Below are 144,179 nucleotides of genomic sequence, written 5' to 3' on the forward strand. Positions count from 1 at the left end.
AATTTCTCTTGTGGGAAACGTGTCACCAGAACGGAACCACTGGGAGAATGGGTTTGTCGTCCTCAAGCCTAATGGCTGCCGCAGATTCAAAGCAGAATACTGTGTGTAGAGTAGCAATTTTTTGAAATACACTTCAGCTCAGATTATTTACATTTCGTGCTCCTTTATATATGTAAGGACATAACAATAGTTAAACACAAAATATCAAACAGTTTTATGGTTTCACAGGGTGTTAATCACATCTCTCTGATTATATGAGCTTCTTAACATATTCAAGGATTAATGAAATTATTGTTTTATAACATACTGCGAGTAATGTGAAGCAAAATTTGATAAAGGTCGTATTGAAGAGTGGTCATGGCATGGGAGTGGGCGTCCAGGGCTGAAGTACAATGATAGAACAGGAAATAAGGATAAATACAAAGCATGTATTTCAGTATACAGGGTATGAGGAGGCCATCTGGGGTAGGAATCTATCAGGTGTAGGCCAGTCTTGCAGGATGATCAAACTAAGGAAACTGGGCAGCGAGAGTGGAGGTGGTTAATGTTAATATTTGTTGGTGGCCGGTGTACTCGAGGTCTGGATGACTAGAGAGAGAAGCGACTGTATTTAACTCTCCAGAGCCCTCCAGCGTCCACACACGTGTCTGCCTTCCACTCGCTTTTTGGCTATGACGATGGCGTGAATTTACTACCAATTTCAGCAGAGGGCTGAAAGCCCCTCTTGTGACCAGTTTTAACCGGACAGAAGTTTCTATATACTGAAAGGCAGGATCTTGTGTCACACAGGCATGTAAAGATTTGGCTGTGGACTTTGAAATATTTTTTTTTCAACAAATTCCCTCAAAAACTCCCTAAGTGGTTGCCACCTTACACATGCCTCCGGTATTCCAGATGAGTGGTGACACACATTCTTCATGGAAAGGCGTTATCCACCCACCAGAAAGATGGTTTGGCTAAGGGAGGTCTCGGTGCTATGAGACCAGAGAAAAGTAAATACTAAAATAGTGAATGTTCTAATTTCGTGCAAGGATGTAATGTTCTTAGTAAATCAGATAGCCATAATTGTAGGCGAGTGACTACAGTACAGCAATTGAATGAATTTTGGTGAATCAAAAAATTCCTTCCATTACTTTATGGTTTACAGTGCTAAACTCGATGTAGTAAAGGTATAGATACGACTGATCTATCAATGTTTTACAGGGGCCCTAGAAATGTTTAGATGTTTGCATTATCTGGCAAATATTAATCTCGATGTTTCATGGTGGAACCAGTACCAAAAATGTAAAATGCACTCTCAGTATGATAGAATACTTAATTCTCGAAGACCAGTGTATTTGTGTACAGATATAATAATTCAATTCAATGCAAAACATTAACACCCGACTTGTATTCGAACTGAATTAAGTTTCTCTGAAAAAGAGTATAAATCCTGCTACATCTACCATTAGTTGCAAGTAATAGTTGCAGAAAGTTCCAGAGTCTGCAACATATGCAGACAATTTCGTTGAGAATTCAAGTTCAAGACATGGTGTACCACAAAACACATAACCCAAAGCTTATCCATAGTATCCCATGTTAAAACACATAAATACAAAATCTTTTCTTATATTACATAATAAATCTCCATTCAGAATAACGGAAGTATTTCTAATTGATCGAGACAAAAAGGTAGTCGATTTCCTTACAACGCCAAAATTTATACTCTACAATTATAGCAATGATAGCAAAGATAAAATAATATCTCATGAAATGTAAGAAGGTTGTTGCACTTGAAGGGTCAGTTCAGGTTTTCGGATTAAAAAGAGGATACATAATAAATCCCAAGGTGAACACAATACACTTCATAACTATTTCGTAATTAATCAGATATAAAATGTTTCAATACAAGAAGACGACTGATAGGGTACACAGTGATAGAAATGTGAGCGAATTTAGATGTAACACAAGCATATACATTGTAAATTTATTTCTGGATTAGTACTGGCGTTTTCAACTGGAATTTCAAAATTTGTCCTTCCGCTCACGTAAGCAGGATGTGCACAAGAGCGCATACCGGAACGGCCTACTTCGCTAAGGACATGTTCCTCTACCAAGGGTCCATTACAGTGTAGCAGAATCGACGGAAATCCAGTAGCATATGCCAGTCACGCAGGGACCTCTTGCAAATCTGCTGCCACTTGCTACAATTGACAACAGCTTCATTTAAAATGGGATACGCTGAAACACATTGTCCGATGCCTTACCTAACCATGCGTTTGATCAGAACAGGGGTTTAATGGAGTTAGCCTATTCGATAAACTCACAAATTTCTAATATTAAAGAGCTTAGACCTGATAATCAAAATATACACGGGTGTACTGCCGGTCTATAGTGTCCAACTGGCACAATATTTCGCCGAAATATTGTGCCCGTTGGACACTATAGACCGGCAGTACACACGTGGATATTTTGATTATCAAATACGCCGGGAGAAACTCAAGAATCACAGCTTAGACCTGGATACAGTTGATACTTTCCAAAGCTTGGTTAATTGTAACAAACGTGGGTCTACAAGACCTTGAATGCTTCGAAAAATGAAAAAAATCTTAGCAATGTATAATCCTGAGGAACAAAATATTGGATAGTCAAAACACGAATAACTGGTGAAGTAGTTTCCAATCAGTATTGAAAGTACAAAACATTCTACGTTTTATCAGCTTGCTGTCACAGTTAAGCTACTGAGAAACCAGTGAAGACTATGGTAGCAACAATAGAAGTGAGAGTAATTGTAGTTATTCTCTAGGTAACCACTGTGAAATTTTTGTTTACGATATCTTGCCTTTTTGGGCTAAATTTCCTGGACTTTACACACGATATTTGTAAATACGTAATTACAATAAAACTACAGAATTAAATTATCAAGTCAAAGGAAGCACAGCTATTTGCTATTATTTCTATATAATAACAATAATCATTTAGTATGGTGTCACATGAGTATGTGCCACTTACTATTTTCGTAAATCACTGCCGAAGACTCGATACGTTACTGTATTGTCCAGTTGCATAATGAGGATGTGGTATAACTTTAAATATTTACAGGATGAATGCACCTATTGTAGAAACTTACCAGTCATCACACAGTTGCGACATACAGTCATTTACACATACCCCTTTGATTACATATCGTTTTCCCAGCATGTCTGTGGGAAATCGTTACTGTCGATCACACGAGAAACTACTACAGCCATTCTGCATCAGCTATCTTACATAAGAACACTACTCACTATACCAGAATCAACACTACAGTAAACTACGGTCCATTGATTTTGTACCACTCTGAATCCTTTTGACAGAAAAATGCTTGGAAAATTAGTATTTTCCATTAATCTAAAGAGGTAAAATGTGAAAACACCTCAGGAGTTTAATATCTCGCCACAGTGCATTATTTGCTTCCACCAACTCTGGTGCTCAGTACTCACACATTGACTTCATATCTTTTCCCAGTATTGTAACTCAGGCACAATGTTCTACATCTCTTTTAGAAAAAATGTTAACAAACTATCCTCCATGACTAAAATTAAAACTAGGAAAACTGAAGGACAAGATCAGAATAGGAATAGGTGGATTATCAACTGAAAATGATGGTCGTTTATTATCTCATGTTTCAATTTTCCTTTTCCATAAGGCGGCAAAGTTTAAAAAATGTGTGTTTTGTTATTTGTTCTTAGAGTTTGCTATTTTCAAATAGGCATAACATTAGCTTGTCCTCGGAAGCCTCATTTGGCATTTTACCTGTTACAAAATCAGTCCAGCACATCAGGATAACGTAAAACATCAAGTCACTGACATGAAGAAACAATAACCAAAACTCTAGAGAACGAAAATTAAAAACAAGATTCCACAGATACAAAACAAATATTGTGCCCTCACGAAAATATGCACTTCAAGATCACCACACCGTCCTTCACCACTGCCAGTTAGTGATAATTTCATATGTTATCAAAAGTACCGAAACAATTTCAGACATCTGTTTTAGTCGGGAATATGATCGAGTACTTTACAAAAGGAAATTATTGCTGCTGCTACGAAACAAATAAAATAATATAAAAGCTAACGTTACAAGAAACTTTCATGAAAAATATTTTTTTACCTCTACCTGTGGAGAAACAGAATCACTGATATATTTGTACTGAAAATAATGTATGAACGTGCTCAAAGTTCATACATGCACGTGTTACATATTTTATTATGAAAAAGTATTAAGTATTTCGAGATTAAAAATAAAATATCATTAGAGGTGAAAAACTATTCCGCCTGAGTAACGAAAAACCTCGTCGCTCATGAATTTGCGTTCTGTTAGACCTTGTACAAACTGCCAGTGAGAAAGTAGATAAGAAATCGATTAAATTAATTTTAGTAATATGTGAGGCATCATTATTGTATCGTGTTACATACGAACGCTTTTTATTTACAACAGACTCTTCGGACGCCGCTGCCCTAGTATTTGTATGCCCCCGCCAGGATTTTAGTTCCGACGGCTCGTCTTAATACGACCGAGGACTTTGCCTACCGCCAGAATTTTTTTTATTTGCAGCTCTTACTGATCCTTCGTCACTGTATCCACTACCCAGACCGCCAGTATACGTTTTATAAAGGTAACTAAAGGTACTTTTAGGCCAATATTTCCGTTGAAATTGAGCAAAACATATTTTTACGTCTGGTTTTGTCAATCCTCAGTTTTGTCGAAGTATGTCACAAGGCTATTGTACTCAGCACGCAGTATGTGCATTTTACACAAAACTTCGTTCTGACTGCACTGTGGCTGTATTCCATTTTTTTCAATCATTATTCTTTCTGAATCTAATCCCAAATGTGCGGGGAAGACAACAGAGTCTGTGACCCAGAAAAATTAATTTTTTCACGGAGGGAACTCGGTGTTCTTCTAGCCGTCGGATACTCTCCACTGTCTTAGTGCTGAGGTACTCTTACATGCCCTAACTTTTTGTGAAAATCTGCAAATTCCGTAATTCCGTTCTCTTTTATATCCCTTTCTTGGAGAATAAAATCACGTGCTCACATCTAGAGATCCTGCCGATGTTCCCGCATTGTTAATACGGAATACAGTCGATTGGCAAGAACCATAAGGTTTTGTTGTCATGTTATGAACGTGCGCAAAATTTATATTTTTCCCGGCTTCTTCAGTCCTTACCAGATCAGTAGAAAAACCTTCAGTACGTTCGATACATCAATTTTAGACTGTTTTAGAACGTCTTTTCGCCCTTTACGCACACCGACCAGAGTAGTGCTAGATGTAGACTCTTGTTCCTGCATTTCGTTCACTACCATATACATGTAAATGCACCGTTCCACAGAAGACTGAAACCACCCGCTGTAACGTCGCGAGTCATATGCAATAGCATTTTATTGCAATAAGCTACTTTGAAGTACAGGCTCGTAGCTTTGGAGCCGCTGGGGATGGCAGTATACAGCCGCTGGTATCTTAGCGTGACTCAGTGACAGAATATTCAAGTCCCTAAGAATCAAAATAAACAATATTAAATATAATTCAATTTTGTTAAGAGTCAATATACAGCCATTTATTACTAAAAGGAAGGTTGTATTAAAATCTCACCTATCTAGATGAGATACTTTCAGATTTAGAGACCATTACCTAAAACACCAAAAATCGACACTTATAAGATTAAAGTCAGTTAGGATTCATAGCAGTTTGTCTTTTAGTATCATTTGGAATTATTACTGAAGTTCACTAAATGGCAGAACAATTTATTTAGATTTTCATAATTAAAGAACGTTAACTACTTTTCATTTTCGTAATACAAAATTCAGAAAAGATCAGTATTTATTTAATGTGTTGTTGTGTGAGTAAATGAGAATGAGTGAGAGTGTGTATGTGGGGCATACAAAAATATTCAATATTATCTCATGTTAAACATTACGTAGTTATGTCATGGGAAAGTGTTGAGCAAGCAAGTTGCAATGATACATGTAATTTCCCCACCACGCTGATGACGTACGTGCAAGGGTAGTTGCTTTTGTAAGAAGGCAACCAGAATAGCCATTTGCAGAATAATAGTTTTCTAACGTTATTTTAAGATTAGTTTTCTTTTCGTTTGGTGTTGTTAAACCTTTTATTAATATATGATGAAGTGACGTAAATGCATCTGTGAATGTTGGTTGTCGTTAGACAGTTTTAGCACGAGAAAGAACTCGAGGGATTATTTTGATTGGCTGGTCACTTTGAACAAGCAATCAGAGTTAAGCATTTCCCGCGCTCTATCAAGTAGTTACAGGCCCTGGAAGGAGCAGCAGGGAGTTGTTAGTCAGCTATCTGACTTGCAGGTCATGTTGAACGATTGCGTCTTTTTATTATGTGTAAAATGAAGAAATTATTATTGGCTTCTCACGTCCAGATTGTGTGGCCGTAATAGCAGGTGCATTTACGGACAGTTGTGTGAAGTCTGGAAATTTTTTGATTGTTTTGTTGCTAAGAGAACAACGTGTGAACTTTCGGCCTTAGTAAAAATTCCACATGGCATGTTTCATATTCGTCTATGGAATATTTGGCGAGCAATTTCTTTATTGGAAATCCACTCAAAACGGACCGAACGTGGAACTTGGTAGCAGAGTAATGACTGTAAATCGTGTAATAATTCGGACCGGACTTAAGTACATTCCTGGCTGCCTTGTGTGTGTGTGTGTGCTTGGTTGTAGGAACTGTGAGCTAAGGACAGTGATATTATTCGTTAATTAAATACGGGCTGATGGCGAGTGTTTGATTTTGAACCTAATGAAATAAAAGAATTCGTTGCAGAATTTAGTTATTTTTGTAAAGAGATGAAGCAATCGCCCTCCACCCGAAAAATTTATAAGATATTACAGGATAGCTTGCTACCAGAGTTTGCGCAGACTTTACAAAGGTAAGTATTGACGGAGTTTTTCTTCAACGCTGCTTTTAACATCGTCTGGACAGTACTTTTAACATCGTCTGGACAGTACTTTTAACATCGTCTGAACTGTATCTACGCATGCAGAGAATCAGGCTGGTGATCAGCCGCCGTACTGAGGTAGGCGGAACTTTTTTCGCAACAGTACGCCGAAGGTAAGTGATTAAAGAAGTTCGCCACCCAAATAAACCCGCCCCGCCGCAACGTGAACACACGGAAGCATTCGACAATCCGCTGGCCTTGGCGTCCTGCTCCGTTAATTAAATGAAACAACAAGTTTACTGTTACTAGTCACCGTTTTATTTATTTCCACGGCGCGTTTCGAAGGTTTAAACCTCTATCATCGGGTGGATTTACATTAGTAGTATGACATTTGTGTGTGTGTGTGTGTGTTGTGTTACGATTTTTGGAGGAACTTGAGGCACTGCCTAGGTGCCTGGTATCAGTAAACTTGTTGCTTCATTTAATGTCAATAACAGTCACGGTAAAGCCCAACCTAAAATGTTCGCATTCAAAGTCCTGCTCTGTTATGAGTATGAGGCAGGCAAATGACAGCGCCTAGCGCTGGCGGACTGCAGGGTGTGGTTACGTCCTTCAGGTGCCTAATTTCCTGATGCCCACTCTAGCAATAAGAAAGCAAGAGAAATAATACATTGAGTCTTTATCCAACTTGCTTAGTACCTTCGCGATTAGAAAGTTGTTCGGTGCAACAGAAGACTTTGGTTGTAAACGAGCTTTTTGACAGACAGACGCGTCGCATCCAAGGCAGGGAAGGCGTAGGTGAAGTCACAAACATAGAGGTGGCTAAACTGGGTGAGGCAAGGGACCCAGGTGTGATGGGTGCCTAGGATGATGCATAGGGGAAGAATGCGATAGTGCTGGAAAGAGGGGTAGGTGGGCTGAGGAAGGGGAAGTCGTGATGTTACTGACGGTGTGGAGGGGAAGCGGAGAGGTAGGCGTTGTGTGGCACAGGCAGGACAGGTGTGAACACGCGCTAATGCCACAGAGGGTAGAAGTGCGTAGAAGGGGCCATTCTCGTGTTGAGGGACCAGAGGGAGCGTGTCCTCACTCCCACTCCTTGCATATCTACGACGCCCAGCGCACCACCAGTCTCACTGCTGTTGTTCCGCTCTCTCCTTCTTTACTCACTCTCCCCATTCTATCAGGTCTCCTTTACATTTGTTAGTTCCAGGTTAATTACACTACTGGCCATTAAAATTTCTACACCACGAAGATGACGTGCTACAGAAGCGAAATTTAATCAACAGAAAGAAGATGCTGTGGTATGCCAATGATTAGCTTTTCAGATCATTCACACAAGGTTGGCGCCGATGGCAACACCTACAACGTGCTGACATGAGGAAACTTTCAAACCGGTTTCTCACACACAAACAGCAATTGACCGGTGTTGCCTGGTGAAATGTTGTTGTTATGCATCGGGTAAGGAGGAGAAATGCGTACCGTCACGTTTCCGAATTTGATATTGGTCGGATTGTAGCCTATCGCGATTCCGGATTATCGTATCGCGACATTGCTGCTCGCGTTGGTCGAGATCAAATGACTGTTAGCAGAATATGGAATCGGTGGGTTCAGGATGGTAATACGGATCGCCGTGCTGGATCACAACGGCCTCCTATCACTAGCACTCGTGATGGCAGCTACCTTATCTGCATTGTTGTAACGTATCGTGCGGCCACGTCTCGATCCCTGAGTCAACAGATGGGGACGTTTGCAAGACAACAAACATATGCACGAACAGTTAGAGGACGTTTGCAGTAGCATGTCCTATCAGCTCGGAGACCATGGATGCGGTTACCCTCGACGGTGCATCAGAGACAGGATCAACTGCGATTGTGTGCTCAATGACGAACCTGGATGCACGAATGGCAAAACGTCATTTTTTGCGGATGAATCCCGGGTCTGTTTACAGCATCATGATGGTCGCATCCGTGTTTGGCGACATCGCAGTGAACACAGACTGGTATCGTGTATTCGTCATCACCATACTGGCATATCACCCGGCGTGATGGTATGGGGTGCCATTGGTTACACGTCTCGGTCACCTCTTTTTCGCATTGACGGCACTTTGAACAGTGGACGTTACATATCAGATGTGTTACGACCAGTGGCTCTACCCTTCATTCGATCCCTGCAAAACCCTACATTTCAGCTGGATAATGCACGACTGCTGCCCTGACCGGCACATTCTCCATATCTCTCACCAATTGAAAACGTCTGGTCAATGGTGGCCGCGCAACTGGCTCGTCATAATACGCCAGTCACTACTCTTGATGAAGTGGTATCGTGTTGAAGCTGCATGGGCAGCTGTACCTGTACACGCCATCAAAGCTCTGTTTGACTCAATGCCCAGGCGTATCAAGGCCGTTATTAGGACCATAGGTGGTTGTTATGGGTATTGATTTCTCAGGATCTGTGCACCCAAATTGCGTGAAAAAGTAATTATATGTCAGTTCTAGTATAATATATTTATCCAATGAATACCCGTTTATCATCTGCATTTCTTCTTTGTGCAGCAATTGTAATGGCAAGTAGTGTACATAAATGTTCCAATAAATTCAATAATATAGGTAACGTTGTGTTCTGAAACGAGGAAGCAGTATTGGCGTTAGGTTGACTGGCAGTGGAAGGACAGGGCAAAATAAGGATTGAACAATATTCGAAAGAGATTTTTGTTAACACTCTTCAGGGATAACAACTTTAACGATTAGTTCAACAGGACCTTGACATATTAAGAGAAAACTATGCAGTTACATAGCCCAGTTGTGGGACAATTACTGATAATCGATCAGCCATGTTATCAAATATCTCAGTGAGATCAAATAACAACAAAATTCTATTTTTACCGAAAAACTTGATGTGAAGTCTCCAAAAGTCACTCATGGCGACACGAGGTATTTAAGTTTAAATTTACGACAAATATACAAATTTTGTTTGCCACTGGTTACTATTTATGAAATATTTATTGCGGATTTCAGTAAGAGAAGCAAGAGAATATTTCACCAGTTGAAGTTACATAACAACCTATTCAAAGATTCTAAGAAAACAGACTTCGAAAATGGTAGGCCAAAAAGATTTTTAGAATGTGTTTGACTAAAATACAAAAAGTAATTCAGGTTTCCTCAAAAAGGAATTCATTAAAAGGAAAGTAAATCAAAGCTTCTTGGTATCAAACCACCACGCGTCGGGCAATGTTGTCTGGATGAACGGACACGGATTTACGTAGGGCAGGCTCGATACGTTGCTCACGATACTACTCCTTTTCTAAGCATCCAGAGGGAAAACGTTCACAGGCACAAACACACAACGACAGACTGATGAATAGAAATATAATTTTTAAATAAACCAGGTAGAAAGCTAAGTCACCAGATTATATGCTAGCAGCGTAGACAACAAACTTGTGAAATGTCACTAAAAGATAAAGCAACTGGCCAAGGCAGCTGGCCCCCGTCACACCTGATAGTAAGGAAATTCAGCGGCAAACCGACACTCACTTCAAATCACGCCACGACGCGCAAAAGGTAAATACTTGACCGTCGCGAACGGTTGGCTGATGAACTTCCCCTACATAAACACAAGCATTACCCACCAAAATACAAGCAACAAGATTTGCTCCGGAGAGGCGCATAAACGTGCGGGTTCCAAATAACTAAAGAAATCGACTTGGTGATATATTTCACAATGTACCAGACAACTAAATATTTTGGACATCATCAATAACGACACACTGAACATAAAAGAAATTTACAAAACGAAGTAACTTAAAACATACTATCAAAACACAACTCTATGACAATTACCAAATGGAATCTATTATGTTTTGATACGACCGTCTCGCTCCTGGAACTGCCTAGCCAGATAAAGCAACAGGAAACAACAACAATGGGAGGTTGAATCGAGTCGGATATAGAAGCAGAAGGGTACGCGCAGGAATCGAACCTATCACAATTATCACGTTCACAGCGAGGAGAAAGATCAGTCTTGACGGATGATGCGTGGTCCAGGCACCGAAACAATGAACTAGCTCACCGACCATTGTATGCCGCTGTGCGGCACAAACAGCGGGAAAAGTTGGAGATGCCAGGAGATGCGTGAATGACGACGCTCACATCCAGACCTGACCGGCCAAAGGAATAATATGTCTACTCCCGTTTCCGGTGCCCGTCCCTCACGTCTGGAAGATTATCAGACAGGCGGGTGGTAGGACAAACAGTCGTCCCGTTGCCCCACAGACCTGAGCTGTGCTTGCTGCTTCACTGACTGATTCTCCCGGAAAACAGGCCTCACCGGAACTTGGAGCAAACGAGCCACACCCCCTTCGCGCGAAAGATTGTGTTCCAGGACACATGACGTGAGGTGTTGACCTCGCAACCATTCACGAGGACTGAAAAAAATTGGATAAGTGCGATACCGACTCGCGCACCGTAGCTTCTGTAAAAATTTAATTTTGTATGTAGATTATTCATCCATCCCGGAAATCTGGAATCTCTACGATTTTTGCCTGTTGTCGATACTGCCGAGATATTGAAGTACGCTGAAATGCGGTAGGGAGCTGCTGTTCTGTGAAAAGGTACTGAGCCATAATGAATTTATTAACGTTTCTAAAAACACCAACGAATTTATTTTTTAAAAGCAAAAATCCGAGAATTACATTAACAAATTGCCTCCAGCACTAACAAATTGCCTCCAGAACTGAAAAGAGTAACTTTCTATAACACAACTGATAGAAAACACCTAAAACGGCCGCAGAATAAAATCACTTCCTTTTAGTAAATAATATTAAATGAAGTAAAAATACATTTGCATCACAAACAGCTAACAATATGATCAAATGAATATGTCACAAATATCAACCATCGGCTATTGCCAGTATTTATCAAATCGCCATTGTCTTCGAAGTAGCCAAAATGACTGGCAAATGTGGTTCGAATATATGATGACAGAGGCGGTGGCAGAGGCAACGCCCGAATTCCTCCTTCTCTACTAACACAGGACGGCGGTTGCCGCTAACACAGTACTAGAAACCTTCATTAAAAATTTCGATCATGATACACAGGCATCTTTAACTAGACCACTGTTAACAAGAGATACAACCACCTACCCTATAACACAGAGACAACTTGTTAGATATTTACTAAAAAGTTAAACGTACTACAAATGCAGAAAAGTACGAACGTTATGCAGGAAACTTTGACTTGACTATTGACGCATAAAATTTTCCTTTAGTATCCTTTTTTGTAGATGCAAACAATTTAGTAATCACCTCGAGCTCGTGATACTAACCAACAGGTAACTATAGACATGTCTCAGAAATAAGTAGATAGATTAAACAATTTTCACTGACTATAAAGAACAATTCTTTATTCAGAAGAATTACATCCGCATTCTGTACCTTTAGATTCTAACATCAGTTTGGAATAGTGACAGCCATAAGCCCACTCACACTGACAGAACAGAACTCAAGTAGTACAGGGCAAAATCTTTATGAATAACACATATACATGTAATATATATAATACATATAACGAGAGGCAACCGGGATATGGAATCAAAATAGCAACCACTTGGTGAAGTGACGTGCAAACTAATGGGATGTTCTCCGTGATTTCTCGTAAAACCCAGCGCCCATTACAAACGCTTCCTTAGATAGCTCCGAGAGGACGATGTAACAAGATTACTTGCAGTCGGAAACGCACGAGTTTCATCCAGCAAACGCCACCGCGTCCAGTACTCGCAAAGGTCAGACCGGACCCCAACCCGACACCACAATGGACATCAACTAGTTGCAACTTCAATAGCAGAGGACACACCGAATACTGCGCGTCCTGCCGAAGTAGCTTTTAACGACCCGTGTCCACGGCTGCGACCAACGCTCGGCTCCGCCGAACCCACAGTGAGCAAAGGCACCGCTCTTGCTAACGGACCACTGCACACGCTTGGCCACAACAAAACACCGCCTCACTCGCGCTCCTCGCCGCCCATGTCACACAGCCCTTTTCTCCAGGTTGCCACAGCCCTTAAAAATCCGAACGAATTCTAAAGTAATAGCAGTGTACATGGGTACAACACCAGGAGAAGGGATGATCTTCACTACTCAAGGTTAAATGTAACAGGGTCAGAAGGGGGTAAATCAAAGCTGCCACAAAAGTCTTTGGTCACTTACCTAATAGCATCAAAAGTCTGACAGATAGCCATATACCATTTAAAAGAAAATTAAAAGAATTTCTTAATGGCAACTCCTTCTACTCATGAGATGAATTTTTGGATATAGTAAGTGGGTAATTTACCAACCCACACAAAAGAATACTAAGAATATTGAGTGTCATGTAATATTTTATGTAATGTAATATCTTCTATAGACACATTTTATTAACCTGACACGTTCCACATCATTACGAAGTGTCGTATTCATGATCTATGCAACAAATACTAATCTAATCTAATCTGGCTTGGTTCAAATGGCTCTGAGCACTATGTGACTTAACTTCTGAGGTCATCAGTCCCCTAGAACTTAGAACTACTTAAACCTAACTAACCTAACGACATCACACACATCCATACCCGAGGCAGGATTCGAGCCTGCGACCCTAGCGGTCACGCGGTTCCAAACTGAAGCGCCTAGAGCCGCACGGCCACACCGGCCGCCTAATCTAATCTAATCTAATCTAATCTAACCGCCTTCTCGGACCTGCTCTCTACCGGTGACAGTCACGTTCCATGCGCTCTTGCGGCCAGAGGGATTCCAAAACAGCGGGAATTACTCGCAATTCCATGCGGGCGCACGGAACAATTGTGACATAAATGGCCGCATCTTTTAAACGCATTAACACAGGGGCTAACGTTCTTTTTTCATCGCCCAGGGACAGCAAAGTTTAGTATGAGACAGAAAATTCAACTTAATACGTCTGACCGCTCTTGAGAAACAGGGGCTTAACAGACAGACACAGTTTGATAGCAAATAACAAAAAATTCTTTTTCGCTTGATATAATTACAAATTAACAATTTTCAGGTTTTTTTCCTTTACGTGTGCAGGAGACGACGATTGGGAGGCGTGACAGATGGATGGTGTGTCAGAAGGGAATCTCCTAGTTCGCCACTTACCGTTTCCTCATGGAACAGCAGGTGGTTGCAACCTGTGTACGCCGATGGGCGCAGTAAAAGAAGGATGACTTTTAATCATTTATTTCAGAAAATACATCCCTCCTTTAACGATGCTACGGCGGTCCTCCGCTCCTGCTTGTCCAGCTGCGCCGCGAGCACTCGGCAGCTACTCAGGAATTGGATGCACCGTCTCCACCTTCCGTACTCGAAGAAGGTGGCGCGTGCGTGTGTGGCTTGCATACGCCGGCCAAGGAGGTCCTCGGACCCCTCACGTAGCTGAGGCTCATCTCCGCTCTCTGAACCGCTGTGACGGTTGTCGTGTCGTCGAGAAGTTCGCGGAACCTGGCCTGCCATGCGGATAGGCCCCGTGGATCCGCTGAAGTGTCAGAATCGCTGGTGTCCTGGCCCAAGCCGACACGGAATACCCCCAGTCATTCCCATCTATGCTGGTAGCTATCAGCAGCGCCGAGCTCGTGACTGGTGCTTATGGGGAAGAAGACATCTCCCCGACGGTGGTTGGCGGTGCTGAGTACAAAATCTACAACAGACTTATGCCTAGCGTTAATACCGTGTCAGGGAATCGAGAATGCGCGTCCTGTACACCATCGGTTCTTCTGACCCACTCCCTTCTGAACTCAAATGCTGGTGTATTTACACTATAGTGTGAAATATCAGCTGGTGTTAACACAACGTAACTCCTGATGTCCGCGTAGGCTTTCCTAATACGCTACCTACGTGTTAAACCAACAGACTTGTCCATAACAGTATTCAGTACGCTTTCTCACTTAGCGACGCCGCTTCTTACTTCACGCAACATGGTGACGTAATACACCACTGGCCATTAAAATTGGTACACCAAGAAGAAATGCAGATGATAAACGAGTATTCATGGGACAAATATATTATACTAGAACCGTCATGTGACTACATTTTCACGCAGTTTTGGTGCATAGATCCCAAGAAATCAGTACCCAGAACAACCACCTCTGGCCGCAATAACGGCCTTGATACGCCTGGGCATTGAGTCAAACAAAGCTTAGATGGCGTGTACAGGTACAGGTGCCCATGCAGCTTCAACACGATAGTATAGTTTATCAAGAGTAGTGACTGCCGTATTGTGACAAACCAGTTGCTCGGCCACCATTAACTACACGTTTTCAATTGGTGAGAGAGCTGGCCAGGGCAGCAGTCAAACATTTTCTGTATCCAGAAAGGCCCTTGCAGGACCTGCAACATGCAGCGCCTAGAACCGCTCGGCCACAGCGGCCGGCGGTTGGTAAGTAACACTTGTATTGTACAACGTTGATTCTTCACAAATTTCATAATGCTCTGTAAACGGGAAGTACCATTTAGGTATTGATGAGTGAGTTTCCGAGTATCAATGGCCGTATCTGTTGATTACATTGACATCAAAGGTTAAAATTTTTTCACCTCCAAGTGGTCATAGATCTCAACAGGTGACATACATTTAAACTTGCTACGTCTGCCAGTTCCTGAGAATAGGGGTTCTTAACAGTACGACAGATAGGCTGACCACAAAGTGATCCTGTAAGGGTGCCTTTTTTACCGATTGAGTTATGGAACACTAAAAATATAGAGTCAGTGTCATAAGCTGATAACTCTTATTTCCAACTTCGGTTTCTATCGGCAGTGTACGAAGAACATGTACGCGATTCAGCTCCGTACTTGGCATAGTAGCCGGCAATTAGACTGTATTTCATGATTTCTCTCGAGAATGGTAATAGGTATGGCTCTCCTTCCACCGTTAAAAACAATTTCGATATGTAAGCTATATTTCGTACGCTGTAACGTATGGCATAAAACGCCCCAAACGTGAAACGGACAGCGACTTCATTATTCGCTGCAAGCTTTGCAAAATACCTGCAGTGTTGTACTTCATCACAATAACTATGGGCAATAATGAAAAGAAACCAAGTTCATTATCAAGCTGTGATGTGTGGTTATGAGAAGCTCAAATAGTTTCCTCACAATCGAATAAGAAACATTGCATAGCGCACAACACATGCGAGTCCCGAAACATTGGTTTTAATTTTCTTTCGTGATGTTTTACTAAGTCAGAAACTACAGACACGGATGCAGCCTTGTTTAAACTAGCTAAAAATAGTTTTTCTTTAGGCAAATCGGATGACTTGGAATTTCACTCCCCGTCTATCGTCCGATTTGACTTGCATGGAACGGCCTGTCAGCTTAGTGGTTGTGGGCACCCAGAGGTCGGGGAAACTTAATACGGCTCGTGCCTCCATAAGGTCACTCTGTTTACTCCTATGCTCTGTGGGTAATGATCGAGTAGGGGACGGGAGGGGGAAATGTAGCGGACCTTGAAGTAAGTAATTTTTTTTATAGTACAGCAGGTGATATGTTCCAGCGATATAACGGCAAGTACGGGTAAAGACAGAATAAGACAACGCTCTTTGACAGCCGATTATACTCCAATGAGTAGAGAGCGACACCAAATTTGTAGCTTTTGTATGACAAAAACAAATTCAGATCGTAAGTACAGAAAAAGAATAAAGGAGCGCAGCACTGTAGGGATTTTCAGTAAATACAGGGTTGCAGAAACGCTGGCCTACCGCTTAAAAACCACAAGAGAGTTGCCTCAAAAGAGGCGAAAATTTCTATACAGAAGGAACGAGGTGCGATAAGGAAGACTGCTTTTAAAATTTTGGATGACAGTTATGCTGCTTAAAACAGAAGAGCAGAAAAAATTGCTTATTACGTTTATATACAGGGTGTCCCAGCTATCTTGTCCACCCAAAATATCTCTGGAGCAATAACAGCTATTAGAAAACGACTTTCACCGTTATCAATGTAGGGCTGGGACCCATCAATGTACATATTTGGAAACATTCTAAAACGAAAGCATATCTGTTTGTAAACACAAACTTATGTTTTTTTTAAATGGACCTCCTATATTTTTTCTTCAGCAACCCATAGCATGACAAAGCACATACACAATGGCGTTGATTGCATCGTAATTTTCCCATTACATCCCGAGATATTAAGACGCCAAGTTCACACTTGAAACACCCGATATGCGCTGCTAGCGCACGTCCTGAGGCTCAGGCGTGAACCCCACGCTGCCCGTAATCGCGATGTGATTGACATGTGTAGTCACACTTCCATAGTTATCAAGAGGTCCGAAACGAATAATACGGCCTGCTGCCATCCTGCATTAACGTCGTACATTCCAGCAGGTATTTATCCCATAGGCTAGGGGTGATGCGGTTCTGTAACATATCTATGTACCGCAACGTTGTTCACAAAGTTAACTTCGCTTATGGTTAAACCGTTACTAAAAAGGTAATGTCGTTCAACGTTAAGACTTTACTTTACTGTAGATCTAGCGCAAGTGACAGTTAATCATTCACTGGTAATAGTAAAATTCATGTTGATGGTTTTAGTGAAACGAGCACGTGGACTAAAGGTTTTACCGTTATTTAGGTAAAAATGTTTTGATTTGGGAAGTTCAGGTAGGACATAGATGATGAATGTAAACATGTTTAACCAATTAGTTTTATTATCTCATAATTATCAATGTTATGTTTATCTAATGTGTTAAATGACAAATTGTTGCAAACAAATGTTTCTTAACATCAATGGGTAAAATGGCCCTTTGTAGAAACTTCCACTGTGATACCAGCACTACATACTAAACATAGCGTTCACATCTCATGCTCAAAGTGATGCCCATTGGCCTGCATACATACGGTCACTCTGCGGATGAAGGATGCCCTACTTCGTGCTAGTGTCTCCTCTTTCATGCCTGTACAAGCATCAATAATGCGTTGCTTCATGTCCTGTGGTGTTGTTGGTTCATGTTGGTAAACAGCATCCTTCACTGCTCCACAAAGAAAATAATCCAGTGGTGTAAGGTCCGGAGATCGGGCAGGCCACCTAACTGGGCCACCTCGTCCAATCCACCTACCAGGGAACTTACGGTTCAGAAGTCGTCGTGCTCGTAAGGCGTTATGTGCAGGCCATCCGTCATACTGATACCACATGACCATTCCCCGGTTTAGAGGTACGGTGTCCAAGAGAACAACAGGAAGATTGTGTCGTATAAATCTGGAGTATTGTCTGCCATTTTGGATGCCATTTATAAAGAAAGGTCCGATAGTGGTATCTCCAATAATCCCACATTAACTTTCCACGGACGTTGATGCTCTACCTGACGGAGCCATTTTGGATTGTCTGTGGACCAATAATGCATATTCCTCATATTGACAATTCCTTTGTTGAAGAATGATGCCTCGTCGGTAAAGAGAACATCTGCAAAAAAAAATTGGATTAGTCGGAAGTTTTTGCTGAGCCCACCGACAAAATGTTACCCTATTGAGGAAGTCATTTCCATGAAGATCCTGGTGTAAATGAACATGGTAAGGATGAAATTTATGACGTTTAAGAATACGCTGTGCACTTGATTTCGACACACCAACTTCACGTTCAATTTGACGTGTGTTGATTTGAGGATTCACAGCTATGGTAGCGAGCACAGCAACTTCAGCACGTTTATCTGTGCGTGTTCTAGCACTATGTCGAGGTCTTGGATTTAAGCTTCCCGTTTCACGTAGACGAGATGTGAGACGACCAAACATCCGGCGCAAAGGCGATGGCTTGTCAGGGAATCGTCTTCTGTACAGTCGTTCTGCCTGAACAGCATTTCGTCCACCTACAACAGGGTACAGTACAGGTATGTAGAGTAGGGTAGAGAACAGACACATTAACTTAATAATCATAATGTTCGCTAACAGTACTATCAACAAACAAGCAATCTCATGACGTATTTCCCGTCAACGTACATTCTCCATAGATCAGCAGCATTTCTACCATATCGTCATGTGTGTATATTATACTGTACACTATAAGTTCCACAACACAACGTTTATTCACAATGTGTACTACCTCCGTGCCGTCACTAGCTTACTCTGATGCACGACTACATTGGAAAGCGGTGTACTGCACGCCAAAGCAACAACAAATGGGATGCTCGGAGGGTGGTGGAGTACAGGAGTTCGCATGGGTCGCAAATCATAAACAAGGCGAAGTGGTAACTGTGGCAGTAGTGGGAACTGCGTTGGGCACTTGACTAGGTAGAGCCAGGCCCAGCGTGACAGGCACAATGGGTCATATAACGCATTAGATAAACCTTATTTTGGGTGTGCAGGATAAATAAGACAACCTGTCGGGTGTACACCCATCGGTACTGGTTCATATTGTGTACGTAGATACGTAAAACGTGCAAGAGGGAAACCATTATATGCTTATGAGAGTTGATGGCAGCAGACCGTATTATTCGTTTCGGACCTCTTGATAAGTATGGAGGTGTGATTACAAATGTCAATCACATCGCGATTACGGGCAGCATGGGGTTCACGCCTGAGCCTCAGGACGTGCGCTAGCAGAGCATGTCGGGTGTTTCAAGCGTCAACTCCGCGTCTCAATGTCTCGGGATGTAATGGGGATATTGTGATGCAATCAACGCCATTGTATATGTGCTTTGTCATGCTATGGATTGCTGAAGAAAAAATAAAGGAGGTCCATTTAAAAAAAAACATAAATTTGTGTTAAAAACACATATGCTTTCGTTTTAGAATGTTTCCAAATATGTACATTGATGGGTCCCAGCCCTACATTGATAACGGTGAAAGTCGTTTTCTAATAGCTGTTATTTCTCCAGAGATATTTTGGGTGGACAAGATAGCTGGGACACCGTGTATATGACCCACTAGCCACTAATAACGATAATTGGCAAGGGACACTACATTCGATGTGTGGGCAGACTGAGAATTTGGGTGTCACGGGAGGCGAACGACGATTGTGTCCTGATGGCGCTGTGGCCAGCACATCTGCCTAGTAAGCGAAAGATCCGGGCCGGCCGCGGTGGTCTAGCGGTTCTAGACGCTCAGTCCGGAACCGCGCGACTGCTACGGTCGCAGGTTCGAACCCTGCCTCGGGTATGGATGTGTATGATGTCCTTAGGTTAGTTAGGTTTAACTAGTTGTAAGTTCTAGGGGACTGATGACCATAGATGTTAAGTCCCATAGTGCTCAGAGCCATTTGAAACATATTTGAAAGACCCGGATTCAAATCCCAGGCCAGTTCAAATTCTCATCCTTCCTCACTGATTTAAATCAATGCCCCTTCACAACCAATGCCAGTAATTCCTTTGTGTCTGTAATTCCTTTGTGTCTGTAATTCTACATCTACATCTACGTGATTATGCTGCTATTCACAATAAAGTGCCTGGAAGACGGCTCAATGAATCACTTTTGTGTCTTATTATTCACGACAAGAGAATATCGTACAGAAGTTCAGAGTATAAGCGGTTCGGCATGCGTACATTAGAATTAAAAATATACACAAAGTTTTTAACTCTTATTACTGATAATTTGTAAAAAATGTTTCTAATCCGTAAATGGACTTTGCTCATCTGCAGAGCAGTGGATCATTAGTTATAAAAGATAAAAATTCGAATCAATACGTTCTATTAAACAATAAAAGGCAAACAGAATAGCCACCACAAAGAGTAGATACACATTCTATATTTGACAAAAAACGAAATACACAATAAAATAGAACTATCAGACATAGGTTTCCTTTAATTGAAGTCTATAGTCACAAACGTTTTGTTAACAGATTAACGGTTTCGGTCTTTAATGACCATCATCAGATCTGCAGCAAAAATTGGAAAAACATAAATACACTCGCAAACTGTCTACAGTTTAAGAACAATACATAGACCATAATGAAAAGAAGTACTGACAAAATTTACATTTGTGCGCTTTAAATGGGAAGAGGCATACCTGTTTCATAAAAACAAGGTCCTAATGTACTGGTCTATGTATTGTTCTTAAGCTGTAGACAGTTTGCGAGTGTATTTATGTTTTTCCCATTTTTGCTGCAGATCTGATGATGGTCATTAAAGACCGAAACCGGTAATCTGTTAACAAAACGTTTGTGAGCATAGACGTAAATTAAAGGAAACTTATTGCACATACGGGTCTTTTTTTTTTCGCCACCATGTCGCATCTTGTGAAATATAAGACATAGTATCAGGTAGATGCTTTATTTCAAAAGATTACGGAATGCTTCCCATAACGTTCTTTGCAATTTTTACTCACTTAAACCCTGTTCTATATGGAAACTGGATTTAATTACGACAGGCAAGACGAAGAAAGGGAAGGGAAATGGTAGCATGTGGTGTGTGGCTGCCTTATCGCAAGGAGACTACTGTGCCAGTCCATGTGTTTGTAGACAGATGCGGAGTCAGCAGGGCGTGCGTAGGGAGGGCGGCAGTGATGGGAGTTACGGGCAGGCGGTGTAGGGGAAATGACGAGCGCTGGAAGTGAAGCGCTGCTCTAAACTGTAGCCTAAGCTCACATTAATATTAAATGGAGCCCTTCCACGCCCACAGTTGCGCGGTGACCTTTCAAAAAGATTTATCACCTCTGCTTTGATTAGTATCCGAAAGGAACTCCCCTGAAAATGCTGAGATTTATTTTCGGTTGGCTTGTTAACCACTGGCAACTTTCAGAGAAGAGTCGTGAGTTGCGAATTTGTGTAAAATTTACACATTTTTCTTGTTTCCATGTGAAAATTTGTTTCTGTCACCGAAACGCAGCAAAGTTTTCACAGTGTCGCCACTCTAACATGTTGTGCAGTCACAACTGCGAGAGAATTCTAAAACAGTGCTTTATTAAGTCTGCTAGCAGAAGAAGTGAGGAAAAGTAAGTTAAAAAAGCACATCCCCGATACAAAATAAAGGTGCAAGGTCTTCAATTACGTACTGCTGATACCCATAGCATCTCTCGTTTCACTAGCTATAGATGTCCCCAATAAACTATATTCTTTTATCGAAAAAGTCTGTAGTTAGTGGAATAACACAGTAGATAATAAAGTTTTGCATAATAGCCATGCGGTATAATACTCCCTTCTTTGTGTTCTTTATTTTGCCAAAACCTCGTTTCGAGATGTCAAAACGTTCGTGAATTATGAGGAATGTTGTTGATATTTCATTCTGGCTTTATCGCTGGCCCAGCGCGATCACAAATGGGTGCGGTACATCAGATCAGTTTTCTCGAGGTTGGTAACACATAAAGTCCAAGTCAAAAGAATAATTCGATACATTAGCTAAATTTCATACAACTCTGAGAATTAATGAAATGATGGACACCTCATCATGCACCTGGCGTATAAAGCTATAAGTAACGCAAAAACGATTTTTTTTACTAAATAGTTTCTGTAAAATCGTTTGTGAAAGATCTCTATTTCTGAAAAAACGAATGAATTCGCCCAGCACCTTGGAAAAAACTGGTCACTGCACATCGGCCACCTTTTCCTACGCGGACTTTTCTGCCATGCGGTCTCTCCTTATCAAACGGTTACTGGTCGCAGAAGCTGCGATTTAAACGACTTTAGAGCACGTTGTTGCCTCAACTGGAAACTCGCTGCGCTGATACACTGTTAACTGCTCTGCTCCGAACTCTAGGGGTGGAGATGGGAGGCACCAGCATAAAATACACCGTTTAAAATCACTCGACTTTATCGTAAAAGGTATCCTCCTCAGCTTCCACCGCAAAACATTGTCTGTAAAACAGAAACAACGTAACTTAAAACAACTGACTCCTAATTATGTTCAAATACATTAACCACAGGAGCTGTTGCCAGCTCCTGAATAACCTCAAAAAAACATCCTCATACATACCTTCAGATCAACAAAACTTTTGTGTCCTCTGCGGGATAGCGACCGAAAGTCATCATACCTTCACGTAACAACTTGCAGTGGTACAACAGATCAATTATTCTACAACAATCATTATAACTCTAAGCACATTACATCGTATCTGCCGGTCCTAGTGGCCGTGCGGTTCTAGGCGCTGCAGTCTGGAACCGCGAAACCGCTACGATCGCAGGTTCGAATCCTGCCTCGGGCATGGATGTGTGTGATGTCCTTAGGTTAGTTAGGTTAGTTAGGTTTAACTAGTTATAAGTTGTAGGGGACTAATGACCTCGACGTTGAGTCCCATAGTTCTCAGAGCTATTTTTGAACATCGTATCTGCGTGCTTTGAGTCAACCAGTTAAGCAACTACCTCTTCTGAGGAACGGAATGCATGGAGAGAGAAAATACAGGGGAAGGAGAGAAAGAGAAGGCTTGGAAAGTTCATTCCTTTTTTTCGCTATCCAACATGTCACACTGCGTCTCAGCACCTTCGACAACACAAGTGCTAATCGTGTAATTACGACTGTGTACTCGCTTGGACAGCAAATAGCCTAGTCCCATTCTAAATAATCTGATAGATAGTACCAGGGTGGCTAGAATCTAATCTTTCGCCTCATTACTTACACGACCTCGACTCGGATTTCGAGTATGTGTCTGGTCTTGCAGTAAAATGTCCAAGGATATATAGCTACGATGATTTCGACTACCTAACAGACGCGGCTTTTCGAACAAAATGGGTTTTGTTTGTTCCCTAATGCTCTTATGTCTGTGGAGTGAGGCGTGGGAACGTACTCTAATCGGAGCACATAACTTTCCCCTATTTTCCTCAGAATTTCGAACATCTTGCGTTACTTTACATGTCCTGATTTTTCTTCAGTTTTGCTTCCAAGACGACAGGGAATCGAATGTATCATGGAACAAAAGAATATATCATGGAACAAAAGCGAAACAGAAAGAAATGCCAAAAACGACTGGGAAACTCTGTAATAGCCAAGCACATGTCGCCACCTACAGATCCCCTAAGATTGATCGAAAACTCTCGAAAATACACCTTTGGAAACGTCTCCTCGTCGCAACAATTAATCACGAAATTAAATTAGTGACAGTGAAGTAAGCAGCGCTCAGTATGAAATCAAATAGTAAAACTGAACAAAAGTTCAAAGAAAATAGATGAGTGCCTAAACTCAAAACATTACTAGTGAAAGATACTTCTCAGTAAAACGCAACAACAAAGTAGCCAACGAAACACTCTTGTACTACATACTACTAATTATGAAGGGGAACAATTCAGACAAACAGCAGTAGAAGTTCTGTATAAAACAACAGTCTTTTTGAGTCATCGGCCTTCTGACTGGTTTGATGCGGCCCGCCACGAAATCCTCTCCTGTGATATACTTTCCATGTCAGAGCTGCAATTGCAACCAACGTCCTCAATTATTAGCCGAATGTATTCCGATCTCGGTCTTTCTTTACAGTTGCCACGAGTACCAGTTAAGTTGTTCCCTGGTGTCTTAACAGACATCCTATCATCCTATCCCCTCTTCTTGCCGGTGTCTTCCATATGTTACTTACCTCGTCGATTCTGTGAAGACCTTCCTCATTTCTTACCTCTTTCAGTCAACCTAATTTTCAACATTCTCCGGCAACACCACATTTCAAAATGTTCGAGTCTCCTCTGTTCCGGTTTCCCCACAGTTCATGTCTCACTACCATGCAATGTTGTGCTCCAAACGTACATTTTCAGAAATTTCTTCCTCAAATTAAGACCTATGATCCCAGCACACTTCTCTTGGCCAGGAATGTTTTCTTTGGCTCTGCTAGTCTGTTTTTTATATCCTTTTCTCTGTCTGTCCTGGGTTATTTATTGCGCAGGTAGCATAATTCGTTAACTTTTTCTGCTTCGTAATCCCCAGTTCTGATGTTAAGTCTCTCCCTGTTCTCTTTCCTGCTACCTCTCATTACAGTTGTCTCTCTTCAAAAATGGTTCAAAAGGCTCTGAGCACTATGGGACTTAACATCTGAAGTCATCAGTCTCCTAGAACCTAGAACTACTTAAACCTAACTAACCTATGGGCATCACACACATCCATGCCCGAGGCAGGATTCTAACCTGCGACCGTAGCGGTCGCGCGGTTCCAGATTGAAGCGCCTTGAGCCGCTCGGCCACACCGGCTGGCTGTGTCTATTCGATTTACTCTTAATCCTTATTCTGTATTCATGCGGCGCCTGGTTGGATTCGGGGATTCTGTTATTGATAGGCTCGTTATAAACATACCAAATGACAGTTCCAGAACTGAAATATATTTCTCGGATTCGGATAAGGAAAGAGCTAGGAGTTTACCATACGACTGGCTGTAATTAATACCTTCAGTGGCTTCAGTATTAAATAGTGCGGTGAAAGCCCTGCAGAATGCTTTTGCATTACACACAGCTCGCTCGGAAAAATTACCCTATGTTTAAATTATACATTTTGATCACTCTTGTTTGTAATTAGAATACTAGGTCAGGTGAGAATGAGCGCCTTTCATGCTTTCCGTCTGGTCACATAAGAAGCGCGCGGTAGTACTGGAGTTTCTCCGAATATTATTTCGTTCTTTTTAGAAATTAAATGACATTCGAAGCTGTATTGCTTCTCTGCTCGTCTCTTTTTACGTCTGAACTGCAACTGCTCACATCATTGCAGGTTAGTTGGACCGCTGGCTGGCCAGGGCTGTCCAAGTTTAATGCACCGGTAAAGCTGTTGTCCCACATTATCACTCAGTCTATGTGCGTGTAACACAGCATAAAAGATATGCTTATGATCGTACTTGACTGTACTGGTCACAGTTCGGCTTCCGCTCCACATGAATCGAAATCCATTGAGATTCAAGCAAACGCGGAAGAATAAATGGCGTAATGTTTACATCAGGCTCATTCTTGTGATGAACATAGTCAGCAATCTTTTGCTATTGGAGAGATCATCATGACACTGCTTTTAATTGCAGGCCACATGTCCTATGGATACACATTATGCGTTTTTAATGCGTAGTTCCCGTTGATTTCCGCATATTGATGGCGTTCATGTTGTTGTTGTTGTTGTTGTGGTCTTCAGTCCTGAGACTGGTTTGATGCAGCTCTCCATGCTACTCTATCCTGTGCAAGCTTCTTCATCTCCCAGTACCTACTGCAACCTACATCCTTCTGAATCTGCTTAGTGTACTCATCTCTCGGTCTCCCTCTACGATTTTTACCCTCCAAACTGCCCTCCAATGCTAAATTTGTGATCCCTTGATGCCTCAAAACATGTCCTACCAACCGATCCCTTCTTCTAGTCAAGTTGTGCCACAAACTTCTCTTCTCCCCAATCCTATTCAATACCTCCTCATTAGTTACGTGATCTATCCACCTTATCTTCAGTATTCTTCTGTAGCACCACATTTCGAAAGCTTCTATTCTCTTCTTGTCCAAACTAGTTATCGTCCATGTTTCACTTCCATACATGGCTACACTCCAAACAAATATTTTCAGAAATGACTTCCTGACACTTAAATCTATATTCGATGTTAACAAATTTCTCTTCTTCAGAAACGCTTTCCTTGCCATTGCCAGTCTACATTTTATATCCTCTCTACTTCGACCATCATCAGTTATTTTACTTCCTAAATAGCAAAACTCCTTTACTACTTTAAGTGTCTCATTTCCTAATCTAATTCCCTCAGCATCACCCGATTTAATTGGACTACATTCCATTATCCTCGTTTTGCTTTTGTTGATGTTCATCTTATATCCTCCTTTCAAGACACTGTCCATTCCGTTCAACTGCTCTTCCAAGTCCTTTGCCGTCTCTGACAGAATTACAATGTCATCGGCGAACCTCAAAGTTTTTACTTCGTCTCCATGAATTTTAATACCTACTCCAAATTTTTCTTTTGTTTCCTTTACTGCTTGCTCAATATACAGATTGAATAACGTCGGGGAGAGGCTACAACCCTGTCTCACTCCTTTCCCAACCACTGCTTCCCTTTCATGCCCCTCGACTCTTATGACTGCCATCTGGTTTCTGTACAAATTGTAAATAGCCTTTCGCTCCCTGTGTTTTACCCCTGCCACCTTTAGAATTTGAAAAAGAGTATTCCAGTCAACATTGTCAAAAGCTTTCTCTAAGTCTACAAATGCTAGAAACGTAGGTTTCCCTTTTCTTAATCTTTCTTCTAAGATAAGTCGTAAGGTCAGTATTGCCTCACGTGTTCCAACATTTCGACGGAATCCAAACTGATCCTCCCCGAGGTCCGCATCTACCAGTTTTTCCATTCGTCTGTAAAGAATTCGCGTTAGTATTTTGCAGCTGTGACTTATTAAACTTATTGTTCGGTAATTTTCACATCTGTCAGCACCTGCTTTCTTTGGGATTGGAATTATTATATTCTTCTTGAAGTCTGAGGGTATTTCGCCTGTCTCATACATCTTGCTCACCAGCTGGTAGAGTTTTGTCATGACTGGCTCTCCCAAGGCCGTCAGTAGTTCTAATGGAATGTTGTCTACTCCGGGGGCCTTGTTTCGACTCAGGTCTTTCAGTGCTCTGTCAAACTCTTCACGCAGTATCGTATCACCCATTTCGTCTTCATCTACATCCTCTTCTATTTCCATAATATTGTCCTCAAGTACATCACCCTTGTATAAACCTTCTATATACTCCTTCCACCTTTCTGCCTTCCCTTCTTTGCTTAGAACTGGGTTGCCATCTGAGCTCTTGATATTCATACACGTGGTTCTCTTCTCTCCAAAGGTCTCTTTAATTTTCCTGTAGGCAGTATCTATCTTACCCCTAGTGAGATAAGCCTCTACATCCTTACATTTGTCCTCTAGCCATCCCTGTTTAGCCATTTTGCACTTCCTGTCGATCTCATTTTTGGGACGTTTGTATTCCTTTTTGCCTGCTTCATTTACTGCATTTTTATATTTTCTCCTTTCATCAATTAAATTCAATATTTCTTCTGTTACCCAAGGATTTCTAGCAGCCCTCGTCTTTTTACCTACTTTATCCTCTGCTGCCTTCACTACTTCATCCCTCAGAGCTACCCATTCTTCTTCTACTGTATTTGTTTCCCCTATTCCTGTCAATTGTTCCCTTATGCTCTCCCTGAAACTCTGTACAACCTCTGGTTCTTTCAGTTTATCCAGGTTCCATCTCCTTAATTTCCCACATTTTTGCAGTTTCTTCAGTTTTAATCTACAGGTCATAACCAATAGATTGCGGTCAGAGTCCACATCTGCCCCTGGAAATGTCTTACAACTTAAAACCTGGTTCCTAAATCTCTGTCTTACCATTATATAATCTATCTGATACCTTTTAGTATCTCCAGGGTTCTTCCACGTATACAACCTTCTTTCATGATTCTTAAACCAAGTGTTACCTATGACTAAGTTGTGCTCTGTACAAAATTCTACTAGGCGGCTTCCTCTTTCATTTCTTAGCCCCAATCCATATTCACCTACTATGTTTCCTTCTCTCCCTTTTCCTACACTCGAATTCCAGTCACCCATTACTATTAAATTTTCGTCTCCCTTCACTATCTGAATAATTTCTTTTATTTCATCGTACATTTCTTCAATTTCTTCGTCATCTGCAGAGCTAGTTGGCATATAAACTTGTACTACTGTAGTAGGTGTGGGCTTCGTATCTATCTTGGCCACAATAATGCGTTCACTATGCTGTTTGTAGTAGCTTACCCGCATTCCTATTTTCCTATTCATTATTAAACCTACTCCTGCATTACCCCTATTTGATTTTGTGTTTATAACCCTGTAATCACCTGACCAGAAGTCTTGTTCCTCCTTCCACCGAACTTCACTAATTCCCACTATATCTAACTTTAACCTATCCATTTCCCTTTTTAAATTTTCTAACCTACCTGCCCGATTAAGGGATCTGACATTCCACGCTCCGATCCGTAGAACGCCAGTTTTCTTTCTCCTGATAACGACATCCTCCTGAGTAGTCCCCGCCCGGAGATCCGAATGGGGGACTATTTTACCTCCGGAATATTTTACCCAAGAGGATGCCATCATCATTTAATCATACAGTAAAGCTGCATGTCCTCGGGAAAAATTACGGCTGTAGTTTCTCCTTGCTTTCAGCCGTTCGCAGTACCAGCACAGCAACGCCGTTTTGGTTAATGTTGCAAGGCCAGATCAGTCAATCATCCAGACTGTTGCCCCTGCAACTACTGAAAAGGCTGCTGCCCCTCTTCAGGAACCACACGTTTGTCTGGCCTCTCAACAGATACCCCTCCGTTGTGGTTGCACCTACGGTACGGCCGTCTGTATCGCTGAGGCACGCAAGCCTCCCCACCAACGGCAAGGTCCATGGTTCATGGGGGGGGGGGGGGGGGGACGTTCATGTTAGTAACATAGAAATCATGTACAGGTAACTGAAGTTGAAGGTACAAAAAAGGTTCCAGTGCTGGGCTCTCAAACTTCCATAAATAGAGTACTCTGCTACGCAGGCGGCACTTTCCGCTAACACTTCGCCACTTATAATAATGGCGATGCATAGAGGGGGCAGGACAGCGATGGTGTTGCTTGCGGGGTCGGTGCTAGGTGCGGCGGCCTAGCCGTACGCACGCGATATCAGCATAGCAGCGATACGGATAACGAGGAGACTGGCTGCACAGCTGCGAAAGTAAAGCCTAGTTTACACGACGACATTCGGTTACGCCAGTCGGTGCGTAGAATGAATTGCACGCAAGTGGTTTGATACATCACTGTAGACACGGCGGCACCATTATACACTTCAGTTTCGTCGTTTCGTGGGTCCCTGAGTCGTGTCTGAAATGAAAGTTTTGGCAGCTGTACACCGCACCAGTTGTCACTGGAGTTAAAGCTTGTTGCGTGGAATCGCTGCAGAAAAAAAAAGTAAGAAACGTGTTTCGATTCGTGACTGGATGAAGAAAAGACGTCAGCTCGGTTGCTCAGCATCCTCGCTGAAGTAATTTATAACGGAAGATACAAGAAGTTCTTTTAATTATCTTAGAATGTCACCAGAACTGTCTACGTTTCTTCTAAATAGAGTTAATTATGCAGTAAGGAATAAAGGTACTGTAACGCATGAAGCACTGTCGCCACAACTGAAGTTACATATCATATTGCGTGCATTAAAATCGAGAACACTCAGCATGCTATAAGAAACGGTTTTTGTTAGAGATAAAGTTATTTGATTTACACAATAATTATTAACATTAACAGTAATAACTATTAACATTAGCAACAATAATTATTCGAAGCAGACCGCATTAAGAAGAGAATGGTTTGCAAATCACTCTTTTGAAGAATTTTGAAATAATGCCACTGAATAGATCTAACATATGTGAATGGGGAGCACTGCAACGATGTTATAAACAGATGAATATTGAATAAAGAATGCAGCTTCTTGAATTTTTAGAGCGTTCCCACCTGTCAACAATATTCTTTAACAGAGAGTTGGCGAATTCGAACGATGGGATTGTAGTCTTGAAAACAAGGGCATTGCCACAGCTAGAATTACACCTGCTTGTATTGTTCTTAATCCAGTAGTATATGTGCTCCTAACTCAATAAATTTTGGCCTGCAGCTAAGATATTGTCAAACCATCTATGTTATGATCTCACATGACAGTATCAGCGGCAACAAAATATGATGCTTAATTTTGTAATCATCATCACTGAAATTCCACAAACACCTATGCAACGAAAAGATACCCAAAAAGCGAACATTATTCTCCGTTCCCCACTCGATATTTCAGTTTGTCTACACTCTACGAACACAAATAACCTCAAAACTCACGCAACTAGTGTCGCCAAAGTTGGAACACGCCCAAAATGTGTTTAGTTTCACCACCGAGTTGCGCAAACGCGCGGCGCGCATGCGCAGTGACCGGTAGCGCAGTTGCCCGCAACATAGTGTCGTCGTGTAAACTAGGCTTAAGCGTCCCGCCGTTAACGCCAGGACCGGCCATAGAAACGGTAGCAGGGGCTGCCCGGTAGCCAAAGAGAGCGGCGCCCCTGAGCGGCGTGGCGACAAGAGGTCTCAACAGCATTGCCGGCGACGCGGACACCTCGTGGCCTTTAAGCGTCCTGACGGTAAGGTAGCGCAGCCAGCCACATTGCGCTGGTACGGTCGACGCAGGCAGCGGCAAGGATGCCACAACGACCGCGCGATCGTGCGCTTGGTTTTGCCAACGGAGGCGGCACCGACACATCGCTTGTTTCTTCACGTTCCGGCGCCTAGCCCGGGGTTAGCTGCCAGTGCCGGCAGCTGTGGCCTAGCTGTTCTAGGAGCTTCAGTCTGGAACCGCGCGACAGCTACGGTAGCAGGTTCGAATCCTGCCTCGCGCATGGATGTGTGTGATGTCCTCAGGTTAGTTAGGTTTAAGTAGTTCTAAGTTCTTGGGGACTGATGGCCTCAGATGTTAAGTCCCATAGTACTCAGAGCCATTTGAACCATTTGAGCTGCCGGTGACGGAAAGCTGCGCCGGCTCCGATCTTAAATTGTAGCAGGTGCGTACGCCGCACGCAGGTGCGCTTCAAGTCGCGTCTCGATGTCCTCAGCGCTCAGGTGTCTCCTCGCTGCAAGCGGCAATGCGCCCGGAGGCTCTGCTCGCAGGGCAGCAACAGCTGAGAATACTAAAGAGTAACCCTATCGCGATGTTTACTTTGCACATACACGTAAGATGTTCGGGTCAAAAAAGGGCGGTGTTTATCTGTTCGCTTTAGTCATACTTCTACACATTTTTGTATTGAAACAAAAAAATGTTCAAATGTGTGTGAAGTCTTATGGGACTTCACTGCTATGGTCATCAGTCCCTAAGCTTACACACTACTTAACGTAAATTATCCTAAGGACAAACAAACACACCCAAGCCCGAGGAAGGACTCGCGCCTACGCCGGGACCAGCCGCACAGTCCATGACTCCAGCGCCATAGACACCTCGGCTAATCCCGCACGGGTATTGAAACATAAATAAAGTAATAATGTAGAGTGTTTAGTGTATTAATCAATCAAACTGCGTAACAGAATATTACAACAACACGATAACCGACTGTTATATGTTTGTTTGTTTTACTACACCACGGCTAACTTTTAGTAACAGTTTTTACATGTGTATGTAAGATGTTTCTTCGAAGTGAATTTTGTACAATTTATACAACATTGGCCATTAAAATTGCTACACCAAGAAGAAATGCATATGATAAACGGGCATTCATTGGACAAATATATTATACTAGAACTGACATGTGATTACATTTTCACTCAATTTGGGTGCATAGATCCTGAGAACTCAGTACCCTGAACAACACCCTCTGGCCGTAATAACGGCCTTGATACGCCTGGGCATTGAGTCAGAGCTTGGATGGCGTGTACAGGTACAGCTGCCCATGCAGCTTCAACACGATACCACAATTCATCAAGAGTAGTGACTCGCGTATTGTGACGAGCCAGTTGCTCGGCCACCGTTGACCAGACGTTTTCAATTGGTGATAGATCTGGAGAATGTGTTGGCCAGGGCAGCAGTCGAACATTTTCTGTATCCAGAACGGCCCGTACAGGACCTGTAACATGCGGCCGTGCATTATCCTGCTGAAATGTAGAGTTTCGCAGGGATCCAATGGAGGGTAGAGCTACGGGTCGTAACACATCTGAAATGTAACGTCCACTGTTCAAAGTGCAGTCAATGCGAACAATAGGTGACCGAGACGTCTAACCAATGGCACCCCATACCATCACGCCGAGTGATATACCACTATAGCGATGACGAATACACGCGTCCAATTTGCGTTCACCGCGATGTTGCCAAACAGGGTGCGACCATCATGATGCTGTAAATAGAACCTGGATTCATCCGAAAAAATGACGTATGCCATTCGTGCACCCAGATTCGTCGTTGAGTACACCATCGCAGGCGCTCCTGTCTGTGATGCAGCGTCAAGGTTATTTGGAGGCCTACAAATTTTTATTATCAAAAATAATTTAATATTCATAACTATCGACTAGTAAACGACAAAACACATAAAGTGATACTGAAGATGTATGCTTGTCCGTTTCTTAAAAAATTTTCGTATTTAATCGAAAGAGAAATTGCTTCGGGTGAAGACACTATTAAAATGCACTCGATACTGCATGGCCAGTTATGAGCGCCGATATTTAAGGAAATGCTGTGTTCTGCATGGTTTGCTTCCAAATTATCGGCTGAAAGACAGGTTTTTGAAAATGTTAACGAGGTTTGGTTTTCCACGGAAGACCTGAAAAGACCTTGCGTATGCGGAAACATAACATTTAACTAATGCAGCTGGTGCCGTTTAACTTTTCCATGTTTTTACGAAAAATACTATCGTGCAACTTGTACTCGTAATGTCGAAAGCGACGATCAATTCTACATCTGTCGAAAGCCGTCTGTGCCCGTCAAAACTTGCCGGTAACTAGTAGTTTCAGGCTCCTTACAGGTACAAGGGATTTCTCAAATCACGGAAAAGCATACTTTTTTAGTATCACTTTATGCGTTTAGTCGTTTACTAGTCGATAATTAAGATTATTATATCATTTGTGATAATAAAAAAATTGTAGACTGCAAAATAACATTGTAAATTTAATAAAACTTCATCCAGTTACATGTATTTTTCCCATTACATCAATTGTAATATAAATAGTAAAGATAAAGACTGTGTTAGAAATAAAAAGAATTGAATAACTGGACTCGATCCTGTGATTACAGCACTTGAACGCTAGCCACTCGGCTGCCGCCGCTTCGTGGTAAAAATGACCACGCGCAGCCATATATACACACCTGGAAATTGAAATAAGAACACCGTGAATTCATTGACCCAGGAAGGGGAAACTTTATTGACACATTCCTGGGGTCAGATACATCACGTGATCACACTGACAGAACCACAGGCACATAGACACAGGCAACAGAGCATGCACAATGTCGGCACTACTACAGTGTATATCCACCTTTCGTAGCAATGCAGGCTGCTATTCTCCCATGGAGACGATCGTAGAGATGCTGGATGTAGTCCTGTGGAACGGCTTGCCATGCCATTTCCACCTGGCGCCTCAGTTGGACCAGCGTTCGTGCTGGACGTGCAGACCGCGTGAGACGAAGCTTCATCCAGTCCCAAACATGCTCAATGGGGGACAGATCCGGAGATCTGGCTGGCCAGGGTAGTTGACTTACACCTTCTAGAGCACGTTGGGTGGCACTGGATACATGCGTACGTGCATTGTCCTGTTGGAACAGCAAGTTCCCTTGCCGGTCTAGGAATGGTAGAACGATGGGTTCGATGACGGTTTGGATGTACCGTGCACTATTCAGTGTCCCCTCGACGATCACCAGAGGTGTACGGCCAGTGTAGGAGATCGCTCCCCACACCATGATGCCGGGTGTTGGCCCTGTGTGCCTCGGTCGTATGCAGTCCTGATTGTGGCGCTCACCTGCACGGCGCCAAACACGCATACGACCATCTTTGGCACCAAGGCAGAATCGACTCTCATCGCTAAAGACGACACGTCTCCATTCGTCCCTCCATTCACGCCTGTCGCGACACCACTGGAGGCGGGCTGCACGATGTTGGGGCGTGAGCGGAAGACGGCCTAACGGTGTGCGTGACCGTAGCCCAGCTTCATGGAGACGGTTGCGAATGGTCCTCGCCGATACCCCAGGAGCAACAGTGTCCCTAATTTGCTGGGAAGTGGCGGTCCGGTCCCCTACGGCACTGCGTAGGATCCTACGGTCTTGGCGCGCATCCGTGCGTCGCTGCGGTCCGGTCCCAGGTCGACGGGCACGTGCACCTTCCGCCGACCACTGGCGACAACATCAATGTACTGTGGAGACCTCACGCCCCACGTGTTGAGCAATTCGGCGGTACGTCCACCCGGCCTCCCGCATGCCCACTATACGCCCTCGCTCAAAGTCCGTCAACTGCACATACGGTTCACGTCCACGCTGTCGCGGCATGCTACCAGTGTTAAAGACTGCGATGGAGCTCCGTATGCCACGGCAAACTGGCTGACACTGACGGCGGCGGTGCACAAATGCTGCGCAGCTAGCGCCATTCGACGGCCAACACCGCGGTTCTTGGTGTGTCCGCTGTGCCGTGCGTGTGATCATTGCTTGTACAGCCCTCTCGCAGTGTCCGGAGCAAGTATGGTGGGTCTGACACACCGGTGTCAATGTGTTCTTTTTTCCATTTCCAGGAGTGTATTTGACGACCGAAATTATCTTTGGATTTTCTCAATAACGCTTGAGAAGTACGCGCTAATGCATTCATTTTTGGTTGTCCTCATGGAGTACTACGAGTGTACGAAGTTTACAGTAAATCCGTGTTCCAAACGTCGTGGCCTCCCCTTAGCCGTAGCGTGAGTGGGAGCGCTATGTCTGCAAGGCTGCGCGGCCGAGAGCCGACGCAGCAGGTTCTGGGTGTGCACTGCTGCTGACCCAAGCACGCTCGTACGCCCCTTAGCGCCATCACCTGGATCAGCGGCAGGCCAGCTGTGAACCTTCGATGCAATAAAGTCAGTGACACACATACCGGTGTTTCTCTGCATGCTTTGGCGTGAGTCACCCCTCTGACCCAAACCAAGCCAATGTCGTTCTGACATTTCAGTCCCAGAGCTCGAGGGGGAGGGGGGGGGGGGGGGAGTGGAGGCTGTAACAGCATGGGGGTATTTGAGAACACCACAACAGGCGTTACGTTACGTTTGCCTTCCTCTCTACGGTACAATTCACCATCATCTTGTCTAGTGTGTCCACAGCTTTTGTCGTAGTGTTGTAGTCTAAAAACAATTTGAGGTTTTCTTTTGGTGTCATCAATGATTTTTGCATCGCGGTGCAGAGTGCTTTGCACAATGACACATTTGTTTTTCTTTGAGACGTGTGATACAAGAGTTGTGTTCTTTGTGACACAAATTTTTGGTGTGTAATTAGGAATCCTCTTCGTCTGCAATAGCTTTGCTGGGATGAAAGGCTTGTTGTTTCGCATGGCTCCACTCACTGAGATATTCCTCTTCGTCAACATTTGTACTAGCTCGTACGGGACGAAAAAGTTGCCACAGTTAATGTTATACCCTATCAAGCCATAAGACTGGTCAGTTACAAACCTTAGACCTTGGTTCTTTTCAGGGGCACTACATGGTCGCTTCCTGTGTTAATATTACGTACATAACTCGTTTCATTGTCAGAAGCTACCCAAAACTTGATGCCATACTTTGCCGGTTTACTAAGCATGTACTGGCGGAAAGGGTGGCTTCCCTTGAATGTTACAGGTTCTTAGTCTACTGTAAGAAGCGTATTAGCATTGTATAATTTAGGTAATATCCATACTCATTTCTCCCACAAGTCCCTTATAGGTCCAGTGCTTTCTCACGGTCATCAATCGAATAAACCTTGATATCTTTTCGAAGGTTTCTACACACATTGTAGCTCAGAAAACTCGGCGACCTTCGTACTCATGCCACACTCTTTCAGACTCTCAGTACTCTCTCTCTCTCCCTCTCTCTCTCTCTCTCTCTCTCTCTCTCTCTCTCTCTCTCTTTTGACCGGTTTGATGGCCGCCACGAATTGCTCTCCTGCACGAGTCTCTTCACCTCAGAGCAGCACTTTCAAGCTACGTCCTGAGCTACGAGTATTTACAGAGCGGGTTCCAATCTCTGTATTCCTCCTTTACCCTCTCTAGCTTCCTCCAATACCATAAAACTTATTCCCAGATGTCGTAACAGTTGTCTATCATCCTGTCTCTTCTTCTTGTAAATTTTTTCCTCGCCGATTCAGCGGAAAAACTCTCCGTTCCTTGTCTTATCAGCCCATGTAATTTTCAACATTCACCTGTAGCTTCACATCTCAAATGCTTCGATTCTCTTCTGTTCCGGTTTTCCACAGTCTGGGTTTCACTACCACACAACGCTGTGCTTCAGATGTTCATTCTCAAAATGTTTGGCCTATGTTTCATATTAGTAAGTTATTCTTGGCTAGGAATCGTCTTTTTTGCCAGTGGTAACCTGATTTTGATAACCTATCTTCGTGTCTCATGGCATGTTTTGCTGCCTAGATAGTAGAACTCAGTAATTTCATCTACTACATAATAACCAATCGCGATGTTAAGTTCCCCGCTGTTCTCATTTCTACTCCTTCGCTTACTTTCATCTTTCTTCTGTGTACCCTCAACCCATATTGGTACTCGTCAGCCGGCCGGTGTGGCCTTGCGGTTCTAGCCACTTCAGTCTGGAACCGCTTGACCCCTACGGTCGCAGGTTCGAATCCTGCCTCGGGCATGGATGTTTGTGATGTCCTTAGGTTAGTTAGGTTTAAGTAGTTCTAAGTTGTAGGGGACTGATGACCTCAGATGTTAAGTCCCATAGTGCTCAGAGCCATTTTTTTGTACTCGTTAGAATGTTCGTTCCATTCAGCAGATCCCATAATTCTCTTCACTTTCACTGATGTAATGTCCTCAGCAAATCGTAATATTGATGTCCTTTCACCTGGAATTACAATTCCACTCTGGATCCTGTCTTTTCAATTTCCGTGATTGATTCTTTGCTGTATAGACTTAACAGTTGGGGTGACAGGCTACTTCCCTGTCTCACACCCTTTTGAATCAGAGCATATCGTTCTTGGTCTTTCACTCTTATTGTTCCCTCTTGGCTCTAGTACATATTATATCTTATCCATCTTTCCCTTCACCTTACACCAGTTTTCCTAGAATTTCGAAGATCTTGCACCATTTGACATTACGTACGCTTCTTGAGGAAGACAAATCCTATGATCGTGTTAAAATTTTTCTACAAGTACTTGGCTTGGTTCAAATGGCTCTGAGCACTGTGGGACTCCACATCTGTGGTCATCAGTCCCCTAGAAATTAGAACTACTTAAACCTAACTAACCTAAGGACATCACACACATCCATGCCCGAGGCAGGATTCGAACCCGCGACCGTAGCGGTCACGCGGTTCCAGACTGACGCGCCTAGAACCGCAAGGCCACACCGGCCGGTTCTACAGTATCTCTTTATTATCCACCACAACGTCATAATTACCTCTCTGGTGCCTTTCTGTTTCCTAAAGCCAAACTGATCGTCATTTAACAGATCCTCAATTTGTTTTCCATTCTTCTACGTCTTAATCTTGCCAGCGACTGGGATGCATGAGCTAGTAAGATAAAGATCGTTAAGGAGGGGCGGAATCAGCAGAAGGACAGGCCTGCATGGCTCACTGTAGTCTCAGCAGACGGGTCTCTCAAACAAAAGAGCTGCCGATATCCCAACAATTGTTTGCTTCCGAATATACATTCATCATAACCTTCTCCATGGATACGATCTTTTTGGCCTGTTCTGTCTCAGAATGTTTCGTATGGGACATCAAATGGTTTTCTTACCTGGTGGTTTATTTAATAAAGTTTTAGTTATCTTGCTGTTCGGCATATGTTGCAAATGTTCTTTCCAGTTCCGTTTGTTGTTCCTGTTTGTAGTCGTACTGGGTTCTAATACCGGTATTTCTTTTATGGTTCAGTAATGAATATCCGCTACAATGCCGAGGAATTTCGTGTCTGACGACCTGATTTCTCGTAGCTGACCTACTGTCAGGTTCCAATCTTCGCTGTCGTACTGCAGCAAAAGCGAGACCATTAATTTGTGAAGGTAAATGAATGTATCTTGTACTCTGTGTTTTCACAGAATTGTCTGAATCTAGTGAGTCTTAGCTCTGCATCATCTGAATTATAAGATTTAAATTTGTGCTCTTGATACTTACACTCTCGTCATCGTTCAATTATTTGTACATGTATAATAACTATGGTTCTTACGGGTTCCAATCCTTGAAATGTTGTCTCTTTTGTTCTATTTCTCGATATTGTCATTCCGTAGTTAGCTCATATGACTCGGGTTATCTATGGCAATTTTAATCTTTCCCAAAAGAATTCCCTCTTATAAGCTGATCATCAGTAATCAGCAGCTTCGGAAATTTAAATTATCGCTTCTTAACGGGTCGTTTAGTGTAGTCAACTTCTTATGAATGATGTCGTCAGTATTAAACATTGATTGTTGAGGGAATGTGGACAGCCTTGGACAACTACTTGATTAAAATCGGAAGATTGTGTCTTATTCCTTACAATATGGAACCTTATTTTATTATTTTTGGTTAACGTCGGTATCGCCGTAATCAGATGTGCTACAATTCCAGTTAGCTTTAGTGATTCCCAAAGCATTTTCCGTTTTTCTTTGTAAAGTGCCTAGGCATTACCTACTAAACAAAATAAGTTGGTAATCTGAATTCTTTTCTTTTCTCATTTAATGTGTCGATGAGAAACTATAAACATAACATGATTTACCTTTTTTAAAACCATGTGTACCTCCTACATTTGTAATTCTACTATTGATATTAGTCTCTTATGTATTATTTTAGCACACAGTTTGCAACAGAAATTTATCAGACTTATTCTACCAAACATATATGTACATAACTTTTTCCTAGTGTCAAGCAGTGTAAAGATGAGGGCCTCTTTTTTCCTTAAATTCCCCGAGTAAGAATGATTGATGTTATGGTTGTGTGCCACCAAAAATCACTTAGAAGCTTTAGATGTAAAGAAAATGCGTGTCTGTTTTCTACGTCAATCCATCCTGAATTTGTTATTGCACAGTTTTCTAAATAATTGCAAGAAAATGTCGAAAACATTCTAACAAATTAACTGTATCAAAACGACATCTTCACTTTACTGTTACCATTGTTATACTATATTATGACTGCATAGTTCAGTATTTACTATACTGATTTTTTTTCTATTTTCTAGTATAGTTATGGTATGACCTAGTGTCATTAGCACAGTGATCTAAAGTACTGAACAAGTGAAGGGGACACTGCAATCTGTGACAGAATGGAAAAAGGAGACTAAATAGATATCTTCAGGTCACACAAATGCTTGAGATTATATATATTTGAGTCTAAAACAGCGCACTATGCACTAGAGACAGGCGATCCCCTCCTGAAATTATCGACTGATCCTCCTTCCTGTAAGTAGTGAGTGACTGGTGACTCAGAAAAAAAAGGCGCTTAGTTCCTTCTGCCTGGAATGTCTCCCTCATGACATTAATGAGCTGAACGAAGATGCTGCAGCGCTCCACGTTACATGCTGAAGGACACGTTTCCCAAACTGCAAAAAGAAAGTTCTATAGACAATGTCCATGACCTGATTTGCATATCTTAGTAAAGTGTGCAGTTTTTATCAGCTATGGACAGGATATAAAATCGAGGAAGATCTTTGAACACGTCATTGACGCAGAAAATACGTTTCTGCCTTATACTGAGAGCTAATGATAACTAAACCACCAGGGCAGCCGAGAGCACTATCGCGCTTCTTCCTGGACTCGGGTAGGCACGCCGGCCCCGTATCGAATCCGCCCAGCGGGCGAACAACGAGGGCCAGTGTGCTGGCCAGTCTGAATGTGCTTTTTAGGCGGGTTTCCGCATCCCATTAGGTGAATACTGGGCCAGTTCTCATGTTCCGCCTCAGTTACACGACTCGCAAACATTTGAAACACGTTCGCACTATTCCAGGGGGTACTGGGCTGCGACAGGAAGAGCACATGGCCACCCCTTAAAATTAACATGCCATGTCTGGTTAACCATTCCAGCATACCCCTGTACATCGGGATTACTGCGTGGAAAGAGAGACTAACAAGGGAACCTCCCCCTTCAGATTTAGTTATAAGGTGGCACAGTGGATAGCCCTTGAAAAACTGAACACGGATAAATCGAGAAAATAGGAAGAAGTTGTGTGAAACTATGAAAAAAATAAGCAAAATTTACAAACTGAGTAGTCCATGCGCAAGATAGGTAACATATTGTGTGGTGTGAGCTCAGGAGCGCCGTGATCCTGTGGTTAGCGTGAGCAGCTGCGGAACGATAGGTCCTTGGCTCAAGTCTTCCCTCGAGTGAAAAGTTAATTTTTTTTTATTTTCAGACAATTATCAAAGTTCAGGCACTCACACATAATCCACTTCACTCTCCAAAATTCCAGGACATGTTCAGATTTGCTTGGACATATGCAGGATTTGACGGTCCACACACGGTAAAATTTGAAAATGATAAAAACATGTTTTGACAGAACACAGGGAAAACTGTGCGACTGTGAAACTTTTGCATTCATTTGTTGCAGTTTATGTGACGAACTCATATGTTTTCATCACCTTCTTGGGAGTGATTATCACATCCACAAGAAAACCTAAATCGGGCAAGGTAGGAGAATCTTTTTACCCATTCGCCAAGTGTACAAGTTAGGTGGGTCGACAACATATTCCAGTCATGTCGCGCACATGCCATCACCAGTGTCGTATAGAATATATCAGACGTGTTTTCCTGTGGAGGAATCGGTTGACCTATGACCTTGCGATCAAATGTTTTCCGTTCCCGTTGGAGACGCACGTCCTTTCGTCTACTAATCGCACGGCTTTGCGGTGCGCTCGCAAGAAACAGACACTAAACTTATTACAGTGAAAAGAGACGTCGATGAACGAACGGACAGATCATAACTTTGCGAAAATAAATAAAGTAAGCTTTTCACTCGAGGGAAGACTAGAACCAAGGACCTCTCCTTGCGCAGCTGCTCACGCTAACCAGGGGACCACGGCGCTCCTGAGCTCACGTTCTCCTTGATGTTGCCTATCTTGCGCATGCACTACTCAATTTGTATATTTTGCTTTGTTTTTTCATAATTCCACACAACTTTCTCCTGTTTTCTCGATTGATCTGTGTTCAGTTTTTCAAGGTCTATCCACTGTGCCAACTTATAACTAAATCTGAGGAGGGTGCGATGGGGAGGTTCCCTTGTGAGTGCAAACGGTAACTGTTTACAATGCACCACAGTGGTTTAGAGGAAGTCGAGAAGAAACATTCTGACATAGCACACTTGTATTCTAGTAAGTCGGAAAGATACCAAAACTTGGTCTAGGCAAACTACCTAATTTAAGGAAGATACTCACTGTTCGATATTTTCAGTATTCCCTCAAACTCTTCATGCAAATTATTAGTCATAGAGGGAAATGAATCAGACCTTTTTGTAGGTGATGCAATGTAGTTTAATTGTATGCTGAGGTTCTTCATCGCTAGCGACTACATTTTGCGAGGTATTCGAGGAAAGCGTACAAAAGTGACCCTCGAACGCAACCAGACCTCCCACTTTCGCTCACCAGTCAGTAATTATAGTATGTTATTAATGACACTCTGTCCTAGAATTGTATAAAATATATGACTACGCAATCATTTGCGATATTCGAACTTTTTGGGTCTTCATTCACTGAGCTATTGAGCTACCAGCTCGTTCGTGCAGATTAAGATTGTAAAATTAATGTCTGTGTAAGTCTTACCTGAAGTTTTCCGAATTTTGGCAGCATTAAACTAACAATTAAATCTTTCTGTTTGTGTAGCATACTTTCAGCGAAAGGGCTATGTTAACATTGAACTGAAAATGTAGTTGCTCTCCATAACGTTTGCAGAAGTCTTTTCTCTTTCATAACCCTCAGGGGGAAAGATTAAATTAATGTTAAAAATAGCAGGCTAGTCTCTGTCTCTGTAGACATTGTTCAAATGCCTGTGAAATCTGCAGTGCTCTGGTTTTCCGCCAAAGAAACTCAGTGATCGCTCTCTTCTAGGAACGTTCCTATGTTTACAGACACCAATTGCAGGGCTATGTATACCGACACCACCTTCGGGAACTTCGTTACACTATAGAGACTGGAGCTGGAATCTTATAATGTCGTATAACAAATTCCGCAGTTTTTTCAACCGAAATTAGCTGAGGGAAAAATGTGTTACATTACTTACTTAAGGGGGGAAGCCACACTAGAATGTTAAAAATAAATTCGAGTTTTTATTATTGCGTAAATCGTTACCTTAACAATCCAAGAATACGCTGTCAAAATTTGAAAGCGAAATTCGCATTCGCTTACATTTTATGAGCATAGAACCGATCACACATCGGGTACAGGCTCGAGCAGTTATAGCGACATACTCTCATATGATTTCCACGGATGAAAATTCTCGACACGAGTATTGCGCACAGGGAGAAGACAGCTGGTGCGAGTGGCAGAGACGAGCAGCCCTCGGAATGGAACATAAGACGGACGCTACTGCATTGCAGCCCGACGTACGGAAGGAAATTCTTTCAATATATGAAGATTTACCAAGGGATGAATTACTGGAGAGATTTTTAGGTGGCCACATAAAAAATGCGAATGAAAATTTTAATTCCACTATTTGGTGATTAGCTCCTGAACACTTGCACTCCGGAGTAAAAGTCCTTGAATTAGCATCATATTTAGCTGAAGGCTTATTCAGTGAAGGACATTCATCCTTTATGATGGCTATGAACGAGGAAGCAACTGTAGTAGGCACGCAAAGCTTCAATAATGCCGAACAAATGGATAACCAGCGCGTGAGCCGGCAGAATCGACGTAGTTCATTGCACCCGAAGGACGGTCGGTTTGCTCAGAGAGCACTGCTGCAAGCACAAAATTAAGTCTATGAGGAAGAAGAAGGATTACTATATGTTTCTGCAATGGCAGATTAATCGGTAAGCATTTTACTATATTGTTAACTTCCTTGAATTTCTAGTTACCTAGAACACATTTTTCAAACGCGTTTACCTCGAAATGACTATTTTCACATTTGCGTGCAGTCTAACTCAAAAAGTGTAGAGCCAATCATTATGAAAATTTATAGTATGATTCTTTATAAAATTGTGAATTGTATGATCCATGATTTCTATGGTATTTTTGTTATCCTAATTAGAGAAAAAAGTTGTGAAAATCGAATTAAATTGTTCCAGCGGCTACAAATTTTTTCATTTTCATTATTTTCTCCTGCATGGAGGTTCATATTCTTAGAAATTAAGTTATTAATTTAAAATTAAAACTTTTTAGATTTCAGATGAAAATCGGATTGGCTATACTGCACTCAACTGGAGAACTATGCTCACAAACGTCAGCGGATATCACTCTGTTACTTTTGGCTGAAAGTATTCAAAAAACTTCACGAAAACTGTTCCATATATGAATGAAATGGTGTCAAAATTTCATTAAATTCTAATTAATTCTTCCCACCCAAAAAAAAAATCCAAAAAACCTGTGTCAAACAGCCTCCTCATTTGGTTTCCCCACGTAATGCCTCTCGTATTTCTCTTTATATGATATTTCAAAATTTGAATAAATCAGATAAAAATACAGGTATACTGTCCTGTATTAAAAAGTCAAAGCACGGTGACTTTATTAAATAAAAGGTCAAGGTAAAGTCATTTTATTTATTTTCTGAGTGATTTGTTTGTGGCCGAGTCAGGAAAAGAGTTAGTACATTCCATTGAGTGAGCAGTTACGAACCGCTCTGAAAAATATGATTTTGCCTCTCTTTGTTATGGACTTCATCTTCGAGAGTACGTGACGTACCACAGGAAGACCTGACAAGTGTGCCTCACCTGTGTGGCCCATCAAAGAGCTCAGGGGGCGCTCTGCTTGTCAGGTGTCGTCGTCCCGCTGCTAAGTATGTAAACACGCAGCGCGGCACCAGCATCAGCGGTGAGGAGGGAGAAGGAGGAGGAGTAGGGGGAGGCTATCAAGAGTTGAGGGCTGCTCGAGAGTCTAGAGGACACAGCACAAGTATTGACGAGCGCGCACGGCGGCGCGCGTCTCAGGGGGCGTCCATACAAATGTAAATAGGACTGCCAAGTGACGCCAGACTCGATAAATATGCACAGGACTGCCGGCTGCAAGTGACGCCCGCTTGATCGGGATGCCGAGCCCGCTCCCCTTCCCCGTCGTCCCCACAGATACTGCTAACCGCTCACTGACAGAGCCCGCGCTGCTAACGCAAACAGCTCGCTTACTGAAAACATTACGCACTGCGAGTAGATTTAAAATTTCGGGTTAATTCTACAAACTATAAGGTTGGGTTATAAGTTCGCAGCGTTTCTACATAAGTTATCAAAGAAAATAGACCACTTTTTAAATTCATTAGTCTTTCGATTGGTTTCATGCCGCCCACTACGAATTCCTCTTCTGTGCCAACCTTGTCAACTCAGAGTAGCACTTGCCACCTACGTCATCAATTGTTTACGGGATGTTTCCCAACCTGTATCTTACTCTAAAGTTTCTACCCTCTACAACTCCTTCTAGTACCATGGAAATAACTCCCCAATGTCTTAGTAGTTGTCCTATCATACTGTCTCTTCTCGTCACTGTTTTTCATATATTCCTTTGCTCTCCGATTCGGCGTAGAACCTCCTCCTTCCTTACCTTATGAATCCACCAAATTTTCAGTATTAGTCTGTAGTACCACATTCCAAATGATTCCATTCACTTCTGTTCCTGTTTTTCCAAAGTTCATGGTTCAAAATGGTTTAAATGGCTCTGAGCACTATGGGACTTAACTGCTGCGGTCATCAGTCCCCTAGAACTTAGAACTACTTAAACCTAACTAACCTAAGGACATCACACACATCCATGTCCGAGGCAGGATTCGAACCTGCGACCGTAGCGGTCGACCGTTTCCAGACTGTAGCGCCTAGAACCGCTCGGCCACTCTGGCCGGCAAAAAGCTCATGTTTCACTGCCATACTATGCTGCGATCCAAACGTACATAGTTTGAAAGTTTTTTCACAAATTATTAATACTTTTCTTTGACACTAGTGGACTTCTCTTGGCCAGATACACATAAAAGAGACTTTATTCATTTATAATACGAGAGTCTACTGACAAGTAATGTCTCCACCTATGTATCTCTTCAATAGTTGGCAGGATTGGTATGTGGCAGGTACTGCCTTGATCCGTAGCCTTTTCACTACACCTCCAGTTGGTGGAAAGTCTTAGCATTGAACGGTTGTGTTGTTAAAGTGTAAAGTATGAAACCGAGCGCAGACTGTCGGTCAATGCGATTCAAGCAACGTGCAGGCATTAACTTCTTGACAGCAGGTGTCGCCCCAAAGGAGATTCATCAGAGAATGAAACCAGTTTTTGGTGATTATATTGATGGCGAGTAAGTTTGAAGATGTTGAGCCGGAAACATCCGACATGCGTGATAAAGAAGAGTTGGACGTCCTGTGACAGAAATCACCGACTTTGACAACCAAAATATTGACAGATTTATGTACGACGATCGTCGTATCATTCAGAGAGAACTGCAAGCACAATCGGCATTTCACAAGAACGTATGGGTCACGTTATTGGTTTGCTTGGCTATCGGAAGATCTGTGTACGATAGGTACCCCGGATACTGACTCCTCAAATGAAAGCGCACAGGTCTCTAGAGGTATATCTCTAACGTCGATCAGTTGTAGAATCTTGGAACACGTATTACGTTCGAGTATAATGACTTTTCTGGAGACTAGAAATCTACTCTGTAGCAATCAGCATGGGTTTAGAAAAAGACGATCGCGTGAAACCCAGCTCGCGTTATTCGTCCACGAGACTCAGAGGGCTATAGGCACCGGTTCCCAGGTAGATGCCGTGTTTATTGACTTCCGCAAGGCGTTTGATACAGTTCCCCACATTCGTTTAATGAACAAAGTAAGAGCATGTGGAATATCAGGCCAATTGTGTGATTGGACTGAAGAGTTCTAGGTAACAGAACGCAGCATGTCATCAATAGAGAGAAGTCTTCCGAAGTAAGAGTGATTTCAAGTGTGCCGCAGGAGAATGTCGTAGGACCGTTGCTATTCACAATATATGTGAATGACCTTGTAGATAACATCGGTAGTTCACTGGGGCTTTTTGCGGATGATGCTGTAGTATATCGAGAGGTTGTAACAGTGGAAAACTGTACTGAAGTGCTGGAGGATCTGCAACTGAATCTCAATGTAGGCAAGTGTAATGTGCTGCGTATACATAGAAAGAAAGAGCGTTTATCATTTAGCTAAAATGTAGCAGGTCAGCAGCTGGAAGCACTTAATTCCATAAATTATCGGGGAGTAGGCATTAGGAGTGATTTAAAATGGAATAACCATATAAAATTAATCGTCGGTAAAGCAGATCCCTGACTGACATTCATTGGAAGTATCCTAAGGAAATGCAGTCCGAAAACATAGGAAGTAGCTTACAGTACACTTGTTCGCCCACTGCTTGAATACGGCTCACCGGTGTGGGATCCGTACCAGATAGGGTTGAGAAAAGAGATAGAGAAGATCCAACGGGGAGCAGCGCGCTTCGTTACAGGATGATTTCATAATCGCGAAAGCGTTACGGATATTATAGATAAACTCCAGTGGAAGACTCTGCATGAGAGCCGCTCAGTAGTTCGGTACGGGCTTTTGTTGATGTTTCGAGAACATACCTTCACCGAGGAGTCAAGCAGTATAGTGCTCCCTCCTACGTATATTTCGCGAAGAGACCATGAGGATAAAATCAGAGAGATTAGAGCCCACGCAGAGGCATACCGACAATCTTTTCTTCCACGAGCAATACAAGACTGGAATGGAAGGGAGAACCGATAGCGGTACTCAAGGTACCCTCCGCCACGCACCATCAGGTGGCTTGCGGAGAATGGACGTCGATGTAGATATAGACTTGAAATTTGCCAGAAACTCTTCTTGCCTTACGAGAATGAATGCGACGCCTTTCTCCATTCGGCTGTGACAGGAGACGAAACGTGGGTACACCATTACGACCCGGAGACGAGACGTCAGTCAATGGAATATCGACCCAAAGACACGCCCTAGTAAAAGAAATTCAAGATACACCCCTCAGCTGGAAAAATCATAGCCACAGTGTTCTGGGACGCAGATGGTGTTATCCATGTTGATTTCCTTGATCGTGGAACAATAATAAATTCAGAGCGTTACATCATAACGCCGCTAACTCTGAAACGACGGCTAACAAGGGTCCGAAACGAAAAGGGAAAAGTTTTCCTGCAGCATGACAATCCCAAACCACACACTTCACGTGCCACCACAGCAGAACTTTAGAGACTGAATCTCACCACCGTACGGCATCCTCCATACTGTCCCGATTTAGCACCGTCTGACTTCCATCTGTTCCCAATAATGAAAGACGATCTGCGGGGACATCATTATGCTTCTGATGAAGCCGTTGAGAGAACTGTGAGACTGTGGCTGCATAAACAAAGTGTCGACTTCTTCCGTGACTCCTTCAGAAAATAATAAATGAAAAGCACCAGTTTGCTTTTGTTCTACAATATTACTTTTATTGTTAACCGGTTTTCGGCTGACAAGGTCATCTTCAGACATGTACTGAGCATTACCACCAAAGAAGTTGAATACTAGCAAACAACATTGCAAGAGAAGTAACACATCTAGACTGAAGTACAAACATACGGTAAGTAACATCTTTTCAATGAAAAAGTAAAAACTGAACAGTACATATGTAAGTAAGCTGTTTAGGTTTTTATATTGGTAACGCCACGTAGCGTTCTGTATGAAAATCACTGGCTGTGCTGTGTGCAGTCAGTGGCTGGTTTGCATTGTTGTTTGCTATTGTAGAGTTGGGCATCTGGATGTTAGCGTTGCGCGTTGCGCAGTTGGAGGTGAGCCGCCAGCAGTGGTGGACGTGGGGAGAGAGATGGCGGAGTTTTGAGAGCGGATGATCTGGACGAGTGTCCATCAGAGACAGTAAATTTGTAAGACTGGATGTCATGCTATATATATTATGACTTTTGAACACTATCAAGATAAATACATTGTTTGTTCTCTATCAAAATCTTTCATTTGCTAACTATGCCTATCAGTAGTTAGTACCTTCAAGAGTTTGTATCTTTTATTTAGCTGGCAGTAGTGGCGCTCGCTGTATTGCAGTAGTTTGAGTAATGAAGATTTTTGTGAGGTAAGTGATTCATGAAAGGTATAGGTTATTGTTAGGGCCATTCTTTTGTAGGGATTATTGAAAGTCAAATTGCGTTGCGCTAAATGTACTGTGTGTCAGTTTAAGCACAGACATGCATAATTTTTCGAAGGGGACGTTTCAAAATAACAATGGAGTAGACAGGAAAACCTTTAGCACAAAATAGAAATAGCATGCCTACATAACATTTTCTGTTAATAAACAAAACTAATAAAATAAAATAAAATTAGTACTAAACAAGGCTGCATAAGGAGGTATGAAACATGGAGAGTCATACACAGCCAATTAAAAGAAGATACAGTTATCAATGTAAATACAGAATACATAAGGAACTTAAGCAATATCAAGAAGATAAACAGAACTAAATAAATGCAGGAAAATGGAGGAGTTTGAGGGAACCTACATTTTGAGAGTGTGGTGGTACTGCATTTTAACATTAACATTATAATCAAAGCAGTGGCTATGTACCAGTTTTCTTTAAATAAATGAGCAAAGTAAAATACGATCAGTATTTGATGAGACAACTACAAGGGGTGTTAAACATGGACAGTAATATAAGTACCAGTTAAAAGAAAGCCTTAGCTATTGAACCTACAGTCTATGTGAAATACAAAGACAACTTCAACAAAACAAAACAACTTAATGAATACAGGAAAATGGGAATATGTAGGAAGAGAGAGTGTGGGAAGTAATGAACAACAAAGATGATTATATGGCGTTTAGGAGAGGGGAAGTGTTGAGCTGTGTCTGGTCATTTAGGATGAGATCTGGACTGTGAGCAAGATGTTTGTTAATTTCCAGGGCTTCCAGCAGGTTGAGGAGAAGAACTTGTCGAGCCATGTTAAAAGCGTATTTTGATCCGGAAAGGCAGGTCCTAGAAGTTAGCCCTACACATAATAGGTGAAAGTCTGAAGGTGCAATATCAGGTTAATACGGTGAGTGGGGAATGATTTCCCAAACCAATTCCTGCCTGCCTTTTTTCATCAGTCTAGCCGATAGCGAGCGGGCGTTGTCGTGCATTTTTGACTTAGAGCATGCGGTACCCATACACCAGACTTCTGAACCTTCCTCAGTCCCTCAAGTATTGCGAGCTGTGGAATGATCATAGTTAATCACATTGTCCCGTTCGCGAGTACACTGACGTAAATCATTGTGGATTAATGGGTTGAAACGATCTTCCACAAACCCGAAGGTCTTCCTAGACTAGAAGAGTCATTAATGTCAAAACGATCCACTTTAAACGGAGAAAAACATTTTCTTACTGTGCTATGTCCAGTGGCGTTATCCTCATAGAAGCCGCTGATGTTTCTGGCTGCTTCCGACGCTGTCCCACGTGTATTGAACCACGCAAATGTTCCGATTTCTCGACTTGCACTTCCACAGCTCCACTCACTTTCTACAAAAGACAAAATAACAGTACGTGAACCCAGATAACAACAATAAACTACAAATAGTAAACGATATTCGATAAATAAAACCATAGCTACAGGAATATCGGCGCGCAAATCAAAAACATAAAAACACAACTTACGCACCAACCTAATATAAGACCCACAGTAAAATTTGTATTTTTTGTATTCGCTATCTCAGTTCATTACTAAAACATTGGCCTCTGATGCCATCTCTCTCTTGCTTTTAGACTTTTTTCCTTTTTATTATTTTTAAATAGTGCAGATTCGATATACGGGTTTTCTATTTCTGGGATATAGTAGATGGAGTGTCGACTGAAAAATTGTGGAACATTTCACATCCTTACATCTGAATTAACACAGAAGCAAAAAAAAAGGTGCTGATTAAGGTTTGAATGCCAATAGGGAAACCAAGAATGGGAAAATGTTTCTATTGAATCAAAATTAGCATTCTTTATTTGAGATTTTGTCCACTGCTTTGAACATCCTGGAGTGTCCTGTAGATTTCAGTCTGTTAACTCCTGATAATCTACGTCAGCCTACCTTAAAGTTAGTAGACACAACGAACTACGACGAAACAATCGTCTTACTATATTTCCATTCCAACGCCGATTCTAATTTATGAATGTTCGTTTCTGGTAAGATATAAGACCTTTCTTAAATGAAACGTTCCATAACAAGTACATACTTACACATACAGAAATCGGAATATATGTACAAAGGTAATAAAATTGACAATAACAACGAAATATAGGAACACAATAAGTCCGCAGTGCATTCAAATTTTGATGACAGTATTTTTATTATTTTCGTATGGTTTAGTATACCATTACATTGCTCATCTTAATGTTTTGGATGTCGGTCACCAGACCTTTAACTGGTTTACTTTCCGATAATTTGTTTTGTGTAATTGATATTTGGTCCAGACTGATATTAAAAGGTTTCTGTAAATTATGGTGATAATAAAACTATCATCGTTCGTATTTGTCAGTTTTGATGACGTTCACTAATTTTGATTCCACCAAACTTTCTTTGGCATGTGTGTCGAACTTTGTTTCCGTTCTGCAAGAGGAAGCAAATCAAGTCCATAAAGGAAAACAGATCAAACATTTTTCCAGTGCTTCAAAGAAGGTGACTGTTGTTGTTGTGGTCTTCAGTCCTGAGACTGGTTAGATGCAGCTCTCCATGCTACTCTATCCTGTGCAAGCTTCTTCATCTCCCAGTACCTACTGCAACCTACATCCTTCTGTATCTGTTTAGTGTATTCATCTCTTGGTCTCCCTGTACGATTTTTACCGTCCACACTGCCCTCCAATACCAAATTGGTGATCCCTTGATGCGTCAGAACATGTCCTACCAACCGATCACTTCTTCTAGTCAAGTTGTGCCACAAACTTCTCCCCAATCCTATTCAATACCTCCTCATTAGTTATATGATCTACCCATCTAATCTTCAGCATTCTTCTGTAGCACCACATTTCCAAAGCTTCTATTCTCCTCTTGTCCAAACCAGTTATCATCCATGTTTCACTTCCATACATGGCTACACTCCATACAAACACTTTCAGAAACGACTTCCTGGCACCAAAATCAAGGTAACTAAGACACCAGTTTTATGCAATCGTGCAGTCTATAAAAGTGAAGTCACCAGTCATGTTCTTCAGTCTGGATGTGAAGGCTGAGATAATGAACAGCTCAAGGGATTTTGATACGATTTTCGCGAACAGGCTGATTTACGAGGAAAAGTCGTCTCTATCATTTATTATTTACTGTAATGATGAGTATGGGATGTCCGTATTGTTATTTGTTCCACTTATAATTGGCGTATCTACCGACATTTCATAGCAGCGATGGAAACTCTGCGCTGTTCAGCTACAGAGCACGCGGTACCTGGTGGAATAAATAACAAACCATGACTGCAGCCCCAGAGAGCAAAGAAACTTGACTAGAATCTCTACGTATCATAAATTAAAGTCTTAAGCTCCGTTATTTCTGTTTGTATGTCTACTCTCAGAAACCAATACAGGGATTCTGATACGGTTCACTAATAAATTCACTGATTCTCTATACATTACAGACTGCTTGCAGATTATTTTAAAAGTAGTTTAAATGCTGTTCCATTACACAGTGGTGGCACTTACGGGTCAGCATCTGTTGCCCGTTGTGTAGATATGAATCTACGAGAACTCTGATACAGTTTTAAATAAAACAAACTGTTCCGCTCGAGGATGCAATCGATGAGGTGATCTAGAAATAGGATCCTCCGCCAGAAAAGTGGCTTTACTAAACCTATAGCCCCCATTTCTTGAGTGATCAGTGTCAGTCACGAATAAAGTAGACATCAAGAGTTTTTTTAAACCTGGAGAAAATAACGTTTTTCGTAGGAAACCTCGTCGATCAAAAAATAATTCTACTGCCTCCTCTATACATTAATATGGATCTACTGAAACAGTGTCCAAAGCACTTATGGAAGGAATACGGATGGAGCATCTCTGCAAGAGGCTATCACAAGCGAAACTGAAATAAAGCGTCAAGCCTGCACTTGATATTCGAGAAATATTGTTCGATGCTAACTTCTAAACAAAAATGATTATGAATGAGAGTCAGGCTTGGATGTCTCTCAAACAGGCTGTTAGTAAGTCTTTAGACAAGAAATCTAGCCGCGCAGTCTCAGGCGTCTTCTCACGGTCCGCGGCTCCCTCCTTGGATTGTCCTGAGCGTAAGTTAAAGTTAGGTTAAGTAGTGCGTAAGCTTCGGGACCGATGACTTCAGCAGTTTGGTTCCGTAAGACCTTACCACATATTTTCAAGAAATCTATATCTGTTATACCCAACAGGCTGGAAAAGCTAAAGGAGTTACTCCGTTTTCAGTTTTTGAACAAGTATCCCGAAAGTTTTCCCTGTAAATTTGGACCGAGCGAGGTGGCGCAGTGGTTAGCACACAGGCCTCGCATTCGGGAGGACGATGGTTCAGTCCCGTCTCCAGCCAACCTGATTTAGGTTTTCCGTGATTTCCCTAAATCGTTTCAGGCAAATGCAGGGATGGTTCCTTTGAATGGGCACGGCCGATTTCCTTCCCCATCCTTCCCTAACCCGAGCTTGCGCTCCGTCTCTAATGACCTCGTTGTCGACGGGACGTTAGACAACACTAACCTAACCTAACACAGTAAATTTGGGTGATATCGATGAGGAACAAGCAACTTCAAGATCCGAAACTTAAAGCGATGGAAAGACGGCACATCAGCTCATGAATACCAGTATGATGGGAGACTAGTGACGATAACTTCTCCGAGACGCATTTCATTGGAATAAAAACTATATCAGATGATTTTTGAAGGCAAAAGAAAAAAATAGAACCCTATGCACACATATTTTCCATGTCATTAGATCTTTGTACTTAAAAAGAAACTACGTTCCCATTGAAAAATGAAATTACTTTTCATTCCGAACACTTCTAGTTTACGACGAAGTCCCACTGGGGCAAAACTGTAAGTGATAGAAAAAAAAAACTGAGATCGTATATGGATTCAGTGCCATTAATGCGGTTAGATTAAGCTAACACCTAACAAAACGTAATCAAGACACATATTTTCCTTGGAATATGTTTATCTGATGATCCTGCGAAATTTCGTGGCGTGTGAAGAGGTACATCGTATAGACGTGACGCCTACACATCGCCTGCACGGGGATCAGCTACGGCCTGGAAGCGATACCCGCTGTGCCGCTGGCGACACTGCTCCGTTAGCCGGGCTCTGTACCACAAAGGAGCGCTGGATGTTTAATCGAAAGTCGATTCAATGGCGTGCCTCCCCAGTTGAGCTCTGAATGGCGGCCTTTCTGCCCGCTGTCATACCGGCCTAAGAGAGAAAAGATGACAAGAGGTAATGTCCTCTTTTCGTAATAAATCGAGTCTCTTTCCGTTGATTCTAAACGGAGAACTTTATACCAGAGGCGAGTCAGAATATACCTAATTTTATTTTCTAACATCTGCAATACTATTGTAATATTGCACGTAGAGAAAAGAGTTCTTACAGTTTTAGGAGAGCTGTTGTTCTGAAGTGTACATGAGGTCTCATTATGTAAGAGGGACTTTCAATAAGTAAAGAGACAAATTGGTCCGGGGAAAAAACTGTTTGTACGGTAAGTTTTGTATTTTTATGGCCTCACGTTGGCATCACTGGGATGAGCCCTGATCAGCTGATATATTAACACTGTTTTGTTTATAACCTCAAAAATACATTTCAAGATGGCGAATACGCTTGATACGTCCACATTAGTTGAACAACGTTCTGTTATTGTTTTTTTTTCTACTTGCTAAAGGGGAGAAACCAGTGAATATATACTGTAGAATGTCTAAAGTTTATTGTGAAGGTTGTATGAATCGTGCAAATTTTTACAAGTGGGTAGAGCAGTTCATAAATGGTCGCGTTTCAGTGACTGGCGAATACCGTTCTGGCCGAACGGTTGCAGTTTCAGTGACCTCACTTGAAAGTCGAATTGATGACATTATTCGCGCCGACCACCGCAGGACTGTGGAAATTATAGTTGACAAGGTTCAAGTTAGTATTGGTACAGTTCATAAGATTATCTGTAATCAACTGAAGTGCCGAAAAACACATGCAAGATGGGGCCCAAGGGAGTTGACGCGGCTACACAAGGAAACAAGATTGAAAGTGTGCACAGAGCTAAAGGAACCTTATGAAAGGAAAAGTTTAACTACTGATGGAATTTGGGTCCACTATTACGAGCCAGAATGAAAAAGACAAAGCACACCAACTCACCTGTGAAGAAAAAATTCAAAACCTAAGCATCAACAGGAATCATGTTGACGGTGTTTTGGGATACTGAAGGTCCAGTTTTTTGTGATTATCTCGAAGTGCAGCGCACAGTCAACAGCCAATACTACTTGGATTTTCTTTCAAACAAGGTGAAGCCAGCCATGTGAGAGAGACGTTGTGGATCTCAGAGGACAAGTGTGATTCTCCAGCAAAACAACGCACGTCCTCATATTGCTCAACTAATCAGTGAAACCATCGACAAAATGGGCTAGGAAGTTCTGCCTCATCCCCCTTACAGTCCTGATTTAGCACCTAGTGATTTCCTTTTGTTTGATGCACTGAAGGAGACATTACATGGGAAGAGGTTCCAGGATAACAAGGACGTGAAAATTTTTGTGGGAAATTAGTTCATACATCAAGATAACGAGTTCTTTGCAGCCAGAACAAAAAATCTTGTAGCCCGTTGGAACAAGTGCATAAATGTTCAAGGGGATTGTGTTGAAAAGAAGAAAAAGTATTATTTTGTAAAAATAACCGATCTTTTCTCTAGACCAATTTATCTCTTTAATTATTGAATGATCCTCCTACATCGCTAATATTTCAGAAATGTTACGATAAACTGAAACTAAACTCTCCAGAAAACAAACAGTGCAAAAAGTGGTACTGGTTTCCGTACATGCTCAGCATTCGTTAAATTCCGTTTCGTAGCGGAATAGGGAACCAATATTTTTAAGGAAAATTTTTTAACTTTTTTCAAAACATTTCGTAAGTAGTCTAAATAAGCGTGGCTACTTTTAATAACTCTCGACTGACAGTGAGGTTATAAAATCGTTGTGATATTCGGTAAAAAAAAATTAGCTAAGTGTTTTTGTGTGCATGTGTGTATTCGTCATTGATCAAACTGCTGAGGTCATCGGTCTGTAGCTAAGTAATGTACCAAATAAGAAGACAGAAGGCAACGCGGAGCGGAATATCGCAGGTCTGTTTTCGATTCTTTCATAACACTGAAGATCAAACGGCTGTGTAATTTATACGTAGGCCTCATTTTAGCTCGTTTAGCGATTTACTCTCTCTCTCACACACACACAAGCACACACGCACATACATGTGTGTGTGTGTGTGTGTGTGTGTGTGTGTGTGTGTGTGTGTGCCTCTGCTCATTACCCTAGTGCTGAAAGTATCGTTGCAGACTGCACAGAGACAGATAGTAGGTTTTAAAACAAGTTCAGCAAGCCGAACTTTTTATACGTAAACGCTTAATGGTCGGATCCTGACGTCGTCAGACTGATGGGTATGACCACGGAGTCGGAGAAGCAATAGCACACAGCAATGCACATCGAAAACGATTTAAAAATTCTCCATAGAATACCTGAATGAACTATGAGCATTTTGGAAGAATTGGAAATATACACACATACGAATAAATATTCCAACGACATCCTTATGTATCAAACATATTTGAAACATAAAAATTATTTAGAACAAATAATGGTTAACCACAAAATTCTAATATCTACGGCATGCACCCATCATCCCTGACCTTCAGAGATACGACTTACGCTGTAAGCATACAACATCGTAGAATCGGAAACTCACTTTATCCATCGAAAATAGTATTCTATGAAGACAAAATTCTGCGATTCAAACCTTGTTACGAAGAAATACAATCAGCACAAGTTAAATCAAATATTTTTCAACTAGCTGTGAATCAGTTTATATAAAAATGTCGTAAATGCGCAGCAGAGGAGAAAGTAAGAGAAAGGTTAACGTTTTACGCTCCGTCGATACCGTTGGCAAGTCCTGATCGAACAGAAGTTCGGGCTATACACTTGAAAGACGTGCATTTCATTCTCATCCATATACACGCCTTTCATATTTTATTCTTTTTGCAATTTCTATATCATGTTACAATTGCGGTGGGATGCCAACATGGCTATACAGTTTTCTACGGCAATATCATGCTGGTCAATGAGAGAGTATGGGAGCAGGATATTTTTCGATATTTGTGAACCCAATTTAGGAGTATCCTTGGAGTAGCCATGACTGCTTCCTTTTCCCCTGTTGATCGCTACTGCGGAGGGAATGTGGGGTCAGTCTGAATGATATGTAGTGGCCAAAGTCGTCCCTTTCCTAGTCTGACAAGTTGTTGTGCCAGCCCTGTGGCTTAACTTCCCACTTTCTTTTAACGCTGCAATGTAGCCTCTCTGACGAAATTCTGGTCTCCTTTTCCGGTGTTTAGGCGGCTAGTCAGAAAGGCATCGTGTTTCATGTCAGTCCCGTGGCTGGGTTAGGGGTGGGCCAATTCTCGCAACCAAGTGCTCCCAGCTACCCTGTGGAGACGTGGAATCTGGGTGAGTTCAGTTGTTCCTGCTTGCTGGTGGGGGCGTGAGGTGGCGTAGCCGATATCGGTAAGCGCCTGTGTGCTCAGTGAATGCCAACATAGTTGGTCATAATGCATTTAGAGTGTTAGGAATTCGATAGCGAGAGAGCACTATTCTCGTTTCCTTTCCCATAACTTTTTTCTTCGTAAATTCGATGATTCGTGAGCTATGTTGGACTTGGTTTCCGATCTTTGCCCTTTACGAGCGAGAGGTTAGCTGTGGGTCGTATCACAGTAAAGACTCTTGTTCCTAAATTTGCAGTATCACCTCGAGTATCTCTTCTTTACTCTTTCTGTTGTGACCTGCATGTGGGGTTCAGTTTCTAGATTGTAACTTGGTGAAATGGACTCACGGTCCTTTGTACTAGAACGCGCGACCGCGTAGCGAGAGGTTGAGCTTGCGTACTTCTAATTCCGTAGGAACTTATTAGTCGGCAGTCATTTTAGTTTCTCCGCTTAAACAAGTGTCGATATGACGGAAATTCCCGTGAGTTACTTCTTTGCAATGGAGAGGCCACTTTTACACATTCTTATTCTGACATTCATCCCTTACTCTGACTAGTCTACGACAGTGGCGAGTACATGGTGGTAATTACATTCTCTTATAAAAATGGTAGCGTGACTATTTAGTCGCAACGATCGGAGCCCTTATTGTTGTTCCCGCCACTACTTTTGTTCTTCCCCATTGAGGAGAGCGCAGACTGCTGGATCAATCTTTTCTTCCGTGCGCAAAGTTATTTCAGTAGTGTCTGAGTGAGCGGGAATAAGGATCATATTTTCTTTGTAATTATGCAAGACCTCGTTTAGGCTCTTTTTGTAATAAAGATGTCAAATTCTTCCCTTCGGAATAAGAAAAAAGTTATCGCTCACTGCGAGTCATGAATAAAATTCTACTTTATGTGACGAAAGTTGATTGCCTTATTCTGTAAACTACTCACTAAATTTCTTGTTGAGGAATCTTTCCACAATTCCCATAGTACAGTACTAAAAAAAAAAAAAAAAAAAAAAAAAAAAAAAAAAAAAACAAGGCATCGCTTTAAAAATTGACCGATCCTTGATTAGGCAAAACGGTCCATTGATAAATCATTCGTAGAGGATGTCAGAGAAACGATAGATACCAGCCTTCAGCCAGCAGTCTACTTTCATTGATGGCGGGACATTCCTTAACATGCCATTTGGAGGCTGTTTCCTTCTATGCCTCAGATAATGTAGAATCAGTTACCACCTCTTTAGGGTTAAACATCATACTGATGTTGACGGACATCATATCTAAATACACTGTTCAGTCTCATTAATGTCATCACCTGTCAAAAGCCTGAAGAACCAGTTTTTGCAGTGCGGCCGGCTACAAGGCGTGCAGGAAGGGAGTCAACGAGGTTCCGGAAGGTACCGACAGGGGCGTGGAGCCAGCGCTTGAGGGTAGTTGCGCTAATTTTCTCGTTTGAGAAGCTGGTCTCACAGATTCTCGATTGGGTTTAAATCGGGGTAGTTTGGTGGCCACGGGAGTACGATTAACTCATCATGATGCTCTTCGGACAATGCACAGATATTGCCAGTTCTTCCACGCTTAGCGTTGTCCTATTATTAGGTGCCATAGTGCCGAAGAAAAATAAACTCCATGTGTGGGTGGTCGTAGTCCCAACGATTCATTGTGCTTTCCAGAATGAGGAAATCACCCACGAAACCCCATGAACACCTTCCCCAGACCATAACGTTCCCTCCTCCGGCCTGGAACCATCCGACGATTGTTGGACGGTGTTCTCTTTCAAATGTGTCACGCTGTACACGCCAACTGCCACCTGTGCGATGGAACATGGAAATGGAAATAAGTTTGTGGTTTCATTGGCCCGGAGGCCCCTTGCGGGGCAGGACCGGCCGCCTTGGTGCAGGTCTTGGTACATTATACGCAATATTGGGCGACCTGCGTGCCGGATGGGGATGAAATGATGACACAACACCCAGTCCCTGAGTGGCGAAAAATTCCCGACCCAGCCGGGATTCGAACCCGGGCCCGTCGACGGCAATCCGTCGCGCTGACTATTCAGCTATCGGGTCGGACTCCGATGGAGCATAAAACGCGATTCATATGAAAAGGCCACCTGTCGCCACAAAGTGGAAGTCCATTTGCGTTCGTCGTCGATGAACAGTAGTCAGCAAAGGTGGATGAACCAGGCGCCTTGTGCAGTGGCCCATACGCAGCAACGTGCGCTGAACGGTCGTTCAGGGACACTGTTGGTACCCCGTTGGTTCATCTGGACAGTCTGTTGTTCAACAGTTGCAGGTGTATACGCCCATACACACCGCGAGTTTTGGATAGTGCAGTTTTGACCTGAATGGTATACTTTAACCACGTCATGATGCGAATAGTTCACAAACTTATCAGTTCCCGAATATTATTCCACCCTTGGCCCGAAAGTCAATGATCATGCCCTTATTGGACGTCAGGTAGCTCGCTCACTTCCACATCACAATAACTATTGCACTAGCCCTTCCCCCACTCCCACTCTACACGCTTCATATGTACTCCATTGATTTTGCTGCCACCTGCATCGGTGAGTGGTCACTGCACGTTGACGTCAACTTTGGCGACTGTCCTATTAACGTGACTGTATCGCGTAGAACGAATGTTTAATTACTAAATATCCGTTATGTGATGAACACCTCCACAAAGTCTGATAAATATCGTGCCACTATCCATTTCCCTCAGCGTATTTCGTCGATGAAAATCATAACGTTACGGAAAAGAAGAGAAAGACTTGACAAGTGTCTTGGTTTGGTTACTTGTCATTCCTTTTCATGTTGGTCTCACGAGGTATAAAACACCAAAAATATTGAAAGTTTCAGCTATATTGCAGCCGAAATCTTCCTGTATCTCTCTTTCCCTGCACTGCTCTTTTCCTGTATCGCTCTCTCCCTGCACTGCTCTTTCCCTGTACTGCCTTTTCGCTGTCCTGCTCTTTCCTCGTCTTGCTCTTTCCCTGCTTCCTCTTTCCCTGTTCTATTTTACCAGTTCCAGTCTTTCCTTGTTCCGATCTCTTTTTCCTCCGCTGTGGCATTTGAGGCCATTCTTTCCTTCCTCCTTTCCATCTTCTGTCTTCTTCTCCTCCCTGTGTTTGCCTGACGGCCACCCACGTGTTTGCCGCATAGCAGGAGACTGGGTAACAGGTAATTCCCAGCTCCACTTTGGCATGTAGGGCCCGAATGTACCCCTGGTACAGGCCACACCCAGGGACGGGTGATTGCCTGAGCTGTTACCTTCCTTCTCTGCCGATTGGTCACTCCGACTGTTGATCGGGAGGTGTGACCTAAGGTGACGACAATCACCTAAGGCGGGGGGCTCCCCTTTGGAGAGCCTCTGCTCGGTGCCTTTTCTGTATCTTTCCCCCATTGTGCCGATCCTTTCAATACTCAATAGCACCAAACGGTTTACTACTCGAATTAGAGTCTCTGCGTTATTCAGTATGCATTTCGGTAGCGATACCGTTCGGGTCTAGAGAATCGAAGCGCTGTTGTTGCTTCACGTTGCGCAAGCCAGTCAAAAGCAAGCGGCCGCAGATCCGCGTATGCGCACTGCATCGGGCACAGCGCCACGAACACAAAGCGGCACGCAGACGACACAGCTGCGCTATTCTTCCAAGTACCGAATATTGTGTTTACGTTGCCATAACGCATGACGCTGCATTCCATCGAGCTGACGTGCCCGCCTTCATTGCCCTTGCCTCCTCCTTAACAGCATCAGGTGCAGTATATCCATTTCCATGATTCTCAGCTGAAATGCAGGTCATTACAACACCGCCTAATTGTCGTATAGTTTTGTATTTTTAGAACGGTATCCATGCGACAACATGCGCTAAGATGATCCAAAACGCCGTACATGAAAGCGATAGTTTTTCACTCGTATTCAAGGTTCTGTTGGTGACAAAAAGGTAGAATCAAATGTTTTGGATAGTCCTTGGACTAGGGACCTTTTGTGTGAGAATCTTTTGGATAGTCCTTGGGTTAGGGACCATTTGTATGGCCAACACAAAGATCGGCTTTCTCTCACTACCCTGTAGTATAAGGCCAAAGTTCGAATACTATACACTTCCTCCACCTTAGGGAAGTGGTGCAAATCACTTGTTTCTTTCTCCATTTCTATGTGGTGTCGTCATTTAATTAATGGGTGGTTCTGAGAAAACCTGAAAAACACGGTTTCTGGGTACCAAAATGGAGTCACCGATTGCAAGACGGCTAAGCACAGCAAATCACTGAAATTTTTACGATGTATTCTTAAGACCACGACTTTGAAACTTTTCGTGATCTCTTGATGCGTTTCCGATGTACAGAAATTTAAAGTTACCATACTTGCAAAATACACACGAAAAATCCGGTGTGAGGCGAAAACGTAGTTTATAGTGAGGTAGCATGCAGAAATATGCTGCAAAGTGTCTCCATTATGATCAGGAGACTTCTGGGAGTCCTATTTTCTAGTACTGAAGCATGTTCAAAGTTTTTGTGCACTTTAAATCCCGTCTGAAGTTTAGTTTTGCGTTGTTTCAATTTCATACAAGTAAATTATCTAAATTTTACTAACCCATAAAGTTCTTTTCATATGAGTAACATGCCCCACTGTAGCAGGGAGAGGAAGTGAACCAGAGTATAATGCTCCTATCAGAGTGCAAAAAGGGCGAATATACGCCCGTTTTTTAAAAAACTGTGACTGAATTGGGCTACCAACTACTACATTATACTTTCCTCAGGACCTTGAAAAATCCAAAAAATTTGGCGTGCGAACATCTCGCGCATAGTTATGCTGATAGAGAAGAGACAGTGGCAGTGGGAAAGAAACAGAAAAGTAATAAATACTGGAAGATGATGGCAGTTGCCGTATAGAAGGAGCGAAGGAGACAATGACGGTGTGAGAGAAACAGCGTTAGTGAAACATATTTGAGAGGGACATAAGAGTGCTAGGAAAAGATGAAGGAAGAAACTGACAGTGGGAGAGGAATAAAGAGACAGAGAAAGTGAATCTGGGTGGGGGCGAGTGATAATAAAAGACCGAGTCTATGACAATAACAATGAGGAAGAGAGAGACATTGGCAGTGAGAAAAGAAGTGAGAAGGAATGAATGACATAACAGGACTGTGAGAGAGAGCAAGATGGAATGAATGAGATAGTAGGAGTAAGAGAGAGCAAGACGGAAACAGTAACAGTGAAAGGAGACAGAATGGTAAGACACAACAAAGAAAACAGTGACAGAGAGAGAGAAAGAGATAACGACAGTGAGTTAGGCTGAATGATTGAGTGAGAATGGGCAAGCAGGAGTGGATGTGTGTGAGCTACTTACAGTGTTGGACTACAGGGTGTGAGCGAGCGACAGTTACCGGAGCCTGTGGTAGTGAAATATCAGTTGCACGTTAAAAACAGCTGGATTAAGTTCGCATGCCAAAATTTTTGAAAAAAATTTTAAAGATGCTGTGGAAATTAGAATGAGGGAGCTGGTACGGAGCTGGTAGCCTTCTTTTCAGGCAGGGTTTTCTAATCAGGAGAGTATTAGCCTGTTTTGTGCTCCGATGGGAACATAATTCCGCTGGTTTAATGTTTAGGCGCAGAAGAACAACCTGAAGCATTTAATGATCCTAGCTACGGTCGAGAAGCCTACTTTGTTAAATAGATTCCAAGTTCGTTGTCGACAGATTTCGTAAGTAACTCAAGGACATTACATTCTTATGAAATCAATTTTGTGAGAATGGTAGTATTTTAAATTTTATTGGAAGATCATCTTTTTCAGCGGCCTCAAGCAAGAAAGGCTTGCAATTTAAGTTTTGAAATGTCTGTACGTTCTTTTTAGAATTTTTAAAACTTTATGGATGTTAAATGCACCAGAATTGGTATGAAATCGGTAGTTGCGAACTATATTTCTGTATCTGCAAACACTGACAGACGTATCCTTTCCCGGGTAATCTCTGTATAATCGTAGTGCATATACCTGTTACAAGCGTAGGATTTTTACCTAACACCGCTAACTATCCAGTCGCGCCTATACTGTGAGTTGAATCTTAACTGAGAAGTTCTACAATCTGAAAGTCACGTAAATTTGAAGTTCGCTTCAAGACTCAGATGTTTATCAACAAAAACTCCTATAAATTTTCTTGATAATTACGGTTTTTACCCATAGGCATCTGAAATGTTTATGATTCGTCACTGTGTTTGCGTGTTTAACTATTTACTGTACCTTTGGGATACAAATTAATTGATTTCATTTGCAATGAAATCTTACTACGAAAGCATTTTCCATTCACATCAGACGACCTCGTTAAACCCTGAGAGAAGACGAGAATTCAGTCTCATGTAATTAGCTTGTTTGCATCACAAAAACCGGAGCGCATTTTCGTTCAAACCGTAGCTGTGAGAATAACGAAACTGCATCGACACAATGAAACAAAAATGTTCTACACCGCATCAGAACAAACCATAACTAGGCACACATGTGTTTCTCTGGTAGAGTGTGAAATGTCGAACACTGTAAAGTCTAAGCAGATTTAACAGTATTCGACAGCATGCTGGTACTGAATAAATATATTACAATATAAGTATAGACCATCACATGTTAATTCTGTGTTTTACCTATTGGAGTCCTGTTATAGTGTGCTGGTATGTTTGGTTTTAGAGAACAGAAGAAAAGTGATAATGTTTAGACTCATTGTCTTTGGAAATTTACATGTTACACAAACACTAAATTTGAAACTCATTGAGTAACTACGGATGCATGTTCTCTAATATGAGAAGATCTGAAACCACAATACCAAATACTTCAGGAAAAATACTCGAGTGCATAATACAAGTCAGGGCAAATATTTACTCAGGGGTAAGTGCGTCTTCTTAGTAGTCACAACAGTGAATTCCATTGCTCTTCTATCTATGCAAATAGTAACATCATCTACCATGCCCTCCCTATTCCTCAACCTAAACACGAGCTGAAAACAGTTTTACCATTGCGAAAGGGAATTGACTTTATATTTCAAGAATATGTGCTTATTCTTCTTGTTTCACGTATAGCAGATGAACGTATTCCGGTTTCCATCTCGTATAAAAATATCTTTGACATCCCTCAGTTTGCTGAGGCTGACGCGGCAAGAATCAGTATTAACAAACGAACAGCGCCCGCTTGCTGTTCTTTCTGGGAGAGGGGAGGGGAGGGGGTTGATCTGCAATGTATGATAACTGAAAAACTTTCTGAAGCCAAGATCGCTCAAAAAGCGTTTTATGGGAAGACTGATGACTGGTTTCGATCAGTCGCTCTCGCTAACAGACGGACCTTATCGTTGGTCCGAAGTACAGGAGTCTGAGCAGATTAGATGCTGTTCTTCCTCATTAATGGTTGGATGGTTTGTGATGTCCTCTCATAGTTGAATAGGCCTAGGGTATTTGGAGAAAAAAAAAGTATTCTGCTAGCAAGCTAGAGACCATCAGAAGAGTTGAGCCTCCTCTTCTTCTTAAACTTCTTAGCTGTCCTGCATTTGATTTCCTTGACGGGGAATGTCTTGGATATACTTGACTGCTTCCCCCATCATATATATCGAATCCCTGTGTGTAAAGATGGGCTAAGAATCTAGAAGCTGCAAAGCGGCCAGCAGAACTAGGCTGTCATCATTGGATTTCATTTAAAGTTAATTTTTTTCTGCTTTGGTGTAAAAAATGTAAAGTATCAGGCCAGATTATGACAGTATAGCTCTGGCGAAATGGGTCGTCCAATAAAACAGCTTATTAGCGATCCTGGCTTGTGAAGTTTTCTTCAGTTATAATACAACTAACCCACACGCATCTACTGCAGCCCAAACACCATCATATTGGCACATGAAGATGAGCGCAGTCATAGCGGGCAGTGACAGTGAAATGGTTTCAGTTTATTCACATTTATTTTCAAGACATGGCCCTTGGTGGCACTGGGTTCTGCTGGTGTTCCGAGCGGTTCTAGACGCTACAGTCTGGAACCGCGCGACCGCTACGGGCGCAGGTTCGAATCCTGCTTCGAACGTGGATGTGCGTGATGTCCTTAGGTTAGTTCGGTTTAAGTAGTTCTAAGTTCTAGGGGACTGATGACCTCAGAAGTTAAGACTCATAGTGATCAGAGCCATATTTGTTCCGCTGGTGTTCGTTTAGTAATGTGCATTCCCGCCTGACAATGCAAGAGACTTAAAAGCTTTGGTTATTTAGTTTACTGAGTCAGTAACTGTCCTCCAGCGCTTGAGTCTTCAGCTCACGTGGTCATCCATTTACTCTGAATATCGTACAACAGTTAGTGAGGTAAAGTTTTTGCAATGTATGCATATTTCACAAAACAAACTACTTAAATCAGAACCCTAATCTTTTTAGTGTCCCCTAGGTAATTTCTTCTGACGAGTTCCACCAGGAACTCATTAAAAAGACCAATTAAAGTGTAACAATAACATGCAGGAAACTATCATCTTATATCAACGAAAAGATTTACGAGCAAAATAAATGAAGGAAATATATTTTTTTTTTATTCACGGTGCATAACTACGCTATGCTCAACCCGTCATTTGATAGGCGCAAACATTATGCACGAATTTTGTCACTCATTACCGACGCAGATAATGAAAGTTGAAAAGTTTCTTCCCTTCATTTTTCGCCTCTGTGGCCAATTATGTGAAGCGCAATTTCATTTCATTACACACCCATGCTTCTCAACTTCATCTACTTTCACATAATTTTTTGGCTCTCGGTGTATGTAAAATTACATAAAATACAAGCCTTCGACAAGGTACAGGTGAGAAATTTAAAACAAACCTTATAGTGTTAGGTTCTCCTTACAGACACACATAACAGAGCGGGTACCACTAGCGAATAGTGAGAATATCTACCTAAGCGTACTCAGACGTTTGGACATAATTCGTCGCGCTAGCGGCTTCCAGAGTTTGTTAGTTCTTCCGCCAGACAGGTTAGCGGCAGCGGGTCTCGTCGGCTCACTCAAATTCTTACTTCTTTCGTCAGCGGAAGAAAAATTCTGCCACAAAGAGCGTTTGGAGCTCCACTAGCGCCTGATTTTTCTTTGATCACCTAGCCTTACCTCAGCATCAAATTAATTCCAATGTAACTTTCAGCTTTTAATGCTCTCCTCCATAAAGGTAGCGCTTTAATCGAGTGCTCTGCCTCCTAACAAGATCCATCCAGACAAGTGGACGCTTGAAATTTTCTGCAGCTGTCGTTTTCATATCGCTAATGGAACAGCGTACTGCACTCGCAGTTCACCAACTCATTTCCTCCCCCCCCCCCCCCCCCCCAAATATGACAAACGCGGAAAATGCCACGTCGTGTGAAATGTTCACGAACGACTGCCAGCAGCATCTTTTAGATAACCAAATAGCGCACAGCATTTTCATGTGTGCTAATACACGGTTCAGTCACATTAATGTGAGCGCCGTCTATATTCGTTGTCAGCGTAAAATAACCACTCAATGACAGGAGGTGGCAGCATTCGCAATGGAAGTGCGTCAGGGGGGCGCGGAAAAGCAGTGAATGTGTTATCGTAATGTCATCATCAGCTGTAGGTCCTAGGGTGGAAGCATTTTCGAATCAACTACATTTCAAAACTTCGCTAGCCGCCGTGGTTAAAGTATACCGTACATGGGAAAATTGGCGATATCCAAAACTGGTTCCATGTCAGCTGTTGTACATGACGGGCCGTAAATGACAGAGAGATGTGTACAGGCGGACAGAGGTGCATCTGTTGAGCAACTAACCGCCCAGACGAATCAAGAGCTACCAGCAGTGGCTCTCAACTTCCTTTCAGAGAACGTTACTGCGTATGGCCGTCTTCTGTAGACGCCTGCTTCATGCACCTGTGATGACTGCTGTTCGTCTGCGATGAAGGGTGGAATTTACACGCCAGTACCATAACTGTGCGTCCAGTGAGTAATGGCAGCTGACCTTTTCAGATGGCCGTTGGCGCGTACGGCGCAAAAGATCTGAAAGTAAACACCCTGCAACGATCGTCAAAAGGGTGGAGGTCAAAGGAGGTAGCGTTATGGTTTTGGGAATGTTTCCATGATATTGCCTGGGCGATCTTGTCGTTTGAAAGGCTCAGTGGATCAATACAAGTATGCATCAGTCCCTGGGTACCTTGTCCACACCTACACACAGTTTGTTTTTCCTCCAAATGATGGAATCTGCTAGTGTGACAACGCAACGTGTCACACGGTTCAGAGGGATCGTGCACAGTTCGAAGAGCACCAGGATTAGTTTAACTTACTGTCAGTATTAGGGCAATGGCGGTACGAGCACGTTTTGTTTGTGTGGGTTGTGTACATTCAGGGGCAAGCATATATTCAGGGACAAAACTATTGTTATGCTAGTTGATTTATGACCCCAAGGGCGTTGCTTTATGACCCCCTGGGGATAATACATCCTTCTGGGAAAACCAAACCCCTCCCTCTCCAACTCTTCCTCCACTGCCCCTCTTGAAAATCACCGTCCCCTCCCCTTTGCCTATATAAGCACACTTTTGATATCAAGTAACTTGAATAATTGAATTAATCAATTAATGAGCCCCCTCTGTGCACCCACAGTACAGAGTAGGTTCGGATAGGATCAGGATAGAGCTCAAAGAAGGATGCACACTCATTACACCATCGATAGATTTGAATGGTGGATCCAGCAAGTGTTATGGTCAGGGTTTGGTTCAAAGCGAGATCCACCATCTGTTATGGCTGAGATATGGTTCGGAGGTGGATCCACTATGCATTACAGCCAGGATAGGCACCGAAGGTGAATCCATTCACTATATATCTGGGGCAGTCTTAATGTGGATTCATTAGTGGTAGGTTGCGAGTATTTGGGGGGGCCTCCCATGTGGAACTGATACAGGCACACACACACACACACACACACACACACACACACACACACACACATACATACACACAGAGACAGAAAAACAGAGCAGTTTCGCTAGGTTTTCACGCAATTATTGTATACAGTATGACAAGTGACGTCATGATCACATGAGCAGAGGTGACAGAAAATGGTGAAATAACGAAAATTTTGGATCAGCCTTCTAGCACCAAGAATGTGTCCACTTTAAATAATTATTTATTTGAAAATGGGTATTGCTCTCCCAAGGCAATGAGTTTTCAAAATTGAAGTTTCACTGTCTGCTGTTTCCTGTATTTAAATGCCTTTTCTACATATTTTCCTACATTTGGTGCTGGGGAGGATCAAAAGAAGCTATGTGCACACCCTCGTGTTTCTGTTGTGGTTAGTGATCAGCGTGCTGTCTGACATTCACTTGTTGTACGAATTTAATGTCTTTTCTGTGTGTATGTTTTAGAGATTGTCGAACAGCTGTAGTAAATAGTTACTACCCACCTTCCACACGGAACACTTTCATGTCTCACCACTGGCTTCTAGTATCGGCCACACTCAGTTGACATCAATAAGTGTATGGCCCTGATGATGACGTTGTTACATCGTTGAAACTAGTTGTGAAAATAATATCGACATCTTAAATACAGCTGGAGGAATTTCTTCATTTTTAATATAGAAATAGGGGAAGATATACAGCAGAAGACGAGTAGGTAGCTCTAGGAGATGAGACAGTGAAGATAGCAAAGGACCAAATAGGCTAAGAGGAAAGGACATAGAACTCCTTGTGTTACTCATCAGACACTGAATTTAATTGATGCAAGAAGAAAATATAAAAATGCAACAAATGGAGCAGTTGAAAGTGAATATAGAAATTGTAGAGCGGAACCAACGCCTGAATATAGCAAGCAGATTCAAGTGATTGGCAGCAGTTTTACATAAAACAAGAGCCCTGTAACAGATAGACCGGCATGGAGAGTTGTAACAAACCAGTATTTGTACACTCCTGGAAATGGAAAAAAGAACACATTGACACCGGTGTGTCAGACCTACCATACTTGCTCCGGACACTTCGAGAGGGCTGTACAAGCAATGATCACACGCACGGTACAGCGGACACACCAGGAACCGCGGTGTTGGCCGTCGAATGGCGCTAGCTGCGCAGCATTTGTGCACCGCCACCGTCAATGTCAACCAGTTTGCCGTGGCATACGGAGCTCCATCGCAGTCTTTAACACTGGTAGCATGCCGCGACAGCGTGGACGTGAACCGTATGTGCAGTTGACGGACTTTGAGCGAGGGCGTATAGTGGGCATGCGGGAGGCCGGGTGGACGTACCGCCGAATTGCTCAACACGTGGGGCGTGATGTCTCCACAGTACATCGATGTTGTCACCAGTGGTCGGCGGAAGGTGCACGTGCCCGTCGACCTGAGACCGGACCGCAGCGACGCACGGATGCACGCCAAGACCGTAGGATCCTACGCAGTGCCGTAAGGGACCGCACCGCCACTTCCCAGCAAATTAGGGACACTGTTGCTCCTGGGGTATCGGCGAGGACCATTCGTAACCGTCTCCATGAAGTTGGGCTACGGTCCCGCACACCGATAGGCCGTCTTCCGCTCACGCCCCAACATCGTGCAGCCCGCCTCCAGTGGTGTCGCGACAGGCGTGAATGGAGGGACGAATGTAGACGTGTCGTTGTCAGCGATGAGAGTCGCTTCTGCCTCGGTGCCAATGATGGTCGTATGCGTGTTTGGCGCCGTGCAGGTGAGCGCCACAATCAGGACTGCATACGACCGAGGCACACAGGGCCAACACCCGGCATCATGTTGTGGGGAGTGATCTCCTACATGGCCGTACACCTCTGGTGATCGTCGAGGGGACACTGAATAGTGCACGGTACATCCAAACCGTCATCGAACCCATCGTTCTACCATTTCTAGACCGGCAAGGGAACTTGCTGTTCCAACAGGACAATGCACGTCCGCATGTATCCCGTGCCACCCAACGTGCTCTAGAAGGTGTAAGTCAACTAACCTGGCCAGCAAGATCTCCGGATCTGTATCCCATTGAGCATGTTTGGGACTGGATGATGCGTCGTCTCACACGGTCTGCACGTCCAGCACGAACGCTGGTCCAACTGAGGCGCCAGGTGGAAATGGCATGGCAAGCCGTTCCACAGGACTACATCCAGCATCTCTACGATCGTCTCCATGGGAAAACAGCAACCTGCATTGCTGCGAAAGGTGGATATACACTGTACTAGTGCCGACATTGTGCATGCACTGTTGCCTGTGTCTATGTGCCTGTGGTTCTGTCAGTGTGATCATGTGATGTATCTGACCCCAGGAATGTGTCAATAAAGTTTCCCCTTCCTGGGACAATGAATTCACAGTGTTCTTATTTCAATTTCCAGGAGTGTATTAAAACCACTACAATATCTTTAGTTACACTAAGCGGCATAGAGGAAGTTGCTGTAAAAAACTATGTACAAGTATGTGCATATGTTGAAAATATTGAAAAGAAAACTTGACGTATTAAGAAGTCCAAAAGATCACAATAAAGACTAGACTTGAAGAAAGTGATAAAGGAAGTGAGCTACGTTGTTTCCTCTATATGAAGGAAGTTCAATGGATACATCTAGAGAATCTTGTCATTCATTATTATGAAAACCATAATTTCAAGATTTCCTACAGATTCTACGACTGCATACAGTACTATATAAGAAAGATTATTAAGAAGTTGTAGGTTAGTTCATACGATTTACAATGATTCGACATCAAGCTAATATTTGTCCAGGCCTATCGTCTTAAGATCCAGCAACCACACTCCTTTCCCCTCACTGGCCGTCGCCTCGTAAGTATGTCGGAAAACACTACTCAATGGTAAAGTTATGACAAACACTTTATGCGAAGAGACGGGAGGGAAGAGTATTTTGGCTGCATTGTCAGCAAAACCATCACAAATATTTAGTAGCACGCAGAAAGAGCATTTTATCAGAGTCACCAGTTAATTACCACCAGGCATAGGCACTGACTAGTGACAAGCTTTGGTGTAGCTGTCTCAGTCGATACCTAGTACCGTTTGCCAAGGGTTTCAGTGAATTGGCCAGTTCACTGAACAATTTCTGAGAAACGTCAGAATTACTAACAGAAAATTGAAGCTGTCGAGCCTCAGAGATTAACAGCCTAAACAGAAGCTGCATAAATGTTAATTTCAAAAGCAGGGTTGAAATACAGTGTGCTTCAATAACACTTATACAGTTTCACGATACTATATCTTTCACCTGGGGGCGGACAAGGCACCCCTAGTAGCACGCGGGAAGTGCGTGTGGGCCAAGTGGCGACCTGGGATAGGTCTGCCTCACAAAGGAACCCTTAAGTGCGAAGTTCAATTTCAATCTTTAGTAATGATCATTTGAAAGTGTTGTGGCAAAAATTACGACACGAAAATAATTAGCTGCTAATGACCCACAATGCGCATCAGGAAGGCGACAGAAAACGAGTGTTCGAGAGGTGCTAAAATCAATCATCTATGGGCTGTATGCATTATACTTTACGAAATCGACATATTCCACATTTAAGAAATGTTAAAAACAAACCGTTAACCATGAACAGCGAATAAAAATAGCCCGCCACTTTGGTCACAAAGGTTCGCGCCATGAAGATCGAATGTGAACTATTTACGAATTACAAACTGTGTAGGAAATTCAGCTAGGTATATATGGCTCTGAGCACTATGGAACTTAACTTCTGAGATCATCAGTCGCCTAGAAATTAGAACTACTTAAACCTAACTAACCTAAGGACATCACACACATCCATGCCTGAGGCAGGATTCGAATCTGCGACCGTAGCGGTCGCGCGGTTCTCAGCTAGGTACATACTCTTAAAGGATGCATACAGAATTATATTGGTGTATCGGCATGATGCTACCGAATGCATAAGTCTGTCGTGGAGCATAACGAGAAACTATCCTTCAAGGCGTAGCTGCAGATAAGGCGATAAAATGTTTTACAGGCACGGAAAAAACAAACATCCTGAATTTGTTCAGTGGTTCCAGGTGGTATGAACCGCAATGTCACACATTTTTCAGAAGAGATACACTATGTGATCAGAAGTATCGGGACACACTGCAGAAAGTGGCTCACAAGTTCGTGGCACCCTCGATCGGTGATGCTGGAATTCAATATGGTGTCGGCCCTCCCTTTGCCTTGATGACAGCTTCCACTCTTGCAGGCATACGTTCAATTAGGTACTTGGAAGGTTTATTGGGGAATGGCAGCCCCTTCTTCACGGAGTGCTGCATGGAGGAGAAGTATCCATGTCGGTTGGTGAGGCGCGGCAAGAAATCGGCGTACCAGAAGTCTGTGCAGGTCAGTCCATTACAGGGATCATATTGTCTTGAAACCACTCCGCCACAGGCCGGCATTTTGAAATGGTGCTCGATCGTGTTGAAAGATGCAATCATCATCGTCAACAGTGGGGAGCAAGAAGGTTCTTAAGACATCAATGAAGGCCGGTGCTCTAATAGTGCCACGCAAAACAACAAGCGTTGCAAGGCCCCTCCACGAATAACACTATCACACCATAACACAACCACCTTCGAATTTTACTGTTGGCCATACTCACACCCTGCCAACGAATCGCCTCATTGTGTACCATGGTTCATCACTCTTCACAACGTTTTCCCACTGTTCAATCGTCTATTGTTTAAGCTCCTTACACCAAGTGAGACGTCGTTTGTCATTTACCGCCGTGATGTGTGACCTACGAGCAGCCACTCGACCATGAAATCCAAGTTTTCTCACCTCCCGCCTAACTGCGGATCCTAATACAGTTTGGAACTCCTGTGTGATGGTCTAGATAGATGTCTGTCTATTACACTTTACAACCCTCTTCAACTGTCGGCGAGGGTCTCTGTCAGTCAACAGACGAGGTCGGCCTGTAGGTTTTTATGCTGTACGTGTTCCTTCACACTTCCTCTTCACTATCACAATGGAAACAGTGGACCTAGTGATGTTTAGGAGTGTGGAAATCTTGCGTACAGACGTATGACAGGAGTTACATCCAATCACCTGACCACCGTCGAAGACCGTGAGTTCCGTGGAGCGCCCCATTCTGATCCTTCACGATGTCTAAAGGCTACTGAGGCCGCTGATATCGAGTACCTGGCAGTAGGTGGCAGTACAATTTACCTAATATTGTGGGTGTCCGGATACTTTTCATCACATAGTGTAGCTGGCTATAAAGGAGTACTATTTTTATGCGCAGACCAGGAATCAAACAAGAGCAAGCTATTTTGACAAGCTGTTGACCATAAGCAGTGTTCACACCATAGTTATGGTCCTCTTGTGCCAATTTTCCTACTCGTGCTTGCTGTCATGTAAGTGTTACCTACTTCTCTTGCAACATCACCCACATGAGAAAGATCTTATGGGAGAGACCACCTCCAACTTCTCGCAGCAAGATTAACAGTCGACATAACTGTATACGAATTAAGGCACTGATATTAGTCGATCTTGATACCACTCTCTCGATACCTCTGATTTCCAGGGTTCCTTTTATTTGTATTTCCTCTCCAAATCAGCTTTGGCGGAGTTCACAAGAAATTTCTTATTGGACGATGAGATAAAATTTTGTAAAATTGTAGAAAAAATGTGGAATGATTTTAAACAGATAAAATCGACAGGAATTGAGAGATATATACTACATAAATTAATTAGTGATTGTAGTGATCCTCCATGATACACAAAACGGGCCAGATCGCTCTTGCAAAAGTAGCGAGAAACATGCCAAATGTAAAAGAACGCAAATCCCCAAAATTTGCAGAGACTTGCAGAAGTTCGAAATATACCCCAAAACGAAATTCTGTCACGAAATGTGGCAGAAACCCGACGAAATTCTGGTCAAACATAAAGCACACCAGTGGCAAGATGCAGTCAATACCTTCACTGCGCGATAACAACGGTGAAGTCACTGATGACAGTGCCACTAAAGCAGAATTACTAAACACGGTTTTCCGAAACTCCTTCACCAAAGAAGACGAAGTAAGTATTCCTGAATTCCAATCAAGAGCAACTGCCAAGGTGAGAAACACAGAAGTAGATGTCCTCGGTGCAACAAAGCAGCTTAAATCACTTAGTAAACCCAAGGCCTCCGGTCCAGAATGTATACCGGTCAGGTTCCTCTCAGAGTATGCTGATACAATAGCTCCATAATTAGCAATTATACACAACCTCTCGCCCACAGAAAGATCCTTACCTAAAGACTGGAAACTGCTCAGGTTACACCAATACCCAAAAAGGGAAGTAAGAGTAATCCGCTGAATTACAGGCCCATATCATTAACGTCGCATTGCAGTAGGGTTTTGGAATGTTTGCAGTAATCGAACGTTATGAAGTATCCCGAAAAAAACGATTTATTGACACATAGTTAACACGGATTCAGAAAATATCGGTCTAGTGAGACACAATTAGCTCTTTATACTCATGAAGCAAGGAGTGCTATCGACAGGAGATGTCAAATTGATTCCACGTTTTTAGGTTTCCAGAAGGCTTTCGACACCGTTCCTCACAAGCGTCTTCTAACCACACTGCGTGCCTATGGAAAGTCGCCTCAGTTGTGCGATTGGATTCGTGATTTCCTGTCAGAAAGGTCTCAGTTCGTAGTAATAGACAGAAAGTCATCGAGTAAAACAGAAGTAATATCCGGCGTTCCCCAAGAAAGTGTTATAGGCCCTCTGTTGTTCCTGATCTATATTTACGACATAGGAGACGATCTGAGTAGCCGTCTTAGATTGTTTGCAGATGATGCTGTCGTTTAACGTCTTGTAAAGTCATCAGATGACCAAAACGACTTGCAAAACGATTAAGATAAGATATATGTATGGTGCGAAAAATGGCATTGGAGTATGAATAAAGAAAAGTGGGAAGTTTCTCACATGAGTACTAACAGAAATCCGCTAAATTTCGAATACACGAAAAGTCACAAAAATCTGAAGGCTGTAAATTCAACTAAATACTTAGGGATTACAATTATAAATAACCTAAATTGGAATGATCACATAGATAGTGTCATGGGTAGTGCAAACCAAAGACTGCGATTCACTGGCAGAAAACTGAGGAGGTACAACAGGTCTACTAAAGAGACTGCTTACACCACGCTTGTGCGCCCTATTCTGGAGTATTTCTTTGCAGTTTGGGATCCGCATCAGGTGGGACTGACGAATGACATCGAAAAAGTAGAATGAAGGGCACCTCGTTTTGTATTATCGCGAAATAGGGGAGATAGAGCCACAGACGTGATACGTGAATTGGAGTGGCAATAATTAAAACAAAGGCGTTTTACGTTGCGACGGGATCTCCTCATGAAATTTCTTTCATCAGTTTTCTCCTACGATTGCGAAAACATTCTGTTGGCACCCACCTACATAGGGAGAAATGATCATCACGATGAAATAAGAGAAATCAGGGCTTGCACAGAAAAATTGAAGTGCTCGTTTTTCCTGCAAGCCGTTCGAGACTGGAACGATAGAGAGACAATTTGAAGGTAGTTCATTGAACCCTCTTCCAGGCACTTTATTTGTGCATTGCAGAGATATACCACAGGGTCCTGTCAGATCACAGCAGTTAAGCGCTTTGATCGTTGACTATCCGGCCTGCCGAGCGCTGTTGGCAAGTAGGGTGCACTCAGCCTTTGTGAGGCAAACTGACGAGATACTTCACTGAGAACGAGATGCTCCTGTCTCGTAAACTGACATACGGCCGGGAGAGTGGTGTACTGACGACATGCTCGTCCATATCCTCATCCAGTGACGCCTGTAGGCTGAGAATGACACGGCGGCCGGTCGGTACCGTTGGGCCTTTCTGGTCTGTTCGTGCGGAGGTTAGTTTTTTAGGTCGTTTTAATGCACATACAGCTTTATGTTCCCTTCCTTTTCACAGCTGTTAAAAAATGAAATTTTCGATAGGTTTTCGCAACTGCGTTAATAGAAAGCTATGCAAGGTCTGACAGGAGTAACAATTTACCTTTAAGAGCAAAGTTCTGTTACCATTAACAATGGTCAATGCATCCTCAACTGGACGCATGATAAACATCGAGATTATCGACTTGTCCCATACTACTTATGCTACCATTCATTGCTGTTCTGTTTGGCGTCAATGTCCAACCAATGTTGTTGAAGTAATAAGGCCATAGATGGAATCTTTTGTAAGCCTACACAAAAAAGAAATAAATCAGTTATCGAAAGATCCTCCGCCCGTACCTGCCAAAGGTGCAAAGTGATACCCGTAAGCGACTTACGACTGATCCATCGTAGAGGCTGTTCATTATATACAAAAAGAGCACAAAAGAGCAGCCCCTACCAGAGGACATCCAAAGCGTCATTCACACAGATGATCACGCCATCACAGTTCAGGGCAAAAGACTTTGAAAGCATCGAATGATATCTGTCAAAAGTCCCAGACTTACCATCCCCATACTACAAGACAACCCAGCTGAAGCCCAATCGTTCCAATACGCACTCCATCTGAAGAAATAGAAGGCCAATAGAAACCCATAGATAATCTGGGAAGGAACTCTGCTGGAACACTGCACAGCTTTAAGTATCTTAAGGCTTCTTGTGACGGAGCGCTGACCTATAAGAAACACTGCAGAAATTCCAAGCAGAATGTAGGCTCTAGGAACAGTTTGGTATGGAAGATCGCAGGAACAACTATGAGTCTCAGCCAGACAATAAGGACATCGCATTAGCCACGTGCTAGTCCGCGGAAGACTATGTCTTCAAAAACTGGCTCTGAGCACTATGTGACTTAATATCGAAGGTCATCAGTCCCCTATAACTTAGAGCTACTTAAATCTAACTAACCTATGGACAACACACACATCCATGCCCGAGGCAGGATTCGAAACTGCGACCGTAGCAGTCGCGTGATTCCGGACTGAAGCGCCTAGAACTGCTCGACCACTGCGGCTGCCTGAAGACTGTGTCTGTTCAGTGTGGTATCAGTGTTACCACTCTATAGGCCACCCCTGTTCGAGACACCAGACAAAGACTTTACATTGGTTACTATCAGATGTGAGTGGTGACGCTGCAAGCGAAGATGGACTGCGAGGACAAACACAATCTCTGGAGGTTGCCACCTCAGTATTCCCCAACACCGAGATGTTCTCATAACTTTATCTGTGCAATCAGAAACCGTCCTCTGGGCACTGAAGTGGGAATCTCACCTCTTCCCGACGGTTAGACCCACGCCGTTACGTCGACGATGAAGGCGCTTATCGAAACCACCAAGTTTGCCCAAAATTAAGACGGGAAGTTAACCCAGAATATTTTATCGAAGGACTCCGTCGCGAAAGACTTTACAGCCATACTTCGGATTTGTGGTTTAGCGACATTCACTTGGTCACCCAGCCACACTCTGCGTGCGTAGAGATTGCAAAATGATCTCATAACATTGTGTCTCCACTAACACTGCACCGGTATTCGCACTCGAGGGAAACTGCACGTGCATCACGAATTCCTAGGAAGAACTTCCTGATTTTTACCAACCTCCATGTATGCGTTCCTTTGCAGGTATGAATAGCGACGTTCATCTGTTTGTAGTAGCATGTCCTTAAGTGCTTACCCACCACTTGTGGGTCACTTATTGTGTGAAACATTCGGCCTATTTCGAGAAATTACTTAATGACATGCAAATACAGTAAGCTGACCAGCTCGTGAGTTTCCACGTTACGCTATTTGCGGAGGTGCCTCTTCAAGACACTTTGGCGCTGCTTACTCAGCATTTCGAGCCGCAAATACCGAAACGTTTTGAGCATACATTGACGACCACCTACTTCAAACGTAACGGACATAAAAGATGGATGGACTGGCGATGGGATCCACACTCGCTCCTGGAATCGAAATTCTTAACATGGAACACACTGAAGATATGTCCATTCAAACGGCTTGCCAAAAACCCAAGCACTTCTTACGCTATGTCGATAGCACTTCGGTGGTGTTACTGAACGACTTTCTGCACCACCTTCAGTCAAAACATTTCATTCATTGTGGAAACGGAAGAAAATCGACGTTTCTTTAATGTTAATAAAAAAGAAGGAGAAGAAGGGGGGAGCTATATGGGAGAAAGAGTCACACAGATCTGTACCTGCCAGCAACGAGTTGCCACTGTCAAGCGCAACTACAGATAGTGCTAACTAACCTTGTACATAGGGCGCGCGTTATCTTTGATATGGAAAAGCTGTCAGCCGAGGAACTATATTTGAAGCAAGTGTTCAGCAAAAATGGGTAAGTGCAGCACAGAATAGTAAGGCTTTCAATAAGAGAAAATATTCAACAAAAGGTGAAGAGAAGCAAATAATAATAAATTACATTACAATACAGTCATTAAACCATCAATGTTATATGCCAGCGAAACCTTGGCACTAAACAGGAAAACTGATCTAGAAAATCGAAAGAAAGAAGAAAGAAAAATAATTAGAAAAATTTTGGGACCAAGATGGACCGAGAATGGATATAGATTACAGAAAACATCAAAAATTGAAGAATATTCTAACATAGAGATAGACATGAGGAAAAGACGCCTTAAATTCTATGGCCACATAATGAGACTTCCTGAACACAGATTAACAAAAAGAATTGTAAAATACGTAGATTCTCTTGTTAATGGAGGAGAATGGATCCAAAAAATTTAAAAAAGATTTGGAATTAGCAAAAATTACTAAAGAAGAAATAGCTGCAAGGAACAATTTTAGAATAAAAGTTGAAAAGTGGGAGGTTAAACCAGAGACAAAAGCACCGAGAACCGGAACAAAATGGAGCGAAGAAAGAAGAACTAAATTTTCGCAAACAATGAAAAACTGGTGGGCAAATAAAAAGAACCAGAAGACCAAGAAGAACGGAAAGTGAACCAGCTTTACTTAGCGTCTTCCACATGGGAGCTTTACGACTAATAATAATAATAATAATAATAATAAATAAGAACTGCAGTGGTAATTATCGTAAAAACAAACAAAGCAATAATTTTTGCACAACTTGCACAAAATATAAAAGCTGATTTCCTACAACCACAGGGCGTTTGCAATAAATCTGTACAAAAATATGCCCCATTAACATTTAAGAAAATGTTTTGAGTTTCTGAAAATTTTGAGCCAAACCAGGCATATTGAATCATATCTCGGAATATTGGTGACGATAACTGATGGTGAAAAATAGAATGAATTTTTATGCAGTCTTTCCGGGAATTAATTTGGCGATTCTCCTCTAACAATGCGCTGCAATTTTGGAAGTAACAGAAGGAAAAGAAAATGCCGGAGAAGGAATCTAACCCGAGACCTCTGGCGTAAGAGTCCGACCACTAACCGGATAGGCCAGACGGCGGCTCGGCAATGGACTAATATTTTATACTCATAAGGCACCTAAGAAACTTGATTTTTCTTGGGATTTTCCGAGTAGTGCGTCCTAATATTTTAACCACGTGAGGTGTTAGGGGTCCTTTTTCACCACACAAAATTTCGGACAAATCCCGGACCCCACGGTAGTGCTGTCTCCTTCTTAGTTCACTCTTCTTAACTTCCTGGGCGCAGGCGGAAGGTTGTTGTGCCGGTTACGTCTCCAAATGCTTGAAATAGTTCAGAGGAGATGGCACAAAAGGTAGCGATATGGCGTAAGTCGCCGTGCTACATGAAAAACCATTTATTTAAATTTCCTAAATAGTTCTGATCTAAGAGACCCATTGTTACAAAATGCTTTAGCCTTTCAGTTATGGTACCCTAGCGGGGATCATCACAGTGACTGAGAGGCTGTCAAGTAGTGGTACAATAGTTACCGAAATGAGAGCTCGTACCACTACGGTTACAAAAAAAGAGAGAATTAGTCTTGATTAGCTGCTGTTACCTCCAGTTAGTTAACTTCAGCAGAAAACAGGAACGTAGGAAATGCATCCCTCCTTGCATTGCACCCATCGACACCCGCAGTTCAGGGCCATTTGACGGAGTCATTAGGTCATTAAGCAATCACATAAATCATGATCTGTACAGAATACGATCATAAAAGTAATTTCTTAGCCGTTAACAGTGAGGTCCGCAGTTGCTACTGTTTTATATGGCGGTTTGTGGGAAGGCTGGCCGGCGGCCAGGGTACTCATGACATGGGCGACTTCTTTTGCCGACCCTAAGATCGTACTTTTCTGTCTGTCTGGGTGGGGACTTACAATAGTCATCCTATCCGTTTCTCAAGTTTTCATTTTTTTCTGTTCTGTGTATTAGGATGTTCTTCTATATGTCCAGATATTCCTCCGCAGGTCAAGAAGTACCTCTTTTACAAACCACAACACGGGAATAATGAGAAACAAATTATTTCGGAACACAGAGTGACTTCGTCCTTTGTAGTTCTTCGACGCAAAGTGGTTTTCTCATTGTATCTCTGCACCTGAGAGCTTCAGAAACAGGATCCAAGACGCTAAATTCACTGTGCTACGCTGTCATGCCGATTTGTGAAAACTGGCCACTAGATGAACAACTGAAAGCGTCTACTTTGCCAAAGTAACATGGTTCTCTGCATTACCTTACCGTTGTGGCAGAGCGATTCTAGGCGCTTCAGTCCGGAACCTCAGATGTTAAGTCCCATAGTGCCCAGAGCCATTTGAACCATTTGAAGCAACTTAAAATTATAATAGATCCAACAATTTATTTACTGTACTGGCAAATTACACATATTGAGAGATCAGTTTTGAAAAAGTAGCTGCTAAATGCAGAGTAACAGGACATAATTTTGGCATGAACGCTCTCACATTAAGACAGAATAAAGTAGGTTACATGGTTTCACTTCCTTTTTAATTTGATATAACTAATAAAAGTTGCTATCCTCAGTGAGAGTAAAGAAGAATATGATGGACAGACTAATGGGTACATAATATGGACTGACAGTAGTTCTAAGAAAGACGAAAGTAATGAATAACACAAATGAGATTAACGACACACATAGACTTACGTCAAAAATGCAAAAACCTGGAAAGAAGGGAATCAAGTCGTTTGAGATGTGGTGTACAGAGGAATACTGGCAATTAGATGGCATAGTAAGACAAGGAATGAAGAGCTTCTCTGTAGAATTTGCGAAGACAGGAGCATATAAAAACCACAGAAGAGAACAAACGGCATGATGCTTGAACGTATGTTAAGACAACGGGTAACAACTTCCAAGGTACTGGCTGGAGCTGTAGAGGGTAAAAATTCAAGTGAAAGATTGGAACATACACAGCAAATAATTAAGAATGTAGAGTCAAATGATACTCTATGATGAAAAGTTCGGCGCTTGAGAGGGATTCGTGGCGGGGCGCATAGATCCAGTAAGAATACTGATGGAGAAATCTAGTATAAAATAAAAACAACGTAATAATCGTACATGTTTTCTTGATGATTTCTCACGTTCGATTTTAATGTTAACGCGATGTTCCTTCTGCCCCCATACGCGAATATTGGACCCACAGGTTTCCGCACACAGAGGAAAAGTATCTTCAACATTCAGATTAATGGTTTCCAGCAAAGCGCCATCGCGAACGGTATTGGCCTCAACTTTCTCACAATGCAGCTCTTAATGTCCTCTGATATTAAGGTATGTTCAGCTACTCGTTGTTGAATGGCAGTTACAATAGATACATATCAAATCGTCAAAGAATTTGTAATCTACGTCTACAACTGCACGATTACTGGAATTACGCTTAAGTGTTTCCCAGAGGGTGCATACAACTACTTTCACACCATTACTGCAATAATACTTGGATGAGATGAACACCTAACTCTTTCCGTGCAAGATACGATTTCTCTTATTTTTCCAGGATGGTCAATTTTCCCTTTATAGGTAGAAACCAACAAAATATATTAATATTTGGAGGAGGAAGTCGGCGAATGAAATTTCGTGAAAAGATTGCGCCGCAGCCAAGAATGCCTTTGTTTTAATAATTGCCACACCATGTCGCTCAACATGTTGTATGTGATGATTCCAGTATATTTGTAGTATTTAGCTCAATTGGCGAACTTCAAATTTATGTGACGTAACGTGGAACGGACATTCAACGGACACTTTTAGTATTCATGTGGCCATCTACTAGCATTTGTACCAGCCACGTCTTGCCTAAATCACTTTTGTAAGGTTTGTAACTTATTTTTGGATTTCAAATGAACTGATGTGATCTTTTTATTTTCATACGATGTGTCACACTTCATATTTGTACACTGGGTGTTTTTCAAACAAAAGTGTACGAGTGAGTGAGTGAGTCGCACTACTGAGCGCTCTGAAAACTGCTAACAGAGCACAGAGAGAAAGAAGAAGAAGATACTGAATTTCGGAAATATGATTTCGTAAAGATCGATTTGATAAGTGTGAAGATTTTCAGATAATTGTCACTGCATTGCTTGCCTGCGTGTAATTCATAATGTGCCGGAAAAAAAGGAAGGTTTGAGTGGGAGTTTTCTTTATTGATTGGGGCTAGTAGTTTGATTGTTCACACATGATTAAGTAAAGTTACCTCTTCACATGGGTTGCACTCATAAGTTATAGATTTATCACTCCTTTAGCATTCTATTAATTAATTTCTTGTCAGAGTCATTTTTTTTATAAAAAGAGTGAATTTGGTAAAGTTAATTGCAGTTGTTAAGAAATTAGAATTTCAATACAGTTTTTGAATACTAGTCTCTTTTAATCATTTGGTAAATGCAACATCATCCAAGAAAATTTTGTTTGCTAATAGTACACCTCCACACTGCACTAAGCGGAACACAGTTGCACCAAAGTAAAACTAAAGCTTAATGTGCGTAGGATATTTGCATGTCCTAGCATTTCACTCTGCAACGCTTGATTTACTTGAGCTGGTTTGGTGCTGCGATGCGCTTTTAACGTCCATCACTTTCGAGCAGAACCTATTTTCTGTTGCCACAGGTAAGCTATGAAAACTTTTAGGCCCAGATTTACATTACAGTCAGGACAATGACGTCATTCACAATTAAGCTTTAATATCAAAATTAAAATCAGGATTAGTTTAGATTAAAATTAGCCCAGATTTCATTCCTTATGGACACAGACATATTCTTAAAGTACACTGTTACATTTGCGTGTTGCGTCAAATAATATATGAAATTTTTCGTAATTCGCTCACGTAAATTCACAGGGCATTTTAGTTATTTATTCTTTCAAAATCCGATATGCAATTTTATGTACGATTTTTATTCTGTCAGCCTCCGCTGTTGGAACTGCGAGTCACATGCTGTGATGTGACATATTGTAGCTCTCTTCATCGCACTACGCAATACAGAGTTTCACAAGATGGCTTTTTGGTTAGTATGCGGTTTAAAGTTTTCTAATTCTCTTTGGTAAAGGTTAATTGCAATACAATTATACAGTTTCAGATAGTTTTGGCGACTCATTTTATCAGATAGCGCTTTCGTAATTACAGCACTTGAATTGTTCAATACCACAACACACAAACACACAGGAAGCTAGAGAATAGGTAACCGGTTCAGTTAGGTTCAATTCAGTCTAGTTCAGTTTACAACAACCACGACAAGCCTTTAATTGACAGTAAACGGCAGAATCTGCTTCAGACGTAAAAAGAGTGATTCTCAGAATGTCTCTGAAATCGGTTCTGTACGTAAATGGAAATGCCGTGTGGCTAGGGCCTCTCGTCGGGTAGACCGTTCGCCTGGTACAAGTGTTTCGAGTTGACGCCACTTCAGCGACTTGCGTTTCGACGGAGATGAAATGATGATGATAAGGACAACACAACACCCAGGCCCTGAGCGGAGAAAATCTCCGACCCAGCCGGGAATCTAACCCGGGACGTTAAATATGACGTTCTGTCATGCTGACCACTCAGCTACCAGGGGCGAACCGTTACATAGGATGAGACCAGCAATAATACTATAACCCGTCCATGAGAAACGCCAGGTATAATTTTAATTTCACTCGATGACTTCCCGTCAGTCACTATGAACTGTGATCTTTCTGAAAGAAAATCACGAATCCAGTCGTACAACTGAGACGATCCCCCATGGACACCCAATTTGATTACAAGCAATTTTCGATGGACGGAATCAAATACCTTTTGCAAATGCAGGAATATGGAATCAACTTCAGGAACGTTGCAGAAAACACTCTTCACTTCGTGTCAATAAAGTATCGTCTCTGTTGCACGAGAACAATATTATCTGAATCTAGAACATCGTTCCACAACCCGGATCGCTTAAAATATTTCTTTATTTAAGACAATCGGTTTCAACAGACTCTGCTGTCATGCTCAGGTCTTAAAATCTTTTGTTATAAAACATGTTCCTTTTACGCTGAACCTCATGCACGAGATGCCAAGTGGATAAAAATCAGCACAGACCTGAAGATGATAGCAAAGTCTGTTGAAACTGGTTGTCTTAAATAAAATTAAAAAGAAATATCGTGTGACGAGGGCCTCCCGTCGGGTAGACCGCTCGCCTGGTGCAAGTCTTTCGATTTGACGCCACTTCGGCGACTTGCTCGTCGATGGGGATGAAATTATGATGATTAGGACAACACAACACCCAGTCCGTGAGAGGAGAAAATCTCCGAGCCCGCCGAGAATCGAACCCGGGGCCCGTAGGATTGACAGTCCGTCGCTCTAACCACTTTTTTTTTTAAATCTCATTTCGTTCGTTTTTTTATCGTTGTATCTGCACGGTGCGGACGTCGCAAGACACCCGTTTCAGTTCGTCGTTGATCCATTAACTCAGTTTTTTTTATTACAGAGGGCAGCTAACCCTCTGACCGAACACGCTGAGTTACCGTGCCGCCGACCACTCAGCTACCGGGCGCGGACGTCTCAAATAAAGAAACATTCTAATAAAACGGCATGTCATTCCAAGCATGTTTGTGTCGGTTTGTACCTCTCTCTCTACATTACTCCGTGATTTATTCAGTTTTCAAACTTATACTTTTGATCACCCGGTATTTTATACAATCTTGGCTGACGAATGGTTTTTTACAATTAAAACAGATCGCCTTTCAGTACTCTCAAAAGGAGAAAATTCAATTTACTGAATGCATGCTGGATCGTTTTCTCGAGGTACTTCCTAATCTTGGAAATTTGTATATGTCCCAAAATGCTGTTCACACTGTATGTCGCCACGGATGTTAAACGAAATTTCTGCTGTTAAACTTATTTGGCAGATTTAGAGTCGTCTAAGGAAGACCCTACTTTGACACGGTTGACAGGAACCACGTGCTACTATGGCCGGTCGATTCGGGAAGCTGCGATGGACAAGCTATAACGGCACAGGATATTACTACAAATCGCCCGCTGGCAGCCACGGTGTTGATACGGAGTTACAGGGAAGCGATGGGCGGTGGTCGATGTAATACTCTACGGGCTACCGGTGGCAGGACTGATTAACCTGGGACGGAGGGCGGCAGCGGACGCGACCGCGAAAGGACAATGCGGTGGCATATCGGCGCCGGCGGCGGATACAATTACTCGCGTAATGGCCGGCCGCGTGCGGGAAATTGCGCCAGCGCGCGCGGACGCTCCGCGAATCGCTGATGGACGGCCGCGGCTCGCGCCCTGCAGTCAACCGTGCCGCTCCTGCGCGCTAACAGGCCACATCTTATTAGGTCGCCTACACTGGCTCTGCTGTCGTCATCGGCACTGTTGTTTTTCCAAGTGGCTCCAACAATCTGACATTTTAAAACCTCTTCCGTCACTGCAGGTACTCCGATACTCCGAACTAGATTCGCCTTCTCCAATGCCAGGTGTTGCAGGTTCCAGTCCGCCTTAAGCAGGAGTTTTCACTGTGCTGTTACTGTCTGTTTGTCTGAATGTGATCGATATACTGAATTTAGACAGGGTGCGGACGAAACATCGAATACAGAATGTGTCATAATCTGTCATGTTTTCCGGCCAGGTGGCCGAGCGGTTCGAGGCGTTTCAGTCTCGAACCGCTCGACCGCTACATTTTTGTAATGCAAAAACAGATATAATGTCTTATGGGACAACAGCAATCAGTGAAATTATAATGTTACTTAAAAACCGTCTTGATTGCAAATATTTTTATTCATATGACCGGTTTCGGTTCATTCAGAACCATCTTCAGATCTGATATTTCAGTTACAGGAGTAACCCGTCCAAATCCAGCAGTTTTCACATGCTACGTCACATAAAATGTAGCATGTGAAAACTGCTGGATTTGGACGGGTTACTCCTGTAACTGAAATATCAGATCTGAAGATGGTTCTGAATGAACCGAAACCGGTCATATGAATAAAAATATTTGAAATTAAAACGGTTTTTAAGTAACATTTTTGTAATGTTTAACAGTGACAAATGCTAGATACTACGGCAAATAATACGGGATGATTCTGCGGAAAAGGAATAACAACTTGTAACAATCGTTGAGAGGATAAGGAGCACAAAAGTTCGTATAGAAATGGGTTCCTGTGGAGACATACCCATTGGAAAGAGGAGATAAAAGATCTTAGACTGTGTGGGTTTCAATGATTGCAAAATCACAAGAGAACACACCTGGAACTTGTGAATGTTTTTTTCTGTTTTAACTCCACAATCATACTTACCAAACAGAATGCAAAACATGGTGCTGAATAATTCAAGACAGTGTCAGAGAGGGAAAAAATCTTAGTGACAGGGGGGAAAAAATTTACAAAGGGAGCTCCACAGGGTTCCATTTTGGGTTCATTCCTATTCCTTATATATGTGAATGACTTTCCACTTAACATTCAACAAGAAAAACTGGTAGTTTTGCAGACGATACCAGTGCTACAATACATCTCATTAGAGAGAAAGCAACAGAAGAGTTCGCAAATGATATTTTACAGAGAATTTGTGAATTGTTTTCTAAAAACGGACACTGCCTACTAGTTGTATGGCACTGCTGGCTCTAGATAACCTTGACCCCGGCCTAAAGGTCAGTCTGGGAAAGTTATACTCAAGCGTGGTTTTCACAGAATTGATTGGTAGTCAGGGGCTCATACTATTAGCCAATAAACAGATTTTAATAATACTTAGAAAATCTATTTTTTACGCAAACATACACTTCATAAATGGAAAAATGCCTATAGGCATTAACAAACCGAAAGTAGGGTAAATTAAAATGTCAGTGGTGTTTGGCGCGCAATCCTAGTGTCAGTCGTTTACGAGCTATCGTATTTTGAAAACTTTTCAAACTGACGCTTGTTTGTGACATTTAAGCTGCGTACTTGCTAGGTACAATATTGTTGTGTTTGCTTACAGTGTGCTGATGTGTTACTTGAGTGCACTGCGACTTGCCTGTCAGTTAGTGCGTAACAGTCCAAACAGTAGGTCAGTCGACGGCGGGATTTACCAATGCAGAAAAAGCCGGCATGCTCATGGTGTACAGAGAGTGTAGGAAGAATGCATTTCTTTCTTGCACGGTGTATGCAGCAAGATATCACAATAGATGTCAACCGTCTCGACTGTTATTTATCAACCTCCTCAACTATTTACGTGAAAGTTGTTATCTAACATCTAGATAATGTAACAGAAGGAAAAAAGCGACGATAGAAGACAGACAAATTCATGTTTTTGCTATTGTTGCACTTCATCCGCACAAGGAAGTGACATGAGTCATGCAAGTCCCCTGTGCGTTCTCCATCGACATAGGTTCCATCCCTGCCACATCTCTCTCCATCAAGAGCTGCATGAAAATCGTGATAACTTCCGTACATGGACATTAAGACAGGATACTCCAGATGTATTATGTATCATCTTTAGTCATGAAGCCGCGTTTACCAATCATGGCCAGATAAACCGCCGAAACTTGCACTATTGATCTGTTGACAATCCCGTTCGGTTTAGTCAGGTGAAACATCATCGTCTATATAGTGCAAACGTGTGGTGTTAGATAGGGAACGGTCTGCTTCCAGGCCTGTGTTTCTCATACAAAACACTGAATGCGCACAAGTATAGCAGCCTCGTAAATGACCGTCTTGCACTTCTGCTAGAAGACATTCCACTGCAGACTAGGAGGAACCTGTGGTGCCAACGTGACATCTGTACAGCCCCTAGTACACCAAGTACTTACTACAGCATGTCTCCACATATTGTTTCTAAATCGTTGGATTGAATATAGAGGACCTGTACCTTGGCCGGCTCTTTCACCAGAGTTGAGGCCTGTGGACTTCATAAATAATCAATCATAATTTGAGAAGAACAGTGATGTACATACCTGCAATAGTAGAGGGAAGAATGGGCTTTATTACCATTGTTAAAGCTTTCAGTGACTCGGAAAGGAGTTCATTAAGCAGCAAAAAAAAAAAAAAACTTTGAATATTTGCCCAATAACATAAAATGTTTGACAAATTTAGTTTAAAATCGTTTCTTCTGGACAATTCCTTACATCCCATTGATGAATTTCTACTTAAAAACTGACATTCACTGAAAAAAGATGAAACTGAGTGTAGTGTTATGGGTAGGAGTGAAAATAGTAATGAGTTCATTAATGTAAATATTAATCATTTATTGATATCCTGTAAAATAAATCGTTCCATATCATTTCGATAAAGGAATCGTTCAAATGATCCATGAAAGATGAACTAACTAACTCAAGAAGACGACGACTTGGAGCACTCTCATGTACTAGCCTTACAAAGGAACGAGAGACGGACGAAGTAAGGACGACATGCAAAGCTGTCGTTATCCCGAAGGAAGTCATTCACAAGATATGCACGATGGGGGCCTCAATTGTCGACCATGAAGACGAATGCCTCGTCATTGTGCTGCCGATATGGTTGCACTATCGGTCGGAGGATGGCATTCACGTATCGCACACCCATTACTGCACCATCCATGACCACCAGCGGCGTACGACGTCCCCACATAATGTCACCCCAAAACATCAGGGAACCTCCACCTTGTTGCACTCGCTGGACAGTGTGTACAAGGCGCTCAGCCCGACCGGATTGGCTCCAAACACGTCTCGGACGATTGTTTGGTTGGAGGCATACGCGACACTCATCGGTGAAGAGAACGTAATGCCAATTTTGAGCGGCCCATTCGGCATGCTGTTGGGCCCATCTGTACCGAGCTGCATGGTGTCTTGGTTGCAAAGAGGGATGTCACCATGGACGATGGGAGATAAATTCTGCATCATGCAGTTTGAGTCGTAACTCAAGGTCCTCTGGCTGCGCGAAAAGCATTATTCAACATGGTGACGTTGCTGCCAGGGTTCCTCCGATCGATAATCCATAGGTAGCGGTCATCCACTGCAGTAGTAGCTCTTGTTGGACGCCCTGAGCGAGGCATTTCATCGACAGTTCCGTCTCTCTGTATCTCCTCCGTGGCCGAACAACATCGCTTTGGTTCACTCCGAGACACCTGGACACTTCCCTTGTTGAGAGCCCTTCCTGGCACAAAGTAACAATGTGAACGTGGTCTAACCGCTGTGATGATTGTCTAGGCATGGTTGAACTACAGACAATACGAGCCGTGTACCTCCTTCCTGGTGGAATGACTGGAACTGATCGGCTGTCCGGACCCCCTCCATGCCCGTGCATGGTTGTTTACATCTCTGGGCGGTTTTAGTGACATCTGTGAAAAGTTCAAAGAGACTGTGTCTGTGATACAATATCCACAATCAACGTTTATCTTCAGGAGTTCTGGGAACAGGGGTAATGCAAAACTTTTTTGATGTGAGTAAATAAGTACCGCAGTATGTTTGCTAGTGTGTGTACCACAGAGACAGAATTGGGCACATTGTCTCAGATGCGTCACATTTTCGTCTCACAAGAATTTTGACTAGTTAATGCTACTTCTAATATACCTATTTGACTTGCTTGCGTGCCCAGTTTCCTCGGCAGACGTTAAACATTTCTTTTTTTTCGTGACTTACGTTACAGACGGATCTTATTCTTTGTCGAGCTGTGTTACCTATTTCGTATTTAGGCAGCTCACACAGCTGCAGGCTTGGCGTGAGGCAGTGATGGAGAATCAGTGCCCCCTCATCTCACCCCCTCCCCCTCCACCTTCGCTCACAGCTGCTACGCGGTTTTTCGTGGCCTGTTATTTCCACGTACAAAAAATATTTTCTTACGATCAGACTTCGTTGTCAGCCTCTGTGTTTTCTCCTCGCTAGCCATTTATGTTCCCCGAATTTCTGTTATTGTTTCATCTGTGCAGCTGCTTATATACAGCCAGTCGCAATAAACAATTTATACATTAGTACTTAAGCAATTATCGATATCATTCCTGAAGCGCAGGTCTGTTAAGATGAGATGATTTAGTAAATGTATGTCGCTCGAATCTGATCTTGCTCGTCTACACCGAAAAGTTTAATATAATAGTACTCCCGAAAAAGTTTTTAGAGTGGCACATATTATTCTGTTGCTGACCGTGTCCCAGTGAATATGCGAGTGGATGCCGGATGTCGGTCGCTGAGCACTCTTCTCAGCAGTGGACAGCAGATACATCCAGAACATTGTCGAGGGTGGATGCCTGCTGCCTGCTTGCTGTCCCCAGCACTACAGTCCCACAACCACGGAGTTATTTTCTGCGAAAGCTAGGATTATATGAAATACTCCCATAGGTTTCTATTTCAACTTCCCGTTTCGACACAGCTCTTAAATTCTTTACTACTAATTACTTCCTGTAGAAATACCTTCGGTCTCACCGACCCCCAATCTACCAGACCCCTCCAACCTTGCATTGCCATATTTTACTGCCTGTCTCAACATCAACCCTTTATTTTACGTGCACACTAGTAAGGAACACACACACACAAACACACACACACACACACACACACACACACACACACACACACACATGCGAAGAGAACAAAAAAAAATTGTATCTGCTATGTTTTCAGTACCGACAAAAAGCTAAAAAAAAATAAGACACAATATTTCAGTATGAAGTATTGAAAACCGAATACTGACAGTATGAAGTGCGTTAAGGTACAATGTACACATCACAAATTTTAAGAACCTGAAATGAAACGACACGAAAACTAAATGTAATTAAACGGAAAATAGACCCTTGCGTACAGGCCATGAAAGCCCAACGGCACCGACCGGCCGCCGTGTCATCCTCAACCCTTAGACTGAGCACACCTCTCTCCTGGCCGTATGTCCGTTTCCGAGACCGCTACTTCTCAATCAAGGAGCTCCTCAGTTGGCCTCACAAGGGCTGAGTGCACTCCGCTTGCCAACAGCGCTCGGCAGACCGGATGGTCACCCACCCAAGTGTTAGCCAGCCCGACAGCGCTTAACTTCGGTGATCTGACGGGAAGACGTGTTATCACTGCGGCAAGGCCGTTAGCAACTAAATGGAAAATATTCGAAAACTCGTTAAACAGCGCGCTCTTGTGTGGATGCGCTGTGTGTGTGTGTGTGTGTGTGTGTGTGTGTGTGTGTGTGTGTGTGTGTTAACAACGCTCAGAGGCAACATTATCCAAAATTGACTGTAAATAGAGCGATATAAAGATTTTTTCTGCTTCAGCCCCGGCTAACAAGATAAAACTAGCATTATCACAAATGAGGAATGAAGATGGCGGGCCAGAGTGGCCAAGCGGTTCTAGGCGCTTCAGCCTGGAAACGCGTGACCGCTACGGTCGCAGGCTCGAATCCTGCCTCGGGCTTGGATGTGTGTGATGTCCATAGGTTAGTTGGGTTTAAGTAGTTCTAAGTTCTAGGGGACTGATGACCTCAGATGTTAAGTCCCATAGTGCTCAGAGCCATATGAATCATTTTTTGAATGAAGATGTAGAAAGTTAATAAAGTGGCGTCGCAGTTGGACTGGTGGTCTATAATGCCGGGCTGACGACGCAGTCGGACTTCGTGGCCCTGGAGCTGGTGGACGGCCGGCAGCGACCGCTGCTCAACAAGGGCAACGGGCCCACAGAGCTGCAGAGCGACGTCGCCGTGGCCGATGGTGCGTGCTTCAAGGAAGCCTCCGTGGACTGGTCGTCCCCAGCCGGCGTCTCCCGCAGGGCGGCCATCGCTTCTGAGACCTTGCTGTCACTTCCTATCTCACAGCTTCCTCACAGCTTAGTGCTAGAAAAACAGAGAATGTTTAATACCTGAGGCTGGGAGGCTGTCTAGCTGAAGTTTAAACTGTCAGTTGTCTCTGGTCCCTTAGTGCGAGAACGATTATTGTTGTCAGATAATGCGGGAACAGACACAATGCCAATCGAGACTCAAATTTAACTGAGTACCTCGAGTTGAATCTTAAATTACTTGCATCGACAATGAGAAATGTGTACCAAAACAACAAAAGAAAGTGGGACCACACCCAGACATTAGTTTATAATACCTTTCTCTTTTTGATACCATCACAATTGGTTTACTGCTTCCTAGGGTACAAACGTCACAGAAAGACACGTCAGCGACAACTGAGACACTACAGGATATTTAGGACTCAATAAAAATGTTTAACAGTTATGCACATCACTGGTGAAATCTTCTAGGGTTATGAACCAAATCGTAGTACCGTGTTGTCGAACATTTTGGCAAGATTCCTATTCGTCATCTTCAAGTAAAGTGTCGCATTCATGTTTAGTTCGTTACTCGCCTCATTCTGCCAACGGCCTTATCAAGAGGGCGGAAGAGCGGACTCGGGTTCAGGGCACTCTCTTGTCCTAGGGGTTGGAAACTGTCCCTAAAGGCGGAAGAATCAGCAATGATCAACGGCATGAGGATGCAGAAGGCAATGGAAACCACTGCATTAAAGACACGTAACGTGTACTCACAGTTCATGTGGCGTGTAATTGAAAAAATGTTCTCTCCACAGGCAAAAGATTCCAGAATAGTCCTCCATTCGAATATCCGGGCCGGGACTGCCATAGGGGAGGTGACCATGAGAAAAAGACTGAATAATCAACGAAAGGATAACGTTCTACGAATCGGGGCGTGGATTTTCAGAAGCTTAAACGTGGCAGGGAAATGAGAAAATCTGGAAAGGGAAATGCAAAGGGTCTGTGTCAGTGAAGTGAAATCGAAAGAACATGAGGATTTCTGGTCATATGTGTATAGGATAATAACAACAGAAGGAGAAAATTGTATAACTGGAGTAGGATTGAAACTTCCTGGCAGATAAAAACTGTGTGCCCGACCGAGACTCGAACTCGGGACCTTTGCCATTCGCGGGCAAGTGCTCTACCAACTGAGCTACCAAAGCACGACTCACGTCCGGTACTCACAGCTTTACTTCTGTCAGTATCCGTCTCCTACCTTCCAAACTTTACAGAAGCTATTCTGCGAAACTTGCAGAACTAGCACTCCTGAAAGAAAGGATATTGCGGAGACATGGCTTAGCCACAGCCTGGGGGATGTTTCCAGAATGAGATTTTCACTCTGCAGCGGAGTGTGCGCTGATATGAAACTTCCTGGCAGATTAGAACTGTGTGCCCGACCTTTGCCTTTCGCGGGCAGCGCACACTCCGCTGCAAAGTGAAAATCTCATTCTGGAGTAGGATTAGTTGTGAACAGGAAGGCAGGGCAGAGAGTGTGTTACTGTGAGCACTCGAGTGATAGGGTTGTTCTTATCAGAATCGACAGCAAACCAACACCGACAACGATAGTTCAGATGTACATGAAGACGTCCCAAACTGAAGATGAGGAGACATACAAAATATATCAAGATATGGAAAGAGTAACACAGTACGTAGAGGGGGACGAAAATTATGTTCCGGGAAACTCAGGAATACAGACACACAAGTCGCTGAGGAATATACGAAGTGCAGGGAAGCTAAGAGCACTAATGACACCGGTCCCCGTTGTTAATCTGCCGCGCGGATTCGTTCTGGGGCCGGAGCGCCGACCCGAGTTCAGGAAGCAGCGCATTAGCACTCTCGGCTTATCTGGAGTGTAGGGACAAGATCGGCGTTCATTTACCTTATCACAGCAATGGCTCGGCTCCACACCTTGTGCCAGACGGGCTGGCACTTGCAAGCTGTGACACCTGTTTGTCGTGGCTATTCTTTTTTTTTTCTTTTTTTTACAAAACAAATAGGCGTTTCCTCAAAACCGTCTGCTGCACTCTCGCAGGAATCCTGATAGTCTCTGATAGTCTAGAATCTACAGAACGTGTTGCGACGAAGGGTCTGAGTATTTAAGAATCTGTTCCAGCGTCAACTACGTTGTGCGTGATAGTACCATGAACCAATATCACTGTAATATTTTCCACAGTCACATTTGAACATACATAGATTCGTAAGGCCTTCAATTCTATCACCTACTAACATTATGTCTGTCCTTCTTGCCCATTCAGTCCAAAGAACTTCTAATGAGCAGGAGGCCTTGAACTCAGTCCCCATAACACTTCGTAAGCGCCTGCAGTAGGTCGTCGTATGATACTATCTCTGGGCAGGACGAGGGAAAAAGTTTGGTGTACGGCCTAAAAATGCACATTCCTGCTGTGTCCAGGAAATAAGAATGTTTGTCAGTACCTAGCATGCGATAGGTTGCTATGTTCTCTGTCCAGTCTTCCTTCGTCTCGTCATACTCACGACATGGTGGCACACATTCAGGCGATGCTGGCTGTGGCGCTGCTGTTGGGTCCGGCGCCTTGCGTGAAGTCCTCTGAGCCGTCATGCGGCGATACATCACTTTAAACAGTTGCGCCCTTTTTTTTCTTTGACTGCAACTGAATAAACTGAATTACGTCAACCGCAGGCAGCACAGCAGGCGACTGCACATCAGTAGCCATAATCTACGATGTAATGGACAAAGACAAAGAGCAAAAACCAAAAAATAGCACAGAGTAAGCGAACAGGGGTGCAACAGCAGCAACTGCGGAACATAGTGCACAAGGATACAAGCAAGAAATCACTGGGTACCCAAAAAACACCAAAACCCAATTAAAAAGACGAAAAAACAGGAAGAAAACTACTCGAAGGGTGTCACACGTAGGCTCGATCTGTTGTCTACATCTAAATAAACTCGAACGGTGGAGGTGCAGCCGCGACTGGCTGGCGTCTGTGTAGCATGCTGTAGCAAAGTGGTTCAAAGCGTATGTGGGCGAGGATCTGCCGCCAGCCATCTCATAGTGACGCTGCAAAGAGTGCTTGTAGTCCAAAGCTGCTGGAGGCGTGACTCATTGGGTGCGTACCATTGGATCTCCCAGTTCCACATGACCACTATCGACACCTAACGGAAGCTTGCAATTCCATTACCAACCTAAAGATGCTTCTGTGGTGGTATCGATACGCGATACCACAAATGCCACATCTCATTTGGAATCTACAGTACTGGCTGGCAAGATGTCATGTACTCATATTTCTACTGCCATTTTGATGACCGAATCCCAGAACCCGTTTCCTCCGCACACATCCTCGTCTGTTTAAAAACAAAAGGCCTTCGTTCGTGCTGTGCTCCGCCACTGCAGTCTTGTCAGTTCCGCTGAGACCAACGATCCTCACATGTTCTGAACAGAGCTACGAGATGCATCGCTGCGTCTTTCCAATGCATTGCATGCCACACTCACACAAATGTTGATGTAGAAGCCAGGTGACCAAATTAAAATCGGTCTTTGGCTGAGCCGATCACTTCCTTGATTTTAACCGTTGAGCCAGAAAAGCATTTTCTTGTGGTGCTTCTCCATTATCCTCCATTACAACCACAGGAAGTTCAGCATACAGAAGGAACGCCAGGCTCTTCGTTTGCTGTTTTGGATTGCTTCCTTTCTTCTTGCTTGACTGGGGAGCGAGTCTTATTTGCGTCTCCTAGTGGCTGCTCTTTCATCTGCGAGAGGGCTTTTGCCAATACGGCTCACGGGTCAAATACGATGGTGTTTACTGGTAGTCATTTCTTCTCTCAAACGCCTTGTTTATAACTTCTAGGCGATCTAGCATGAAAAATTCTTGATCAGTGTATATTTAAAAAAAAAACAATAGAGACCAGAAATATTGTTCCGCAGTGACCAATAATGATTCAAGCGGCACTGGCGACTCTATCATTAGCGATATAAATTCCCAGAACTAACAACCGGACTTTTGCTCACAAAAGATATACGTGTATCCGCTAGTAAGTTAAAAAGTTGACGCGTTCGCTGCTTCCACATGACATCGGAAGCGCGATATAACCTCTTTGCCCTTAGCTACACAACCATCCCTGGCGCTCTATCTGACACGGAGGCTTAATGGCGGTCCGGATGTGCTCGCCCTGAGTCGTTGACCACCGATAACTGGAGGATCACCATCAAACGGCAGGTACACGGCCACTATAAGCAACTTACGCCAATGGACATCACTCTGAGTAAGAGTGTGTCTTGCTGATCTGTCGGTATACATGCATGAGATACAAGTCACCCGGATTTGGTGGAAGACAGCCTTGTTATTTTGTCTGCGGTATATACAGAAATCACGGGCAGAATGGAATGGCTGAGCAGTATGCACACTGCTGGAGAGGGCTTTCACGTATATACTGTACGAGTTGGCATTCGGAGCTACCGTCGGTGCCGCAGATTCCTTATACTGTGATCTTTAGGCTCGAATTTATTCCTTTTTTATTTAAAAGTCACGCTAACTTATTTTAGTAATTTTTTGTGTGTCTGTTATTTTTGGAGATTGTCTTTGAGATCTGATGACAGTTTCTGACTATAATATCAGTTGCACTGCAGTCTTTTGTGTACTCAGTATAAATGCATGTTCAGTTTTTCTGTCTTACTTGAAGCCATATAAGCGTTCTCGTTAAAAATTTATTTAAACACTCTTTTATGGAATTTACGTGAGTATCATAATTTAAAATCAGGTTGCTAAAGGTTTCTATCCGCCTATGTTACAGGTATTCCTGTTCACCATGCTCGAGCCCGGTTTCTTGTTTACCATTTATTTGTGCAGTCTTTGGTACCCAGTGTTACATTTACTACTTGTTATTGAAGCCAGCTTGTAGTTGTTCTTCAAATTTTATTTATACATCTTCTTTTGTTGCATATATGTCCCACAGTGTTTTTTATGGTGGTTCATTGCCGGTTTTGATGTGATACATAAAAGCTTATTCACGTTGGATTTACTATTAGAGAACACTTCTTAATTGAAATACTTGTCCCCTATTTTAGTTCTTACTCTGCTTCATTTAATATATGTTCAAACAGAATCACTGGAGGGGCATGAACCTCAGCGATTCGATTTGTGAAGTTAATTTGTTCAGGTTCAAATTCTAAAATTGTATTCTCCATTCGCTTGAACTCATTTGTGATTCTCAGATATTACTTGTTCAATAAATACATAACAACTAGTAGAGATACTTTAAAAAATTCTCATTGAAATGTTATGTTTTTGTGACCCGAAATCTCTACACTCCCAGATCCTCGCTTGCTACAGTGTTTCCTCAAACAGCGCACCTTATTGTGGGTATACCCAATACCACTTCATGCATTATTACGGGAGAAGCAGTTTCTTCATGCTAAATAAAAGCTAAACTTACACAGTTGTCTGTAATTTTACATAAAAGTGTATGCTCGCTACAGTTAAAAATCAAAAATATTTCGCGATACACAGCGCATTTATTCTTGAGTCTATTACTTTACCTTCATTTCCAGAAACGAGTAGTAATTCTCCAAGAGACTGTTCTGTCTAAATATTAAAGCGGCAATTTCTTACTTGCGGGGAAGACGCCGGAAAGTAACGTAAAAGTAATTACAAACGTAACGGTAATTAAGGTGAGTGCCTCTGCACGCACACTCCAACAAGAGGCAGCGGTAGACGAATTCTCCATTTTCCAGGGTTCTTGGGAAGCCATGTCTGTCAAAATGTTTTTCATCATCGTGATTCGCGTTGCAAAATCTGGAGACCAAATTAGGCACATGGCCTGCCAGGAAACAAAGTAAGATATCACATCAACAAGTGAGGTCTTCCAGATAGTTTTGTAGTTCCAGTTTCGAAGAAGAAAGCAAAATAAAAACTAGTCACAGGAAAGGGTAATTTGAAATTTAATTAGTAGCGGCATTTTACCACTGACATATAAATGGTAGGTCGCAGGTGACGGAGGAAAATCACTATCTGGATATCGATTATACAATTGCACTTGTAGAGAATGGCTCCAACGTTCCACTAAACGTTTCCTGCGATGTAATTATCTATTTATTACGTTGTAATGGTATTACTGCTTTTCAACATGCAAAGGGACGAAGAAATAATGAGAAAAAATTTAAATACCTGACTCATTAGAATTAAACAGATACAAAAAATGAATGACGCAAAGGGTAATGAAATCGTAGTACACACTCAAAAACGTGGCGTCAGAGAGAGGGGCGCTTCGTTTAATGCAGGTAAGGATGCCTCCTACCATGAAATATAGGGAGAATCTGGACTCCCCAATACGGACCCGAGCTCCGCTTCTTTCGAATTGGATTCCAGCGGTTGCTATCAGCTGTTCGTGATCTGTCTCACGTGTTCCTCCGTATTGGCGATGCGCCTTACTACTACTCTACATGAGTTGCTGGTAACCGTTTAGGATTATAAACTGGAGAGCCAACACGTGATGACAACTTGCTTCATAGAGTGTTGCTCCACTTGCCGAAAGCAGTTCTGTGTGGGTAGAATTGAACAAGCCATTGGTAGGTTTGTGAAAGCAAGTGGCACCAGGTGTCTACTCACAGGTGACGCAGTTCCCCAAAATTACTGGCTGGTGGTTTGCGGACTCAGAGCTGGTGCCCGATAGCGTCCAGATATATTCCATCGGTTCGAATCAGACGACTTTGGTAGCCAGGACATCAACATTAGTTCACTTTCATGCTCCCCAATCCACTGTAACACAAATCTTACCTTGTCTAACGGACTTATCCTGCTGGAAGATGTCATCGCATTCGCAACAGTGTTGAAGCATTCCACAGCTGTTATGGCGCATTCGATTACTACTACAAGCCCAATGGAAGTTCATGAGCACGTCCTCCATGCCCCAAAAGGTCTACGTTGTGAGGAGGCATGTTTCGGGTATCTGTATGCCTAGATGGATCAGAAAACGACCGTGGACTTGTTGTAACGAGAAACGCGATTCATCCGACAAGGCGACGCGTTATCTTTGGTCCACCCTCCAGTCTCGATGATCCTGTTCCCACTGTAATCATGATTGTGATGGGTCAACATGGAAACATGCGAGGCTTATCTGGTATGGAATCCAACGTCCAACAATGAGCGATCTAACATCGTACTCCGAGACACTTGCGCCTGCTCCAGCATTGTGTACTGTCATCAAGGCTTCACAGATCGCCGTGTATCCCGTTTCATGTTCTGTGAACAACCGTAGACATCCAACACATCTTCTCCAAGTTGTGGTATCACAAATCGTTCTGTCATTCGTCATAGGACGGTAGGAGGCGAACACCGCAGCTTCTTCGCAGTTTCCGATATGCTCGTTCTCAGGGAGAAGGCCATAGTGACCTGCCCTTTGTTAAAGTCGCTTATGTAAGTGGATCTAGACATTGTCAGGCGCTAGATAATTCCCTATGCGTCTCTGCTTCACTTCGTAAGTAACGTAGCACATTTTAATATGAAATCAATTTGGTTTCATTCAGGAATCCAACACAACGTTATTTCCTTTTCTTTTGGCTACAAAACTGTATTTTCATCATAATTTCGGCTCAGTGCTTAGGCTTACACCACCTTACTTGCAGGGCCTGTATGCCAGCATGATACCCCTCTAATAACCTCCCCATCATCCACGTACTGCTTCCCGTGGTGTACGTCCTTCGTGGCCAAACAGATGGAAGTCTGAAGTTGCGAAATCCGCGCTGTACATTTTAGCACTCCAACTGGACGACGAATACACATTGTCATCAAACGTATCGACACCTGACTGAAAATGACACAACTTCGTGCCGCTCTCCATCGGTAATGCCTAACTCACCCTTACTCTTGATGATAGATTCTACCCTCGCAGGTAGACTTTCAATCCGGTGCTGGAAGGTCTTCACGGAGTGCTGCATTGACGAGAGGTATCGATGTCAGCCGGTGAGACCTGGCACGAAGTCAGCACTCCAAAACATCCCAAAACTGTTCAATTGGTTTCTGGTGAGGACTCTGCGCAGACCAGTCCATTACAGAGATGTTAATGTCGTGTAACCACTCCTCCACAGACCGTGCATCATGAACGGGTGTTCGATCGTGTTGAAAGACGTGATCCCCATTCCCGAATTCCTCTTCAACAGTGGGAAGCAAGAAGGTTCTTAAAACTTCAATGTAGACCTGTGCTGTGATAGCGCCACGCAAAACAATAATGGTGCAAGACCCCTCCATCAGAAACACGGCCGCCTCCGAATTCTACTGTTGACTCTACACATGCTGGCAGATGACATTCACTGGGCATTCGCCATACACACACCCTGCCATCGGATCGCCACATCGTGTACCGTGATGCGTCACTCCACACAACGTTTTTCTACTTTTCAATCGTCCAAAGTTTACGCTCCTTACACCATCCCAGGCGCCATTTGGCATTTACTTGCGTGATGTCCGGCTTATGAGCAGGCGCTCGACCACCTAGCTACCATAGTACTTGCAGTGGATCCTGATGCAGTTTCGGATTTCTGTGTGATGGTCTGGACAGATGTCTGTCTATTACGCATTACGACCCTCTTCAATTGTTCGCGATTTCTGACAGTCAAACGACGAGGTAAGCTGTACGCTCTTGTGCTCTGCGTGTCCCTACACGTTTCCATTTGACTATCACATCGCAAACAATGGACCTGGGTTGTTTAGGAGTGTGGAAATCTCGCGTACAGACGTGTGACACAAGTGACAACCAATCATCTGACCACGTTCGAAGTCGGTGAGTTCTGCGTAGCGCCCCACTCTGTTCTCTCATGATGTCTAATAACAACTGAGGTCGCTGATATAGTGTACCTGGCAGTAGATGGCATCACAACGCACATAATGTGAAAAAAGTGGGTGTGTCCCGGTACTTATGATCACATATTGTATCTCAGCGCTACCGAGAGAGACGTGCAATTGAGCAGCGAGGTCGATTGAGTGTGTCCGCTCGTCCCAATATTGCAGGAGTCACAGCTGTGTACAGCTGGTCGACATGCAGGAGGTAGAGGAGAGTTGCGCAACCTTGTTGCTCTGATGACAGATGACTCGCCCATTGACTCACCGTGCTTTTGTTTGCCAGGTCTCCGTAGACATTCCGAAATCGCCTATGGATATCTCTGATGCTTTGGTTTCCGCCAAAGGAAACTCATTTATAGCTCCCTGCTTGGAACGCATCTAGTTACACAATCTGTTTTGAATTCTACGTATATCGCCGCCACCTATCAGAATTTCATGAAACTATAGAAGCAGATAAGGAAATATTCCACGACATCCCACAGGAAATTTAGCATTTTTTAACGGAAATTATTGCTCCTCGTACAATCCTTTGCACATCACGCGCCCGAGACGCCAATAGGCTCAACATTATTTTGTTTCAGATGGGAAAGATGCTGAGGATGTCACATAGGTTACATGATGCATGCTTGTCGACTAGTGCTATTGGCTGGTCCATAGCAAGAGACCAAGTCGTAGAAACGAGTCCATTGCGTGTTTTTCTCAGTCAACAGAGCGGCTACAATGGTTTTGATACAAGAACAACCTCTAAACGATATATATATTCCGAATGGCTGCTCTAGGAGACAGTCAGAAGACTCAACACATGAATGTTTTCTGTAGTCATCCACGTACTGCTTCCCATGGAGTACGTCCTTCATGTGTTCATTGCATGTAATGATTAACACTACATCAAGTTCAAGGGACGTTGCTTGGCGTCCACCGTACAGGATGCTAAGAATAACGTGTTGAATACATTGAGAGAGGGCAGTACACATCGAAAGTCCAGTAAACATTGGTCGGGAATCGCATACCTTTCAAGATAAAAACCTGTTTATAGGAAGGGCTGCGCGACGCTTCGTTGCGTGTATTAGCACACTTGTTGCATTGGCGCTCCGTCAAATGTATCGGCAGGGTATTGTGATGTCTCAGACACACTACTCTACCTACCGCTATGTGGACACCAGTCAGTTGTGTGGTTGATGTCTCACTCACACTACTCTACCTACCGTTATGTGGACACCAGTCAGTTGTGTGGTTCGAGCCCTGTTGTGGGCTACGTAAGTTCTCGCCGCGTTTGTGTGCTTTATTGTACAGTACTGTTACTCCCGGGCACGTATCATGGTGTTTTACTTTCTTCCAAATGCGGATTCACTTATGTGTTTCTACAGGCTGAAAACGCGTGACCGCTACGGTCGCAGGTTCGAATACCGCCTCGGGCATGTATGTGTGTGATGTCCTCACGCTAGTTAGGTTTAAGTAGTTCCAAGTTCTAGGGGACTGACGACCTCCCATAGTACTCAGAGCCATTTGAAACATTTTGAACTTACGTGTTTACTACTATTGTGCTGTTTTACGTACAAATGGTGTATTACATTTACATTTTCTCTCTTCCACCACCCGACAAATGAAATGGCGGATATGACATTCTGCTGTGGTTTAGCAAATTGACGTAACCTGCAAGCCCGTGCCTTCTAGACTGAAAAATATACACAGCGCAGAGTGCCCTCTGGTAAGCTGTTTAGTAAGTTTTTCCAGAGTCTTAGGGACAAATGTACCCTTGCGCACGAAAGAACTTGCCCCCCTTCTAACAGCCGTGTACCGCAAGTCTCTAGAGGAACGGAAGGTTCCAAATGATTGGAAAAGAGCACAGGTAGACCCAGTCTTCAAGAAGGGTCGTCGAGCAGATGCGCAAAACTATAGACCTATATCTCTGACGTCGATCTGTTGTAGAATTTTAGAACATGTTTTTTGCTCGAGTATCATGTCGTTTTTGGAAACCCAGAATCTACTCTGTAGGAATCAACATGGATTCAGGAAACAGCGATCGTGTGAGACCCAAATCGCTTTATTTCTGCATGAGACCCAGAAAATGTTAGATACAGACTCCCAGGTAGATGCTATTTTTCTTGACTTCCGGAAGGCGTTCGATACAGTTCCGCAATGTCGCCTGATAAACAAAGTAAGAGCCTACGGAATATCAGACCAGCTGTGTGGCTGGATTGAAGAGTTTTTAGCAAACAGAACACAGCATGTTGTTATCAATGGAGAGACGTCTATAGACGTTCAAGTAAGCTCTGGTGTGCCACAGGGGAGTGTTATGGGACCATTACTTTTCACAATATATATAAATGACCTAGTAGATAGTGTCGGAAGTTCCATGCGGCTTTTCGCGGATGATGCTGTAGTATACAGAGAAGTTGAAGCATTATAAAATTGTAGCGAAATGCAGGAAGATCTGCAGCGGATAGGCACTTGGTGCACGGATTGGCAACTGACCCTTAACATAGACAAATGTAATGTATTGGGAATACATAGAAAGAGAGATCCTTTTTTGTATGATTATATGATAGCGGAACAAACACTGGTAGCAGTTACTTCTGCAAAATATCTGGGAGTATGCATGCGGAACGATTTGAAGTGGAATGATCATATAAATTTAATTGTTGGTAAGGATGATGCAGTAGTATACAGAGAAGTTGAAGCATTATAAAATTGTAGCGAAATGCAGGAAGATCTGCAGCGGATAGGCACTTGGTGCACGGAGTGGCAACTGACCCTTAACATAGACAAATGTAATGTATTGGGAATACATAGAAAGAGGGGTCCTTTTTTTATGATTATATGATAGCGGAACAAACACTGGTAGCAGTTACTTCTGTAAAATATCTGGGAGTATGCATGCGGAACGATTTGAAGTGGAATGATCATATAAATTTAATTGTTGATAAGGCGGTTACCAGGTTGAGATTCATTGGGAGAGTCCTTAGAAAATGTAGTCCATCAACAAAGGAGGTGGCTTACAAAACACTCGTTCGACCTATACTTGAGTATTGCTCATCAGTGTGGGATCTGTACCAGATCGGGTTGACGGAGGAGATAGAGAAGATCCAAAGAAGAGCGGCGCGTTTGTTAACAGGGTTATTTGGTAACCGTGATAGCGTTACGGAGATGTTTAACAAACTCAAGTGGCAAACTCTGCAAGAGAGGCGCTCTGCATCGCGGTGTAGCTGGATGAGGTATCGAATATATTGCTTCCCCCTACTTTACCTCCCGAGGAGATCACGAATGTAAAATTAGAATCGAGCGCGCACGGAGGCTTTCAGACAGTCGTTCTTCCCGCGAACCATACGAGACTGGAACAGAAAAGGGAGGTAATGACAGTGGCACGTAAAGTACCCTCCGCCACACACCGGTGGGTGGCTTGCGGAGTATAAATGTGGATGTAGATGTAGATGCACCTCGGAACTGACGGTGAAAGGCCCCGCTCAGTCCGCACGCCTAACACGGAGGAGCGTGTGCTACGTTTGGTGAAAGAAAGGCATGGGACCAGTGTGCGACGATTAGCAGCAGCAGCAGAAGGCGTGTCTCATTGTCTCATCTGGGGGGGGGGGGGGATACCTCATGAACAATTTCTGTACCCATGTCATCTACAGGTCGTTCTGGCCATAAGACCACAGCAAGGCCGACAGCTGTTCTTCCAATGGCTGTTGTAGAAATGTGCCGCAAATCCAGTGCTCACATTCAAGATTTTGTTAACCTATGAGGCAGGGTTCACAAGAGATAGTGTTTTGAATTTCCATAACTAGTATGGGCATATGTATGTCCCAAGCATGTCACGAAAGAGGGCATCAACACGGATCCTCAATCAACACATGGGCAGGCATAATTGGCGACAGTTTAGCAGAGCCATACCTGCTAACACAAAGCTTGACTTGGGCGCATTATCTGGACTTTCTTATTAATGTATTGCCTACCTTGCTGGAGGCTGTGCTATCGCAGCAACGAACACAAATGTGGTACATGTACGGTTGGGCATCAGCACACTTTCGTTACTAGTTATGGGACCACTGGAAGGAATTGGTTTACGCCACGCGAATCAACGGGTTGCGGACACTACAGGGTTGCTTCTTCAATACGTTCCAGCAGTGACAGCAAGAAACGGGTTTACTTGAAAGGGTGCATTATTCCTTACGCCGGAGGTCAGAGCGTTGGATATCACCCAGAAACAGGCGTCTATCGCAGGAAGTATGCATTTCCGGATCCACTTTTATTGAAATTAATTTCCTTGTTTTTATGGGTGCTACCGTCCCTCAAAGTATTCGATACTTTTTTTAACACCCTGTGTAACTCGTTTTAGTTTTCAGCTTCTGTCACATACCATATGTTTTCCTATGTATTTCTTATTAATCATTGAATAAGGTGTCAACGAGCGAGCAGCAGTGGATGCACCGGTTCCCGTCATGTCATCGAAGTTAAGTATCGTCGTGCGTCCGGCCCAATATGCGCTGTTGTTCTACGAGAGTGCACTCAGCCTCGACATGCCGATTGAGGAGCCACTTGACCGATTAGTAGCCGCTGCAGGTACAAAAACTGAAAACGGTCGGGAATACGTTGTGCTGACCCTGTGCCCCTCCATATCGGCATCCAATGACGACGACAGCCTTGAGCATGACACGGCGGTCGGTCTATACTGCTGGGCTTTCGAGGACTGTTGGGTCCGAGATTCTCATACAATGTGGTACTAGAAGTGGTGGGAGTCTTCCTAATATCGTGTCGGACGTGCTTTTGACGTGTGTAGTGCATCAACTCGATGTGGCATTGACTTAACAAGACGTCGGAAGACCCTGCAGAAATAGTGAGCCATGCTGCCTGTGCAGCCGGCCATAGTTGCTAAAGTGTTGCCCGTGCACGAACCGACCTCTCGATTATGTCACATAAATATTTTATGGGATTCCCGTCTGGCAATATGCGTGGCTAAACCATTCACTCGCATTGTCCAGAATGTGGCTCAATGGCAGGATATCGTCGTGTGGGAATATGAAGTCAATGAATGGCTGCAGATGGTCTCCAAGTATTCGAACATAACCATTTTCAGTGAATGATCGGTTCACTTGAACGTAAGGACCCGGTCTATTCCACATAAACGCAGCCTACACCAACAGCTCGCAAAGTGCTTTTTGACAACTTGGTTCCACGTCTTCGTAGGGTCTGTAATACACTCGAACCCTACCATCAGGTCTTACGAATTGAAATCGAGACTCATCTGACCAGGCGATGGTTTTCTGGTAGTGTAGGGTCGAGAGCCCAGGAGAGGCTCTGGAGGCAATGTCTTTCGGTTCTCAAAGGCACCCGCGTCGGTCGTCTGCTACCACAGCCCATTACTGCAAAATTTTGCCACACTGTCCTAATGGTTTCGCTGTACATCCAACACTGACTTCGGTGGCCACTTCATGCAGTGTGGCTTCGGCTACTCTACTCAAGTACCATAACTCTCGTTAGTTAAGTGAAGGCCGTTAGCTACTGCATTATTTGTGATAAGAAGCAATGCTTGAAATCTGGCATTCTCGGCACACTCTTGACACAGTGGATCTCGAAATACTAGATTCCTGTAGGACTTCGGAACTGGAATATCTCAAGTATCTAGAACCAGCAACCATTCCGCGTTCAAAGACGTGCGGTCATAATCACGTCGGAAACTATTTCTAGTGAGTCACCTGAATACAAATGACATCTCCACCAGTGGATTCCCTTTTACAAATGGTGTATACGACACTACTGACATTTATACATGTGCATTGTCTCTATCCCTAAAGTTTTGTCACCTCAGTCACAACAGGCGCTCATGAATTTCACAAGCGCTGTAACTAGTGACCGTTCTTTATTTCTTCTTGAATGAAACTGTCTTTGTTCCCAAAATATTCCTTTAATGAAGCCTTTGTGGGGCATCATCAGATTGTCACTGATGAACGGAAATTCTTAGGACTACTATGCTATGAAATGAGGATATGTCCAGGTCGTGCTAACCGCTGCATATGACTCTCGTACAGCCATGACGGCAAATGCAATGGTGCAGCGATGCACACATCTTCTTCATTAACCATAGTACGATGAAAACTAGCTATCACAAGAGAAGGCATGGTTTTTGTTGTAAAATGGTTGGTGAAGCAAGATAGGTACGACTCTGTAAGTGAGGTACTAACGCTGCAACATTGCACCTGCTGTCACAACAATATGGACGCATACTTATTCCATATCATACTAGTTCTACAAATTTCTCTCAACCACGATAATCTTATGATGCCCTACAAAGGCGAAACGCAAGGAGCAATATTCTATCAACGAAGACTGTTCTATTCAAGAATGATCTTTATACAGTTGCTGTACCAGTCGGTCAGATGGAATAGGAGACGTTTTAATTATTTATTTCATGCTTCATTTTATTTTTTTGTGTCCGGAGACCGAAGGATTTTAGCCAAAAATTGGGCTACGTTCATTGTTTCCCTGTTTTCCTATCAAAATTCTTCAAAAATGTTCAAGCGTGATTCAGACGCCCCAAAACGAAAACGTCGTATGGAAGTCGAAAACCTGGACTATAGAGTAATGAAAGAATGTGATTTAGTCGGCTGAGTCTTGTTTCACATTTATTTCCAACTTCTGGCAGAGTTGAAGGTACAAGAGTGGAATGTAGTGGGGATCTTTGATGATTAGGACAACTATGTCGTGGTACTCCAAGGGGCCCATAGTTAGTCTGCAAGTCACGATACAGCCGCTGCTTATGTGACCGGTTTTGCTTATATTAGCCATCCGCTGGTGCAATATTTGTTTTCAAATGTTGATGCTGTTTTACAATACGACACGGCCCTGTTCACATAGCTCGCACCGACCAGGATTGGTTTTGTGAGCACGACAATGGACTGTCGTATCTGCCCTGGCCATCACAGTCACCAGATGTATATCTATCCACTTCCATCTTCTTTGCCTGAACGTGCCAGTATTTCGCGTATAGAGTGGTATACGATTCCATTAAAAACCATACAGGGCATGTATTTACCCATGTCGAGACTACTGAAAACTGCTTCGAACGCCAACGGTTTCACTACACCGTATTAGGCAACTCACTGTGATTTCGTGTTTCCATATTTTTGTCTATCCTGTGTTGCTCGTCGTTAAGTTTTGCACAGAAATTTCTGTTCCTTCTTTTCTTAACATGAAGGTGGTCTCTCTATTCTACCTATCCACATCAAAATAAAAATCTTCCCCTTGTTCTTGAACGAGCCTTTCTCATACATTTCTCCCCGACTGTCAAACGATAGTTAACACGAGGCAAGAATTGTACTTAATTTATGCGAGAATCATCTAATAAGAGTGACTTTCTTTAGGCACTGTTGCTAAGACATGTGTGATATGCTGAAAAAGGAATTTTTTTTCATTTCTTCCTGAGACGTGATGAATACTGTAGCTTCGGTGTTAGACAGAATGATCTAACGAGAATTTGATGCACTACGTATTCAGTTAGTTTCAGACCGAAGCACCGATCACATCCGTCACATGAGCCTTAAGGAAAAGGAAATTTGTGGTAGGGTCTTATGGGACCACCAAACTGCTGAGGTCATGAGTCCTTAAGCATACATAGTACTTAATCTAAATTAAACTAACTTACGCTACGGACAACACACACACCCATGCCCGAGGGAGGACTCGAACCTCCGGTGGGGGGAGCAGCGCGAACCGTGACAAGACACCCGAGACCACGCTGCTACCACTCGCGGCGAGCCTTAAGGCAATGGTCCTTTCTCTCTCGTCAGAATAAATACATAATGCCACTGTCGCTGTAGCACTTAGTTATCTAAAATGTTTGCGTTGATACCTATATTTGTTTGTCGTCACCTAAAAGTAAGAGACCGAAGTCAACCTAGAATCATGACTACACCGATTTTCATCGCCCTCGTAGTACACTAAGAAACTACTAGATTGTCACTTCCATCTGACTGCCGACACAGGCATTATACTCACCATTCCACAAAATCTGCCTGGCCCCTTTGCTGAGTAATAAAAAAAAGTGGTCAGCCCATCTGACTGCCATGCAATGGGCCCGCGTTCCATGCTTGGCCGGGTCGGAGATTTTCTACGCTCGGGGATTTGGTGCTGTGCTGTCCTCATCGTCATTTCATCATCGCAACACGCAAGCCCCAAAGAGTGGCGTTTACTGAAAAGACTTGCAGCTCGGTGGCCGAACTTCAGTAGGCGGGATCTCTCGGCCATCAATACCATACGATCACTACATTTCATTTTGTTTTCACTAAAATCTTATTCAGCTCCCGCAGGAGCCAAGACTGTGGCACTTACGTATAGTGGTCTCTTGGAGGCGTTACGTCGCTCGATACGGAAATCTATCGCTTCTCTGAGGATCGTAATGTGACTGCTCCCTCTACCTGCGCTGTAACGTAAATCCCTTGCAATAGTTTACAGGGCTATCCAGCGATCGTTCCATAGAATATACCTCAGACTCCCGCGGTTTCCAATCAGCTAATTACTTCGTCCTAGCGCAGGTGTAATTTGGACGTAGTGCTCCCCCTTTCCATTTCGTATTAACAACGCTAGCAGTGGACGCGGGCACATCGAATCCCCGTGAAATCTCTCAAACGAAACTTTCCTCTGTAGTCGTACACAAATCAACGTTTCTGGCTCACTAATTTTGAGAGACAGATTATTCTTTTTGTAAATGTGCATACTTTGATGTATCTTGCTATATAAAGCATGTGTGACACAACGCGCGTTCTGTATGTTCTAGCGACACTTTCACGCGCACGGAAAATTTATTTATCAGAAATTTCATTACTGACGTTCTAAAAGCTGCTGACAGGAAACTGCCACCAACCTCAGTTATTAGATCAGTCTTCTCCAGTGTGAAGCGTCAGCTGGAAAACGACTCATGAAACAACATTATACCTTATATTATTCGTTGTCTAGAGAGTCACGCAGTAGACATATCATCAACTCAGTGATGATAAATTACGTAACGCCTACGACAACATGCAGACGACTCCTCTTTCCAGACCAATGCCTAGCAACCATTGAAACTGCAGGATCTCAGCGAGCAAGAAAATCAAAATCGTTCGGAGCTGCTGTTCCGAAATAAAAAAAGAGTAAGTACTTAGCATCTTCTGCTCTAGGATATCATTCAGGGAGGAGAACCAATAGAATTCAGGCAAGAGAACATATCAAGAGTGTCTACAACTTGTGTGGCCACCTGTTGCGGCGTGAGAAGCGTAGTGTGATTCTGAGGGACAACTCCGTTAATAAAGTTATAAAGGGTGAGAGATCTCAGCTGCAAACTGCAAACTTCAGCCAGCTGTGCTATATGCAGTATTTGTCACTACTAACCATGAAAATACACCACATGAAAAATAAGTCTTGAAAGATAGAAGCGTTGATAGCATGAATAAGACTGACCCATGTAAGTCGGACAGTTATGACGGTGCTACATATTTTCTTAAAAGATATGCAGTATGTGTAAGACGGTTCTCTAAGCGAAACTCTTGGATTCCACTTAATCATGTTCCGTAACGGTGACGTCATACAAACCACATGGAAGGAATACATCGAATGATACCTAGGAGATCAATAGACATTAACGCTACTTTTTCTTACACATAAGCACATATTTCAATGGGGAATGTCTTTTTGAAATAAATCCAAAAGGAACGATCAACTCTCTAAACATCGTGCTAAAAGCAGATCCTTTTTTTTTCAACTCCAGAAATTGAGTAGCTTAGAGGGCATCGACGTCGACGTCATTAAATACTAAATGGTAGCGAGGTGAGTACATAGTTAGTACGAGACGTTGCGCAAGTCATGGCGATCGCTCATCATCCAATCCAGCGTGTAAACCATTGCACCACATAACAAGATTTTTAAGAAATTCTGTGGCAGGACTATAATCTTACCACTCTTGTGGATCTACTTTCAGCTTACTTTAATTCCTTGAGCACACGCCAATACATTAAAATTTATTGTAATTCTGGTACTAGCTTCTGTGCGAGTGTCATGGAATCGATTGTATTTCTTATACTTGAATCTACGGTTTAGAAACATCAATTAGAAGACGTGCCACGCGGAATCTCTCGGATCATATTTCCCATCCTCTCATTTCTTACCAGTATTCTTCTTGCATGGCTCTCTCGTGTCTCGTGTTATTCTAAGATGTCCATAGCATGTTAGGTGTTTGTTATCAATTGTGCCTAAAATATCCCTTGTAGCTTCCGTCTTTTCTGTAGCACTTCATTTCACTACTTTGTCTGTTCTTATTACTTCACAACCTAGTCTCCAAAGCCCCATTTCCATTGCCTTCAATGTGTCCTCGTTAACTCTGGAGATTTCCCCCAGTTCAGCACCATACACAACTATGTTGCCACCTGCAATTTTGTAAAACTGCGGTTCATATCGGAGATAAAAAAGGCGAATATGTTCCTTTTTAAAAGTCTCAGCCAGAAAAGTGCAGAACCAGTTGCATCAAATCTCATTTCTCTTTCCTCGTCAAAACTTGTAGCTTGCGAACATATTCACACATTTTTAACACAGAACATTTTAAATACTTTCTCCCAGTCTCTCTTTGTAGTTAATCCTTCATCTCAGCATCTCCCTCCCACAACTGTTGTCTGTCTATATATTACGTCTCTCTCTGACTGTCTCTTTTTTCTCTCACTGATTTATACAGTATATCCCACAGCTACTGTCTCCTCTCATTTCACTGTCTACTTTTCCCTTTGTTTCCCGTCACCACTGTCTCCGCCATCCCTCTGCAGCTTAAAAAAAATTCTCTGAAGTGTAACACATTTTAAAGTTTCGATACTTCAACCTACGCGTTCGCCAGTCTGAGACGGTCAAGGACAACCCCCCTCCCCCCTCTTCCAGCTCCACTTGTCTGTATTTTTCATTTCCACTGTCTCCTTTCTCTCTTTCTCTCCCACTGGCACTGTATCCTCTCTTTTCCATCGTCACAGTCTCTCTGATACTCATTCATCAGAAAAAAGCGCTACTATGTTCGCATGCCAAAACTTTTGGTGACGAAGGCGGAATGAGGACTGAGCAACTGGTCCCCCACCTCCTGTAAATTTTTTAGAAAGTGACGTATTCGCCACTTTTGTGCTCCGACAGGAATATTTTTCCGCTGGTTCCCTTCTTTTCGCTGTTACAGCAGGATGTTCTCAGGGCCAGTTCGAGAACATTTTCAGACACAAGTGACTTACCACTTAGTGCATCTGTCTCATTTTCCTCTTGTAACCTTTGACTTGTGTGTGTTTTGCTACTAATTTTGTTATGCAGTGTATTCATATCTTGCACTTGGGCGCCCTTAAGTAGACGCCTTCTGCGGTCTCTACTGTACAGAGATGTCACAGTTGTGTCGCCTCTGATGCCCCTCTAAGCTTGGCGCACCATGCGGCCGGTTGTGACACTTGGGTCTGAGACCGGGTCTGGATGTACTGCTTCTAAAAACAGATTTTACAAGTCAGTAATGCTGTGGCCTTTGTTTTACATACTTTGACATATTTACATACTTCGACACATGTAAACATCAAGTACGTACGTGTATCATAAGGTTAACACAAAATCGGTTGCTTTACTTTTTTCTGTGTACTTTTCTCATCGACAGGAATTCATCGCAAGCTCCTGGCTCGAGGTAACGTATCTTAAAAGAATAAAAAACTTTATCAGAAATGTTTAACGGAATTTGCAATCTTTCTAGTTTTTCAGACATGTTATGACCTTTTTAGCTCATTGTCTATCACTACAATATCACTTTGGGCATATTTGTATGGGCGTTAAATGTCTGTTGTACAGAGGCGGTGTATCATAAAGTTTTATTGGTGAAAAAATGTTGGCTGAAATATAGTTTGGTAACCTGAGAACACTTTAGATGATTCTAAAATCTTTGGAATCTGTTCGTTATCTAGAATCTTTGGAATCTGTTCGTTACGTCGGTTAAAACTGTATGTAAGCCTCAGACCGGATATTACGTGCGCATTTTACGAGCTTAAATATGTATTGAAAAAAGTTTCACAGATCCCCGAAAACATAATGATAAGAACATACGGTAAAAATTTCGATGATATGCAATGGATATAACTTATGGAAGTGACCGTTCCCTCGTTTCTTTGCCATGGATATAACTTACGGAACTGCCCGTCCTCATGTTTTGTACTTTTCGTACATAAAAACCGCGGTTTTTCGGGTGAATCTAGACAACGGATATAGGTTTACGAAAACGGTAAACTGGTGTTTCTAGATGAATGTATACAGTAATTACAGTTAAAATATGAGTCATTTGCTATGATTTTATTTAGATAATTTAGGCCCATGGTGCAAAAACAGAAAAAAGCGTTTTTTGCTGGTTTCTGCACAAGTACGGTAACTTTAAAGCTCTGGATCTTGGTAAAGAATAATGATATCGGAAAAAATTTCGAAGTTTACCGAAAATATAATCTGAAAACTACATGGTAAAAACTTCAGTGATCCGCAAGAAATAGAAATTACAGAAGTCACTATCCCCACAATTGAATCTTTTGTTTCCCAAAAATCATGGTTTCTCAGGGTGGTTTTACGAACCTCATAAGGTCCACTCTAGATCAAACCTAATTAAAAGAACCAATCGACTTGCTGAATTTTCCTTGGCAGGATGAAGGGTGTAATTTTTAAATTTTGACTCTCTGTTGTTGGACAATTAAAGTGTGCACTTTCTTTCGATTTGTATACAAATGGTCAATTGGCTGTTCAGTAAAGTTCACCCCTTATTCCTGTGATCAGTACAATCCGAGAATGGTCCCCTTGAAAATCGTATTTTCCCGGGTGGCGTTTTGAAACATATTGGACCGATATTCCCCTTTTCAAACTCTCTGTCGTATTTGTATTCTCAACAAAATCATAGCGGCTTAATTGCCGTTTTCCACTTTCTTTCTCTGGGCTTCCTGTCCTCGTTGCTTGCAGCCTCGGTGGAAATTATTTCCCCTAGTTATTTATATGACTGGCAACATTTTACTATGACTTCATCATCCATAACAAGATGCCTTCCTGTATTCAGTATTTGTGACGTTTATTTTAATAGACTGCTCACATTCTTCTTTAAATTTTCTTAACAGATAATATAAATCTTCTTTATCTTAGGGCAAAATGGCCTCATCATCAGCGAAATTCAGGAAGAACAAGATATCGCCTAATCTAAATCTCATGTTTCTGTATTCCGTTTTCCAATTTTTCAGCTCTTCATGCGAAAATGTTTTAAAAAGTGTAGGGGCAAGGCAGCATCTTTCTCTCTCTACGCTAAACTTCTGTGATAGTAACTTCCCAAATTTAACACAAGTGTTATCTGAATACGGTTGTATCACGGCTTGTACCTAATAATTACGAATGTTCTGGTTATTTTTCTGCTCACATCCTAGAAAGTGTGCAATGTGGCAAGCCTCACCCAAGTCTTTAGAAACCACGTGTGTCTCCATTTATGTGTCATTCTCTTGTGAGTCACCTGTCTAATGCCCTCAGATACTATAAACGCAATATTTGCCTGCCTGGAAGCTACTCTGTTCTTCTAATTACTAAATTTCTCTATTAATTACAATTTTAAGGATCTTACTACATAGTCTAAATATAGAAACGAGTACTGTGATGCCTCGATAATTTGTTTAGTCATCTTTGACTATAGCATAACGTCTGCTATTTCGACCTTTTCGGCGACCTGCTACCTCCAGAAGAATTACAATCATACTTCACAGGCATAAGACACGTGTTCTACAATTTTCGACGCAACTAAGACTTTAATATATTCCTGTGTGGTCATCTATACATCATGGCGTTTGCGAATGATATTTAAGGACGGGCATTGAGCACCCATTCACCAGTTGATATTTAGATGCAATGTCGTACACTCTGACAGTAAAAGAACGATCGTCTGCAATACCTGTGAATTATTTTCCACCAACTGATTAAAGTGTTGGAGACTGAGTATCACAGATGCTAACTGTAAACTGAATTTTGAAATTAATGGTAAAAACGAAATTGTCGAAATTGAACCTGGTGCATATGATATTGACGATTTCAACGACGTTTTAAAGCAACCTGGAAAAAAGATTTCACTCCGTGCACACATAAGTACACTTAAATCTGTAAAAAGGATGGTGAATGCATCGATTGACTTCAAGCACAACTGTTCAATACAACCGCTATCGGTAACACAAAGGGAGAGGTTTTGAAGACTGATTCCACTAAATTTTACATATCTGACCAGACAGTGGATATGCTCCCTGTCAGTACAACTCGTGTTGAGTGTAACATTGAAAAAAACTCATATCTCAACGATAGATTGATTCATTCAATTTACGGATTCTCTCCATCAATTGTAACAGGGTATAAGATTGTCGAGACTCCTACCAACGCTATATGCCATCCATTGACAGTTCAGATACTGGACTACCTGCAGCTGCATATTGTGGACCAGAATATGGTTATGTTGACTTTCGTGGTGAGGAAATCATTGTACGACTACATAGAAGGCAGAATGGGCCTAAGGCGTAAAACCAACGCACGCAACGTACAGCACAGCACTTCGCAGCAGAACCGCAAGGTGATGACACGTGCGAACTACAAGTTCGTCGTCGCTTAATCTGTTTCGCCTAGTGAAACTTGATTAGTGAATCGTACGCCAGGAATACTTGTGGCACAAACCTTAGGCTTCAACGACATTGAACAAGAACGATGAAATTAGGATGGTCATCCAGCAACAAGACGCATTAACTCCTCCATGCAAAACTTTCATATATTTGTACGTATTCCTTAAGAAAAAGGATGGTAGTCATACAGTGGGATCAAGGCTTAAACGTAATGCTTTGGCAGTCTGGTTCCAGGAAAAAACGTATGAACTTAAAGGGGTAGAGATTGATCATACACGTAATATTGGCATAGCATCAACCCTTAAAACATATGTCTCATCATGACCCTCGGATCTGAATGGCTTAGAATAAGCAGGATGGTTCATAGACGAGCCTGTGGGCAGCACAGGAGAAGAGTACCGCCGATTTACAGCATGCACACCTCTAGAAATGCTCATGGCACAGTTTGAGGACATGCAGCGAATTATTATGAGAGCTAAATAGGAACTCATTCTGGTAGGGAGCGTGACGGATAGCAACTCATACATTCAAGGAGCTCAAGAGGAGTATCAGCTCATCATCAGTAAAATTATAAGAAAAATCCCACACATCACTGTGGCAAATGAAGACCGTTTGAAACCTTTAAAAATTCTGAATACTGGTGCATATCTGCCCTTAACGTTCCTCTCATGGGAGGCTTTTGAGTACTCAATGCTACCGACACCGAGCAGACAAACATGGGCTATTAAAATCACCGTGCAACAGGAAACAACGAGATTCATCGTACTTGCTTTTCTGATCAATAGAAGAGGGAATGTAGCAAATTATTTCACCAGATTTGACATCTGCAGTTTAACTTATGGCAGAGACTGCTTGAATTCAGAATTCTATACGTATAACAATGTACTACTACAGTGGGACCTGAATGTATACAGTCTAGCATTTCAGGTTCCGTATGTCTTACTACGAAGATATTGATGACGAAGAATGCCTACTCAGTCCACCGAAATTCAAGCACTGACACCAAATATCCTCATAGACTGTTTTATAAAGAATGAGAGAATTAGATTAGGACAGGTAGATATACAAATCGAATTTGAATCCTCATCAAATTTCTCAGAACACGCTGCAGCATATGCTCTAGTTCTGCATGGACAAGTGATTAACTATTGCCCACTTACTGGTGTCGTGCAGTGAACTGTATAAATCACCAAGTGTTGTGTCGTACCCAGAGCATTTCACAATTGCAACTTAGAGTGTGAACGGCGTTGCTGACATTCAAAGTATCTATGATGATTAGTGTAGAAAATTCGTATTTAAAGACGTTGAAGTCATAGCATTCACAGAAGTTACTCGTATAATAGCCACGTTTTCAACAACAATTGCATCACCGAGGCCTTTCAAGGACGTGGTGGCATCAAAACACAAGTAGTGCAAAATGGCTAACACGTTTTTTCCATCCTCCACTGGGACGATGCTCGTATACCTTACAAAGACATGATGACGTTACTTCAAACATTCGATTATCCTGATACCATCATTTACATCAAAGGCGAGGTGAAGATCACATGGACGCAGCGAATCTTCAAGTTTTCATCTAGTCAATACCTGGAATTCTTTTGGTGCCCTGCTATCCATCAGATCAAAGGAAGAAGATGTGTATAGTGTTTGTGCCTGCTTATGAAAATGTAAAGTTCCTTTTATGCAGGATTAATGAAAATGAATGAACTTTTACTTTACATTCGGTGAGTTTCTTTCTTTCTACCTAGCTCCTACTTAGATAATATGTAGATCTTCCCAGACCCTACGTTTGTGGCATTGTCCAGGAGCAGTTGATATAATTTCAAACATATTAGTTCTTGATATTGTTTGAATTTATTTTATTCACAGCTTTTGATTTTACGGATAGTAGTACTGCTTGAAAAGTTTTCTTTATTTTACGTTGCAGTACTGATTACAGCTGCTGCAGAGGTACAGTTTCTGTTAATCTAATTCTATTACTATTACTGCTGAAATTCCATCCAACCAGAAGACTTAATTTGTGTGTTGAAATGAAGGGCTCTAAACATTTTCCACCTCAAGTAGCTGAAATAATTTAATAATGCAATAAAGTGGATGCCCTTAAAATGTTCATAACAAACATGTGTACTAAAATGAACTGGGAGGAACTCACACTTAAACCTAGTTTGCCATGCACAGCTAGCAGTAGGTAACTCTAAAGCCATTCTATTTACACATGAACTCACAATCATACATGTACATGAAGCTCAAAGGAGAGAAAATGAGGTAAACTATTTTTCTTTCCATTTACAATGTATTAACGCTTTTGATGATTTTACTCCAATTTTTAAACTTTTATAAATATATATTTCACATTTTTAACAATTTTTACAACTTTGTTCCAGCATATGGCGATCATATATTCATGCATGCATTGTATGCTACTTATCAAGATAGAAACAAACGGAATGTCCTTACACACAGACATACGTATTTACACAGGCATCCATACTCACACTCACTCTCAAGCATGCACACAGACATGTCAGCAATCACATATGCTTGCACTCCATACATCACACTCATACAATATTTACAGTATGACAAAAGAGCCATACAAATCAGTACAAGCTCAACCAGTCATGCACTTCATCTCATTCACACCCTCGGAGCGCCCACACCCCTCACGCTTCTAGTAAATAGTGTCAGTAAGGAAGGGTTTCAATCCCGTCATCACGACTGGATCCTTTATCGTCATGAGGTGACAGTCCAAATTTTGATGGCAGCACAATATACACTTCGTGATCTTGCAATCGAATAATAGTTTGCTGTACCATATGCAGAGGTTGCGGTGGAGCACCATGAACACCACCGTGCAGACAGTGTAAATAGTCATCGATCGCGAGGACATGTGATGCCGCACGTCACATACCATTAGCCTGAATCTAGGTGGCTTCATCTAATGTACGACGTGCATACATTTTGGATCTTAGACCCACAAACTCCACAATCGGCAATGCACAAGCCTCATCTTTCATTATGTCAACAACTTCTGGTTCTGACGAACAATACCACAAGTATTATCGGCTGCATATATCAATTTGTCGAATTCATTACTGTGACACCTTATTGTTTCATAGGGATTGCAGTTCTTTACCCAGTAGATGTAGGAATCTGTATGCATACAAAGTAACTTTGATTCCACGAAATGAGTTTTAGCGAACTAATAGTGGAAGTGGTACATGTGGCGTTTGGAGATGTCTAGTATGCACAGACCCCAATAGACAGGTTTTGTAAATTCCACTGAAGAACTTCAACATCCCCACAGTAACAAAGTTCTCATTGAAAATAGTGACCTACTTGAAATTTGGTATGGTGATACCCTTTGTTAAGCCCCAACGCCCATCCTAATCAAAATATCGCGGTAATTTCTTACGTTCTGCATGTTTTTACTGCATATTATAAAAATCTCTTTCGAAATAACTTTTCGCGCCCACCCTCTTTTACGTATTTAATTTAATATATTCCTTCAACCAGGGGGACTGATTGAAGGAGATAGTCGGTGGTTCCACCTAACTCTATTCTAAGCTGAGACACTGCAGGAGATTACAATAATGAATGATGTAGTTTGTGGGATTAAATGGACCAGACTGCTATGGTCATCGGTCAATGAATGATGTAACTGTGCTTGTGTCCAAAAGTTGTCATCAGTTTAGGCATGGTGCTTCCCAACAAACGTGTTGGTCTGGTTATAACTGTCATTTCATGCATACTAACAGGTATATAAGGTCTGCCTTCACCACATACCCTACATCATAATCAGCCGCCAGACCCAATATTTTTCCACCTGATTCCTCTAATTCTTTTTCGGGAACCCATTGAAACCCATCAACTGGCAGTGGCTGCATCATTGCATGCCTGTATAACTTACATCGAAATACACAATATAACATGAATCGAAGCATGCATTGAACCCCAAACTCATACGTGTGTTATTTGGTTTGTTGTGTCTGTGAACACACCAGCAAAGTCTTAAACAGGGTGGTCCATTGATAGTGGCCGAGCCAAATATCTCACGAAATAAGCCGCAGACGAAAAAACTACAAAGAACGAAACTCATCTAGCTTGAAGGGAAAAAACCAGATGACCCTATGGTTGGCACGCTAGATGGCGCTTCCATAGGTCAAACGGATATCAATTGCGTTTCTTTAAATAGGAACCCCCATTTTTCTTACATATTCATGTATTACGTAAAGAAATATAAATGTTTCAGTTGGACCACGTTTTTCGCTTTGTGATAGATGGCGCTGTAATAGTCTCAATCGTATAAGTACGCGGTATCACGTAACATTCCCCCAGTGCGGACGGTATTTGCTTCGTGATACGTCACTCATGTTACAATTGACCGTTTACCAATTGCGGAAAACGTCGATATCGTGTTGATGTATGGCTATTGTGAAAAAAACAGCCAGTGGGCGTTTGCTATGTATGCTGCTCATTATCCTGGACGACATCATCCAAGTGTCCGGACCGTTCGCCAGTTAGTTATTTAAGGAAACGGGAAGTGTTCAGTCACATGTGGAACGTCAGCCACGACCTGAAACGAATGATGATGACCAAGTAGGTGTTTTAGCTGTTGTCGCGGCTAATCCGCACATCAGTAGCAGACAAATTGGGGGAGAATCAGGAATCTCAAAAATGTCGGTGTTGAGAATGCTACATAAACATCGACTGCACCCTTACCATATTTCTGTGCACCAGGAATTGCATGCCGACGACTGTGAACGTCATGAACAGTTGTGCCACTGGGCATAAGAGAAATTACAGGACGATGACAGATTTTTTTGCATTCGTTCTATTTAGCGAAGAAGCGTCATATACCAACAGCGGTAACGTAAACCGGCATGATATGCACTATTGGGCAACGGAAAACCCATGATGGTGGCGACAAGTGGAACATCAGCGACCTCGGCGGGTTAATGTATGGTGCGGCTTTATGGGAGGAAGGATAATTGGCCCCCACACTATCGATGGCAATCTAAATGGTGCAGTGTATGCTGATTTCCTACGTAATGTTCTACCGATGTTACTACAAGATGCCGCCCGAAGTGGCACAGCGGTTCTAGGCGCTACAGTCTGGAGCCACGCGACCGCTACGGTCATAGGTTCGAATCCTGCCTCGGGCATGGATGTGTGTAATGTCCTTAGGTTAGTTAGGTTTACGTAGTTATAAGTTCTAGGGGACTGATGACCAAAGAAGTTAAGTCCCACAATGCTCAGAGCCATTTGAACCATTTTTACTACAAGGTAATTCACTGCATGAATCAAAGGTGATGTACTTCCAACATGATGGATGTCCGGCACATTGCTCGCGTGCGGTTGAAGCGGCAATGAACAGCATATTTAATGACAGGTTGATTGGTCGTCGAAGCACGTTCACCGGACCTGACGCCTCCGGATTTCTTTCTGTGGGGAAAGTTGAAGGATATTTGCTATCGTGATCCACCGACAACTCCTGCCAACATGCGTCAGAGCATTGTTAATGCATGTGCGAACATTACGGAAGGCGAACTACTCGCTGTTGAGAGGAATGTCGTTACACATGTTGCTAAATGCATAGAGGTTGACGGACATTATTTTGAGCATTTATTGCAGTAATGTGGTATTTACAGGTAATCACACAGTAACAGCACGCGTTCTCAGGAATGATAAGTTCACAAAGGTACATGTATCACATTGGTACAACCGAAACAAAATGTTCAAATGTACCTACGTCTGTATTTTAATTTAAAAAAACCTACCTGTTACCCACTGTTCATCTAAAATTGTGAGCCATATGTTTGTGACTATTACAGCGCCATCTGTCACAAAGCGAAAAAAGTGGTCCAACTAAAACATTCATATTTATCTACCTACTACACGAATAAGTAATAAAAAAATAGGGGTTCCTATTTTTTTAAAAAAACCAGTTGATATCCGTTTGACCTATGGCAGCACCATCTAGCGGGCCAACCATAGCGCCATCTGGTTTCCCACTTCAAGCTGGACAAGTTTCGTTGTTTTTAGTTTTTTCGTTTGACGCTTATTTTGTGAGATATTTGGTCCAGTCACGATCAATATACCACCCTGTATAGATCTCGTGCTCAGAGAAGAGAAGCACATTAGCATCAGTCAAAAGTTCAACGCAGCGTTTGTTTTCTTGAGCAGTGCGTCCCAGGACAACCAAGGTGCTGCTTGTGTAATAAAAGCCAGGGCCCAGGAAGTACATGGCCATCTCCGGCGGTATTCCGTAAGGTTACCGCCCTTCGATTGTGCAGTTCCCTCACTAATTGAAACGCTACAGTTTCAGGTGCCAGCCAGCCAGCCAGCCATCCGAGCAGCAGCGGTCCCGCCGTGCAGTAGCAGTCCAGCCGTGCAGCAGCAGCAGCAGTATCAGAAGCAGCAGCAGCGGTCCCGGCCAGCAGCAGCGGTCCAGCCGGCAGCAGTCAGCCACCCCTCCAGCAGCAGCAGCAGCAGCAGCGGCGGCCCCCGCCCCGTCTGCGGCAGCAGCAGCTGCGGCAGCGTTCCTGCCAGCCGTCATCGGCGTCAGCGCCAGCGCCAGCAGCTCGGGACTCTGGTCCCCCACCGTCTTCGCCCCTCTTCGTCTTCGTCTTCTTCCGTCTCCGTCTTCTTCCGTCTCCGTCTTCGTCTCCGTCTGTTCCCAGTTTTTTCGTCGTCATACAGCCCCTACCACCACAACGTCCACTACCACCACAGCCATAGTTTATACTTCCCCTCTGCCGCCGCCACCACCATTACATGGTGTGCCCAGTCTCACCCCCCTCTTTCCATCCCTCTTCTTCTTACCCTCCTTTCGCCCTCGCTCTTTGTCGCCCCCTCTCCAGCTTCTTCCTCCCGCTCCTCTCCCTCTGATCCTCCCCCCCCCCCCCAGACTGTCACTGCAGCTCCAGCTAGGGTGGTGGCCCGCCAGGCCACTGCCCATGCCCCACTCTCCCCATCGCCTTCGCCATCGCCGCCGCCGCCGTCGCCGTCGCCTTCACCATCACCGTCACCATCTCCGGCGCCGACTGCTGTGTCCACGCTGGAACCTGCCCTTTCCCGCCACCTCCCTATAGCTCCCGTCCCTCATATCACCACCCACCCATCTGCCGCCGTTAAGCGCCCTAGTGGCACCACCACCTCTTCCGCTCCCAAAAAGACCCCTCCCCATCCTCCTTCCACCCCCCCTCCATGATGCCATGGATGTCTCCCCACCTGCCCCTGCTCCCGCCGCCTCCTCCTCCTCCTCCTCCCCCCTCTTTATACAAATACCTCCTCTCCCGTCCCTATCCTTCTCTTTTTGAGGCCCAGAATCTCTCCCTCCTCCTCCGCCAACACTTCCCTGGTGCTCCCATCTCTCTCCTCACTCCCAGACGGGACTCCGTTCTTATTTCCTCACCCAGCGCTACCATCCATACTGACATCCTCTCCCGCCTCCCCGTCACCCGTTTTGGCCCCCATGCTCCCCTCACCCCTACTCCTTCTCCATCTCCCACCCGCCAGCCCCAAACCCCGCGTCGCCGGCCGACCCTCACTGCCATGATCACTCGGCTCAGTCCGTCGATCACAGAGGAGGAGATGTTGGCAGAGCTCAAGGCCCATCCCACACTGGAGGTGCAGGCGGTCCGCCGCATTTTCAACTCAGCTGGCTTTACCCGCCTTATGCGGGTTTTCTCCAAGGACGCCCCCTCCATTGACCGTCTCCTGAAGGAGGGTGCCATCCTCTTCCACCAGCACTACAAGGTCGACCCCTCCCGTTCCCCTCCTCAATCCCTGCACTGCCAGAGGTGTCTGCGCTATAATGCACACCCGACAGCCGAGTGCCGCGAGGCTCCCACCTGCCCGCATTGTAGACAAGAGCACTTCTTCCGGCAGTGCCCTAACCTCCAATCCCCTCCCTCCTGCAATACCTGCAATCTCCCTCATCCCACCTACTCCCTAAAGTGTAAAGCCCGACCCCCTCCGACCACTCCTGAACTCACCGTACCTGTCTGTCTTCTTGACGCCCCCACCCCTCCTGGCAATTCCCTTCGCCCCCCCCCCCCCCACACGGCTGAGGACATCATCAGGTTCCTCACCATTGTCCTACAAAACGTCCACCCTTTCCAGCGCCCTCACACCCTCCAACAGCTCTCCCTCGCCGCCCGCTCCATTTTACACTTGAAAATGTATGCCACCTACTCCAACAACCTGGCCCATTTCACCTTCTCCCGCCTTGACACCCTTGTCTAAATCCCTGTCATGGCGCAACAGCACCGTATCCTTTTCAGCAACATCCACTCCCTTCCCGCCAACAAGAACCTCTTCCTGCACACCCTTGCCACCCACCACGTGGACGCCTTCCTCCTCAATGAAACCTTCCTCCAACCCCACCACATCGTCCACACCTCGCCATTCCTCCTTCACCGTTCTGATAATCCCCTCCCGATTGCGCGTGGCGGAGTTGCCATTGATCACCACCGCCAGATCCCTGTTTCGCTCCAACCTCTCCTTCCCGACTCCACCGAACACCTGATCCTTAGTCTCTTCTTCCCCGGCCTTACCGTTGCCTGTGCTACCATCTATGTCCGCCCTAACGCCCCTATTCCTTTCGACTTCCTCTCCCACGTTGGCCGTACCTTCTCCTCCTACGTGATCGCCGCCGACCTCAACATCCACAGTCGTTCCGCATCCCAGTTACGGCGGTGGCATCGGTTCCTCTCCTCCCTTCAAGGCGACCTCATCCCCATCCCCCAGCACACCCGTCCCGAATCCAACTCCACTCCTGATGTTGTCCTTTGCTCTGCGACCTCCTTGGCCACATAACGGTGGATGTCCTGGAACCTATTGGTAATGAACATCTCCCTGTCACCGTTTCAGACGGTCGTCGCCCCCACCCCTACCCTCGTCATGACCCTCCCCCTAAGTACGTCCATGACTATTCCCGTACCAACTGGAATGCCTACCGGGGTACCCTCTCCACCCAGGTCGATAGCCACCCCTTCACCTACCGTCACCCTGACGATGTCACCCAAGCCGCCACCTTTCTCCAGCAGACCTTGTCTGAGGCTGTGGAGGCCCACGTCCCTACTGTCATCATCCACCCCCACCATCCTACCTTACCCCCACAGGCCGTCCTCCTCCTCCAGGAATCCCGCCGTCTCTACCTTGCCTTCCTCCACACGCGTGACCCGGACACACTATGACGCCACCGGCAACTCCAACGACACATTCATCATTTGCTCGCGGCCAAAAAACGCCGTTACTGGCGACAGACATGCACCCGTTTAAATGCTACCCTGCCTATCAACTCGTCCAAGTTCTGGTCCGCCTTCCGTCGCCTTACTGGAACTAAGCCCTCCCCCTACTATCCTCTTCTCCATGATGATCACCCCTTCCCTGACACCCTTAATAAGGCCTCCTACCTGTCTGATGTATTTTCCATCCCCGATGATCCCCAGTTCGATTACTCCCTCTTCCCGGATGTCCGTGATCGAACTGACACCTCTGTCCCTCCCCTCGCACCTGGTTTCCAGTACTAGGACAACATTACACACACAGAACTCAATGCCCCAATCACTACACAGGATCTCATTGCTACCCTCCGCACTGCTCCTGATCACGATCGTGTCAACAATCGTCACCTTCGTGAAGCTCCTGCCTCTTTCCTCTACACCTTGGCCAGGCTCTACAATGTAGTCCTGTCCACCGGTTACTACCCCAACCTGTGGAAAACCTCCTGTATCCTGATGTTCCTTAAACCTGGCAAACCGCCGTCCGCCGTCTCTTCCTACCGTCCCATTAGCCTTACCTCGGTCTTCAGCAAGGTCCTGGAATCTATCCTCACCCACCGCATCCACCAGCATCTCTACCAGCACCGCCTCCTTCCGGTTACCCAGTGTGGCTTTCGGCCGTCCTTCTCTTCCGACGACCTTCTCCTTCACCTCACTCATCTCCTTTCCGACCAGCTTAATTCCCATCACTCCACTATCTTCGTCTCCCTGGACCTCGAACAAGCTTATGACAGCATATGGCATTTCGGTCTCCTCTTCAAGCTCCAAACCTTCGCCCTTCCCATTAACTACGTCCAACTGATCGGCTCCTTTCTCTCCCACCGTCCTTCCTACGCCACCATCCATAACACGGATTCCTACACCTTTTTTCCCTCCGCCAGTTTCCCCTAGGCTCCATCCTCTCTCCCCTTCTGTACCTTTTGTATACGGCAGACATGCCGCCGCCGTCACCCCCTGTCCACCTTCTCCAGTTTGCCGATGACAACGCCTTCCTTGCCCTTGCCCCCACCCTGCAGCGCTCCCAACACCTTCTCCAATCCCATCTTGACCAGTTCACCGCTTGGTGCAGCAAGTGGTTGCTCAAGGTCAATCCCTCCAAAACCCAGGTGATCATTGGAGGCAAAACCACCCCTTCCTTCCGCCTCCTTGATTTCTGTCTCACCGTCTACGGCCATCCTATCGCCCTCACTCCCACCCTCAAGTACCTTGGCGTCACCCTCGACCGTCGCCTCTCCTGGACCCCCCATCTCCGGACAATCCAAGCCAAGGCACACTCCCAACTCCGTCTCCTCAAGCTACTTTCGGGCCGTACGTGGGGTCTGAACCTCTCTACCATCCTCCACACCTATAAATCCCTTATCCGCCCTATCCTTTGCTACGCCCATCCGGCCTGGATCTCCGTCTCCCCCTACCTTTTATAAATCCCTTCAAATCCTTGAACGCCATGCTCTCTGACTCGCCTATCGCATCCGTCTCCCCTCCCCCACGTGGATCCTGTACGATCTCATTCCTTTCCCCCACCTCCTCCTTTTCCTTGAAAGGATACAGATCCTGTACATCTCGTGCAAACTCGACCCTCCCCACCCGCTTGTCTTGTCCATCCTCTCCCATCCCCGCCCGCTGCCGCGCCTGTATTCCCACGTCCCACCTGGTCTCCATCTCTCCACCCTCCTAACCCTCTCCCAAGGTGGCTTCCGCCAGCTCCCCCTCCCTGATGATGTTCTCCTCCCCTCCATATACGCCTCCTACTGACTTTGATCCTCCCTCCCTCTTCCTCTGTCTGTTCCTTTGGGCACCCTCCCTCCCTCCTCCCTTTCTCCCCACCCCTCCCTCGGGCTTCCGCTCCCCTGTCCCTCTCCCCCTCTTCCCATCTCCTCAGCCATTGGCATCTTTGTTCTCCCCTCCCCACCCTCTCCCCCCCTCACCTTTCTTCCCCTCTTGGCAGGTCCCTGGACTCGCACACGCTACGTGGACTTTCGCGCGCCGGAGATCATCGCCATCTGTGTCTCGTGTGTGTGACGTCGTTTTGTGTTTTTAGTGTCCGCCGTCACGCTTCTACGTTCACTTGTGCCGTCGGATTCATCAGTGTTCTGTGTGCCGTATCAACGTGTTTTCAGTGTCGTTATCGTCGAGTGTGAACGGCTCCGTGTTTTTTTGTGTATCTGTGACCACTATTTTTTAGCTCGTCACTATGTTCATTCTGTTTCTCCAACCTGTGTTCTGTCATTGTCAACACTATGGCTGAAGAGCGGCGTAGCATGCCGCTGACAGCCTACATGTTTGTATAGGTATTAAAATAAGAATAATGGAACAAAAGAGTACATGGCCATGCCCATACTGTGGAACTTTGGAAAACCATCCGAAAGCAAGCGCACGTCTGTGTCCATATATAGTCTTGCGTATTCACCGATATTGGGAATGTTGAATTTACGGTAGACATTCAAGTCATGCTCATTATCTGCACTTGGTATGGCATTGCCTGTGAGAGTATAGCTACATGCAGTTATGTCGGGTAGCCTGGTTTCTTCAAGTTTCGCATTGTTATCCAGATACTCATAATGGAAATCTCCTTTCCTAGTCACAAGCTGAAACATTTCGTAATTGGTGTATACAGATCAGGTGATATGCATATCTTTCCGAGGTAGAGTTTCGACGAGTTTACGAAGTGGCGCCTGTACAAAACGTAGCTTGTAAAGGAAGGAGAGCGCAATTTTTGGATAATTCATTTCGAGAACGAGATATCTTTCGCAACAGTCTCAGGCACGACACTGAACTGATTTTTTCTCCCAACCTAAATCAGGAAATTGTTCAATTAAAGAGTGAGCGTCATACCTACATAAATTATGGAACAAAACGTGTATGTGCCTTCGTAACTGATACTTCAAGTTGCATTCATTGTCATTTGCACCGAGTAATTTCCCCGTAAGATCACAGGAGTCCGTATGAGTAATTTCAGATTTTCTATCCATCGACAGCCTACAAATATGACAGTTCACCACACCGTTGTACAATTTTTTATCCCTCTCCTACTCGGTTTTGGGGATGTTGCTGCTGTAATGCCTGTCAGCGTCCCATGAGAGTGTTTCGAGTTCAGTGAGAATTAAAATCGCAGGATTATCTCTGACCAAAGATGCAAAGTGGTTAAGACTTGAACCATATGAGCAAGCAGTTTGGTAACCTGCCACACACAGTACAGGTCTTTGCTTAAAGGTGGTATGTGAGGCTAAGGGGTTCTCTTCACAGCGAGTGATGGAACAAGGAGAAACTCAGCATATACAACAAACAGAAATCGTTTCTGGTAGTGAGAATTCTTGAATTTCATGAACTTGTTTTTTCTGTAGGCCTAAGGACACGTACCAATTCCTTGGATACGCAGTCAAGCAGATGCCTTTTCTTCCAGGAAGGAATTTAGACAGCTGAAGTAAATGCGTTTCTTATGTTCATGTGTCGACACTTATGTATAAACGAGGCAGCACATTTGACGCAGGACATGTCTTTGTTCCATTCGTAATGCTCGTTATATAACCTTCAGAGAAGAACAGCATGTTTACATGTTGATCACTCTCGCCAGTATATTTCGAAAAATGGAGTGCCCCAACTATGCTTGTTCTCCTCATCTGGCTTGCTTTTCTGCTTCTTCAGGCCATAAACGGGGATTTTGTGCATCAAAATTTTGGTATATCCTGAATCTTCAAGAAGAACTCGATACCATCAAAATTATAAAATCTGGGTGTTTTATTTTTTGGTACATTGTATGCTGTTGTGCGTTCGGGATGGTATATGTAATGGTGATTTCTCTCACAAGCCAGGTTTGACCATGCCAAACAAGCGTTATCCTTTTCATTTTGAATCATAAGTCTGCTTGACCTTAATAACCTCAGGAAGTTTGATATAACTGGACCCTCCATTTAACGGATCAAAGACATGAATATGAATGTCGAGGTATGTGGCTAGCCCTCTTATTTCCATCACGGAAAACTGGGCCAGTACAGCGCCCAAGGTTGATTCACTATACCACTCGGCGATTGATGTAATCCGAGATATAACGCCATTATCATCCCAGATGTAGTTTAAGGTTTTCTCCTCAGCAGCACCCTTGTGTTTGGGAGTGTGAGTCGGCTTGCAGTAGAGTATAGCATTACATTAAAAGGCATTACTTGTATTTTCTGTTTTACAGCAGGTTTCTAAATTTTTAATATAATTGCCATTCCTGGCGTGTAAGACCTTCAGCCGTGATTGTGGTCATCTGCTTTGAAAAAATAATTCAATATCTGTATTTTGGCTGTAAGGCTTAAAACCTTATTTACTGCCATTCCTGGTGTCTGATACTTTCTGCTGTGTTTGTGGCCACTTAGGTTTTAATATTTCAATACCTGTAAGTTGTAATTGCACCGAGGTCTTACACATTCTTAATTGATTGCCATTCTTGGCTTGTAAAGCCTTCAGCAGTGATCACAGTGGCTTGTTTTCTTTAACATTGTCTGTATCTGTATTTTATGGTCATTTGCTAAATTGTAACTCACTGAAGATTCTGTTATCTACACAGTTGTTTATTCCTTCATAAATAACGTGTGGTAGTATTTTTTTCTTGTTGAGTCTGGAATTATTGTTTTAAAAATAAATGTGTGTAACTGTAAAAGGCAACCAATAGTAACTGATTACGTCCCCTTCCAAAATTGTAACCGAATCCAGCCTTCCTTTGACTATCATGATTCAGGCATTAAATCTCGGATCACCTATAGATTTGTGGAGCCCTTCCTCCAGCCCTTTCCCAGCCGGATTCTCAGGTCTAGGGAACGAGATACGCCCCTCAAAGGCCCTAGCAGCCGCCAAGTATTCTAGAGAGGTCGTGACGCGGCTAACCTATGTCCTTTACTAGCAGGACGGGATAGAGCACTACTGTTAGCCACAGGTTCATTATCATTGACCCTACAACTAGGAGACAACTGCATCTACTCAGTGACTGACGATGTCAGGAGGGAGGCGCCTTCTGGGGTGAGAAGTATGCGCTGAGGCGCACATCCCTTTTGCTGCTGGCAAGAGCGAATCGTAGGAACCAGAATAGGAGGAGGTGGCGGCAGTGAACTTCTGTGGGGGGGATCAAGGTGTGGAGAGGGCGCTTCTTCATGCTGCTGCATGCTGAAGCCTTCACCACCGCGAGTGTTTGGGCAGGGCGGGAATGGGGGAGGGAGGGGGGGAGAGAGGAGATGGTTGCTGTATCTGAACCACCCACAGACACCAGAGGGTATGCGATGGTGTGGGGGCCAGCACTGCAGCAGCTGCAGCTGCTTCCTCTGCCTCTCGCTCAGCCATGAGTGGCGCTTTGCATGGCGTTGTACGTTGCTTGGGTGTGTGTTTGATGCCTGGCTCCAAAACCACCACTCTACGTGCCCATACCACTGCCAGCTGTTGTGGTGGCAGTGTTGGTGACAACTCTGTACCATACAAATAACAGAAAAATATCAAGTACTACAGTCAAGATTTTTTAACATCAGTTAAGTAAATGAGCATTCCAGACCATAATTATATGCTGCAATGATGATGGTTGCATTATAATAACTTTTTACACCCTGGGTTCGAGGATTGAGCAGTTCAGTCGATCTTTCTGGCAGTTTGCCCACCCAGTCAAATAATTCCTCCTCCTCATCCTAAAGGGCGAGAGGCACTGCCTTTCTGCAGCACCCACTCCGATGTTGTTGTTACTGAGCTACTGATCCATCTCACAGATGTCATACACAACAAGATACTGATTATAGAAAACAACAACGAAAAATTCTGTACTGAATTTGCCGACAGCAAGATATTGGTTATACATAACAACAAAAATATAAAAAGTTCAACCCAGATGGAAGTGATGAGTCCTGGTTATGATTATTGGTAGATCCTCATCTTCCTCTTGCTCCATAGCAACTTCTACAGCAATGAAGAATATATGCCTCACACAACTGTATACAATGAGAAAAGAACGTCTAACAGCAAAGTATTTCAAATGCACTTATGTTCTCGCTGCATTTCAGTCTCCAGCAGCTCTAGTGCTGCAACGGCGAGATCTGAAATTTTATGAACACTTGTTACGATTTGAATACATCAAGAGCTGTTTCCTCTTGCTCCATAGCAACTTCTACAACAACGAAGAATATATGCCTCACACAGCTGTATACACTGAGAAAAGTATGTCTAACAGCAAAGTATTACAAATGTACTTATGTTCTCGCTGCATTTCAGTCTCCAGCAGCTCTAGTGCGGCAACGGCCAGATCTGAAATTTTATGAACACTTGTTACGATTTGAATACATCAAGAGCTGTTTTCTGGACATGTAAACTATCACACCGAATTTGCACATGTACTTACATGGTGATAGTACAACCTCTTACGCTTGCTGGCGACTTTCTGCTTCTAACTGATGCTCTAACGCTACAACAGTAGAAAAGTTATAAGCGCTTGCTACGATTTGCATACTTTAAGAGATGTTTTCTAAACATATAAACTATCACACATTGAGTTTTCAGATGTACTTACATGATCGTAGCAGAATCTCTTCGGCTTGCTGGCGACTTTCAGATTCTAGGATGATGCTCTAATTCAGCCAGTATTTTGGGAATGAATACTGCACGAGCAAGAAAAAAGAATTTTGATAACCACTTCTTACGTAAATGCATCACAATCTCGAAAAATTTGAATACCTTCGTAGGAAAATTTTAAAACTGTCGCAATTTGAACTCATCGTTTTTTTATAAACACTTACATGGCAATTGCTCCAAGTTTGCCCATTTCCGTTGACCACTGCCGCTGACATTGGTAGTGGCGGCCCAGATTCGTATTGTAGGAATAACACGGACACAGCTAGGCACTGTGAAAGACTGATGATGCTTGTGGTGGGGGCGGGGCTTTATATATCTTCAGAGTCCATCCTCCTTTTGCAAAGGCCCAATAGGAATTCAGTATGCCCTAGTAGCAAGCTATGATATGCCTTCTTTTTCTTCAAGAAGGCTGAAGCAGGCTTGGTGCAGATGACTGATAAACACAACGCTGCTATAACAGAGAAAAAAAAATCTGGTACAAACAGACGGAGGAAGCTTTCTAAAACATCCTTTGTTTGCTGTCAATTGGCTGCATGTGGCTGGAAAATTGGACGCAGCTACTATTTTTACAAAAACACCTTTTGTTTATTCTGTGAAAAACAGATAGTCTGGCGCTTGAAACCAGCTGCATCCATTGAAACACATGTTGGCGATCGTTAGGGCAGAGCTGCGGGAGGAAGATGCTAAACTTACAAAACAAATCTATTGTTCGTTGTACAGCCCACCTCCTCGCTTCTAAGGAACTGCGGCTTACGTTACAATCATTTGCTAATTTCTCATTGACCTCTAGCTGGGTGCTGCAGGCCCCTCCTTGTGCTGGATGGAATGGAGTCAGGCCCATTAACGGAGACCATCGTCCAAGCGAGACCCCTCGCCAGCATGGCACACCACCTGAACCGCCGGCAGAGCAACTGCGGTATATGATGCGATCGGAAGATAAATAAGAGTATTCCTGTCCTCTGCGGTGTATAATTCTTCGGTTTCCTGTCCTCTGAACTTTTTTCGATTTCTACATTCTCTGAACTGACAGTTGAGTTTTACCTCGAAAATTCGATTTTAGCGTGAAAATTCAGAATTACCGCCAAAATACGAAATTCTCGCCAATAGGGGAGGAGTAGGGAGAGGGAACGGGTGGCGACCCACGTGCCGACTGTGTGAAACACTTGACGTCTTATGGGGGCGAAGGTGGTGGAGTACGGGGGGGGGGGGGGGGAATTAGGTGATAAATTTAATTGAATTGCTTATCAATTTGATAGCAAAATTGGTGTGGTCTCGCCCTTACCCTATTACTTGGGGTTCCCTTAAACCCCGTTTCCAGTTCCGAATCGTGAGTCTGGTGTAGCTTCCCAGTCAATCTAAACGAGTGTAAGAAGGCTATGGAAGGATCATGTAGAAAACTTTACTTACGCTGTTTGGTCCAGTTTCTGTACATTCCCATTAAAATTATTGTAGTACCTACTAAGGTGGAACCAAAGCCACACTTTAGCAAGAAAGAGTCACATCCATATTCTGCCTGCCAGTAGACTCTGCTATCTTGCACCTTAGTATGATTACTTTCTTTTCCAGCAGCTTAACCAATAATAGAGTGTAACATCTTTGTAGGCTGTGACCATTCATATTTATCCAAATAATCTATATCCTGTGACTGCGCTGTCCATATATTTCTACCAGGCTGTCTCCATTATCGTTCGATATATTCTCCTCAAATTTGCCTAAAACATTGGTAGTAATCTGCTTATCCACTCGGCCATTAAAATCTACTAAAAGATGCACCTCATTCATATTGCTAATGCAATGTAGGAGGATTGTCGGATCATTAAAGAAATTATTCTTCGCAACTTCAGTAGAATTATCTATGGGTCCTTATGCTAAAATGATCCCTACGGCATATCCTTTTGTTTCATATCCACATTCGACCCAAATCTTAATGCAGCGTTTCCATTATCTCAGTACCGCAACAGATATCCACTTCTACACCGAACACTCTTTGTTCACTCCACTGCAAATATTAACATAATCGTCCATTTCTTCTCCTCCTTGACCTTCCTCATTGGTTTCTGTTACTCACATAACGTGTACATTGCTCCGATGGATTTCTTTGAATACTACTGTTATCTAAGTTTCAAAGTCTTGAATGTGGCATGGACAAAATTTATGTACTGTTTTCATCTGCACTTAATACCGATCTGGTTCCGAGGCTTTACTCATGAATGTTTTTACAATTTGAAAGGAGTCATGTTCCCGCAAAAAAATGGAAGAAAGTATTGTTTGCTTGAAAGAGCCAATGGATGGCTCCAGCCGCCTAATCGGGAAGCGATTTCTTTCTCTGTACTCAATGACTCCTTCCAAGCAGCCTGTGATACTTGGGTGTTTAGTGTATGTTCTAAGTGTAGGTGACTGCAGTAGATGCGTGTATAGTGTGGTTTCAATGTTTGTCCTCTCTTGATCTCTCCGATAACAGCAAGGGCTGCCGAGGTTCAAGTCCCCAGATGACGGACGAATCGCCATCAGCAGTGTCAAATGCACTTACCCCATCAGGTTCGGCGGAGTGGTCTGGAATTTGATCCACAACAAGCCTGACAGACATCAGCAGTTAAAGTTTCTTCCACCGCCAGGATTCGAGCCACCTTCCCCAGAGATGAGCGCCACTCCACAAGCGTGCGATCTCGACCTCTGCTAAGGAGGCAGTTGATAACCTAATACTGTTATTTAAATTAAATCCCGAGGCGTTAGCGTTTTTATTTATCACTCCATGTACTATCTTACACTGTCAACACAACAGCCATGGGATAGCTCCTAATGCCGTGTCGGGCCTCCTTTTGCCCTGCGCAGCGCAAGAACTCGGCGTGGCGTGGACTTCACAAGTCGTTGGAAATCTCCTGCAGACATACTGACCCATGCTGCCTCGATAGCCGTCGACAATTGTGAAAGTGTTGCTGGTAAAGGATTTTGTGCACGAACACCCCTCTCGATTATGTCCCATAAATATTCGATGAGATTCATTTTGGGAGATCTACGTCATCAAACCTTTCGCTAGCATCTTCCAGAACGGTCTTCAAACCAATCGCGAACAACAGTGGGCCGGTTTCATGACGCAATGTCCTTCATAAATGAGCCGTGCGTGGCTGATGTTCCCTTCATCATGTATTCTACACCGTTTTTACGTACTTCCTCCTCACTAAGTTAATTTAAATTACTGGTCTCACTGAGTTGGTGATTTGCCTGGCAGTGAGCGGCACTAGCCCCGCATATCAATATGTCCCCTGTCGTAGTATCTTTGCTCGACTGCTAACACTTCGCGAGTTCGGGCTGCCAGTCAGGTCGAAAGCGTCTGGAGCGATGAGGTACTAGTACAGGCGTGTTGGAGCTGTGAGGTCTGCGTCGGTCGACATGGCTTGCCCGACCATTGGCGCCACGCATCACTTGAGCCGCACCACGGTATTGGCGGATCATCTGTCGGTCGTCCTACCAGACGACGAATTTTGGCTCGCCGATGTGTCGGCTGTGTGCCTGTGTGTGTGCATCGACTCCCAACTGGTCTTCGTGCGTGCTTAGTTACTGTTGGGTATTGCTTAGGTCTTCCTGCAAGTATTTGTCAGGTTGTCTGTGTAGTTGGCGTTACTTCCACTGACGACTATTTTACCTGTTGTCGGCATTCTGAGGGTACTCGGTCTGTTGGTGCGGACCAGAGAGGATCTCTCCGGGTGGCGCAGTTGGCTGCGCAGCTGGCGGTCCCTGAGCAGTGTCGTAGCGTCTGTGGAGGTGTCCTATCGCCACGAGCTTCGTGGCTCAACTACCCAGGACGTCAAAGAGATGAGTGGTTTCTTAAGTACCCAAGCCACGTCCATTCATGTTGTGTGGTTCGTTTAGGTGGTTCGGTGTTGGGGCGCTTTTCCTGTGAACAAAATCGAGTGTTTGTAGTGGTGAAATCGAGCAGCCGTGTGGTGAAATTAACTATATTGGTTCACTACAATTCAAGTGCACCAGCGGAATTTTCTGCCTTGTGACCGATAGTTGGTTCAAATGGCTCTGAGCACTATGGGACTTAACGTCTGTGGCCACCAGTCCCCTAGAACTTAGAACTACTTAAACTTAACCAACCTAAGGACATCACACACATCCATGCCCGAGGCAGGATTCGAACCTGCGACCGTAGCGGTCACTCGGTTCCAGATTGAAGCGCCCAGAACCGCAAGGCCACACCGGCCGGCTTGGCCGTTAGTGTTCTGGTTACCTGCCCTGAAGCGTGTAAGTGCCCTTTTCATGGGTGTTTAATGGTCTGTTGGTAATCTATTATACGCAATGCTTTATAAGAAAAATAATTGTGTTTTTTGTAAATCAAGGGCCTTCAGCCCATTTAAGTATGTTTGAATTCTGGCAAGTGGATATTTTGCTAAAAGTTACTATTGTTGTGCTATCTTTTCATTTAGTGCGCTGTCAGCCACTTAAAACGTAAAGGTTTAAGGTATTTTGAAATTTTGGAAAGGCAACTGTGGGCCTTCTGCCGCTTAAAACCTTATTCTTAAATTTAGTTATTGTCGTGCGTTGCTCTTCATTTAGTAAGCTTTTGGCCACTTAAAACATAAAGGTTGAGGTATTTTTGGAATTTTTGGGAAATCAACTGTGGATCTTGTAACGGAACATATTAAAGGCTTTAGTTTACCGAAGTATGCGATACCCTCCAAATTCAAGCAGTTTAACGAGTATTTATGATTATAGAAAAGTTATTGTGTATGTTAACAATGATTGCATAACATGTCTCCATAAACAGTCAACCCATTAAATTATACTAAATAACTGACCCACACAAACGTAAATATCACTTGATCACTGATACAGCAAATGTAATCATGCAAAAACACTAAGTTCATCTTAAATAATTGATATGAAGTACGAAAAATAGTGGCCAACTTAGGTATTTTGGATCTCCTTAAATAAAAACCACCCAGTGAAACCTACTTGTTCACTAGGAGCGTTTTCGCTCTGTATTAACGTAATCAATCCTATTTTATACAAAAACCAATGTAATTCTTAATAATTCATGTTATTTATTTATTTATGCAAATTAGAGAAGTCAGTTGACAAACTTCTAAAAAACGGCCTTTTTGTAACAAAGAATTATTCTGTCAAGTCAACAAATCTGTCTTCATTTTAATAACATGTTAAATTATGTCAGTCGATCTAAATTAATAACTTGTCTGCACAAATTATGATAACAGATGTACATGTGACTTATAAACTATATCTCTTTTTAGTAGTTCTTTGACAATGCTATAAATACAAGCAGCAAGAAGGGCCGGGGCCGCAGTCGGAATGTCACTTTGGTAAAGTGTGTACTGTGTGTGTTATTGTTTGAGGTGGATAGACAATGCAAAGAACATGTAAAAGAAGTACTACTTTGTGTTGTGTCATTGTCTTTGGTGGGCAGTGGAATTAAGATGGTCATCAGAGTAATATATATTGGAAGTTTAAATATTTGTGGGTTTCGCTCGTTATTTATCATCAAAAGAATATCAAAAACACGGGACTTCATCTTTTTACCCCTGGTCAACCAGATTTAGAGCCAGCATCAACATTGAGACACAGCAGCGATCCAGCAAGCAGATGCGCTTACTACAATGCATTTTAATGGCGCCAACATAATATCAAGTGCTAACAAGCTCCGTAAATGGGAGTGAAATAGTGCGATTATAGCAATTAGCAATATCTACGACTAGGCGACCATTACAGTCTTCAGCCGCTTAAAGCCTTATTCTCAAAATATCGCCTTATGCGAAAACATTGCGGCCTTTTGCCTTAAAAGATTATGGTAATATATTTAAAAAATTTGAAATTTAATTGTGGCCTTCAGATGTTTCTATTGCACCTTGTATATGTTTGTTCTATCCATTTTTGACTTGAGGCTCCAAGACACCGAACGAAACCGTTCCAGTCAATGATCGGTTCACTTTGACTAGAGAACCTAGTCCATTCCACGTGAACGTTATGGAGCCACCACCAGTTCGTACAGAGCCTTGTTGACAACTGGGGTCCATGGCTTCGTGGGGGCTGCGCCACGCTCCAATCCTACCATCAGCTCTTACCAAATGAAATCAGAACTTATCTAACCACTAACGAGACCATGGTTTTCCGGTTGTCTAGGGTCCAACCAATATGATCACAAGCCCAGGAGAGGATCCGGAGGCGATGTTGTGCCGTTAACTCGCGTCGGTTCTCTGCCGTTGTAGAGATTCACGCCAAATTTCGCCGCACTGTCCTAACGCTTACATTCGTCGTACGTCCCAAATTGATATCTGCGGTTACCACTGACAACTCTACACAAACGCCGCTTTTCTCTGTCGTTAAGTGAAAGCCGTCGGCCATTGCGTTGGCCGTGGTGAGCGGTTATGCCCGATATTAGGTATTCTCGGCACACTCTTCACACTGTGGTTCTCGTGATATGGAAATCCTTAACGATTTACAAAATGGAATGTCCCACGCTTCTCGGCTGAACTATTATTCCGCGTTGAGGGTCTGTGAACTCCCGTCATGCTGCCACAGTCACGTCGGAAATCTTTTGACATGAATCACCGGAATACAAATGACAATTCTGCCCGTTCTCCGCCCCCTTAACACTCTGTGTACGTGATACTACCGCCATCTGTATGTGTGCATATCGCTATCCCATGACCTTCGGCATCTTACCGTATATTATTATGTAATTTATGATCACATGAGCTTCACACACCATCGAATGAGGACTTGTTACAGCTTTGAAGGTGGTCTGCCCTTAAAATGGGGAAGTTAAGTTACGCGGCCTCTCTTGGTGACCTTGGCGAGGAGCAGGCTATGTGCCGGCAGTGGTTTCACCCCTCTCCCTTCTTCTCATCCATAAAAAGAGAAACTGTGCTGCACAAACATCGACACGACACAGATACACATTTTAGTAACTGGTCGGACAACGTCAGCGGTTAATCACTTCCATTAGGATCTTGCAATGAGCGGTGGAGCACAATTACTTCACCTTCTCGCCTACAATCATTTCCTGAGTCTGAGACTGTTCATGTTATTAGTCTGAAGAGAGAGTGATATATGTCGATGCAATCACTTACATAATAAAAGCGATGGCTATAAAAAACGTTGTATTGGTATTAGTCCTCTAATAACTCAACCGCTCACGTAAGGGAAAGAGGGGATTGTTCAGTCCCTCTCATCTCTAAAGATTTTATGAAACTCAGAAATTCACACAGGCCAAACAAAGCTGCTTAAATTAACATCATATTAAGGCGCAGCTTCAACGTAGCGATTGGCAACAGCCAGAACAGTATCTCTAAGGGCTTAACGGATAAACTGAGGATCCTGTCGTCACGGTTTCGGTATTGTGACGAAACGTCTCCCTTCAGTTGCTCATGCGCCGATGGAACAACTTGTCGACGCGAAGAGTTGGGTAGTTTATATTCCAATACAGCCTCTCAAGTACGCCCTTTCAAAAGGATGTTTTCCTTCCTAACTCGTTTAAAAAAAGTGCAAAGTTTGCTGATCTCGTTTTCGCTGCGAACGAAAGAGGGGCTGGGGGGGGGGGGGGGGAGGGGGGAGGCTGAGAGGCCTCCGCGGGGCGAGATGGAAGATCCGGCAGATTGTAGGCGGGGAGGGGAGGGGCACACGGCCTGACTGGGCCGCGGGCGTGAGTATGAATCCAGCCGCCCAACTTAGCGACTCCTCACTTCCATTTCATTACTGCGCGCGGCTGCGACATGCGTGCTCGTCACCTGAAATGTGACAACAGCCTAAACAACCCCTGAAATTAATTTTGTACCCTAGACACTTTGGCTAGCTCAGATATTACATCACGTCTTTTTTTGGCACGAACTCGAAACTGGCTGAATTTCGTTTATAGTTCAGTGACATTATCTGATTACTTTTGGCAAGACAGACTTCTAGATTCCGGTGCCTTGTTACGGAATAATTAGTTTTAATTATGTTTCTTACCCCCATTTATCTTTGCATGTTTGCACAACAGCGAAAATGACAACCATATTCGATGAGTCTTGTTGGGTAACAAAAAGTAATCCATTTGCTTGAAGTACCTGTTGCTGTCAACGATAATGTCCAGTTTGCTTTAAGCCGTCAGGCTTGCATTCCGTAGTGCTCGGTTTGCTTTTCCGGCAGGTACTGTTTATAAGCACTATGGGAAGTTAACAGAGAAAAGTGTACGTGCTCATAGAATCCAATGAAACTACATAAATGGTTCAAATTTCTCTGAGCACTATGGGACTTAACATCTGTGGTCATCAGTCCCCTAGAACTTAGAACTACGTAAACCGAACTGACCTAAGGACATCACACACATCCATGCCCGAGGCAGGATTCCAACCTGCGACCGTAGCTGTCAGGCGGTTCCAGACTGAAGCGCCTAGAACCGCTCGGCCACCGCGGCCGGTAATGAAACAGCAGCACGACGTCGACGTGCTGAGCTGTTTACCGCAGCGAAGACATTCACACTGTACAAGAATTTCGCATTCATACCTAGGCGTTTGTGTTTTGTGTTGTACGTTTTCGCGATCGCATGTCACAGGATTTTTTCGCTGTTGTGAAACTTTTCTCACAGAAATGAAGGTAACTGGGTTATCAAACCTAAAGAGTCACAGTTACATTATTATTCAGCAATGAGTCACCGGACATTATGGGCTCGTTTTAAGAAAATACTTGGAAAATATCGTTTAGAAATCTTCGAGAGCAATTCACGTTACAGGTGCTCATTGTGAGCAAAGTCTATGAAGCGGGAGCGGAAGAACGTCAGCGTGCAGTTCACTGAAGTCGCATGGACAGCAACCTGCTTTGGAAATCTGGTCATTTGGTTGCGTATCTCCAGGAGCCACATGTTTGGATACGATAGTACGAAGCGAATTACTTGTCTACATGCTCTGACTCGCCTGTCCCAAGTTCTAATATAGCACGTTGCGTATCAAGAATCAAATCTTGAAGAGAAGCTCAATCCCCGTGTCATACTTTCTAATGGCCTGTACTATTAGCCAAATTGCCTCCTGAAACTCTGCAGGGCCTGTCTCGGGTTATGAGATATGTAAGTCACAATGAAAAAGCATTAAGGTTAACAAGGAGAGATCGGATGCTGCATCACACCCAATTTCACGAAGAAGTTCCGTTTCTCACCAAGTTGAATCGTTACATCACTGTAAAATGAGGAATTTTATTGATACGAGGAGACTTCAAGAAACTTGTTACATGGGACCGCTCGAGAATCGATGAGCGAACCTCCTCATCTTTAGTGAATCTCTTTCCCCACAAATGCACTTTCAGCTTGCCAAAAACATGGAAATCGTAAGGTGCAAAATCGGGAATGTATCGTTGACCAGTATCACGTCTGTATGGTCTTGGTTAAACTGTTGTACCACTGCACTACAGCACAGCGTGACCAGTAGCAGCACAGCGTGGATTTCACCAGGTGCCAGATCTAAATTTGCGCCTCCCGCCCTAATTTTGCACTTAAGCAGAAAAAAGAAATCAGTCCTACTCTGTCACTGTTCCAAATGGTTCAAGTGGCTCGAAGCACTGTGGGACTTGAACGTCTGAGGTCATCAGTCCCCTAGACGTAGAACTACTTAAACCTAACTAACCTAAGACCAACACACACACCCATGCCCGAGGGAGGACTCGAACCTCCGACGGAGAGAGCGGCGCGGACCATGATAAGACGCGTCAAGCCGCGCGGCAATCTTGGTTTAACTGACACTGGAGTTTTTATCCGATGATGTCGCATATGTGCTCGACTGAAGACAGATCTGGTGGCAGAGCAGAACAAGACCACATGTCGACACCATGTAGAATTACTTGAGTTACTACAGCGGTATGATGGCGAGCGTCCTTCTTTTAGAAAACACCCCCTAGACTGCTGTTCATGAATTGCATCCCCACAGGTCGAATCACCAGATTGACAACACAATTTTGTACTCAGGATACGTGTGGTAAACACGAGAGTGCTGCTGCTATCATACAAAGCCGCACCCCAGGCTATAACTCCAGGTGTAGTTCTAGTGAGTGCATCACGCAGGAAGTTGGTTGCAGACCCACAACTGGACTCCATGTAACCAACAAACGGCCATCACAGGCATCGAGGCAGAACCAGCTTTCATCAGAAAACACAACCAGACCTCCAGCCTGCCCTCCCATGAGCTCTCGCTTACACCACTATGAAATCGCAAACGGCGCTGGACTGGGGTCAGTGGGATGCATGCTACAGGGCGTCTGGCTCGTAGCTGTGCTTGAAGTAACCGATTTGTAACAGTTAGTTACGTCCCAGAGGTGCTAACTGCCTCTGATTTGCTGTTGCGGCTGCAGTATGATGCATCACGGGCTTGAGCTGAACACCCTTCCCTCTCGATATTGCCAAGTGGCCGTCCGGAGCCCTGTCTTCTTGTGGTCATACATTCTCGTGACACCGCTGCCAGCAATCACGTGCAGTTGCTACATTCCTGCAAGTCTTTTTGTAATATCGCAGAAGCGACATACAGATTCTCACACTCCTATTATATGACCTCGTTCAAACTCAGTGAGCTGTTGATAATGGCGTCCTTGTCGCACAGATGGCATTCTTGACTAGCATCAACTCATCAAATCCAATCTAAAAGATAACTAACTCTCACGACCATCACAACGAGTATTTAAAGCAAACCTGATTTGCATCCTCTTATGGGACTGGCGCGAAATCTGAATACACATCATCTTTCACACATTAAAACACGCCTACCGTCCTTCGTTTATGTAGCACAACTTTTTCTTGGTGTTGCATTTTTTCCTGTAAGTCTATATTAGGAAAGCGTCGTTCAGGTCTGGACTCAAACATAAACTTTAGTAAATGCACTGGTGCGGAATCAGTAAGTTCTTTCTGACGGTCTGTTGACCTACCGAAGCTCGTAGCTGCACTCAATCAGACTTCACTCCGACAAAATCAGGAACATATTGGTCGAGACTGCATTCCCCATCATCGAGCCCTATCATTATTGCAGGCCCTAGCAAGACATATTTTTCGGGCAAATTCAGGAGCTACTGTAACCTTTCTCGAAGTTCAGCGGTGGCTCCACCTAGTGAAAAATCTTTCAGTTTAGATCGTCTTCGTTTGATAAGCCTGCATCTCTACTTCCGTCTGCAGAAATGTGCCTCCTACTAAATCTCCTTGGAGGTTCAATAAAAATGCGAAGCTTCTCATAAAAGCTTTTAGCGCAACTTCAGCTCTCGTCCACAGATTCCTCTCGTTTCTCTTCCAATTCCGACTGTAAGGAGCTAATTTTCTGATCACACTGACATAAGGAAATCCCTGAGGTTGCAAATTATTCTAGACATCATTCGCTTCACACAGTACAGGTTGCCAGTGACACAGGAAACATATAAAAAATAATAGAGTTCATCGCAACTAACAAAGTTCGTGCGTTCCAACTTTGGTCTATTTCTATTAGGTTCTCTATATTTGTCAAGATTTCTTCATAATAGTAACGTATCATGTTTACTATATTGTCTCTTACGTTTCAACGCTTGTCCTGAATCCTCTTCAAACATCGCCTGTAGCAGCAAGTAGAACTTTCCGTAGGTTTGTGAACACAGGAAACGAAGCAAGGTTCTGGAGACAGTTGCTGAATTCACCTCCACCGAAACCACATGAGTTCACTCAGTCATTTGAGCAAGGACCAAATTCTGCTTTAGGATTCATATATCGCAATAGTTGCTGCGTGCCTTCTGTCTTCCAGCCACTGTAGCAGCATTATGGTAAGTTTGCTCTTTACATTTAATAATGTCGAGTCCATCAGCGTCGAACTGAAATCTGATTTCGATCAGTATTACCCGATTTTAATTCGGCGGCATACCCTTGTTTTAGTTTTTCGTATAATCATCATACAACCTCTTTTCAAGACACTGTCTCTTCTGCTCCTCCGGGATTCAAAATCCTTCGTAGTCTCTGAAATAATAAAAATGCCCTTGGAAGGCGTCCAAGTTTCTTTTTCCTCTCCTTGAACTTCAACTCTTTTTAGAAATTTCTCCTTGGTTTCTGTTGCCGCTCGTTCCGGGTGCATATTGCAACTCCTCACTCTCACTCCACTCTCTATTAACGCCTCCCTTCCACATCCTTCGACTCGTATAACTGCAGTCTGGCTTCTATGCCAGCTGTAATAAGGAATGAGGAAGTTGTCCGCAGTATTAGTGAGGAAAGAAACATACGGAAAACACTGGCAAGAAGAAGGAACAGGATGATAGGACGTAAAACTTCTAGGAATAACTTCGATGATAGAAGAGGTAGTTGCCGAGAGTCAAAGCTACAGGGTGAGACAGAGACTGGCATACATTCAGAAATAATTGATGACGTTGGTTGTGAGAGCTACTCTGAGATGATGGGGTTGGCACAGGAGAGAGGTTTGCGGGATGGCCCGCATCAACCCAATCAGAAGATTGATGACTGCACAAAAAATATCGAGTTGTAGGTTGACTCTCACTCCCTCTGTCGTCACTCTATCGTCCCTCTGTGTTCCAAGACAAATCGTATCACCAGTGATACTTCGCGTGTTGCTCCTGTTCTTCGGAACCGAACTGATCTTCCCCCCAGGTCGAATTATTTCACTCATTTCCTTCCTGCGTAGCTAGTTCATATTAATATTTTTCAGGCTTGACAGATTAAATCGTGATTATTACATGAATTTCGATGAGTGAGGATATTTCTTCTATATCATTTGGCGTAGACACTATCGCGAAAAATGTTTCATTCTTCCAAGGACCTCAGTAACCCCTCAGTTCGC

This window comes from Schistocerca gregaria, chromosome 4 (genome assembly GCF_023897955.1).
Source record: "Schistocerca gregaria isolate iqSchGreg1 chromosome 4, iqSchGreg1.2, whole genome shotgun sequence".
NCBI classification, from domain to species: Eukaryota; Metazoa; Arthropoda; class Insecta; order Orthoptera; family Acrididae; genus Schistocerca; species Schistocerca gregaria.